The 144,179-nt window shown below is 41.4% G+C and overlaps 2 protein-coding genes across 3 annotated transcripts; both read right to left on the reverse strand.

Annotated features, from left to right (window-relative positions):
- Positions 1-6,241: 6,241 nt before the first annotated feature.
- ARL14EPL (ADP ribosylation factor like GTPase 14 effector protein like) lies at positions 6,242-29,679 on the reverse strand. Of its 2 annotated transcripts, none has more exons than XM_061158522.1 (4): positions 29,640-29,679; positions 13,464-13,568; positions 11,325-11,464; positions 6,242-6,464 (listed from the first exon to the last, which is right to left on the reverse strand). In XM_061158522.1, the coding sequence occupies exons 2-4, from the start codon at positions 13,557-13,559 to the stop codon at positions 6,242-6,244; spliced, it is 459 nt and encodes a 152-aa protein (XP_061014505.1). In that variant the 5' UTR covers positions 13,560-13,568; positions 29,640-29,679. The 2 variants fall into 2 exon arrangements, with proteins under 2 accessions (XP_061014505.1, XP_061014504.1); XM_061158521.1 differs by lacking the exon at positions 29,640-29,679 and adding an exon at positions 27,599-27,678.
- Positions 29,680-34,699: 5,020 nt separating this feature from the next.
- LVRN (laeverin) lies at positions 34,700-102,608 on the reverse strand. Its single transcript, XM_061158523.1, has 20 exons — positions 101,920-102,608; positions 80,580-80,722; positions 79,094-79,233; positions 74,373-74,499; positions 67,481-67,635; positions 66,120-66,233; positions 59,083-59,226; positions 58,001-58,066; positions 57,842-57,907; positions 57,049-57,221; positions 55,428-55,504; positions 54,935-55,074; positions 52,631-52,686; positions 49,156-49,309; positions 47,559-47,653; positions 46,081-46,188; positions 44,781-44,948; positions 44,421-44,558; positions 38,554-38,629; positions 34,700-35,962 (listed from the first exon to the last, which is right to left on the reverse strand). Exons 1-20 carry the CDS (start codon positions 102,606-102,608, stop codon positions 35,822-35,824), a joined length of 2,970 nt encoding a protein of 989 aa, XP_061014506.1. The 3' UTR covers positions 34,700-35,821.
- Positions 102,609-144,179: the final 41,571 nt, after the last annotated feature.

Genomic DNA, 144,179 nt, shown 5'->3' on the forward strand with positions numbered 1-144,179 from the left:
CGACTGAACTGAACTGAAGACGTCTCTCCCAACTCTGACTCACTACCCAGTATTCACCCACTCCTAGTCCTCTCACATTCAATCCCAGGCCTCATAAACCTGCAGGAACCTCGTTCTGGACTTGTGGATGGTAAGATGCCCTCCAATGATTGCCCAGTCCACCTGACCCTCCACTATGGAGAAAAGAGAACAGGGTACAGGGGTGTGGTGCTTTGCTTGGTTTTAGCCCCTTGCATATTACCATCTCAGTAAGTGATTCAAGACTTAACTCTTTCCTTTTTGTCCCCTTAATTGGCTGCTATAACTCCTGACAACTCAGCTCTTTCTCCCAGCTCACTAAGCTCCTGACAATTGGTCCTGAGGTCACTGTCCTCTGTGCACTGCTCCCCAGCTCCACAAAGAATCTGCTCTTTCCAAAGTGGGCTCTTATACATTACCTCACACGTGGTGGATCCTTTTTTGGCTTAAATTAGCCAGACTGTTTGCAGTTCAAAAACTGTAACAGATGTAAGCATGTCTATATGCTGATCATGAAAAGCTAACAAAGACTAAGTGTGCAGAGATACAGAAAAGAAAGAGAAATAACAATACAGTGGGGCTCCAGAAGAATCAGGGGAGATGGGATCCAGAGGTCACATCTTTGGCAGGAGAGAAGCTAGAGGCATGGAGGCAAGAAAAGAATAGAAACTGCAATGAAGATTTGGGGTAGGGGAGATAGTCAGGATGTCAAAGTTAACTGTGTTGGGAGACCTCTATCTTTCCTAAGAAAGAGAAACATTGCCCAGATGATGAAGAGGTGGTGAGTTTAAATGGCTAAAGCTTAAATGGTTGTCGTGGTGAGCAGCTGAGGAGCTTGTTGGACCTGTTCGCGTTGCCATGGGTACATGCAATGGCATTGGTCTGCATAACTGGTACCTTCACCACAGATAGCTTGAGAAAAAGTCAAGATAAATGGAGTCACACATTTCTATTTGAAACACTTTCTAAACTTTATGTTTTTGCTAAATGTAGCCTTTGTTTTCAGTTATAACTTTGAAGGAAAAGGTAGCACCAGAATAAAAACGTGGTTACCAAATTGAAAGACTGTCATACTTTTGGAAGCATTAAACTGAAAAATTGCACTAAACTTTGCAGGGTGAAAAACCCGAATCTGTTTCGATAGTGGGGTCTTGGTTTTTGTTCTCTGTGTAAAACTTACAAAGTACATAGGACTGGCCAGCAGAGGGAGCCAAAACCATGCATATAACCTTACAAAGTTTTTTAGGAAAGAGGACTATTAAAAACTGCAAAATGCAAATGAACCTCATCTTCCAAGAATATATGCAAAGTTGTAGAAATCCTATAATTTAATGCTACTCTGATGCCAAGCACATTAGAGAAATTTCAAAGCTAGAAGGATTCTGAATCTCAATTAGTTCAAAAAAGCAGCATCCCTCCCTCCCTCCCTCCTATTCCTCCTTTTCTCTCTTCTCTCTCTGGGGCTGGTTTGTAGTAACTCCCCAAAGCTAGGTCATCTGTATTCTATTTCAGTGGAGACATTCTGTGAGCTGTAGCAACACTTTTTTAGCTACTGCTGCAGGGAGCATACTGGTTATAGGTTTGTTGAGAAGAAACAGCAAAAAACAGGTCTGGCTCAGACCTCTTAGCTCAGGCTTCAGATAAAACTTAGGAAAGAGCTGAGAAACATTTCTGGTGGCAGATTGTGTTTTTAAAAAAACTGCTGCCCCTAAACAGACATGTGTTTCCCTTTTCTGCATCATACCTGCGTGCGTCAGAATACTTATAATCTAACTTTGACATCCTCTGAGCCACCAGGGAAGCCCCTTGACTAACTTAGGAGAATGGAATTGATTGAAAGATACTGGTTTGTACCACCCTTTGAACAGTTCATAACTAAAATTTGGGGAAATATTTATAGTGAAAAAAGATGAGTTTATTTTGAACAAACTTATGTTCACAAATATGAAAATTCAGATTTAATGGATAATTCCAAAGTTGGCATTAGGACAGAATATAACTGTTTTTTACAAATGTATGTATTATTAAACACCTTCTTATAAAAACCAACCAACCAACCTCAGATTCAGCGGTTTCACTGGCAAGTTCCAGCAGATATTTAAGGAAACCACAGTCATCTGAAACAAAGTCTCCCAGAGAAGAAAACAGACAGGAATTCACAACTCCTTCCGTGAGATAGGCATTATCTCCACATCACAGACCACAAGGGACTCCCACCTCCAAAAAGATGGGGTGGACAGATATTCTCCCATTTCTCTGAGGAGGCACAGGTGGAAAGGTTAAACAAATAAACACAGGATGACTGAAAAATTGAAAGGCAGACTGGATAGAGACCTTGAATCTGAGGAAGGACACAGTTTAAGTAGCTTGCGTTTTCTTTCTACTTCATATGTCCCAGCTTTATGAATTTTTTTTCTTACCCACTGTATCCTTAGCACCCAGTAAAGTAGCTGGCAGATAGGAGGTACTCAAACGTACAAATGAATGATCAGTAAGTAGTGTATCTATTAAGCATTCAGGGCTATTGAATTCACTATCCAAGGAATAACAAATAAAATCAGTCTCTAATCTCTTTGAATTTATTATATCTGATTTAAGCATCAGCCAACTTTAAAAGAACCATACAAAGCAAGCAGGGAAATTCTGCTGAAACTACAAACCATAAACCCAAAATAAACCACTTGTTAGACATAGATAGTGATGGTAACAGAGTGAAAAAAATTACGGAAAAAGCAAAATTGTAGGAAATGTGTGAATATGAAAAAGAATAATCCAAATCTAGGATTAAAGTATAGATTATAAAAAACAAAGTATGAAAACTGGTTTGACCAGATAATATATTTGGAGTACTGTTCACACTAACCTGAAAACTGTAGTCTGCTGTTAAAAGACACGACACAGAACGAAGGTAAAAGAAACAGTAGCAGGGGAAAAAGCACGATGTAGGGCTATCCTTTTAATTGTTTTATACAAGATGAATCCACACATCAAGGGCACCTGCTATAATAGAAGAGCCACTCTGCTGTGCTCCCGGGGGAGTGGTGGCATTATAGTATAGTATAGTATGTATGACAATATAGTATACAGAGTACAGTCCCCATGAAAAGCACTGTGTGATAGCCTGCATGGCCAAACACTGCAGTCCTGCCCATGCGTTTACGTTTCCAAGGCATTAGAGAACTACAATCCATGATAGCCACAAAATATCCAAGTTGCATTGTTCACTTTCCACAACAAGTAAATAAATAAATAAAGGAGAGCTTCAGTGATTTTTCCGAGAGTTTGCATCCAGGATTCGTATTGCGGGGTAGGGGGAGGTACGGATTCTTTCTCTTACAAATTAAACTCAGATAAACTATTATGCAAATTGATGTGATATGTCATTCCACTTGCACTGGAATAAATCTTTGTATAAAGGAGTACTCCGTGACTTTAAATCCTTCAGTTTATATTTTAAACAACCTATGAAATAGCTTTCCTTACAATTTCTATACATATTCATGAAGACACACCAGTCAACACTGAAAGATCACCAGGAGGAGAAAAAATCCTATTACACTGACGAGACAGTTTCCTTAATCAGATGGTACATCTCTATTCCTTGTTAATCTGAATTTAGTTCAAATTAACTAAAGAGCTTTGTTCAGCCTGTGATAGAACTAGACACTTACAAAATAAGTTTCTGACAATTCACATCAATTTATTTTTTCAATAATCATTTATTGCAAAAGGCTTTTAAAAAATATATTGTATTGGCATTATATCAAGATGAAATAAACTGCTTTATAAAAAAAGGACTTCATCAAAGATTTTACTAGGCTTCCATAAAGAGCAGTATGAGGTATCTGTTTAATAAATATGTGCATTTATTTTTTGCTTTCCTTGGAAAACCTGCCAATGTAATTTGCCAGCATGTTTTAAATCAGATTGTCTCATCTAATGTTTAATAGGACAAGAGGAGACAAAAGGGAAAGACAGCTAAATGTCAATTTGCCTGATTATTTTTTAATATGCAAGAGTTTTCACCGGACAAGTTTTCACTGGACAAATTGAACGGGGAGGTTAATATGAACCAGTTCAGTATCTATTTCCCCATTTCAAATCTTTATCATTGAAGAATAGTTTATCCTGTTCATGCTGTCTCTAAGTGTTCTAAATTTGAAGTTACCAAATACATGTATATTAACGAAAAGTATTTTTAAAATTTTATATATATATATATATATAGTATATGGTGTATATATATATATATATATATATATATATATATATATATATATATATATATGGTAAAGCAATGTTTCTCAGACTCAGCTGATCATGAAACCTACTTGGGTAGGTCTACTTGGGTGCTCGTTTTAATGTGTGGATTCCCAAGCCTCCTCCCTGGGGGTCATGATTCCTATATGGTTTGGGGGCGCTCAGGAACGCACACTAGTAGAAGCACTGGCGTGAGTTCACTATCAGGCCAATTAGGGACATACGTGATGTCACGGAAACAACGGTGACCTAGTCTTAGGGGGCAAAACACCAAGGTTGCCAGGGCTTGTTTGTCCTTAACCGAGTCATTTTAATCTCACTGGGTCTAAATTTCCACAATTGTGGGGAAAAAAAACCAGACTGTTTTTAGTCTCTAGACTCCATGAAGACAGGACCAGCTGAGTTCTACGCACAGCTCCATCCCTGTGCCTCGCACAGAACAGCCTCTTGGTTATAATCTGTTGACAAATCTGTTAGTTAGACAACCTGGAAGATTCCTTTTCGACTTTAAAATTACATTATCCTAAAATAAGTAATGAAACAATTCACTTGGTCAGTCATTTACAAAACAACAATTATTCTCAAAGCAAAACATAATATAAGCCAAAAAAAAAGGGCCCCCATTTCTTTTGACTGGTCTCAGGGCTGCGTGTTCCTGATGGGCATTTCAAAGGATCTATCTTGGGTGATTTGATTTCTTCCTTCCAGGGCTGTGATGGTTAAAGGCAGTGAACTGGAAGCATAGAGCACAAAGTTGAGTCTGGAAAACCTAGTAAATTCTGAGAAAGAGAGTCAGTTTTCCTGCTACATGTACAGGAATATTGGCGTCACAGCCTGACTTGCAGGATTTTTGTTATTACTTTAGTCCCAAAACGTACTGTTAAGTAACAAGTCCAGAACTATCACGAACCTTCCCCGGCATTGTGCAGTAATAACTACTTTTGAAACTGATTATGCAGGAAAAAAAAACTTCTGAAAACCAACATTTCAGGTCTCCACAGAAGCAGCATCAACCTCACCTGGGGAATGCAAATTCCAGAGCTCTGCCCCAGACCTAGCAAATGCGAAGCTGGGGGTGGGGCAGAAAGCTCTCCCCTATACCCAGTCTTCCAGGTGATTCTGATGCACACTGAAGGATGAGAACCACTGAGGCAGTAAACAGGACTCAGAAAAACACATTCAAAGGAAGCTGAGTCCAAGTCTCTATAAACCTCCTACCATGTATCAGAGCTGAAAAAACCCACATCATGTATCTACTCAGTCAGGTATCAACACACTCAAGCAGCCAACATGCTTTCATCGAATAACTTAAGATTTCTCCTTTTGAAAAAATATTCTGAAAATACTGATCCTGAAATGAAAAAACAAGGTAAACTACTGACCTTTAGGATATTCAAGTCCCGCTTCCACGTTACAAGTAAAACACAATTAATACAAACATTGCCAAGTATTACCAGATTTTGTTTTATTATTATTAAAACAGTAACAACAAAAAATGAGCCTGGGTATGCAGTGTCGCGTCAATCCAAAAAGCAGTGCTATCTAGAACTGGGGATGTGTAAGAGCCTAAGGGTAACTAACGACCGTGAATGTGTGACTCCACGTTGCATGTCAAGACAAGCTCTCAGCTACAGAATTCTGAAAACCCTCACACTCTGTCTCCTAAGGCACCAGCAAAGGGGAAAGGGACTTCTAATCTAGCGCAGAGTAGTGATGGAGGTGCTGGTACTCATAACCACCCCGGGGCTCACTCCTGGGTTACCAGGGGAGGAACCGAGATATCACAGCAGGAAGGTTGGAGAAGGCGGGCCCGATCCACACAGCTCTGTGGCTTCAGAGAACATGAGTCTTAAGTTACGTTTTTAAACACTGTTTCCCCCAGTCCTAAAACTCACCCAGGAAACACAGGCTGGCTTAACCTTAAGCAAACAAGAGAAAACTGATCACCCTGCAGGGCTGCGTCCTAGTCGGGAATGTCAAACGGCTGCTCGCTGATGACCTCCCCGGCCTCGGTGACGATGGCATCGTAGACCCAGCGGCGGTTGCAGCGGCACTCCGGCCCGCACTTGTTGGAGTTGCACTTGGGGCAGGGGTAGAAGCAGCCCAGGCAGTTCTTCTCCAGACAGTCGCACAGGTCCGCGTCGTTGCAGATGAGCCTGCCGCTTTTGTCATACTTCTTCACGACTCTGCAGAGGCAAAGAATGGCGCTAGCAATCTGCCTAAATGAGCTCCCTTTGTTCTGAAGAAGCAGAACCCTAAAGATGACCCAGGTGCCCTTCAGAACTTTAGAAGGCAGTATGTCCTGGGAAATTCAGTCCATACATTCCCTGACCAATGCAGTCAGGCTGTCACTGAGAGCGATGCTCCATCCTTCCAGCATGCTGGGGGTGTGATAGCCAACCGAAGCCAATTGTGAGGAATAGCTGATTGAAAGCTACTGAAAGCTTCCTTCTACAGAATTTCACTTAGAAATATAACCATTCTTAATGGGATTTTTTTCTACTACATTCTTTTTTTTTTCTTTCGTAAGAAGAAGCACTCCATATACCTAAAACTGGGTTTCACCTGGTGGCTCAGTGGTGAAGAATCTGCCTGCCAATGCAGGAGACACTGTTCCTTCCCTGATGCGGGAAGATTCCTCTTAATGGAACTAAGATGCTGTGCCACTGGTCTTGAGCCTTTGCTCTCGAGCCTGAGAGCTGCAATTACAGAGCCCAAGCACCACAACTAGAGAAAAGCCCACACAGCAACCAAGACCTAATGTAGCCCTAAATAAATAAATACATCAAATAAAAATAGTGGTCAACTGTTAAAAAAAAGGAGGAAGGAACTTCCCTGGTGGTCCAGTAGTTAAGAATCTGCCTGCCGGTGCAGGGGACACAGGTTTGATCCCTGGTCTAGGAACTGAGATCCTACATACTGCGGGGCAACTCCGCCTGCCAGTCACAGCGCCCGAGGCCCGAGCACCGCAGCGCCTGCGCTCCCGCCGAGAGAAGGCACTGCCCGAGGGGCCCGGCCCTGCGGCGTGCTGTGACGGAGAAAGCCCACGTGCTGCAGCAAAGCCTAATCTCTTTCTAGATTTTAGAAAGAGAAAGAACGGAAAAAGCACTGTGTGAGCACAATCACATTTCGAGTGACTCAAACACGCGTCAGAACTGCTAGTTACTACACGGACATTACTGAGACAAGAGCAGGCAAACCCAAGCCGCCTCTGCTAACCGCCTCCTGAGGCCCCGGCTTCTGTCCCTGTCTCACTGTCTTTCACCCAGTGTGGGGCAGGAAACGCGATGAGTGGAGGACACAAGAGATCGACCTCATGCTTCGCAGGACCCTTGATGCCTTCAGCCTCTACAACAAGTCCAGGAAGCAGAAGTCTTCCACCAGAACTCTGCCACCCTCTCAAAACCAAACCGTTCTGAAACAAATCCTTCATACGGAGCTGCTTGAAAGCCCGAGAATGACAGAAGTCCCCATGTAGGGCCTGCACCCATGATTCCCAGCTGAAGTCAGACAGGCTGTGAAACTCTGACCATCCGCACCCAGGGTCCCCAAGCATTACCTCCCCTCCCTGTTAGCGGAGAAGGTGAAGGGGCACTACACATTTGCCTGATCATCTCAATGTAGCAGGACAGCCTTCCAATGAGGACTGACACCGGAAGCATTTCATCTGAGGAATGAGAGCGCCTACACGCAACAGGAAACACAGGTGTCATTAGCCAAGGAAATGGAAAATCTATTATGGGAACGACAAGGATGGGGAGCCACGCAGCCGGCAGAGCCCAGCTCAGCCTCTGAGCTCCCTGTGCCTTCACCCAAACACTCCCCACCACGACTCGGATGTCAAGACGGGTCTTGGCTTCCTGCCCACTGATGCTATCCGCTCTAAGAGTCTAAGCTATTATATGCACAAAAGTTGTACAAGACACATTCACAGATCAATAAAACACACTTTCACGTGCCTACTGCCCAGCTTAATGAAGGGGTGTTGCGTCTTTGACATCTTCTTTATGCCCCACCCACTGCATCCCTCCACTTGGCCAAAAGGAATCTCATCTGCTTGTTTTACTTTTTGTGATGCCATATGCATCATTCAGATGCAACATTCAGAAAATTAAGATCATGGCATCCGGTCCCATCACTTCATGGCAAATAGATGGGGAAACAATGGGAAGAGTGAGAGACTTTTTGGGGGGGGGAGCTCCAAAATCTCTGCAGATGGTGACTGCAGCCATGAAATTAAAAGATGCTTGCTCCTTGGAAGAAAAGCTATGACCAACCTAGATGGCATATTAAAAAGCAGAGACATTACTTTGTCAACAAAGGTCCATCTAGCCAAAGCTATGGTTTTTCCAGTGGTCATGTATGGATGTGAGAGATGGACTATAAAGAAAGCTGAGTGCCAAAGAACTGATGCATCTGAACTGTGGTGTTGGAGAAGACTCTTGAGAGTCCCTTGGACTGCAAGGAGATCCAACCAGTCCATCCTAAAGGAGATCAGTCCTGGGTATTCATTGGAAGGACTGATGCTGAAGCTGAAACTCCAATACTTTGGTCACCTGATGTGAAGAACGGACTTATTGGAAAAGACCCTGATGCTGGAAAAGATTGAGGGCAGGAGAAGAAGGGAACAACAGAGGATGAGATGGTTGGATGGCATCACCATCATCAATGGACATGAGTTTGAGCAAGCTCCAGGACTTGGTGATGGACAGGGAGGCCTGGCGTGCTGCGTTCCACGGGCTCGCAAAGGGTCAGACACAACTGAGCGACTGAACTGACTGATTGACTGATGCCATATGTGTATGTATCTCCAAGCACACTGGATTTTCCCTTCTGTAATTTTCTTTTTGAATTCTATATCATGATTTGAGATTCATCCATGGTAGCGCATGTAGCTATATTCAAATATTTTCACATCTATATGTAATCCACTCTACCAGCTACTTATCTTTTCCATAATGGATAGGCATTTGGATTATTACTGCTTTATTTTCTTTGCTATTGCAGAGATGAGTTTGTTGAACATGTCTCCTGTTGTACATGTACGGGTTTTTCCAGGATGTACATCCAGGAGTGAAGGTGTTAGGTCATAAGGTGCACAGGCAATGCAAGCTGTTTTCACATAGTGGCTGTCCTTTTTTACACTTGTTCATGTAGCATGGCCTCATCAACAGTGACATCAGAAGACGAAACTCTTCACCCATCTGGGCAGTGCAGTACTTCCCACACAGTACCAATAAAGAAGCTTCAGCATCCTGAGTGTTCACTAGCCTTGTGTGTGTGTGTGCGCCTGTGTGTGTAGCTCAGTCGTGTCTGACTCTCTGTGACCCTATGGGCTGCAGCCCAGCAGTCTCCTCTGCCACGGGAATTCTCCAGGCAAGAACACTGGAGAAGCCTTTCCCTTCTCCAGGGGATCTTCCCAACCCAGGGATCAAACCCAGGTCTCCTGCATCGCAGGCAGATTCTTTACCAGCTGAGCCACCAGGGAAGCCCAAGAATACTGGAGTGGGTACCCTGTCCCTTCTCGAGGGGATCTTCCTGACCCAGCAATCGAACCCGAGTCTCCTTCATTGCAGGCGGATCCTTTACTGGCTGAGCTACCCAGAAAGCCGTTTCTTCTATGAAATAAACACCTATTCACTGGTTCATTTTTCTCTTAGGATGGTTATCTTTTCCTTCAGAAATAACTTCTCCTACCGTGTGATATCTCTCTCGTTATTTTTAGGGTATCTGGCAAAGGGCATTAACTCTTAATTTTAATGTAGTCAAATATATCAACCTTTTTCTTTATGGTCTTCTTAATTTATGCCCCTGATGTGCTAGCAATAATTGAATTTGTGATATTCTGTGCCCTTCTGATACTTGCATTCATTCCTATGGGTATATTATTTCTCCTGATTGAAAGGGACAGAATAAAGGGACAAAGCAGGTGATTAAACTGTTAACCTCACTAGAGGACCGTAAGTAAAGAAAGTGTGGAAGACCCCTGTAAGTGAACGATCACTGAATAAAGCAGGCTTGCTTAGCAACACCACCCTCCAACAACAGCATGAGACATGCCCCCAGAGAATGAAACAGGGGTGGCAGGAGGCCCATCCTGCCCAGGGAGCTCGGGAAGTTAACGACCCCTAGGACGTGCCCTCTGGATACATAAAAACAGTCACTGTTGGAAAGAGGACATTTCCAAATGAAAGGCCCTCACTGCACTGAGGCCTGAAATAACTGTTCCATGGTGCCATGACAGTCCTGGCTTGACCAAGTAGGGACAAGAAGACTCCCTGCCCAGCCTGGCGGAGGAGCTGATGAGACAGCTGAGAAAGAGGAAGAAGGCGGTCTTTCCCTCCTCCTCACTTTTCCTTTCCGGGCCTGGTACCCTCTCGTCTGCCCACAGCCCTTCCAAGCATCCTGTTCTAATAAATCACTTCTGATCCATCACTTTGCCTCTCACTGAACTCTTCCTGCACAAAGGACCAGAGTTCCCGGGAGCCCCTGAGGCGCCACCTAGAGGTTACAGAGCGACACGTGCCTGCTAAGTCCCTTCAGTCACCCAGCTCTCTGCAGCCCTGTAGGCTCCTCTGTCCACAGGGTTCTCCAGGCGAGAACACTGCAGTGGGCTGCCACGCCCTCCTCCAGGGGATCTTCCTGACTCAGGGACTGAACCCATGTCTCTTAAGACTCCTGCACTGGCAGGCAGATTCTCTACCAACAGAGCTACCTGGGAAGCCCTTCACAATTATATACCTTTCTTCATTTTAATTATCTTTCATACTATATCTAATACTCCAGTGCAAGGAATTCTGAAGCATGTTTTTAAAAAATTGATGCCTAATTGGGGATTACAGTCTATTTCTTGAAATTGCTAACTTCCAGACATATGGGGTGATATTGTACTTTAGAAAATACATTTTTAGTATATGTGCTACTGAAGCAAGCACAGAAAATACATTTTTAAATCATAAAAAAGAGGCAACCTTTAATTACTTTGTCAAGGAGAACTCATGCATTTTATAATCCCACAGACCAAATATAATAAATCTTGATCTTACTTGGAGTTTACAGAAAAATACTCATTCATCTGTGACATTCGTGCTTTCTTTTTTTGCTGCCTTGTTTCAGGATTAAAGTCAGCTACCTGTGGTCCAGGATTTTGAAATGCCAAGCATTTTAACTGCCGCTCTATCTGTTGCTATGAAACAAATAAAATGTATTAGTAGTAAGAATCTGATAATTTTCTCTGTTTTACATTGCATCAAGACGAAGTTTCTGTAACTTTTACCATAATGGCATGACAGTTCAGCTCTTTACCTAGAGAAATAAACAGTTTAATCTGATTAGTTTCAAAAGAAGATGTAAAATTTTTCATATGAGGTCATTCTTTCTGAATAAACAAATACACAGTGTAAAACTACATATAATCAAAAAATGAAAAACAAGGGGGAACAGAAGAATTTCCTTTAAACCTGGAAAACACCTCTTGGCTTCACAAAACTGGTGGGGATGAAGTAAAAGCCCTTCCCCCAGGCAAAGTGTCTCAGAACATAGTGAGGACACAGCACACAGAGCCCTCCACTCCCAAGCTCCAGCACAGGGGTACCCAACCTCTGGGATCTCACACCTGATGATCTGAAGTGAAGCTGATGTAATTAACAATAGGAGCACGCAATAAATGTAATGCACTTGAATCATCCTGTAACCATCCCCTCCCCCCCCTCAGTCCATGGATAAATTGTCTTCCATGAAATGAGTCCTGAGTCCCGAAAGGGTTGGGGACTGCTGCTCTAGGGATGTCTCCAAGTTCACTGCCCTGGGGGTGTGGACCCCACCAGGGTATCGATGCAGAATACAGCCACCTGAGGGATCCTCTCTCAGTCAAAGCCAGACTGCAGGAAGAAAACTCTTGCTTGAATGACTTTCTAGCGTGTTAGTGGAAATTTTCAAAATATCTGTTTGGGGATATTTATAATCTGAATTGGAGAAGGAAATGGAAACCCACCCTGGTATTCTTGCCCGGGAAACCCCAAGGACAGAGGAGCCTGGCGGGTTACAGTGCATGGGTCACAAGAGTCAGGCACGATTGAGTGACTAACACAGACACGTAATTTGAAACTGAGGCTTCCCTGGTGGGCTCAGCGGGAACAGAATCTGCCTGCAATGAGGAATGTGGGCTTAGTCCCTGGGTTGGCAAGATCCCCTGGAGAAGGGGACAGATACCTATTCCAGTATTCTTGCCTGAAGAATCCCATGGACAGAGGAGCCTGGTGGGCTACAGTCCATGGATCGAAGTCAGACACGACTTACCGACTAAACAACAACAAACTGGACAGGTAAGTAATAAAGATGCTTCAGTCAATCCTGAGAACTAATTTTGATCATGCAGCACACATATCAGGAGGGAAGACAATGAATGCTCTTTCAAAAGTTGCTAGAAGAAAGTAATCTGAGTTGCCCCAAAAAACTCAGGTTAACGCATATGTGAAATAGGACATTTCTAATCAAAGGGAAACTTTCAATGTAACAAATTAGTAACAGAACCTCAGGCTTTTTTATAAACAGTCTAGTCACTCTAAAAGAATATGCGTATGTTTCTTTAAATTTCATTCTGGTTGGTGTGTATGGCTCTGTTTTACAGACAACCCGAGGAGACAATTCTGTATTTAGGTATCGGTGTGCAATAGACACAGCTCAGCATCACCTACTATTCCCTGCAGCGCAGCGAGGGACTAGGTGTCTCTGCTCAAACCCTGCTCCACCGCTCTTCCTGGGGCGCCTTGAGCACATTCCTACTTCTAAGACTCAGTTTCTCCCTTTGCAAAATGGATTAACAGTAGCATCTCGTGTTAAGGGTTAGATGTGTTAACATGGGCCAAGTTTTAGAGCCAGGATTAGTGTATCATGGGGGGAAAACACAATGGTTTGTTAAATGAAAATACTTGACCATATTCTTTACAATTATTCTATTCCAAGGGTAGGACTTTATTGCACAGGACATTGGGAACTGAGAGGCACAGAGCAGACAGGTGAGATGAGACCACCCTGGCAGTGAGCAGGGTGTAGATGAGGGAGCAGAGATCTTTCCCATGGAATCCTGATGCGGCCACTTTCCCACCCAAATCCAAAGCAACTCAGAGACTCCTCAATTGACAACTCCCCAAACACCACAGAATCATAGTGTCCATGTACCATACCAGTTGCTTCTGTCCGATCTGGCCATTTTTCTCAGGAGAATTTTGACCTGCAGGTCTCTCTTGCATGGAATTCTTTTTTCCTGATTGTTCACTCATTTCTGATCACTAAAGAGAAGTAATTGAAAAAAATTAATACACATTAAATCATATATTCTGAGTAACTTAACCCTGTGACTTTCCTGCTCTCTCCCTACATCTTACTCTCTTTCAAAGCCAGACTTACTGGAAAAACCATTGCTTTCCTGGCTCTTACTTTTTCTTTACCACTATCCTGCCTCTGACTTCTCCAGAATGCTTTACTGACGTCTTCTCGGCCTAGTGTTCAATGAGCAAATCAACTGTACCTGTGACAGTTCTTAGCACTGCAGACCTCTCTGGAGCAGGTAGCCCTGGGGCCATCCACTCCTGCTCAAGAGGACTAGAAACTCTTAGACCTGGTTCTTCCCCTCTTACGCTTACTTCCTTGAAAAGCAGTAAGACGTGTTAATATACACACATCCTCAGTAACTTTGCAAACATCTCTGCTCCCATGGTTTCATTATCACATCTTCCAAAATCATTGCCCAGGTTGCCTCCAAAAGCCCCAACTTCCTCACTCAAGTTTGCTGACAAATTTCTAACACAACTTGTGCTAAATGGAAGCAATCAGTTTTCCATACAACTCAGCTGCTTACATGCCTGTAATTTACTTTGAAATACTTCAATATACATACAAGACGTCTCTGCAGACACGTGTGTGTGTGTGTGTGCACGCGCGCATCTTAGGTGACGCTAACACCTAATGATAAATGTACACTCTGAGCTTCTCTGCAGTGTTCTGCCAGAAAAGACCACGCTCTAGAGACGGTACCGCCGCCCTGCTGGCTGCCGCCTCTCTCATCAACCACCCATGCTGGGAGCCGGGCGCTGTTTCCAACACAGGGCCTGAGGGTTACGCTCAGTTATGACCAGTCCATCCGCACCCCCGCTCTGCCTGCCAACCGGAAGCTCCAACCCCACCGCCGCCTCTGCACACTCCCCTGTCTGTGCCCCTCCCGGGGGCTGCCCGCTCTTCTGCGCCCTCTCCAGGTCCCCAAGCGGGTCAGAAATCACGATGACTTTTCTTTCGTCGCATCCCTGACACTGACTCTTCCTTCCACTCTCTATCAGGTAGTTGGTGTTGCTGTTTAGTCGCCAGCTCGTGTCTGACTCTGCAACCCCATGGACTGCAGCACGCCAGGTTTCCCTCTCCCTCACCATCTCCTGGAGTTTGCATTTATCAAGTTCGTGCCCACTGAATCACTGATGCCATCCAACCATCTCATCCTCTGAGCCCTCTTCTTCTGCCTTCAATTCTTGCCCAGCATCAGGGTCTTTTCCAATGAGTCAGGCAGAACTTACCCCAAAGACAGCAGTAATAGTAGTAACAGCAGTACTGACCCAGATGAGCGTGATGTTCACCTCAGTCTGACTAAACTTCCGCCTTCTCTGACTCTGTGCCTTGACCTCCCTTTTCTTACATCCTTTCTTCAGAAAATGTGTCACTGTGAATTCTTTCTCTGCTCCACTGAGATGTAAATCTCCTCCCAGCCTCCTAAGGCTAGTTTTACAAGCCCAGAAGGTCTTTCTCAAGGACTATGAACTATCCCTTTGAAATGTTATCAGCCAGAAAGACCAGGAACCCATTCGTCAGTCTCTGAGAGAAGGTAGACGCCTAACTCACTCATTGGTGGAGTGGTGAGCGCCAGTTAGTAAACACAGGTGGCCTAATCACAGAGAAGAACATTTGCAAGCTTTGGAATTACTCAATATGCTCAACACATCCCATGGATCTCTCCCCTAAAATCCTCTAATATTTCACTCCCACCTTTATTTCAGTGGAGTTGAGTTCAGACTGAGTTCTGGCTTTCCTTCTCTATGATAGCATGGTATAAAATCTACTTGGCCTGTTTCATTTGGTCGGGTGCAGTTTTTGCTCTGACACTATCCTATGCAATTTCACATCTCTCATCAGCCAGACACTCCCGGGTAGCATTTCCCGAGCCATCTGGAGATAAAACCACACGGAACTATTTAAAAATGATCAATTCCTTGTCAGATGCCAGCCCTACTGGGGTGACCACTTGTGGAGGAAAATTGTGATGATCTGCAGTAATTAATAAGTTCCCCAGATGAATCCTTATCCTTAGGAAATTACAGGCGATGTTAGGATAGGTATAATTTTCTCCACTCAGTTTTGCCATCTCATCCTAAAACGACTGCCCACAATTTCTTCCTACCCTAAATTTACCCAGAACATTGTCGTCATGCTGATATTCTTAAGTCAGAAATGTCTTTATCTGATTCCTATGAAGACTTCAGTGACTCCCCTCTGCCAATAACATCCCACATCCCTGGCATATCAATGAAGGTCCATCGAAATGAACTCTGGCGACCTATCTAGGCTCACCTCCCCACATTCCTTTCCTTGCACCAAAGCTAGTGAGCTACCCACTCCTGTTACCACCCCTCCCATCTCTTATCTAATTCTAGCCTTCCCCTTTGAACTCTGGTTTATCTCTTTACTCCAAGAAGCCTCCCCATCACTCTCATCCTCAAAGAATCCTTTCTTTCTTGGGCTCAGTTTGAAGCTTCCTCTAGAAAATTGCCCCCAGAGGGATTCTAAACCTTCTAGCTTCTTCATGTAACAAATTTTCTTCCACATGGGAATAGACATGACTTAATGATCATCTTTGCAAGCGAGAACATCTTTTGAAAGAGCATTCATTTAACTGCATTGGGAGAAACGAATATATTATGCAAATCCTCGACCCAACATGCCTTCAAGTCCTTCATGAAATGTAGGTCTCCACAAATAGATTAGATTGGGGTAAAACTTACTCCTTCCTACTCTGAATAAAGCAAACGTAATTTTTAGTAGAATTCCACCAGGTCCTAAAACTGTAACTGGATTTTATTAGGAGTCCAAAATATCTGTCCCAGGAAAAGTAATAAAATGGTTCAGATCTCCATGTATTTCCCTGCTAGCCATTTCTCATGCAGGGGTTCCTAACCAGAGAAAGCAAGAAGGGGGGCCCTTGAAGTTGGATGAATAAAGAATACCGATTTATTTTTACTCATCTTTAACTGAAATTCTGATATTTCCTTTTATTATAAGGCAACCAACAAACCATTATAGTGTTAGTCATACTTTTGACAGAAGTTTTTTATTAGTCATTATAGTTGAGGATATGTCAAAATGTTATTGAGACTCATCATCTCTTCAAAATGATGGTAGATCTGATTTGATGCATTAATAATAAGACACATGCATGATAAGTCACCTGAGTCTTGTCCAATTCTTTGCGACCCTATGGACTGTAGCCCACCAGGTTCCTCTGTCCACGGGATTCTCCAGGCAAGAATACTGGAGTGGGTTGCCATGCCCTCCTCCTGGGGATCTTTCCAAACCAGAGATCGAACCTATGTCTCCTGCACTGCCAGGAGCATTCTTTACCGCTAGCACCACCTGCGTAGCCCCAATAAAACATATATCACCAACATAAATTGTTTTTTAACATTTTGGCAAGTGTATTTCAATATAATTGGTTTTCTTTATAGCCTTATAGATTTTCTTCTGTATGATTAAAAACATCATTCTGGACAAAAAAAAAAAGCAAGAAACAAAAAACATTCTGAGAAATAGTCCATAGATACAACAGCTGGCCAAAGGCATCCACGACACAAATAAGATTAATATTAAGAATACTGGAGTGGGTTGCTATTTTCTTTTTCAGGGGATTTCCTGACTCAGGGATTGAACCCACGTCTTCTGCATCTTTAATGAAAGGCAGATTCTTTACCACTTAGCCACCTGGGAAGCCCAGTACACAGCTAGTACTCAATAAATATTTCATAAATATCATGCTAATAATGCTAATTATTAGGCTCCTACTATGTGCCAAGCACTTTGTTAACCAGCATTCTACATATATTATTTCATTTAATTCCACTACTGCACTCTGAACTAGATACTGCTATCCCTGTTTTACAGATGAGGAAACTAAGGCCCAGAAAGACCATGTCAGCCACATGGGTTTAACATCCAGGTTTGTCCGACCTCCTAAACTAAGCCCTTTTCAGGAAGTTACACTGCTTCAGGCTTTGTTTTTATGATGACCACAGTGTATCCGTTTAGGGATGGGATATAATCAACCTGAGTCACATGGAGACTTTTCAATGAAAGCTGGACTAGAACAGGGGAAGATGCATTTAGATCAACTCAAGTCCGCCTCCTCCTCCCTCTCTGTCCCAGCACACACCTCCAAGATGTGCTGGAACAGGGTTCCCATCTCAGACACATGAGCCATAACTGACCTCAGGATTGGATTCAGAAGTCAGCTGAAAAGAAGAAAGTTACATACAGGTAAGATTACTCTTAAAATTCCTTTCAGAAAATGCTGACTGGGAAGAGCCCTGGACAGACAGGCTTTTCTCCAGTTTATCAGGTTAGGAATCCGATGAAGTATTAATAGTTGACTTATACATACAGGTGGCACCAGTGGTAAAGAATCTGCCTACCAATGCAGGAACAACAGACCTGGGTCTGATCCCTGGGTCGGGAAGAACCCCTGAGGAGGAAATGGCAACCCACTCCAGTATTCTTTCCTGGGGAACCCCATGGACAGAGGAGCCTGGTGGGCTACAGTCCATGGGGTCGCAGAGCCGGACACGACTGAGCATACACACACTACTACTACTATACATACAGAGGAGCCAGCATGACAATTATGTTTACCTTTAAACTCCAGATCCATACACCCTGGCAAGGTCCTCACTCTGTCTGGAGGCCTCCAGAACTAGGTCACCCTAGAAACAGCACCGGGCCCTGAGCCCGCATTTCTGCTCGCTCTCAGGCACCCGTCATCGAGGGCAACGCAGTGAAATGACTCACACCACAAGCACTTAACTCTCCCTTCGGGTTGCCCCCAGCACGGTGTGGCTGAAGTCAGCTGATGGTATCTTGCACAAGGTAAAGTGCTTTTAACACTTTTATCTCTGAGGATATTTTCAAATTTTCAAGGGAGGAAAAGTCTTCAGTTTAAGCTCTAGCTCAGAAGTTGGTCTCCACTCTTACTCAGTAGCAAATAAAGGGGTTTATTCAGAGACGTGCTCAGTAGACTCCCCTCAGAAAGCATTTAGAACACACACACACATGTTCATTCAATGCCCTTGAAGAAGAGAGTCAAGTTATCTTAACCTCACTCTGTCTCTAGCCTCAAGTTCCCATTCTTGGTGAAAATGACAGCCCTCTGAGATAATTGACAGGTGAGCAAATCCCACCAGGGACACATTTGGGAAAAGAAACAACTTTGGTGCTGATGATCCATTCAGGCCATTCCCTTGCTGCTCCCTCCTGGCTGACTCATTGTATTTCAAAGCCACAAAATCACTCGATATCTCCAACAAAATCTCCATCACCTTTTGTCCATAAGAATTAAAAGTTTTGATCCAAGTTTTTGACAGCGTTTTTAGGTAAACAATGTTAATGCTTTAGAACATCTTTATGTGCAATGTATAAAGATTCCTAGGAACATTTTTATTGCTAGATTTGCCACACACACAAATGCAAAATGGCCCAGCATAAACAATGTGAAAACAGCTAACATAAAGTAATTTGAAATGCACTCAGAAGAGAATCTGATAAGCTGGGCGACCATACTGTTGCTTTTATTCTGTTTTTTGTTAATGCCAGGAAGGCTGCATTCTGTGGCCAGTGAATGAAACCAAAGCCCCTGAAGGGCTCACACCTCACTCATTATCTGGATCTCTTGAGTTATACATTTAAGCTCCTCCTTAGATTTTAAGGATTATAAAAAAAAAAGAAAAAAAGACGTCTGCCTGATGACTCTGCCCCATCAATGGAAAGCAAAGAAAGAAAAAACTGGTTTATGAGACCAGTAGCCTGGGCCATTTCAGCCTGATGCTGCTAAATATACATTCAAATGTGTCCTGGTAAATATACTCCAGAACCACTCATCCCAAATTTCAAGTGTGGAGGTCCTTTTCCTAAGGCCCTTGTACACTCATTTCTTAGTTTTCATTTTTGTTTTACGACACTCTGCAACAAAAGCATCCCAATTTTCTTCTGCTCTTACCTACACGACATTGACTATGGCAATATCTATTCAAAATCGACATCCTGTGGCTTGTTTTTGCCTCTCCTCTCTCTGCCAGCCTCAGAGGGACTCAAGAGCATCATTTGAAAAGGAGGGTCTTTCCAGTGATGATTTTCACAATGTTGTGAGTGCCTACTTCTCAATGAGAGTTGCCTTGCCAAGCTGAAGCAGTGGGAAAGAAAAAGCACACATACCTTTATGCCTGGATGATAAAGAAGAGAAGAAGAACAGACAAAGAGAACTGGGCTGCCCTGTCTCCTTTGTTTTGCTGAGAAACCACAGAACCCTCTGGGGGAAAAGTCAGAAGGCCCCTAAGGTACTCCTACAATTTAACGCTTTGTCAGAGTGGCTGAGAGGAGGAGAGGTGGAAAAACAGAACAGGCGGAGGGTGGGTCTAATTGTTAGCTATCTCTTCCACCAGGAGTCTATCTAAAATCATGTAAAATCAGGCAATGATCATTTCATTTGCTCATCCATCTTCAATCCGCAGTAAGCAATGAATCTAGAATTCACAATTAATAACTCTACTGGCTCAATGTTATATCTCGACTTCAGATATTCAACTAATGTTAACAGTAAATTGGTTCCTAGCTATTTTTATATTTCAGTGTAAACAGCCCAATATATATATTATAGATACATGAATGTGGTAAAGGCTTCCCTGATGGCTCAGACCATCAAAGAATCTGCCTGCAATGCAGGAGACCCAGGTTCCATTCCTGGGTGGGGAAGATCCCCTGGAGAAGGAAATGGCTACCCACACCAGTATTCTTGCCTGGAGAACTCCATGGACAGGGGAGCCTGGTGGGCTACAGTCCATGGGATTGCAGAGTTGGAGTATGACTGAGTGACTAACACACAACACACACACACAGTAATCTTGCAAAGAACAAAGAAAGGCAGCAAAACTGTCAGTTACAAGAGCTTCCAACCCACCTGGCAGGGATACAAGACGTAAAGGTGGTGCCAGAATTAAGTGTATTTGACCTGAAATTTTATATCCATTAAGTAACTGTTATATTCTTGAGATTACACAGTAAGTATTGCATATGAACATATATATGTATATATACACGTTTAAGCTAAAAACCATTGAGAAAAAGCTTGTTGTCTCAGAGGAAAACTAAACCACGTTTCTAAGCTGTGCCTAAGACATACATTAACCTCTAAATTACAGTCCTCTAATCATTCTGTCACCAGGACTCAGATGCTGTGATTTGAGTCATTAAACCACTTTCCAGAGAGATTAACACCCGCCTCATTCATTTCTGAATTATATGATAAAAACCATCATTTCACTCCTAATAACTCTTGTCACAAAAACAAGGAAAAAGGAAACAAAATCTTAGTTATAAGAGCTTGCAATCCCTTTGTCAGTGATGTAAAACCTTAAGGAGGTACCAGAATTAAGTATGTGTGACCTGAATTTTATAACCACAAAGCAAAGGCTGTATTTTTGAGATTACATAGTAAATTTTGCCCATAAAAAATACGTCATCTTGTCATGTAAGAACTGCCAATTCCATCTTGCCAGTTAAGGATTAACAATCCTCAAATCAGGTAAGAATCGTACCAGATTTTTTCACAGACAATAACACATTACAAAAATGCATCTTTGGCCAATGTTTGGCTTTGTTCTTATATACATGACAGGAGAATGTACTCTTCAATGATCTGACCACACAAGATGCTACAGAAAAAACAAACATACATCAAGGGCCAGATACAAGGGATTATCCTCTAAATCTGAAGGAAAATCCTCTAAAGGATACGGATTGTAATCAACCAAGAAAAGTCCCAACTGAAAATCTTTTTTAAAAATTTAAGTGCTAAGAAATGTGTGTCACAAGTTCAAAAGTTACTGCTTCCTCTTATTTCTTCAATTTGAAAAAGAATATAAATTATACAAAATAATTTTCCTGTATTATTTTCAAGTTTCTCAAGCAAAATCTAATGATTTTTTTTAATAGCAGAGGGAACTATATATCTTACAATAGCTTATAATGAAAACGAACCTGAGAAAGAATATATATATATTTATATATATATATATTTATATTTATATATGTATATATTTATATATATATTTATGTGCACTTGAATTAACACAACACTGTAAATTACCCACACCTCAATAAAAAAAAGGTGGGGAGGCCTGCTTAAAAAAATCTAAAGCATTGCAAATTAATCATGTAACTAGCAAAGCTTCACAGGAACTTTACATCATTTTTTAAAAAGGTAACAGTATGATTTTTAAAATGGAAGATAGTATTTTGTAAAGTTAATTATACCTTGCTAAAGTTCCTAGTCCTGAATATATTGCACTTTGACATGACTTTGACTAAGAAAATAATTTTCTCTCTTCAGATGTTCTCAGGTTTTTTAGAGCTTCAGTGGAGGTAATTTAAAATTGGCTGCTTTTTTAAAATTAAGAATTCACACTGTAAAACATTCCTCAGTTACCTGTTAATTCCGGGAGTGTAAAATCCTTTATATTCATAAGTTATATTCATTTGTCAGTGTGTAGCTATCTGAATACGAACTTGTGACATAAACTGTATAGTTAACCCTTGAACAATATGGGTTTGAACTGCACAAGTCTACTTATACAGGAATTTTTTTTCCAATGCCATAATACTACATGATCCATGGACTTCCCAGGTGACGCTAGTGGTAAAGAACCTGCCTGCCAATGCAGCAGATGTAAGAAATGAGGGTTCAATCCCTAGGTTGGGAAGATCCTCTGAAGAAGGGCACGGCAACCCACTCCAGTATTCTTGCCTGGAGAATCCCACGGACAAAGGAGTCTGATGGGCTTCAGCTCATAGGGTCACAATGAGTCGGACACAACTGAAGTGACTTAGAACACAGGCACACACATGATTCACGGATAGCTAAATCTGCTGAAGGTTGAATCCATGGATTCTGAGAAACCTTGGACACAGAGGAATTCTGGATATGCAAGTCTAGCTACAAGCTTTGATCAGAACTTTGCCATTGTAGAGGGTCAGCAGTTCAACCCCCACATTGTTCAAGAGTTCAACTGTTACTTTAAAAATAACACCACTCATAAACTTATTTACTGTAGTATTTCTTAAACTGGGAAATATTGGAATGCCCATACATACAGGAGTGGTTGAACAAAGTATGATGTAGCCACACGTACTATAAACATAGATGACTATGCGCTGTGAAAAATAATGAGGAAGATTTTTATGACATAATTTCCAAAATATTCTATTAACTGAAAATAACATAGCACAAATGAGTATTTACCCTTCATGTAAGAAAGTATATTACCTTCATGTGAGAAAGAAGGGGATATAAGAAAATTTGTTACTTGCAGCCAATTAATTTTAATAAACCCAATGTGATGTAGCATGTGGCTTATAAAGTAATTAAACAGTCACTGATTTTGAGAGTCAGGAGCATTGAGGAAGGGGCTGCAGTAGGAAACTCTCTCGTTTAACTTCCTAAATGCATTAGAATCCTTCTCAGCAGCTACGGAACAGGCTTTCAGTGGGTTTATCTAAGCCTCTACTAGAAGGATCCCAGTGAGATGAACCCTTACTGTCTGGTACTATTATTGCAGGTTATTGTTTGATTAAGATACTGTTCCGTTGTGAAACTCTTAAGAGTCGTATTTTTGAAAGGACAGACTTCCCAGTGGGAATCACCATGAAGGTTTAGACGTGAATGAAGCTGATAACCTGAACTAGGACCAGTGGCTTGATCACTGGAGGAGCTCACTGGAATCTATTATGACTCCTCTTTGAATCACTCACTTAGCAAGCATTGATTAAATACCTTACTGGCGAGGCACCCTGTGAAATATAAAAAGACAAATAAGACATGATTCATCTCTTTAAAATAGAGTCCTATCTCTGATTTGATCTCTCATTTCAAAGAGGAAAGTTTCCAAACTTTTTTTTTTATTCCATGGAGAAATTTGTTCATGTTTTCTTCTTCTGTATGGTGTATTTGTTCTGCTGTGTATTCTTCACCAGTTATTTGGTTTTTTTCCCAGTGCCTTTGCAGAGGTCCCACTCTAATCATTTCTGATTATCTCTGCTCATAGCATGGAGGCCATTCTTTCTGGCTTCGCATGTGCTCTTGGCTTGCAATTCCTCCGACTTGGAATGTCCCTGGTCCTTTTACTGATCCAGACCAGTAACTGCATGGCTGACTGCCACCCTGTCTCCCCATCCTGCCACTCCAACAGCAACCATCGCTTCCATGCGTCTCCACACTCTGCCCTATCTTCCTGGTCACTCCGGTGCCAAGGACGTACTGGAAGTCTGTGGAAGGGAAGGGCTTCCAGCTTCCCCCAGGGTCTGCTACTTGGTATCGGAAGGCTCTGCATACTGTCAAGGCTCCACGGGTGCTGCGTGCTCAGTCGCTTCAGTCATGTCTGACTTTGTGCTCCTGTGGACTGCAGCCCTCCAGGCTCCTCTGTTCATGGAGTTCTCCAGGCAAGAATACTGGAGTGGGTTGCCATTTCCTTCTCCAGGGGATCTTGCTGACCCAGGGATCGAACCCAGGTCTCCTGCACTGCAGGCGGATTCTTTACTCCTGAGCCACTGGGGAAGCCAGATCCACAGAACCATATATTTGCCCTCACATTTCTTTCACAATTGGGTCCAAAGTTTATTTAGCAGTAATTAGTCACGGGATGTGATTTTTCACTTTGCTCTGATTCCTAAGTTCATTGACTAAGGCATTCTCATCTCTGTTTCATACTCCACACAGTTACCAGGCCAGCTTGGGGCCCTAGCCTGGTTTTTCTGCCTTCAATCCTTCCTGATATCTCCACACATAACTACCATGGTCATCCTCCTAAAATCGCCTTACACTGTGTCACCTTCCTTCTCCAACACGATGGTGGAATTTTGTGATCCTCAGCCTTTGTTACAGGACCTAAGTCTGCTTTCCCAGCCTCACGGTCACTGTATCCTTCCGTTAACCTGTTACTAGATGTCACTGATCCTTTCTGCAGTCTTGTTGCGCAATTAGAGTCAGCACCCTGCTTCTAATGTTTCCAAGCTTGTGTTGTAGTTATTGTTTGTTGCTAAGTTGAGTTCGACTCTTTGTGACCCCATGGACTATAACTTGCCAAGTTCCTCTGTCCATGGGATTCTCCAGGCGAGAATACTGGAGTGGGTTGCCATCTCCTTAGGAGATCTTCCAGATCCAAGGATCGAACCTGTGTCTTCTGCACTGGCAGGCAGATTCATTATCACTGAGCTACCAAGGAAGCCCTGTGTTATAGTTAGTTGTCTATATACTGGTCTTTGGTACTGGACTTATTTCAAAGCAACAGATTTCTTCATTTATTGTCCTTTTTAACACACTGACAAATTTAATTAAAAAAACCAAACTCTATTGTATCTGCTAGCATAATATTCTAAATTATATATCAAAAAGGCTAAAAAAAGAATAAACAAAAATACATGGGAAATTCAAACAAAAAACATAGAGTTGGTAATCTTAATTTCAAACTTCAAGATGAAAAGAATTAGGAAGGACAAGAGAGAGTCATTTTTTATACTTATAAAAGATATATAGCCCCAATATAGCTATGATGATAACGGAGCCTTATGTAAATAAATAACATAATACTGACATAACACAAGGGCTGTTGGGAGCGAGGAGAGAGGGAGACTTCTCCAGCTCTGTAGCATGTGTCACAGCCACGCGCACACGGGGCTCAGTGCCTGATCACTGACAGAAGGGAGGAGGCCCACCCTGGACCAGTAACCCACGGAGCTGCTTCCTGGGAATCCAAGCAGTAAGACGCTCTCCCCAGGGTCTGACCCACACCCCACCTGGACCGCCTCCCACGCTGCCAGGTAAGTTCGAAGGTAAGAAGATCCCTGTGTCGCGTAACTTGCACAGCAAACCTTAAGGTTCACACAAAACAGAACCCAAGAGCACTCCCACCCCGTGAATCTCATATCTGCAAAGTGCCTTCTCCTTTTACTACAGCCGCAACCCAAATGAGCAGAGTATGGATCTCAAACTTAATTTTTTTCTTATTTAAAACAGAAACAGACTCACAGACATAGAAAAACTTATGGTTACCAAAGGGGAAGTGGGAGGGATAATTTGGGAATGTAGGATTAACAGATACATACTACTGTACAGAAAACAAGATGAACACATACCCACTGTAGAACACAGAAAACTATTTCAGAAGCTTGTGATGACCTGTAATGGAAAGGAATCTGAAAAACAATAATATGTGTGTGTATATGTATATGAACTAACAGAGCACTGTAAACCAACTATACTTCAATAAAAACAAAACCCCTGAAAACACAAATCAAACCTAATCATGACATATTCACGCGTTGTGTGTCTTCAGTCGTGTCCAACTCTTTGTGACCCCATGGACTGTAGCCCACCTAAGCTCCTCTGTCCATGGAATTTTCCCAGTAAGAATACTAGAGCTGGAGTGGGTTGCCATTTCCTACTCCAGGAACATATTCTTATGTGTATTAAAAAAAAAAAAAGCTAGATATTAGTAGTAGTTATCTCTGGATCTTTGTTTTATGCTAGATTATCTCCTACACTTATCCATTTCCTGTAATAAACATGCCTTTTACAATTTTTTAAAGTATTAATAAAGATTTCAAAAAACACTTCTGAGAATAAATGTTCTCTTGTAGCGTGGCAAAATATGTCCAGCAGATGGCGCAAAACCTTAATCCAGAATTAGATTAATAAAAAATGATAACCCTACTGCTTCAGGAATGCGCATGTGGAGGGGATGTTTCTTGGTGACCACAAATCAGTCACCGTGCACACTGGCTCTAGAAGTTTTGTGTTCCTCGAATGGAATCTGTTTGACCTCTTCTACAGCCAAAGGTGAGTCATTTCAGAGGAGAGACGACTATAGACGGGGCGTATGGAACTTCCAGAGGCTGCAACACAACATGATTTATAGAGTGTCAACGTGATGTCACACCTGCAAAGAGTTTTGCAGGTTGTAGAGCCCGTCAGTTTTCACACATTGTTTTTTAGATTCTTCTCAGAGTAAGGAAATGGCAACCCACTCCAGTATTCTTGCCTGGAAAATCCCATGGACTGAGGGTCCATGGGGTCGCAAAGAGTTGGACACAACTGAGCAACTTCACTTCTCAGAGTAAACCCCAATATATTGAGCCAATAAAACTCCAGCTATTCTAGCTGAAGTGGGGGTTAGGGACAAGAGCCATCCTGAGCCTACTCTTTGTCCAAGTCTCCCCACCCCTGTACCCATAGCTGGCACAATCAAGAATTGGCTATACTAATCAACAGCTATACAGTCCATAAAATACTTCTAAGAAGCCCTAGAGAAACCCCCTAAGAGCAGTGCAATACTTTCACTTTACTACTCTCCTCCTCCTCAGAGGAGAGTTTCCAATTTGAAATGCAAACATGCATAAAAACCAAAAAAAGTCACTCATTGCTTTTAAAAGAAAAAATCAGTAAGGACATTCAAAATGCATCAATAAATTCAATACTCATACATTCCACACATTTGACATCTGCAATTAAAATTTATGTTGAATTAAATTAACTTTGGATTCACTTAAATCCTTTTTATGACTTATGATTTAAAATCCTTTTCAATCCTTTCCATGGTTTATGCAGACTATAGGAAGTCAGCATTTCAGCTATAGCAAGCTTCTGTGAGAAATATAACCATATTCTTGGATAAGCACATTCATTTGTATCAATAAAGTTTACTTGCATCAATATTCTTAAACTATACTCTCTGTACCATCTATATTGCAAAATGCAATTATAAACCATAATAAATAATGATTTAACAGCAAGAAACTAGTTCTTTTTTTTTTAGAACTCTGGGAATTCCACAAAAATCTGACTAATGTTTACAAAGTAGAAGTAACAACCTATTTAAATGCATTCTCCTAAAGTTTCAACACAAGTCTAAATTTAGCTTTAAGAAATTATTTTTAGAAAGTTTTCCTTTGTTTTGAACAACGTATCTACCTGAAGCACTGCTTGTTATTTCTAAGCGTTGCCTGGCTGGTTAGCTGGACTTAGTCGCTCAATCTTATCCTCTTTGTGACCCCATAGTCTGTAGTTCACCAGGCTCCTCTCTGTCCATGGGGATTTTCCAGGCAAGAACACTGGAGTGGGTTGTCATTCCCTCCTCCAGGGGATCTTCCCAACCCAGGTCTCCCGCACTGCAGGTGGATTCTTGACCACCTTAGCCAAGCTGTCTGGTTTATGGCAAGGTTGTGGATTAGGGCTTCCCAGGTTGCGCTAGTGGTCAAGAACTCCCATGCCAATGCAGGAGACATAAGAGGCACAGGTTTGACACCTGGTTAGGGAAGACCCCTTGGAGGGTGGCATGGATTAAAAGGTTTCACCTGTGGCTTCTCAGCATATTAACCATGTTCCAAGCAGGCAGTCGGGGGTTTCCCCGATACCTCAGCTGGTAAAGAATCCGCCCACGATGCGGGAGACCTGGGTTCGATCCCTGGGTTGAGAAGATGCCTTGGAGAAGGGAAAGGCTACCCATTCCAGAATTCTGTCCTGGAGAAGTCCATGGACTCGGATCACAGAGTCGGACACGATTCAGCTACTTTCACTTTCAAGCGGATGGTCAAAACAAAAATACCGAAGTAAACAGGGTTTGGCAGTAAATGAGCTGGTCTTAAACTCTCACTTCTGGGGAGGGCAGCTTCGCTGACAGAAAGGGCAGCCACAGCGTCGGCCAGTCTGGAGTGGTCAGGAAAGAAAGGCCGAGGCTTCCCCTCAGAATCGGCAGATAATGGCAGGGCCAGTTCCGGTGCGGCCCGGGACGCCGGTGGGGCCTTAAAAAAAAAAAAAAAAAAAAAACTAAACCGACTTCTGCTCTCGGTGGCACAGGTGGTAAAGAACCCGCGTTCCCAACGCAGGAGACACGGAAGAGCCGCGAGTTCGATCCCCGGGTCGGGAAGGGAATGACTACCCACTCCAGGGTTCTTGCCTGGAGAGTCCCAGGGACAGAGGGAGCCTGGCGGCCAGTAGTCCATGGGGTCGCAGAGAGTCTAAGACACGACTGAAGAGTTTAGTCTCAGAGTTCAGACTGAAGAGTCTAAGACACGGCTTAGGCGACTGAGCACACACGCCGCCTCTCCCAGCACTGCGCCTTAAGCCTCTGTTTCCCCAGGTGTTAACACCAGAATAGTTAGACTGACCTGAGTGGGGGATTAAGCGGTTATCTCTCAGCTGCAAATCCTGCCTTCTTCCCCTCCGCGGTGTGCGGTGTGACATTAGGACCGCTGTTCTGCAGCCCACAGTTTGACTCTGCCGACAGGGGGCGCCGGCGGGCGACAGAAGGCTGGCGGAGAGAGCGCGCATGCGCCTCTGGCTGTTTCCTGTTTCTGCGCAACGCATCCCCCTCACCGCAAGGGCTGTTGGGCTCCCGTTCTCAGGACCCCGCACCCCGCCCTCCGCCCCCCGCCCCCCGCCCTCCGCCCCCCGCCCCCGAGACCCAGCCTAACGTGTCCCCGCAGAGCTACCAGCACCAGCTGCCCCAAGCCCCGCCCCTGCAACTGACCCCTGAGAAGTGAAGTCAAGTCAAGTCGCTCAGTCGTGTCCGATTCTTTGCGACCCCATGGACTGTGGCCTACCAGGCTCCTCGGTCCATGGGATTTTCCAGGCAAGAGTACTGGAGTGTGTTGCCATTTCCTTCTCCAGGGGACCTTCCCGACCCAGGGATCAAACCCGGGTCTCCCGCACTGTAGGCAGACGCTTTACCGTCTGAGCTATTAAGGGGAAGACCCATGAGAAGGCAGTCCCAACTGCAGGGGTTCTCCCCGAGGCTGAGGAGCCAAACCCCACTCTGGCCTTGTCAGCCAGGGGAAGAGAAGCCCCCGGGAAACGCGTCTTTGAAGGCCAGTGGGGGGCTTACTTTCAGGAGGGCCGGACGGCCGTGGGTCACAGACTCCACTCAAAGGGCACAAACAGAATCTTGCACTCTCGGGGACCCAGGACAGAGACGGTAATGGGAAAGCAGCCTGGGCCAGACCCACTTACTGACCTCGGGAGACGCTCTTGGAGAGGCAGGAGGCAGTTGGGACTCACCCCGGGGACACAGGTACTGTCGGCAGCCACTTGTGGGAGCTCCCCTGCCCCTCACGAGAATGCTGGAGGTGGTAAACACCGTTTCAGAGTGCTGCCTCCCGCTTATATTAGTGTGGGTCCAGGCCCCACCCACCAACCGGTTTGCACTGGATCTGACCGCCTGGGGCCGAGCAGCAGGCTGGGAAGGGACATAGCCCCACCCATTAGCAGGCAGGCTAATGGGGGGTCACCGCAAGGTCAGGACAGCCCCACCCACCACAGGGCTGGCACTAGCCACCGCTACCTCAGGGCACCGCAGCCAGCGGCCCCCACCCGCCAAATGTGTCCATGGGTGGACTGGCCCTGGCCCTGGCCCCTCCCTTTTCTAATTAGTAAAAACGCTAATTAGAAAAGATACATGCTCCCTATGTGTGCTGTGCTTAGCGGCTCAGTCATGTCCGATTCTTTGTGACCCCATGAACTCTTGCCCGCCAGGCTCCTCTGTCCATGGGGGTTCTCCAGGCAAGAATACTGGAGTGGGTTACCATGCCCTCCTCCAGGGGATCTTCCCAACCCAGGGATCGAACTGGGGGTATCCTGAATTGCAGGCGGATTCTTTACCAGCTGAGCTACCCTTATAGCCACATTATTTACAATAGCTAGAATACGGAAGCAACTGCGCAGTGGTAAAAAATCTGCCTGCCAATGCAGGAGATTCAATTCCTGGATAGGGAAGAGCCCCTGGAGTAGAAAATAGCAACCCAATCTGTTATTCTTGCCTGGAAAATCCCATGGAGGAGCCTCGCAGGCTACAGTTCATGGGGTCACAGAGAGTGGGGCACGACTGAGCGTGCACACACGCACGTGCACGCACACACACACACAAGTACCCATTATTGAATGAATGGATAAAGAATATGTGGTGTATATACATATAATGGAATATTACTCAGCTACAAAAAATTAAATCTCTCATTTTGCAACAGCACAGATGTACCCAGAGGGTATTATGCTAAGAGAAATAAGTGAGAGAAAAATAATGTATGATTTCGCTTAAATTGAGAATCTAAAAAACAAGACAAATGAACCCACGTAAGGAAACAGAAACAAGGTCACTGGTACAGAGAACAAACAGGTCGTCCTTGCCAGAGGGAAGGAAATACTGGAGAGGAGAATAATAGGTAAGGGGGATGAAGAGGTACAAGCTACCAGCTTGTAAATAAATGTCACAGGTAGGAAGTGCACAGCGCGGGGAATATTGTCAATAATTATATAATATCTTCATATGGTGACATCATAACTGGACTTACTGTAGTGGCCATTTTGTAATGTACAGAAATATAAAATCACTGTGTTGTGAACCAGGAACTTTCATAGTGTTATTAGTCAATTATACCTTAAAAACATGAGCTTCCCCTGGTAGCTCAGCTGGTAAAGAATCTGCCTGCATTGCAGGAGACCCTGGTTCGATTCCTGGGTCAGGAAGATCCCCTGGAGCGGGGATAGGCTACCCACCCCAGTATTCATGGGCTTCCCTGGTGGCTCAGATGGTAAAGAATCTGCCCGCAGTGCGGGAGACCTGGATTCTATCCCTGGGTTGGGAAGATCCCCTGGAGGAGGGCATGGCAACCCACTCCAGTATTCTTGCCTGGAGAACCCCCATGGAAAGAGGAGCCTGGCGGGCTGCAGTCGTGGGGTCGAAAAGTGTCCGACTCAACTGAGAGAGTAAACTGCCGCTGCTGCTAAGTCACTTCAGTCGTGTCCGACTCTGTGCGACCCCACAGACGGCAGCCCACCAGGCTTCCCCGTCCCTGGGATTCTCCAGGCAAGAGCACTGGAGTGGGTTGCCATTTCCTTCTCTAATGCGTGCAAGTGAAAAGTGAAAGTGAAGTCACTCAGTCGTGTCCGACTCTTTGCGTCCCCATGGTCTGCAGCCCACCAGGCTCCTCCGTCCATGGGATTTTCCAGGCAAGAGTACTGGAGTGGGGTGCCATTGCCTTCTCCAAGCAACTACGCATACACTTCAAAAACAAACTAACCAACTCCCAGAAAAGATATCAGATTTTTATGATTACCAAAGGTAGGGGTTGGGGGGGGAAGTGGCGTGGATGGAGGGGTTACCTGAAGGTATTCAAAAGATAAGATTAAAAGATATATTATCTTGACTTTCAGAGATAATAAATACTAGGGCTGTAATGTATAATATGATAAATATAATTAACACTGCTTTATATGTATTATATATGAAAGTTAAGAGAGTAAATGGAGAATTCTCACCACAAGAAAAAAATTTTTTTTCTATCTCTTTAATTTTGTGTCTGTGTGAGATCATGTATGTTTACAACCCCATGGACTGTAGCCTGCCAGGTTCCTCTGTCCATGGAATTCCCCAGGCAAGAATACTGGAGTCGGTTGCCAGGCCCCCCTCCAGGGGATCTTCCCAACCCAGGGATCAAACCTGCATCTCTTATATCTCCTGCCTTGGCCGGTGGGTTCTTTACCACTAGCGCCACCTGGGAAGCCATATGTGTAAATCTATCCATTTACTGAGAACTCTGAGAACTGCTAATAATACCTTCAATTTCAAATTCTAGTTTTTCCCTTTGCATATCTGCAACTCCCTTCTCCAGCAGTGAGAAATCTGGATCCTATTGTCCTTTTGTAAATTGTCTTATTTGATCCATACCCCAGTGGTAACCATGCTACCACTAGCGCCACCTGGGAAGCCATATGTGTAAATCTATCCATTTACTGAGAACTCTGAGAACTGCTAATAATACCTTCAATTTCAAATTCTAGTTTTTCCCTTTGCATATCTGCAACTCCCTTCTCCAGCAGTGAGAAATCTGGATCCTATTGTCCTTTTGTAAATTGTCTTATTTGATCCATACCCCAGTGGTAACCATGCTTCCATCTCTGCCTCTCCGCCATCCCATAGAATGCCTTCCTCTTTCTCCTCAGGCACTGATGCCTTATGCTGAACGTCCTCTCCACCCCACGATGGGACTCCCCAACTCTCACCCTGTGTGGGCTCTGACGGTCTGTGTCATAAGCTAGCTCCTTGCCCTGTGTGACCACTCTACTCACCCTTCAAGCTGCTCCCTGCTGTCCGGACTCCCTCTTCACCTACTCAAGCTGTTACACCCTGTTCCAGCTGCCCCTCAGTTCCCACTTAGGACTGACCTGTTTATGAAAGGAAGGGGAAAGGAAGAGTCCAAATAACTTTTCAACACATGTGCAGTGAAGAACGTCTTTGCTGAATGTTGTGTAATTGGACAGAAGATCGAGCTGGAGGCAATATATGTGTAGTTTCTAATGCTGCTGACTATGCTACATAATTCGTTCATTCAAAGGAGCAGTTATATTTATTTTTAAGCCTCTCTTAAAGCTTGGGATGATCCTGCTAGAATCTGGATGGAAAAAAAGATAGCATTTACTGGAGTAAACAGGAAAAGTAATCAAGCAGAGCTTTTAAAAGCTCATTTTGCTTCTTCCTTCTTCAGAATAAATTGCCGTACAAACTGGCCCCAGAGCTCTAAGTTACAGAGCATCCAGAGTCCTCAAGACTAAGGCATTTGTTCTTTCACTTAAGGTCAACAATGGAAAGTCACCAAATGGGTCTGAGGAGCCGAAAAAGATAAGATTGTAAGGAAAACTTTAATTTCTGGTTGTCAAGTTGAAAAAAATCATGAATACATTGTATATCTTATGAACCTGTTTTAGGATGAACAGTGTAAAGCAAACTGGATGGGTCAAAAAATTGTGTTACAGTTGTGGTGCTAGTAGATAAGCTGGTTGATTGGTCATTAAAGTATTTCTATCGTTTAGACAAATCTGCCACAGTGTCACTGCCTGACTTACTGCTATCATAGTAATCAATAATTACTTCTTTTTATACTAAATATAAGGTATGATTTAATAATAAAATGCTTATCTGGAATAACTGGCTTCATCCAAGTACAAGAAAGTATATATTGTTCAAAACTCTTGCTCATATTTAGAGGAGGGACTATCAGCAAAATATTTGGGCACTGGGTTTGAATAAACACTTTCAGTGCTATATAATGACTACAGAAGCTATGGTATAATAGGACTTGGTCCGCAGATGGTCTGAAGCACCCAGGGTGCTCCTCTGGTAGATCAGGGCTTGGCATCACCTGCTAACAGGCGTCAGCGCCCGCTCGGACCCCCAAGCACCAGCGTCCGCATGGTGGAGTGAGAGCACAGTAGGGGAGGAAGGCCAAGGAGAGGGGCCGTGGACAACCAGGGGGAGGGCGGCCGAGGGGACTGGGAAGGGAGGAGGAGGGCAGGGGACCCACGGGGAGAGGGTGGGGGGAGGAGGAGAGCAGTGGAGTGGATATGTGACTCGGTGATGGAAAGATGAGACGGATGATTGGAAGAAACACAGGAAATATAGATTGCACATTTTAAAAAGACACAGGGAGATATTGCACAGTAATAATTTTAAGCCATGGAGGCAGTTTATTGCTACATTTTAAATTGCTGAATTTAAGAACACTCTCTTGGACCCACAATCCATGATCAAGTCTGCACAGACGGCTTTGGTTTGTTCTCACGTCCCATAGTTTCCCACTCCCTCACAGGGAGAATCTTCTTGGAAAGTGAATATGAAAGTGAGCTTTTGTCTTGCACATTAATTTCTGACTGTGTTAACTTAAAGAAGAAACAGGAAAAAAAACAACCCTTAGATCACATTGCCTTGAGCTTATATGACATATTTAAAGGCTTTTTTCTAAAGGGCAGCTGCTATATGACTCAAGGAGCTCAGCCCGGTGCTCTGGGATGACCTAGAAGGATGGGATGGGAGGGGTGGGAGGGTGGCTCAAGAGAGATGAGGCATAAGCATACACACAGCGGATTCATGTTGTGGCCCAGCAGAAACTAACACAACATTGTAAAGCAATTATATTCCAATTGTTTTTTAAATTTAAAAAATAGAGGCTTTTCATTGACATAATCCTTAATCTTTACAGCATCACTCTGAGGTAGATAGGAGATCTGTAGTTTTACCCCCATTCTGTAAAAACAAAATCAAAATTAAATGAGAATTAAAACAGTAGACACACAAAGTCTAGAGTAGGTTGATTTGCCTTAGCAGTCCTGATTAAATCAGAGGTAACAAAACTGAGCTAATTCTGTACACTGGGACTGATGACAATGTTTAAAGTTGTCCAGACTACAAACAGGTTCAATTTGGCCAATCAAAACCACATTTCAAACTTAATCCCCATGAGTGCAAAGTTGTAAAGATGATGCTCTGGTTAATCCTTTGGTTCTATTTCTCTTTATTTGACCATTTTCCTTTGCACTAGAGATGAGCCCATAATTGCTATTTGTCTGTTGACATCACTATTTTTGCGGCTACACTTTGGCTGAAAGACAGTCCATCCCACAGGTGAAGTATACAGTCCAGAGCTTCAGCAGAGCCTTGGTCTCCATCTGGTCTCCACAACAGCGATCCTATGGGGACTTCCTGGGTGCTATGATCCCAGTCTCTTTGTGACACCAGGAGGTTCAGTAGCCAGTAAAGTGCGGGACAATGCAGCAGACACCGGGGAGAGAGACAGGGGCAGGAGGAGACTCGTTTCTTGCCTCTGGGGCACTTAACGTGGCTCATAAAATTGTTCTTTTTAAAATTTGCATTTCTTTGGCTTTTCTGTCTGCCAGTGAATATTATTTTTCTGGTTTCTGTTTCATTACACTGTTGTGTCATTTGCTTATTACTCTTTTCAGTATTGAACTAAATAAACCTTGGAGTATTGCAAATTTGTGTTTCCCTCAGAAAAGAATGCTCTCATTTAGCTAATGGTGTAATATTCCACTGGCCTTCACAACAGAATAAACGAAATTTTGCAAGGTAAATTTGTTTTTCCAAGGCATTTAAAGTAAATTATGTGGTTTGTAGCCTGACATGAAGCAAAATCTTCCCCAGAAATGCAGCATGGTTGGCCAAATCCCCAACAGTCGCTGAGCCACGGGGCCAAATGTGACGACGTGGGAGGAACAGGACTCTGAGCAGCAAATGTGACTGAAATACAAACAACAAAACGTGTGGTTTTCCAGACTCAGAGAATCCTGGAAGACAAAACTGTGAGCACATTATAATATGCACGTCAAAGGCTGAAAGTCACCACTAAATTATGTGTTTTTCCGTAGCCACGCCACTATCCTGGCACTTCGCTCTTTGTTTTTCAGATTTTCGTTCTTTATTGTCTGTAATTTGGCCTGAACTGTGAGTCTCTGGTGCTCCTCCAACATGTTACTGCAAAACTGCTGCAGCTGAAAGAACAAATAGATGGTCAGTCCATCAGTGTAACTGAACTTCTCACTTAGACACAGTAAGCCACAGTTCATGTTAGGTAGTAGCGTGATCTCGAAAATGGATGAATGGCCGTTGGAATGAGTAGAAATGTGTGTCCCTGAGGAGATTGCGACTGAGAAAATGTGACAAAGAATACACCTGTCCTGAAGAAGCCGATGTAGAGAGGAAGGTCCAGGAAGTAGAAAATCTGTCTGCTTTATGTGCTGCTCTATTCCCCTGGCAGCACAGAATAGGTGTTCAACAAAGATTTCCTGATTCCCGTTGGATATTAGACCAGACTTGGGGACAGAGATACAGGAGACCCTCCCTCTTCTCAAAAATAACATAATTTCCAGAGCTCAAACCCAGCATACAGCATCTGTTTCTTTACAGATGTTATCCTTAAGAGCATTGATAGTGGATCATCCATTGGCTAAACTCCTTCACTGAGTCAGGTCAAGCATTCAGTTATAAGAACATTTGTTCCAATATTACATACAAGCCAGACCCCAAGAGGTGGATAAGATATATTTCAAAAGTCTATTTCTGTGTCACTGGATAAGAACTCAGAACATACATTACCATAAAATGATAGCGTACCCTGTTGTTTCTCCTCCTGGAGGGAGGAGAAGGGGACAGAGGATGAGATGATTGGATGGCATTGCTGACTCAATGGACATGAGTTTGAGCAAGCTCTGGGAGTTGGTGATGGACAGGGAAGCCCGGCGTGCTGCAGTCCACAGGGTCGCACAGAGTCAGAGACACGACTGAGCGACTGAACTAAATTGCCCCTGTGTTTTAGTCGCTAAGTCTTGCCTGACTCTTGCGACCCCATGGACTCAAGTCCATCAGGCTCCTCTGTCCATGGGATTCTTCAGGCAAGAATACTGGAGTGGGTTGCCATTTCCTTCTTCAGGGGATCTTCCTGACCCAGGAATCAAACCCCTGTCTCCTGCATTGGCATAGATTCTTTACCACAGAGCCAACAAACTTCACAAAAGGTCACTTAAACTTTTAATATATTTGAAATTAGGTAACAATAGGGTTGTCATGCCTAACTGCATTGCAGAAGAAAAGTAAGGTTCTAGGAAAAAGTAGATTAAGGGAACAAGAGCAAACCTCTCTCTCTCCACCCCCCACACCTGGGCATTCCTGGCAGGCAGCGGGAGCCGCATGCCAGCAGCACTGCCCAGGACTGGGCGTCCGCAGGGGGCAGGCGGGGAGTGTGGGGCTGTGGACAGTGGACGGGGCTTCATAGGTGCTTGAGAGCATGAGAGAGGCCAGGCTCCAGCAGGGTAGAGTAGAAAGACCAGGTCAAGAGACGTGAGAGTGGATTAAAAACTGCTGGTATGGAGGGAAAAGCACTCATGTGAGTTTCATTTTCCTTTTTTAGCAATTATTTTCGATATTACCATGTGAACTGATTCAAACAGGACTGTTGGGTGTTAACAGGTTTTTGATAAGGATATTCATGGGAGCTAACTTACTTGTTTTCAAAATTGCAATAACTGAACCACTACTAAATCCATTTTTGCATTTTGAGAGAAATGGACCATCAGTGATTGTAGAGTTTTAGAACTTTGGGGAGTGCTAAAGTTACACAAACTTCACTCACTCATTCAGTAACAACAGCAACACTGGGTTCTGTAGACACAAAGTTGAACTGAGGCACTTTTGAAGAGATCAACACAACTCAGTTTTGCTTCTAGGAGTTGTCATTTCAGCATTTTTGGGTGTGCCCCTCACTCTCTCGTCTGGGGAATCCCTGATAAATTATGTCCTGACAGCTCAGCCTCAGGCAGGCCAAAACTCAAGCAAAGATCATTCCTCCAGGAACTATCAGTTCTTCCTCTCTCACAGTAACAACGACATAGGATGATTTGCGTGCATGAAGGAGAGGGTGTCAATCAGTTAATTAAAAATGTCCTAGAGTTTGTGTTTGGAGCAGGGTCTAAAAGGATGATTAGGAATTATCCAGCCAAAGACAGGCATGAGGAGGCTATGAGACAGAAGGTACAGTGCTTCTGAAATCTAGGAAATGTGCAATGACATGATAATTTAAGAAAATTTCTAAGTGGAACTGTGTAACTAAAGGAAATGTGTGCAGAGGTGCCTATGTTTCTTATTCTCTGAAACGGTTCGTGAAGAGGGCAAAAATTAAGATGGCGAGTAAGGCAGCCAGATTATGAAGGGTCTTGTGTGCTAATGAAAAGACTTCTAAATTTTTTGTGAGAACTATGATGAGCTACTGAAGCTTTGTGAGCAGGGCAAAGAGCGGCAATACTATGATGGATGGGATGGAGGGAAGATAGGACCAGGGTGCGGAGGCCACAATCGATTGGAATGATGCAGATGAGAAATGGTGAAATCCAACCCTCCATGAATAAGAATAGCCTCTATTTCAGGAGCAAGGCAGAATTAAAAGACATTTCCTGCACGGTGATAATAGCATCAATAGAGCACAGAAGGTAACAGTTCAGATAAGCTTATTATTTTTAATTTTAGCAACTCCAAATTACATAAAAATGGCTTCTACATTGTCATAATTCACAATATCTATACTACTTACCTCTAAGATCTGTGAATCTGTACTTATGGTTCTCCCGATTACATATAGTAGGGTAACCAATGATTGCGTTCCATACCTACAGAGCAACAACACGCTAATCAGGAGAGGAAAATGTTTTGTAAGACAAAGCTGTACAGCAGGTAAATGCTGAGCACACAGTCCCTATGAGTTCCTGTCTCCCAAATCTAAGCAAAACCATATACAAAGTAGTTTAGCTTCATCTTTTAATAGAAAGTCCATGCTGTAGAAAAGTCTATTACCACAAAGAAGTAATTAAAGTTAAATACTGATTTATGTAACACATGGTTTTTTAGAAGTTTCATTTAAATATAAAAAGCTCTTCTTAAAATCAGTAATAGCAACTGCTTTTCTATTTTAAAATGAAGGGGTTAGAATAGATGTCACACATCCAAAATTAAGAAAATTTAGAAGAGAACAAGGAAATATTCAAAGTACCTTCCTTAAAAATGTAGTTAATATAGAATCGGTTTCAGAAGCTCTGACTAAAATGCCCTGAAAGCTTACTGAAGCTTCCGTATTTGTGCTTTTTGGAGAGAGGAGCCGCATCTTCAGAGATTCTGGAAATGCTGGTGCTCCCTGATGGTCAGTGCTCTGGGTCTCCCCAAGCCCCCTCGACAGGCCTGGCCACTTAAACTCCCCTTTTAGTTTAGCGACCCTGAACGCCTGACAAGAACTGCCTGACAAACAGCCACGAAGCACTGCTATGGAAAGACAGTGACACATACCTGCTCGGAGTGCTGCTGTGGTTAAAAAAGTAAAGAAAGACTTTTGGATGCGTTAAAAAAGAAAGAAAATTAAAATAGGTTAATACAATGAAATGGACAAGAAAGGGTTGAATTGCCATTGTCCTATTCATAGTTGATTCACAAAACTGACTCCCAAAATGTATACTTGAAACTAAAATTTCTGAGAGTTAACACTGGCGTCTGGATGACAAAGGTGGAAGAGAACACTGCTTTCATCCTTTTGCAAGTTCCCAGCTGTAAGGTAAACTAAATCTACTTCAGCAAAGTGGAAAACGAGAGACAGTCTACATATAATTCAGGCAAGCAAACCCGCTTCTATGGGGAAAGAGGAAATGTTTCTTAGCTCTTCATTTTTGCTGACCAAGTATAAAAAGCCTGTGAAATGACTCAAGAAATTTGACAAAATTTGCAAAGAAACTGAGTTCAAAAAAAAAAAAAAAGGGTAGGAAATAGAAGAAAACTACTTGCATTTCTAAATGTGTCATTTTTCTACCAAATAAAGAGAAAAGCTATGCTAAAAGCTGAGTTGGGTTTGAAGACACCTTGGGACAACTTATAAATTGTCAAAATGTGGAATCACATATAGTTAAAAGCATTGGTGTGAAGATTAAATGCGATTATGTGTGTTGAAGCATGTATCAGGGTACGTGGCAGTCTTCATTCCTTCCTATTCTTGAAAGTTTCAAGAGGAGATATTTTTGAGACAGATGATTTCTCACTCCTGTTGAGAGAGTAATCTCTCTGAAATAGTACTCAACAAGAAAATATATGTTACAAATAGTTTATCCTGCCAGTAGTCAAGCGTATTAACATGAAGGCAGGAGCCAGTGTTTGTCAGTATAGCTGCCCCTTCAAAAAACTGACAACATTCAGTGCTAGCCAGGGTGATGGGGAACGTTAGTCCGTCCTCCCCTCCCACCCCTTCTCCTGCCACATCTGGCTTCCTGCAATGAGCATGGAGGCACCCAGGCATCGAGCCTGACCCGGTGACAGGCGATGGGAATGGGCCCTCCAGCGCCTCAGCACACCACTCTAATACCATCTTAATTCTCTAGGTTGTTCCAGTCTAACCCTTTCAGCTCCATGTTCCCCATCATGAAATACAACAGAGTAAAGGGAAAATGAGTGTAAGTTTTTAAGCTTAAGACTTCAGCCAGTATAACATATTTGGAGAGAATTCCCCACTGGTCCAGTGGTTAGGTCCCCATGCTCCCACTGCAGGGGATACAGGTTCGATCCCTGGTGGGGGAACAAAGATCCTGCATGCTGTGTGGCTCAGCCAACATATGTATATAATTTATATTATTATAATTCATATATTATTATTATACATATTTATTATATATAATATGTAATGAATAATAAATTTAAAGAAATAAAACTGGAGCAATCAAAAAAAGAAAGAGAAAAGTGCTCCCAATTAAAATGGCACAAAAAAATTAAATAAGTAAATAAAATGGCACAAAGTTTTGGGAAGATAGAAAACTTATCTGGAGAAGAAATTAAGCATTTGGGGAAGAAGAGGGTAAGGTTTATTCAGTTTGAAACAGATGATACTTTATATTTTATATTCAAGTAAAACTAGGATTTTCCAATAGGCCACAAAGTCTACATAGTTTTATAAAATTCAAAAGCAAGGTAACAAGGATAATACATATAACCTTTCTACTGCATCCAATAAAACATCACAAAAAATCGTGTTGCTTTACGTCTATTTACACATTCTTTCATAGGGTCTATCCACAGCTGTGACTTCTCTGTAACCTGAAAGATGTCTTTATGGTTAATGGAAGCTCCTTCACTGGGATCAGGATCCAAAAGATCGCTCATCTAACAATGAACTAAATACCCGACGGCTGCCGGAGCAGAGCCCTGAACAGGGGAGTGAGAAGCAAGAGGAAACCGTTTTGCTCAGGCAAACGGTCCTGCATACGTTTTCAGATCCGGCTCCCTGGGAAGAACTCTGGGCTCAGTTGCAAACAGATGTCCCTGGACTGCTACGGGCAGTGTCTCCACTGTTTCACTTGACCAGCCCTATCTCCTCCTTTCCAGGGCCTGACGCTCCAGCCAGTTAGGAGGCCCGTCCCAAGTCAGACTCTCAGCCCTGCCCTCCCGGCATTTACTGGTGTCTTCCCCTCCTCACAGAAGGTGATTTCTTCCAACTCAAGCCCCCTTCTTCTCTCAATCCCCTTTCCATCTGTCCTAGGTAACATTTATCAGACACCATGTCTTCATCACTTTACAACCCCTACAACAGCTTGAGCTAACTGTGCCTTGGCATAGAAAAACTAGAACATTTATTACCAGAAAGAACCTTACAGTTGATCACATACGACATCTTCCATTTTATACAACTTTTAACCAAGGCCTAAAAGTTAACTAGTGGGCCATCAATAAATAAATGTTGGTCTAGTTTCAGTTCCAGATGAGAGGGTTAGAAAATTTACTTTCTCATCTGTCTTTGTTTTGGAACAACTGATCTACTGGCAGAATGACAGGTTATGTTAGCACAGACAGTGCAAAGCAGGATCACAGTGACAAGACCCTGGGCTAGATGCTAGATTTCCTTCTGCCGGGCTTCTCGGAGCTTTATGATGCTAACATACACTGTGAATTTGAGGGAGTTAAAATAGTTTCCAAACTGATTGGGCTACTGCCTCCCTTGTTTGCAGAAGGCTTGTCAGTATCTTCCATGAACAATGCTCAGTGAAACACTCTGGAGAAACACAAGTTTCAAAGCTAACTCACAAGTGATTAGTCACATTTTAGCAAATTCAGAATAAATCCTTTTCACTTAAATAAGATAAATGTTAAAATTTGTCATAGCATTTGTTTACTTGTCTCATATCATTTTATGAAGACTGGTGACACACAACTATTCATGTCAAATATAACTGTTTAATAAGTGATAAGTAAATATTCTGATATACAAAGAATAAGGTAAGCATCCTGGTGCTATTTCAATGTAGAAAACATTTGATTATTAATTTGAACTTTTATGTCCTCTCAACAATCCATATATATTATTACTATTCAAAATCATTTTCAAAATTCAGCAAGACTGGTGACTATAAATTGAATCCTAAAAATAAATCTTATGGATGTAGAAGGCAAATTTACTCAAAGACGTTTTGTAGCAGAATGGGCAAGAGGAGTGAACTGAGATTAATTTATCATAAACAGAAAAGAAAAGCTCTATTTTATGAACATAGCATTTTGTTAAAAGATAAAAAAATTTAAGCCATGGTTAAAAGTGAATGCATTTATAATTCTAAGAACTTCTCAGGGATGATGAAATATCCATTTAGAGTTGTTCCTTTTTTTTAAAAAAAAAGGAAGTCCTTCTATACTCGTGTTTAATACAGTGAGGTCATTTAAATAAATTACTAGACAATGGACTTTTTAGAGTATTGCAAACATGCTTCTGTTCTCCAAATGCAGAAAAAATTCTTCTGAGGGATAAAAATTAAAACACATTTAAATTAAGAGCAATCTTTCCCATAGGTTGCTCAAAGCCATTTGCAAGAGCTTCACTAGTTAGATGTGCTTTGTATGGTATAGAAAGAGAGGGAAAATGAATCGAGGGGCTGTTTTACCCCATAGAGCAGGGCTGTGCAGTCAAATTCTCTCCAGGATGGAATGCTCTCTGTTCTGTCTATTTCGGTAGCTACTGGCCACACTGAGCACTTAAAACAAGGGTGGTACAACTCGGGAACTGAATTTTAAATTTATTTAATTGCAGCTAATTTAAATTTAAATAGCCATATGTTAGCTAGTAGCCAGTGTATTGAGCAATGCAGTCTTAGTTAATTTTTTAATCTGGTGCCAATCAGTTCCTTGTTAAACTACACCGGGGTCACTCAGGGGACTAATGAAAGCTACAGATTTTGCACCCTATTCTGACAGATTCTGATTTTCAAGGAGTAGGTGGGCTTGGAAGCCTTTAGATGTATCAGCCACTCCAGGTAATTACAAAGCTCTGCCTCCCAGGGGGGTCAGTGGTAAAGAATCTGCCTGCCAATGCAGGAGATATGAGAGACCTGGGTTTGATCTCTGGGTTGGGAAGATCCCCTGGAGGAGGAAACAGCAACCCACTCTAGTGTTCTTGCCTGGAAAATTCCACGGACAGAGGATCCTGGTGGGCTACAGTCCCTGGGGTTGCAAAGAGTCAGAGAAGACTAAGTACAAAATATTAGAAAGTGTCAGGTTCGTGCTTATGCTCACCTGTCTGAGTGTGGATGTGACCCTGGACTGACAGGCACCATGTGAAAAGTCCTCAACACTTACAAATACACACAAGTGCCAGGCACTAGGAAGCACTGAGCCTGGGAAGTAACGTGAAGCTGTGTCTTAATTCTGGGCTTTTAAGAAGGCATGGTTAAGGCTTTCAGTGACTATGAAGCTGGGGAGGTTCCAGCCAGCAGAAGGATGTTGGAACTCATTGTCTTCCTGCCCTTTGACTGTCTGCCGAAGACCATCAGTAAAATAGCTTGATTCCCTCACCCTCCCAAAAAAGAATGTACGGTTAAGTCATGTTCTAGAAAGAACAATTATTAAAGGTAACTTATTTGACTTGTGCATTTCAATGTTTATTTTACCTGACAGGCTATGAAGCAAGCATATTTAATCTTAAAAGGTGAAAGACATAAAACGTTCAATAATATGGAACCCAAATATATAAAGGGAATCTGACAAAAGACACAAGCTCAGCATCCAAGCATATGTAGTAATATGTTGCATATGTTGTTTCTTTAAGATACGGCGATGTACTTCACAAAACAAAATGGAAAATGTACACTCATACCAAAAACCAGGACTTACTCTAATCTGTGTCTCTGAAGACAAGATTCTTAGTGGGCACAGTGGGGAAACTGAGGTAGATAGGTATGTCACACAAAACTGCATTCACAAAGAAAGCCAAAACCAAGGATAAGTGACCTTATCTTCCACAAAGCTAGTGTGTGGTAAGACACCAGCAGGAAAAACAACCACTTTTCTAGGCAATGTGAAGGCCTTTAGGGACCTAGCCAGACTAAAGCTGAGCCACTAGCACCAGACTAATGACCTAAAGAAAAGGGCGGTTTCACATTTCCTCCTCACCTTTCGCTCACAGCTTGCCAATTGTTGATTAAAAAGTCTTTTGCAACATATCGGCCAACTTCAGACGCTGCAACAGCTTCGATGACATTTGTTTCATTAAAAGTGAAAGGAGACACAGTGATGGCATAATCCATATATCTGCAAAAGCACATTTGGCAGAAAATAAATATGTAAAAATTTTTCAACAGAAAGAATACATTTATATAAGTGGAGTTAAAAATCCCGTATGGTTCTAAGTTAGTGGCGCATAAATATGTTTCATATTATTTTTTACATTAGCTCATGTCTGTTTTGCTCCCTTTAGTTTATTAATTGCATTCCTCCACCAAGAACCTTTTCAAGTTAAGTTACAATAATCACCTGTTAAGTATCCACGGATCTTTACTGCAGCTCATTGCATAAGCAAGTTGAATTCTTTCTTCTTCCTTTGTGTTATTATTGTAGATTTTTAACAAAAAATCCCATTCTTTATCATTTCCCAAGGCAATGCCATAACATAAAATAACATTTTTAATTGGATTAGGTATTCTGTAAGATATAACATGCAATGATATTTTTCATAGTAGTTAAGTTATATGTTAATCTAGGTTGTCACATATTTAGAACTATAAATCTAGAAAAAATGAAAATGTTTTCATTTTCATATTTCATATCTAGAAAATCTCAGATATGCATATCAAAAGCTGGAATCTAGAAAAGCAACTGTGAAAACTGTCATTCACACTAATATCTTGAGGTCATCAAATTAGTTTAGAAACTAAGGAGATTTGAGGGAGAAACAAATTAGAATAATACAAACAGTGTATGTTGATAATTCTGTTTGATTTCATATATTATTATCACATTTTCTAAGAGTCCATCTGAGGGCATATATTCAAGGTAATATAATAACACCAAAATGACAGAGTATGAGTCTCAGCTGTCAATGAGGCTGAAAACATAGAGATGCACTGATGCACTTTTATATATATGAATAAATAACCATAAAGAACAACCTAAGTAAGACTTGAAATAAGCACAGGTGCTTATTATGGGATGCACTGGTAATGAGAGGTCCTGGGTGAGAATTCAGTGTATAAATTCTGATCTATTGTGAATTGTGGTGTTGGAGAAGACTCTTGAGAGTCCCTTGGAGTGCAAGGAGATCCAACCAGTCCATCCTAAAGGAAATCAGTCCTGAATATTCATTGGAAGGACTGATGCTGAAGCTGGAACTCCAATACTTTGGCCACTGATGTGAAGAACTGACTCACTAGAAAAGACCCTGATGCTGGGAAAGATTGAGGGCAGGAGGAGAAGGGGCCGACAGAGGATGAGATGGTTGGATGGCATCACCGACTCGATGGACATAAGTTTGGGTAAACTCCGGGAGTTGGTGATGGACAGGGAGGCCTGGTGTGCTGCGGTCCACGGGGCCGCAAAGAGTCGGACACGACTGAGCAACTGGACTGAACTGATTGTTATGCACAGACCCACATGAGACAATTCTTTGTGTGCGTGTATCTGTTTTTAAAGGATATTTGAAAAAAAATAAAAAGAGAAAGAGATTATGTAAGTAAAAACAAAATGTTCCTTCCCAAAGTAAAGGCATGAAACATTGAGAGACACTGTTGGTGCTCAAACAGAGCAAAAAGAAGGGCAATTACAATACAACTCTTACTCATTCTCTAGATGGTTCATCCAGTTTCTGAAGAGTTCTCTGGACAGCTGAAGACAGTCCTCAAGACCCAACCAACATGCAGTTCCAAAAACTTTTTCCAGTGATATTCTTGAAGGAAAAGTCAAATAACATTTATTTTTCATTACTACATTTATTTTTTTCTGCTTCCAAGAATATGTGTTTCATAAAAAGATGGGTATTTTAAAAAACATCCTTCCAATAATATCAGGTTTGTTAAAAAATAGCCTTTGTGGATGGCAACTATATTTAAGGTTCAGGGAAATATTTGCTGAGACGCTCTTAGGCACCAAATAAGCTCTCAGGCTGGTAGTTTTTTGAAGGTAAGAAATAAATTACTGCCATCCTTCATCTCCCTCAAACACACACGGGTGTACACACACACCACATCTGTTATCAATTTATTTTTTCTCTCTCATACAACAATTGGCTTACAGATTTAAAAAAAAATGACTTTAGAGTATCTGATATAATACACTTAAAAATACAGTTCTTTCTCTACACATGAAAACAGAGGGAATGGTTTATTTCTCTCCTCTGACACTATGCCTTCCCTCACTTCAGCTTCCATTTTTCTCTCTGCTCCTCCTGGCTATTAATGTCATCCCCAGAAAAGGAACGGAGGTTTCTGTTTTTGTTTTTATAGTTGAGCAGAGGTATGTGTTATGATTGCAAAGAAAGTGGGTTCAAAAGAACACAGAAAGGAACAATGATAAATCCAGATAAGTGTGATGTGTGACTCCTCACACCCTGCAGTTTGGAGTCAGAGGTAAAGGAATTCAGAAGGGTCGGAAGTTTTCCAGAAAACACAAGAGCCAAATCTCCTTTGTCCCACCCTCCCTCCGGTTTGCTCTCTGCCTGGCCTGACCTTCTGATAAGCAGCAGAAGTAAGACCAGGGGTGGAAGCCTTCTGATCACTCACTACACATTCAACCCTCTCTCCACTCTTCCCAAGCTGGCAGCAGCAAGAAGCAATTCTCTGGAAGCACAATCTAACTCCCGAGGTTGGCCCCAGGATGCTACCAAAAACAGGTCGCTTCAGGCCAGTGTAGCAGAGCCAAGGCCACAGCTGGTTAACAAAGGTGCTGCCTGGTTAGGCCTTTCTGTTCGCTCAGACAACTTGCCTATCCACTCTCCATTCCAGCTCCTCCCGTGTCTTCCACAACTCTTCACCAATAGTACAACTTACTTAAGATTTCAACCAGTAGCATAATAGTTGAGAATATAAAGCTATAAACAACTGTGTGTACACGTATGTGCTTTGCAGGTAAATTAAGATCCCTAACTACTATTTCCCATTAAGATATATGTGGCTCACCAATCTCAAAGCTACCATTCTCAAATTGTACACAAATCTCTCAGTGAATCGTTAACTATTAGGATCTTATTTTATGAATCTGGAAACCTATCCATTAATATGAATCATTTAATTCAATTGTCACTGTTCAGAAAGTACTTACAGAGCTAAATAGTCCTCCTGCAAGGCTGTCACATTTTCACGAATTATAGTTGAGTAAGTATTCCATATTGAGATAAGTCTCTTCAACAGATACTTCTATAAACAATAAGGAGAATATTAATTAGTTCTGCCCACAACAGTCAATTTGCACTGCTTTTCCCTTTGTCTGAAAAGACATTGAGAGGTGACAGATATTTCTTCAGAAATAAACTTCATTTGTTACTAAATGTTTAACTGATTTTTTTTAAACATTTTAGGTTCACTTTCTTCATATGAAAGCAGTATGTAGACAATATGATGTGTATAAGCACAATGCCTGGCACATAGGAGGAGCTTAATCAATATTAGCCACTCTTATCATTTACTATCACCCCAAAATTTCTAGTTGTCTTTAAAATAGAGGGAAAAAAGGGAAAAATATAAGACAAACTTTCTACCTTGAAACTTTCAAACTTTCATGCTTAGTGTATATATATATATATATATATACATATATATATAAATGTATCTATATGTATATATAGATATTAAAACAAGGAACACTGATTTATGCCTTGGACAATGTAAACTCTGGATCCAAAATAAGATTTCTTTAACTGAGCTACTGGCTGGTAAATAACAGCATTTTAACAGTCATATATTTACCAATACATCCCTCTGAATAGTATTATTCATTGAAATTCTCTAAAAACAAAAGTGAGCTTTTACTTCTTTACTCATGGGCCAAGGATCAGATGTCATCAATGAGCCACCTCAATCCCACAGACATCCAAGCGCCTTCTATTGGTCACTATGCCCACATTCAAGTACGTTCACAACAGCACTTCAGACACTAGATAGAAGAAAGTCTGGAACTCCAAGGTGCTTGTGATTTTGCTCTCAGATGGCCCTGGAAACTCACTTGAAATCATCACCTAACACATCTGCTATTTCGTTTGCAGTCCCCAAATCTCCGAGAGGCTGCTCCCAAACTTAGACTTTTCCTATGCCATCTATCTTATGATCACTGGATCACCTTTAAAGACCTAATAATGGAAATTTCCCCTTTTATTGATGTTATTTTCCCCTTTTATAAGGACAAGATGGCACAGTCATTTCTTCATTCATTAACTCTAATTTCCGCATCTCTCTTCCCAACATCAAAAACAGCTTCAAAATATTTACTTTTCTGGAATATAGCTCTCTGGTTTTAAGTGCTGGCCTTATAAATCAGAATATATAAATTATGGATATAGAACCGTGAAAAGTCACTCTGTTTACCAACAATCTTTTAGGAAAACAGTTGTTAACAGACACTATCCTTTCTTTATAAAAAAAAAGAGAAGTATACCATTTCCATCTACTTCTGGTTTCTTAAGACACATTGACACCTCAGCAAGAACTCAGCACCTTCTCTCAAATACATCTCCTAGGGCGGTTCTCTGACCAAGGTATTTTCTTCTAAGAATAAGTAACTGTCCCTAAGGAAATGGATATATACAGAACTAACAGTCTCTTATTTGGGGAAAGACTAGTTTCACAGATGCTATCTAAAATATGGAAGGAAGATGAAACAAAAGAATTATTTGTAAAAACCATCTAACAAAGAAATAATTTACCTTTAACAATGGATATATATCATGGTTGTTCACATCAGAAACAAGATCCCTGGTTACTAGGTTCATCAAAACTGCATGCCACACTATGATTTCATCTTCTTCAGCAAGGTACTTGGTTAAATCAAGTGCTGTTTCAATCTCGATATAATCATTTCTGTTTGGTTTTTAAAAAAACAACAAAGATTCAAAAAAGCCTTTCCTTGCTAAATGATTTGCACACTTTCCATGTTTCTTATATGATTCAGTGTCTGATTTCAAGAAGGTATATGAAATCAAGAAGCTAGAGGACAAACGCCCCATCTCATTGATAAGGTGGAACCTAAGCACTGTTGACAGGCTCTCCATTTCAGCTTGATAGATTAAAGGTCAATGAATACAATAAAGTAGCAAAGAAGAAAAATATAGGCATGTGATGGGAGGGACAGGGAAGGCTTTCTGGAGGAGGAACTTGAAAAAAGAATGAAGGAAGGGTAGGATTGGAATGAGTAGAAAGATAGAGGAACGCAGTTAGGACAACGAGTGGGTTCACGGCAGACCAACTTAACCAAGGCAGGGAATTTCTCTTGTGTGTACTGAGAGATGGGGGCCAATAGGTAATCAAAAGTGTGGAGAGGCTTGACCGTCAGGATGAAGAATTTACATTTGGTGGGAAGGTATTTAAACAATCAGGGTAACATCATGAAATTGATGCCTTAAAATTTTGTTTCCATTTGTGCTGCAGAAGACAGAATGGAATTATAAAGGACTAACAGCTAGAAGCTAATGTGACAGGCCAGGCAAAGGGTGATGCAAATTTGACTTAGCAAGGAAGCAATGAAGGTGGTAAGTGAGGTGAGAATCCAAAAGACATTCCCCAGATCCCCAGAATGAATAGATAAGACACAGTGACTTGATGAGAGATGGAGAGAGAGAGGAGAGTCAAGGATATCTCTGATGTTTCAAGTGGGGGAGATGGGAAGAATAGTAGTACCTTTAACAAAGAGAGATTGATAGTAGGAGCAATTTAGAGACAGAAATAAAGTTCAGTGAATTTAAATAACCTCAAGATGAACAGAAGACAGGAGGAGATAAGTAGATACATAGATTTAGAAGTCATCAACATATCCTTTACAAACATTTATTGAATACCTTATATCCGGTGGGCACTGTACATATACATAATAAAATGATCACTGAAACCATAAGAAGGCAAGAATTACTCAGAGGAAAGATAGAAGAAAATAACATAACCATGACTGGTCTTAAAGATGCTCAGGGCAGCTGAAAAAGAAGTCAGATACCAGAGGAGAACCACGTTTGCACACTGAAGTCTCAGGAAGTCAAAAAAGAAGTTTGCAGGAGGATGTGGTTAACAATACTAAATTCATGGCAATCTCAGAGAAATGTTTCAGTGAAGTAGTGGGTGGGGAAATGTGCTCTACATCGAGGGGGAAAGTAGGAAAAAAGGAGGAATAAAATACGCATTCATTCAAGAAATACAACAGGTGAAGGAAAGAGAGAATACACTGGATAATTTATTATGTGTACACCTTAGCTTTACTGTCTAAAAATTTAAATTCTGAACATGCATTCATTTCCCTGGTTAGAAAATTAGCAGTAGAGTAAATCCACTACCAATGAAATCAATCATTCTGTAATACATTAGAATTTAGGCTCATTAAAAACACATAGAGCCATCACCTGTGGGTAACAAAAATCATTTCAAAGTCTTAATTGATAGTCTACTTCTTTCCAGAAACTCTTTATTTTGGATATATCAGTGACTTTATTTCCTTAACTTCCAACATCTTAGAATCATATGAAAATATCTTCCATAATCTTCCTAAATTTATCCATTTGAACATTAACAGTCTTTACAAATGCAAGTCTGAGCTTCATGTATGTTACCTAAGTTTTCACTCTTGATCTAGATTTTAAAATAATGATTCTTATACATTTTGTAATAATCCTATAAATATTTAAACACTATTACCTTTTCCTCCTTACATCGTCTCTACTGCATCCTTCTAAAGGTTTTCCTTTAAGGGCTTCCCCCTTTTTCTTTTTTATCATGGAAAGGCGCTTTATTTTATTTTAAATATAGTAGTGTGTACATGTCGATCTCAAACTCCAGTCTATCCTCCCTTCCCCTCAGGACTTCCTTTTAAAACATTAAATTTTCTTCACTGCGCCTTTAAGAGCCTTTCAAAATTTCTCCATGATCACTTTAAATCTTATTATACCAAAGTTAATTTAATCAAAAATACATGGGACTTTCATATAATTAACCACCAAATTTTGACTTGACAAAGAACATATATTCCTTCTAGTCAAATTGTTATACAAAACATTGTTTCCTGTGGCTTTCGTCTTTTATTAGTAGTAGATGTTATTGCTCTTTCCTGATGATGACCTTTTCTGAATTGTCTTTTTTTTCTAATTTTTTATTGTTGCAAAATACACAAAACATAAAGTTTGTCTTCCTAACCATTTAAAGTGTACAGTTCCCTGGTATTAATTACATTCATATGTATAAATGGTTTACTTTGCTGCATAGCAGAAACTAACATTGTAAATCAACTGTACTCCAAAAAAATTTTCTTAAAGTACCTTCATAATGTACACCTATCATCACTGGCCATCTAGATAATTCTTTTCATCTTGTGAAACTGAAACTCTGCACCCATTAAACAGTGTCTCCCCGTGCCCCTCCCACCCTCCCGCCCCAGTCCTTGGCAATCACCAATCTTTCTGTCTCCATGATTCTGACTACTCTAAGTAGCTCATATAAGTGGAAACATGCAGTGTTTGTCTTTCTGTGACTGGTTTATTTCACATAACATAATGTCCTCAAGGTTCATCTATGCTGTTGCATATTCCATCAACTTTTAAAAAAGACTTTAAACCTTTTATTTTGTACTGAGCTATAGCCAGTTAACAATGTTGTGATAGCTCCAAGTGAACAGCAAAGGGATGCTGCCATACACATAACGTGTATCCATTGTCCTCCAAACTCCAGCCCATCCAGGCTGCCACACAGCATTGATCAGAGTTCCATGTGCTATGCAGCAGGACCTTGTTGGTTACCTATTTTAAATATAGCAGTGTGTACGTGTTTGTCCCAAACTCCGTGTCTCTTCCCCTCATCCTTCCCCCAGCAAGCATTAAGTCCTTTCTCTAAGTCGGTGAGTCTCTTTCTGTTTTGTAAGTAAGTCCATTTGTATCATTTCTTTTTAGATTCCACATGTAAGGGATGTAATATGATATTTCTTCTCAGTCTGACTTACTTCACTCAATATTTCACTCTTTAGGTCCATTCATGTTGTCCAGCATCTTTTATATCATAAAATTTCACAATAACCACAGAATTTCACCCTAATCTTAATAAGTTAGGGCTTGTATAAACTAAGGAGCCAACTTCATAGGGATGAGGTTATTATTTTTGTAAATTTTTCAAGCTACACTGTTAAATGATGAGAGAAGAAAATATACTCACTTAGACAAGGAAAAGGCATCATCAACCAGCTGAAGTCTATGAATAACAGGAATAGCCTGCAGATGAGATCCAAAAATGCTCAGGAAAAGATGAGAACATTTTTAGTAGAAAAATAACTTTCAAAATAATAACAACATTTCAAGATCATTGCTGCTTACAAAGCACTTTCATGTGCATTATCTCATGTACAGAGAAATGATCATTTCTAAGGATAATTTTCATAATTTATTTATTATACATCTGTTTTTGATAAGCGGTCCCTTTGGACATCAATCATATGGCTTAAATATGGCTGAGAGTTCTGCCAAAATACTATGTGAAAAACAGCATGTTAAAAAATAAAACAGGGAGCCAAGTTTAAAGGGCCTCTCTGAAACAAAAAGTATACGTTAATTGTATCACAACGTCCAAATTGTTGTCAGGGAACTTTTTGGCATAGAAAGCCTTAAATAAATATTACTTAGCACTATTTTGGCAATGCTGAGGTCCTCTTTTCAGTGGTATCTCTCTTCTCAAGAGTTTCCCAATTCGACACAGTACCACCAATAGAGCCTTTTGAATCATAAAAAGGAGTCAACGGCCAGCCTAACTTCTCAGGCTTCTGTTTGAGCTCCTGAGCACTGCCAGGCCACAGGACCATCTCAGCTTGTGTCCCAAGGGTCCCAAAGTTTCCGACAGCATTCCTTCAACAGCAATACCCCACCCCCCACCCCCACCAAGCATATTCATATATGTGGTCCCAGAATATTTATCTTCACAACATCCCTTTGAGCATCTGTACAAGCCAAGCCTAATTCTTTCCTTGGCAGTAGTCACATATCTTTTCTGGCAGTAATAATAGTACTTACATTTTCTAGATTAATATTAATAGTAGAAATGTTTTGTTTGCTCAGCAATTATGTTGTAGGAATAACTGACTTCAGTTTTTCAATAAGTAAAATCTACAAGGGCTTCAAGAAATCATTGCTATAATGGCATGACCTAGTGTTTCCATAGCTAAGACTGCCCTTAGAAATGAAAAAAAATTTAGCTACTCTGAAAAAGATTTTTAAATAAAGTAATTACTACAGCTGGTTTTTGTACCTTTATTCAAAAGCCCAGTGATAAATCTTTTAAAATTACTGATCATGTTCTGAATGCCTGAATTGGGTTAGGCTTCTGTTAAACATCATACATACATCATCTTATTTAATCTCCACAAGCTTTTAACATTGGTCCATCATACCCATTATTATACAGACAAGGAATCCAAGGCATGACTGGCTAAATAAGAGGCCCAAGGTCACGCGTCTGGTAAATGATGATCAAAAATACGAACACAAGTTGATCTGACCCAGAACCCAAGCTCTGCCAGTTCTGTGCACTGCCTCTCTTGCCAGAGACTCGCTGGGTGACTCACAGAAATTTTGACGACAGAGACACCTAAGATATCTTTTAGTTCAACACACTAGTTTTACAAACGGAGACTAAATGAACTGCCCCAGATTTCACAGCAGAGCCAACTCTACAGACTTCTAAGCCAGCATCCATCTCCACTAATGGAGATTTGGTTTAATTCAACCAAGTAAAGTCTGACTGATAAGAGCTAGCCAATATTTTAATTTTTATATACTGTATAATAATTTACAGTTATTTGATAACTTTAAAGTGATATTGGATTATTACTGATATCTTGTGAATTAAATTATCTCCTTGGCCAGAAGATTGAAAATACAATTTTTAGAAAATTAACATTTTCTAGCATTTATGTACTGGTACCTATTATGTGCTTAGAAAGGTTTTTGTTTTGATTTTTGCTTTGGCCACACCAGGTAGCATGGGGGAATCTTAATCCCTGACCAGGGATTGAACCTGTGTCTCCTGCATTGGGAGTACAGTGTCTTAACCACTGGACTACTAGGGAAGTCCTTAGACATTTAAAGTATTTGTTGACTTACCTTATCTCTAATTCTCATAAGGAATAAGAAAGATACGGTATTATTCCCATTTTAAAGTGAAGATATTGAAGCAGAACATTTAAGTAACTTGCCTAAGATCACAAAATTAACAGTTAATCAGAAATTATTTTGATTTTTCACTTAGAAAGGTAAAATTATTATGGAAAAGTGAGATTAATGTTCAAAAACACAATACATACAACCAAAACCTCTCTTTTCTAAGAAAAAAAAATCCAGCATGTCTTGGTATTGAGGGGTGGCAAAGGGGTCAGGTTCCCACCAGTCAGGTTAATAAGAGCTCAGCCTATAAAGTCTAGAGAGTACAGTATTAATGATATTCAGTAAAAGGTATAAAAATAAAACTTACCTTAGGATCTTTTTCAAGCTGTTGATTTAATTTCTTCCAACCTAATTTATCATAGTTAACTCTATAATATCCAGTCACATTCAAATTTAATATCACCCAGTCATGGTCAGAATCTGAAACTTGCATTTCAGGAAATACTTCTATAAAGAAACAAGTGAACAGTTTGAACTGGTACATTTTAAAAATATTTCACTACGTGTTTTACTATGCCCTCTTAATTCTAAACAACAAATCCAGTAAAACAAAAAGTAAAGATATTCTAAAATATGTATTGATCTTACCATATAACTATATTTTTTCACATACAATAACTTTTGATTAGAAATGTTTCTTTAAAGCTCTATGTTCAACAAGAATGATGTAATATTTTACTTTTAAATAAGCAATTCAAAAGCTAGATATTTTAACATTTTATTCTCTGCTTTTATATATGTGTATGTGTATATATATTTGCATATATATATGAAGGTATTTAAAAAAATTTGTTACTTACTGCTGCTTTTATCTAGCCAGACTAAAGACTGTGTAGTTCCATTTTTTATCCAAAGAATAGGTATAATCCATGTATCACTGTTTGGAAAAAAATGAAAACTTCAGTTATTGTTCACACATAAGAATAAGAGCTTTGAGCCAATATTAAAAAAGATGATAAAAGAACTCAAATTCTTCAGTCATTCCTTGTGGATATACAGGACTCGGTTTTAGAATTATTCACTGTTGTTTCACAAGCCAGGTTTGACTATTTATTTATTCTCTTGTGCCTCACAGATTTGCTTCTTCTTGCAACTCAGGGTAAGCTTCTAAGGCTCTCCTGTATCTGAAACTTTCAAGGCCTGTTTATATTCAATTATAGCCATCTGGCCTTACTCAGGGGTCATTCAAATGCTGCAGACATACCCAACGCTTTCTGTGCCAAGAAAACTGAATAATCTTTTAAGAAGAAAAAGCATGACAAACATTTCAAAATGCTTTTCCACCTCAAGTTTTTTCCCAGTTTGAAAAGAGTTCAACAACAATCAGCCAGATTATTCATATTCGCTGAACGCTGGCACTCTCCCTGTGCTGGTGGATGTGACCTGGATGAAGTCACTGACCACGAGGAGGACATTAGTCATCTGAAGACACACATTACTCGGAATGTAGACAATATTTCCAATCTTGCTCAAGTGCTCGCACGTCTGGCTTCTCAGCCTTTGAACTGAGAGTCTCTGTTCATATGATAGCTAAGGCCACCTCTTCTCAAAAGTCATGAAACATCACAGGGAGAAGGGAGCTGCAGGTCTCCTATTTCCCCACCTGGGGTTTTAAGAAAGAGTGGGACAACCTGAAAATGTTGGTGATGGTACATGAAAATAAATTACTCATTCGTGCTTATGCTTAATACAATGTGATCTGAGAATCGAACCCTTTATCAAAAACAGTTGAAAACTAACAAGTTAAGGAAGAAGAGGAAATAGAAGGAGAAGGTGATGACTGCCAAGCCACGGTATACTTCCTATCTCATTTCACTTCTACAACAAGCCCCTGCGGTTTGTATCATTACATTTGCTTCACAGATAAGGAAACTGAAACTCAGAGATTTTAAATAAGACTAAGGTTTGAATTTGGGATCTATAACTCTAATATTTTACGTATGGTTACAAAAGCACATACACAGGTGTGGGCATACATGCACAGAATTATTCCTCAAAGATATGGTCACCATTCAGCTCCATTTCTAGAGAAGGGAAGACGACCTGGCAACCAGATCCCCTTTTTTCTTAACTAACATAAGGCCATTCAGATTCAATTTTACTGGCTTTCACACAGAATTCTGAGTAATTCATTACCTCCGTCTGAAGGACAAAAAAGAAATGCCTAACATGCAAAGCTAAGTCCCAGGCAAGAAGCACTGCAAGAACCCTAAAGGCAGGTCTCTGGCCTCGGTCAGGACCTCAGGGGCTCTGCCCCGCCCTAGCACAGTGTCGTCCTGCTTGGAGCACTGTGTCACCATCCCCGTCATCCCAAGGAGGGTGTGCATCCAGTGGGAGTTACGCTTCCTCATCCATAGGCTGGTTTCCTTCTGATCAGAGCTCAGCCCCAAGGAAGGTGAAGACAGGAGCAAATCTACCTACTTGTGGGTTAGAAGAGTCTGATTTTTAACCTTGCCAAGATAAAATGGCTCCTGTTTCATGACGCCCGTGGATACATTTAAGGTGATAACTGGAAAACCACTCTGGTGTGTCCAGCTGTCCATGATGCTTTTTACTGTTGCTGGCAAAAGAATTTTACTCTGGTGATCTATGGCCTGTTTTAAAAAAATCATCACAAAAGCGGTTATTTACCATCCAAGTCTTCTGAGGTAGCCAACTCCTAAAAGGAACCATCAATACGTAGTGATTGTATTTCTCCTTTATATAGTAAAATCCAGTGGGGAATTTCTGGATCAAATTTAATTCTGTTCATCTCTGTATATATGAGTGGTTCCTTAGTTCATCCTTTCATTCAATCACTGAACACACTTTTTATGGATCTAATATATGCAGGCTCTATCCTGGGCACTAGAAACATGGTGTGTTAGTAGTCGCTCAGCTGTGTTCAAAATGCCATGGGCTGTAGCACCAGGCTCCTCCATCCATGGAATTTTCCAGGCAAGAATACTAGAGTGGATTGCCATTCCCTTCTCCAGGGGACCTTCCCAACCCAGAAATTGAACCCAGGTCTCCTGCACTGCAAGCAGATTCTTTACCGTCTGAGCCACCAGGGAAGCCTGGGAATACAGTGGTGAAGACTAAAGAAGTAACCTCCGACTTAAAGCAGTCTCACAGACAAGGGAAGGGGGTTTTCCTGTGGCATCAGCATACGCACATGGCCCCGAGATCCTACAGCACAACACAGCAAAAACACGGCAGAGAGTCAGAGAATTACCATTTGAAAATGTCTCCATAGATCATCTTGCTCAGCATTTGAGTAAGAAAAAGTCTCCAAATATGACTGTTAAAATAGAAAAGGTAAAGTTAAAATGAATAACTTGCCAAAGCAATTCATGTTTACTGTCTTTAGGTAACAACAATTTTGCAAACTCACCTTAAGTGCGCTGATAAATATTTTCTCATTCAAGAAACTAGCTAGCATCCGGGCCAGAGACGCTCCCTAAGACATAAGCAGTTGTCCATTATTTGAACAAAATTCAGTATCTAAATACTGACACATTCCATTTTGGCATACAAGATTTTGGGCTGTGCTCCTCATTGCATTGTATACCTCAACTGAATGTCTGGGTTAACCCAAAATGTGCTAATAAAATAAACTGTCACTGATTAATAGATAAAAGATGAGAAAATGTCCTACATATAAGAATTCAGGGTACAGAAAATGTTTTAAATTGAGAGACTCACATGACAAGTGTAAATAAATAAAGGTTGCCTGTCATTCCAGTTCTACAAGGATCAGCAATTAGCTACTGTGGTTGCCTACTGACAATGTCCCGGGGTGGGTGTAGGGGGCCGGCAGGGGAGAATCGAGGATGGAGAAAACTAAGAAGCGTTCTTTGTTTTGAATATACTAATCCCAAGATAGTTCAGATACATACCTAAAGAAACTTTTCAATGACCCCAGATTCTTGCATCCTTCCATACACAGAAACGCACTGTAAGTATTCATTTGAGATGTCTGTTCCTTGTGACTAGCAGTAGTCTTTTTATACCTGACTGGATGTTGTCCCCAGGACCAAAACAAAACCTTCAGCTATACCCTGGCTGCCCCCTTGTCTCTTTGGAAGAGTTTCTCAGAATACTCTGAGAGGCTGTCTCCTGGGCTGTAGTCCTCAGTCAGGTTCCTGAACAAAACGTAGCTAACGGCTTTTATGTTGTGTGCCTTTCTTTCAGTGACACAAGAACAAATTTCCACCAGGCAGAAAAGTTCACCTTAAAAGTATCCAGCTGTCTGTCTATATTTAAAAAGGTAGATAGCATTGAGCACCTATTATAGATTAACATTTACTAGATAAGAACTGATTTAACCACGTTTTCTGAGATCCATCTACTGAATAATATTAAGGTCTTTGTACTAAAATTGTGTAGTAGCACATCAGTCTAGAACCCAAAGAACCCATTTTATGTAGCTTTCTGCAAGAGTGCAGAACAAATATAAATGTGGAACTGTTTTACCTTGTTGTAAGTGAATAAGTCAAAGAGCTCATTTATTTCATTGGTTTCTGTGAAACTTTCCACCTTCATGGAGACGGCTCTAGACACCAGGGCGTGATCTTCTCTGAGCACACCATGTAAAATGTTAGAAAAGAAGATCTCATTCTAAAAGGAAAACATTGAGACATACTAACTCCTGAGGCATCACAGAAACAGGAAGCTCAATGCTCCTAAAATATTTTCAGAAACTATCACTGAAGAGGGGAAGAAATCAATAACTGAGAAGTGCTCTTCGGGCTACAATGTGCCAAATAAGTCAGGAGTCCTTGAATAACAAAACTCTGTGATACTTTCCTTCCCATTTGGTCTCCTTTTTTATTTCAATTAAAAAAAGTCAATTACAAAAGTTAATATGGTTTCCAAGACAGTCATCTATTGGGTTGGTCAAGAAGTTTGTTTGACTTTTCCATAAGATGGGACAAACTTCTTGGCCAACCCAACACATTCCTTATGTTAGGAGGTCCCTGACCACCCAGACAGGTCCTCCAGGGAACAGCATCTCTAGGTGGTTTTAATCCTCTATAGAGTTTTATTGGCAACTTTATCAGTAATCCCTTAAAATGTATCAGTCTCTTACATGGACATTTATAAGACAAAAGCAATGCCAAATTTACAAATTCACAGTGACGATGATGTAGTAATATTAGTTATTAGAAATAAATCAAAACAAATCTACAAACTGTATACTGTAATTTATAGCTCATGCATTAAGAATTTTTTTTACTGTAAAAGTGTTAGTCATTCAGTCATGTCCAACTCTTTGCAACCCCATAGAACTTCAGCCCGCCAGACTCCTCTGTCCATGGAATTCTCCAGGCAAGAATACTGGAGTGGGTAGCCATTCCCTTCTCCAGGGGATCTTCGCTATCCAAGGATCAAACCCCAGTTTCCTGCACTGTAGGCAGAATCTTTACCCTCTGAGCCACCAGAGCAACTGGCAGTTATTGAAATTTTAATAAGGTCTAGAACTCTCCAAAAGATTAGATCTCTCTTAGACATGTGACCAGGGCCATTTCTTTCTGAAGGAAAGCTAGAAGGAAAACCAAAGAAGAGTTAAGAGGTGCATGCAAAGACAGAGCCAAAGAGAGGGCAGGGGCGGCCGAGGCACACCCTGGCGAGCACCTGGAAACCACGGGAAGTCTCAGCTCCCAGGGGACTCTCTCTGCGGTCCCACGTTGACTCCCTCACCCCTCAACAGTTGACTCCCTCAACCCCTCCAAACTCTGCCCCAATGCCATTTGCCAGTGTTTCAACCAACCCTCTCTAGTTAGCATATTATGTTCAGATTTATGCATATTTTGGTTAACTTATCGTCAAACTCAGCTTTTCTCAAAATGAGAAAGCCTGTCATTTAGAGAAATGCATGTCAAACTTTACTGCCCATAAGGATCCCCTGGGGATCTTGTCAAATTGTATTCTAATTCAGTTAGTCTGTGCTGGGGTTGGGTTGGTTGGTTTGTTTTTCGGCAGTACCTTGAGACATGCAGGATCTTAAGTTCCCCCGACCAGGGATGGAAACTCGTGCCCCCTCCAGTGGAAGCGTGGAGACTTAACCACTGGACTACCAGGGAAGTCTGGGGTCTGCATTTCTACTAAACGACCAGGTGATGCTGATGTTGGCATATAGCTCAAGAACCACACTCTGAGTAGCAAAGATTTAGAGGAGGCATCTGCATAAAGTCCCACCTTACTCATTAAGTATAGGTTTTATTAATTTAACACCTAAGAGCTCTTGAGAATGTGCACTGTCTACCCCGCTGCCATATAAACACAACGAAGAAAACAGCAAAATAAAAAACTCCCGTAAGTCCACATCCTGCAATAACTCCCATTAGAATGTTGTTAATCCAGCTCTTTCTAATCTTTCCCCCTATTTATTTATTCTTACAGTTGTAAAAACTTTTCATCTTGTTCATTTACTTATCACATTCATTTAGAAATTTTGCTGTCTTATCTTCATAACTACTCCTAATAATGGCTACTGTATTATAAATGAAACAAACACAAATTGGAAAGAAATAACCCCAAACTTAATCATGATTTTCACAGGGTAGATATAACTTTTGCAAAAGCAAAACACTAAAATAAACAAATGCACAGCTGCATAATACCCTTTCAGGTTGATGGACTATAATTGACTGAATCATTTGCCTAATGGGTAGGCATTTGTTTCCAGTTGTTTTTTTTTTTTTTTTCTGTTATAGACAATGTATTAATGAATACTTTTGTACACATAACCTTTTCCATATTTTTCTTTCAGAATGGACTGTCTGTCTCTCTTGCGCCTGCCTGGCATAAGGTTTACATAATCTTCTTGGTGTCCTCCCAATCATACAAGAGCTGTGATGAATGAGGCGAACACCTCTTACTCAACATTTCTCAGGTTTTTCTACTCTAGGCCTCCCATAAGGTGATGCTTGCCCCAGTCTGTTCTGGTCTTGTGGAAGGGAAACTCTATTGTAAAAAGCAATATCAGGTTTTTAAAAAAATATTACCTAGCTACTGCATATAGTGATCGGATAAAGTGAGTCTCTACACTCTCCATTTCTTTCTTCATGCAAGCTATGAGATTCCAGAGAACAAACCTATATCTATCAGATCTATGATTATCCTAAGAAATGTAACAGTATTTATTATAAAATTCGTATGGAATATCACTGTGGTTGAAAGCACAGGGTTTGGAGTCAAGCTACCTGGGTCTGAATCCTACTTCAGCCTTCTAGGGACCGTGGGACTCATAAAAGGCAACTAATTTCATCACTCTGGAAATTCAGTTTCACCTCTGAAAATGGGGTGAACACTGTCCTCACTGGATTATTATCAGGTCTAAATTAATTTACGTAGAATTTTTAGCACTGTGACTGGCAAATAGAATATGCTCAATAAGGGTTAAGCACTACTGCGATTATATCGTCATCATCAGTTCTTCAGAAGGGTGGATCAGATATTGTACATACCACACTCTAAGCACATAAGGAATGCTTAGTAAATGATGGCTGTCACAACAGTGTCCACTAAATACTCAATCTATTGAATGACTGCATGAAACTTTCTTACAGATGAGGAAGGAAAGCTCAGAAGTGTTCGACTACTTGCCTCAGCTTACAGTGATCATGGAAACATAGCGAGATCTGACTGACTGCAAGGCCCCTATGTGCCCCTTGCCTCCACGAGAGCTGCTGCTTCCTTAGACCAGTCAGAAGAGGGATGCAGAAAAGTCAGTGAGTACCAATGTTAGAGCTGGAGCTTCGGGGGTCAAGAAACCAACTGGAATGTTCTGAATCCTTGACCATGACCCATTCATCTTGTATGTTAATAGCTTTCAGCTGAAATTAGACCAGAATTAGAAAAAATGGAAATCTGTTTCTGCATATGTTTCTGTGATGCTCTTTACTCACTTTCAATCTAATGACTGATTCAAAGGAAGCTAAAGTTCTGATCTCTTAAAGACCATTCAAACAAAGCCTTAAGCTTTTTAAAAACAAAGCTCATGGCAATTTTTTCAAGCTCCAAGATCTGATACTCTTCTGGCAAGGGTTATGGTTCACTCAGCTCTACAAGTGATTGAGAAATGTACACTCAGAAAACAGTGATTAAGAACCAATGACAAAAAGAAATAAAACTAAATGATATGAGAGGATAATCTTACCATCTTAGCTTCAAAAACATTGGTAACATGTTTTCATCAATGTTTTCCAGATATGATAATATATTAGCCATTGTTGTTGCATTAAAAGGTAACTGAAATTTATAGTATAGTCAATAAAGGACATACAGGTGAATCTAATTGTTTTAAGGACTGGAATGTCTTTCCATATTGACTCTCAGCACAGAGGTAATTTGGGGTACAACCAAATGCTTTCAAAAATAGTTACAGATGACACTAACCATGTGTAGATGCTACTTTATAAAAGAGAGATATAAACAATTTCATAGGTGTAGCATATATGGAAGGACTAAGACTTGCTGTGTATATATATATATAGTTCGAATATATGAAGAGAGTCATAATGAACATGCTCACACACCATAAGCCCTTGAGAATGAGAGCACTACCAGTGGTTTTCCTGGGGTTAAAGCACGGGCTTTCAGCTAGAGAAACCTGGAACTGAATCTCATCTCTGACCTTTAACAACTGTGAGATCTTGGACAACTTACCTAATACTTATACCCTCAGTTTCCTCAATAGGAGATAGAAAAAATAACAACTATACTCATAGGATTATCCTGAAGATTGATGAAGATGATATATGTATAAGACTCACACTACCAGGCAGTTAAGTCCCAAGTGCTCAGTGAATGACATTAAATAATATTTTTGATTATTTATTAATATTTATTATCACCATTATCCTCACCTTCAGCCTAGACCCAGATCACTGGAATGTAATCACAGTTTCACCTCAAGCAGGCAAATGACCTTGGGCAAGTCAATTAACCTTTCAGTACTTCATTCTGCAGATCTACATAATGATGTCTAGCCCAGGGGAGGAAGAGCAGGGGTACTGTAGAGTGCCTGGACTGTGTGCCAGTGGGCATTTTATAAGATGTCCACAAAGGGTAGGAGGAAAATTCTGAAAGAGATGGGAATACCAGACCACCTGATCTGCCTCTTGAGAAACCTGTATGCAGGTCAGGAAGCAACAGTTAGAACTGGACATGGAACAACAGACTGGTTCCAAATAGGAAAAGGAGTACATCAAAGCTGTATATTGTCACCCTGCTTATGTAACTTATATGCAAAGTACATCATGAGAAATGCTGGGCTGGAGGAAGCACAAGCTGGAATTAAGATTGCCGGGAGAAATATCAATAACCTCAGATATGCAGATGACACCAGCCTTATGGCAGAAAGTGAAGAAGAACTAAAGAGCCTCTTGATGAAAGTGAAAGAGGAGAGTGAAAAAGTTGGCTTAAAGCTCAACATTCAGAAAATGAAGATCATGGCATCTGGTCCTTCATGGCAAATAGATGGGGAAACAGTGGAAACAGTGGCTGACTTTATTTTTCTGGGCTCCAAAATCACTGAAGATGGTGATTGCAGCCATGAAATTAAAAGACGCTTACTCCTTGGAAGGAAAGTTATGACCAACTTAGACAGCATATTAAAAAGCAGAGACATCACTTTGTCAGCAAAGGTCTGTCTAGTCAAGGCTAAGGTTTTTCCAGTGGTCGCGTATGGATGTGAGAGTTGGACTGTGAAGAAAGCTGAGCGCCAAAAAATTGATGTTTTTGAACTGTGGTGTTAGAGAAGACTCTTGAGAGTCCCTTGGACTGCAAGGAGATCCAACCAGTCCATCCTAAAGGAGATAAGTCCTGGGTGTTCACTGGAAGGACTGATGCTGAAGCTTAAACTCCAGTACTTTTGCCACCTCATGCGAAGAGTTGACTCATTGGAAAAGACCCTGATGCTGGGAGGGATTGGGGGCAGGAGGAGAAGGGACGACAGAGGATGAGATGGTTGGATGGCATCACCGACTTGATGGACATGGGTTTGAGTGGACTCTGGGAGTTGGTGATGGACAGGGAGGCCTGGCGTGGGGCTGCAAAGAGTCGGAGACGACTGAGCGACTGAACTGAACTGAACTGACTGAACTGACTGAACTGAACTGAACTTTCAAAGTGGCATGGAACTGGGGCAGTAAAAGACTACTACATCAGTGCTCCTCAGAAGCCACAATTTCACAAACAGGTTAAAAAAAAGATTTTTTTTAAAGTTTCTGTGCGCCCAAGAGAGGTCTGTCAATTTTTTATTCTTTCAACTTTTTAATAAGCAAAAGATAAACATCATCTATCTTCTTCCTTTCATAAAAGAGGGAAAAGTTTACAACCAATATAATATTAATGGGCTTCCCTGGTGGCTCAGACAGTAAAGAATCTGTCTGCGATGAGGGAGACCCGGGTTTGATCCCTGGTTGGGAAGATCCCCTGGAGAAGAGAATGGCAACCTACTCCAGTATTCTTGCCTGGAGAATTCCATGGACAGAGGAGCCTGGCAGGCTATATAGTCCATGGGATCGCAAAGAGTTGGACATGAGTGAGCAACTTTCACTTTCATAATAATAGAAAGAACAATCTTAGATTCTCCTTCAAAGTGAATAAATTTAGCCTGTGAAGATCTGACCAGTGGAAATCAGCATGTCAAACATCAATACACTTTAATGAGCAAGGGTATGGAGAGAAGAAAAAGAGGCCCGAAGTAGAGCCTTGGAAACACTTGGGAGGGGAGAGGACAAAAAGACCCAGAAAGAGTAGCAGAAAGAGCAGCTCAGAGCATCAGAGAGATGACAGGAGGCGGGAACAGAGAGGAAGAAAGAAGCCCTGACTTGGTGGGAAGAAATGAGGTCTGTGTCAAAGATCATATTAAATCTAAATATTTAAACACTTAAATCAATATCATGCCATTCTGAAAGCATTACCTAACTACTCTAAATAAAATATTAGAAATATAACTTTCAATTCAGATTTGCATACACATAAATTAATTTTCCATGTTACTATTTACTCAACATAGCAAAAGATTATCAGCTATAATAGATACAATGTCAGCTATGAGTATCATATGCAATATCAGCTATATTATGGGTAATATAACATAGCATATGACTTACTATTAAAGTTGTAGACTACTGATTGCAAGTGCTTTAAAATTCAGTCTAGGTAGAAATAAATGAAAATAACCTAAAATCTAATAGTAGGGAAAATATCTTATAAAGTTATATGATAAAATACTAGGCAACACTTAAAAATCTTATTTTCAAGAATGATCTAATGACCTGTGGAAAAGCTTTTGATATAGTATGAAGTAGACAGGGCATTACACATTTCTGCGTAATTTTCACTTCTAGGAATATTTACAATAATAAAAGCCTGACAAAAGAAAACAAATCAAAAAGACAACATTGATCATCTCTGATTTTACACACTTTCAACAATGAAAATTAACTACTATTATAATTAGAAGAATAATTATAAATTAATTCAACAGACATACTTACCCTTGGGAGTTTAGGATTGAAGTGGTTAATTATCCCAAATTCAAAATAAGATGCAAAACCTTCATTGAGCCAGATATTATTCCACCAATTCATGGTAACCAAGTTTCCAAACCACTTTTGGAGTTGGGGATAAAAAGAACAATCTTAACTTCAATTTAAGTAATATTTATTGTAATTACATGTTAAATAAATGTAAGGTCAAAAACAAAATTAACTGTAATTTGCCATCAGTGATAAAACTTGAAAACAGGACTCCAAAATCATGTTGTTGTTTTATTAATAACATGAAGTCACTCATGTATTTCTGTAAAATTTCACATCCAATGACTGGAAGCAATTTTTGCTTTAAAACTGTGATGCTCAGAAATAAAGTAAGCTAGAATAGCATTTCTTAAACATCCACAAAAAGTTAAGTTAAAGTAGAAGGCCTGAATGTTCACTTAACACCTACTAATGACAGCATCTCATACTCTAAACAGACTACATCAGGATTTTGCTGTAAGCAGTTGATTATGTTTTAAGGACATGATTTGATCTGTACCATGTAAGAATCACTCAAGTATTCATTTCTGCAAAGTGGTCCAGTTGTAATTATTTTCTATTTGAGCTTAACAGAAGGAAAGTGTCAAATGATGATGAAGAGAATCAGGAAAGAAAAACAAAATAATTTCCAAAACCAACAAATCCACACCCTGGTTTTTAACCAAATTCTTATAATAGCAGTGATGTATTAATAGTTAGCACCCTATTTTCCAAAACAATGTGTCACTTAGGCTATAATAAAAAATGACACTTTGGGTGATGATCAAGACTTGTGAAAGTATGTGTTGACTGTGTAACAGGGTATAATTTAATCACAGTAAATCACTCTTCTCCAAAACTTCCATATAACAAGAAGATAATTTCACAGTTTAGATGACTGTCACCTCAGTGATACTAGTATATTGACTATAATCCTTTAACTTGTAACTTCTCGCAAAAAAAAAAAAAAGTTTGTGACAATCTACTGATGAAATGGGATATCTTTTAGTGACTCTATTTTAAGCTGGAATGAAAAGCAGATAATCATAGATCTGCTTGGCTTACTTTTCCTGAAGAGAACTTTGTGGCACGCAATCACTCTTTAAATATACAACCTGCTAATGTTCTGAGATTTCTCATCACTATGATCTATCACCAAAAGTTCAAATCCATCAGGATCTGATTACATAGTTCCTTCCTTGTTTTCACTCATTGGACCACTTTTCAAGTTATTTTTTAAAATTTGGTGTACGGTAGGGCTTGAGGGGTTTTTGCTACTTTTGGTACAGAAGCTGGAGAATATTTTCATGTGAAATAAGAAAGAATATTTTACCACATGCCTGATGTCCAATCTCGTGGGAGACAATGTAGAAGATCATGATCTTTTTTTCTGTTAATTTATCATTTGGCTGCAGCAACAATAATGACTCGTCAAATGTCAATAGTCCCCAGTTTTCCATTGCACGGTTGTCAAAAGCAGGCAAAGCAATTATATCTGAGTGGATTTAAATGGAGGGAAAAATGAATCATCCCTTTCTCAAGATTTGAGACTTCCAGATACAAACATCTCAAAATGAAATCATAAAATTACTGGAAAGAAAATGCAAGTGGATATCTATAAGGGGCAGGGGAAAGGCATTAAAGACACAGAGAAGACAGAGTCAGAAAACAAATTGTTTTGACTATAAGAAAATTAAATACTTCTGATTAAGGACCTATATCCAAAATATACAAAGAACACTTGAAACTCAAAAATAAGAGAACAACTTTACAGAATTAGCAAAAGATCTAAAGAGACATTTCACTAGAGACACACAAATGGCAAATGAACAGATGAAGATATGCTCAATATCATGTCATTAGGAAATTGCAAATTAAAACAATGAGATACCATGACACACCAGTTCAAAACCAAACATCAATGTTGGAGAAGATGTGGAACAATAAAAACATTCATTCATTGCTGGTGAGAATGCAAAATGATACAGCCACTTCAGAAGCAATTCAGCAGTTTCTTATAAAGCAGAACATAGGTTGGCTATACAGTCTAGCAATTGCGCTCCTAAGGATTTACCCAAGTGAATTGACAACTGAAGTCAGCAACATGCACATGAATGTTTATAGCAGCTTTAATCATAACTGCCAAAGCATGAAAGCAATCAAGATGTCTTTTAATAGGTGAATGGATAAATAGTAGTAGGCTGTAGTACAGCCCTACAACAGAGTACTATTTAGAGATAAAAAGAAATGAGCTATTAAGCTATGAAAGGGCATCGAGAAAACTTAAGGGAATGTTACTAAGTGAAAGAAAAGTGAAAGCTGCTCAGTCATCTCCGACTCTTTGCGACCTCATGGTCCATGGGGATTCTCCAGGCAAGAACACTGGAGTGAGTTGCCATGCCCTCTTTCAGGCGATCTTCCCAACCCAGGGGTCAAATTCAGGTCTCCTGCATTGCAGACAGATTCTTTACCAGCTGAGCCATCAGGGAAGCCCAAGAATACTGGAGTGGGTAGCCTATCCCTCTCCATAAGATCTTCCCGACCCAGGAATCTAATCCAGGTCTCCTGAATTGCAGGTGGATTCTCTACCAGCTGAGCCACCAGGGAATCCCACTAGGTGAAAGAAGCCAATAAGAAAAAGTTACACATGATTCCAGTTAGTACATAACATTATGGAAAAGGCAAGCTTATATAGACAGTACAAAGACCAGTGGCTGTCAGGGAGTGGGGACAGGGAGGATGCAGAGGTGGAGCAGAGGGGATGTTTCTGACAGTGAATCTCTCTACGACACTGTAACGGTGGGTATATGTCATTACTGTATGTGCTCGGTCACTTCAGTCGTGTCCGACTCTGCAACCCGCTGGGCTGTAGCCCACCAGGCTCCTCTGTCCATGGATTCTTCAGGTAAGAACACTGGAGTAGACTGCCGCCCTCCTCCAGAGGAGCTTCCCGACCCAGGGATCAAACAAACCCACGTCCCCTGTGTCTCCTGCTTTGCAAGGGGATTCTTTACTGCCGAGTCACCGGGCAAGCCCTCACTACTGTATGCATTTGTTGAAGTTCACAGAACTGTACCACACAAAGAGTGAACCCTAATGTAAGCTACGGACTTTAGTTACAAAAATGTATCAGTACTGATTCATCAATTGTAATTTTAAAAAATCCACACCAGTGTAAGATGTTAACAAGAGGAGAAACTAGGGGTGGGGGTGAGGGGAGGGAGAGGGGATATACGAGGACCCTTCACACTGTGGGCACACTTTTTTCGCAAACTTAAAACTGTTTAAAAAATTAAGTCTATTTAAAATTAAATATGTTAGTGCATCAAAAAACACCACAAACAAATCTGAAAGGCAAAATACAGACTGGAGCAAATATTTGCAGCCTATATCACAACTAGATAATATTTTTTCAATACTTAAAGAACTTTGGTGAACAAAAAGAAAAAATGTGAACAATTCAATAAAGAAATAATTCAAACACCCAAAAGTCTTATTTAAAATTTTCAGCTTCATTAGCATCAAAAACAAAAATTAAAACAATGATATAACTTAGGCTTTCAAATGTATGAGGTTAATAATTAGTATTGGCTAGAATTTATAATTAGGAATAGGAAAACTGACACATAGCCTATTGGTGAGGGTGTGAACCAGTACAGTTTTTCTGGAGCACTCCAGCAAAATGCTTCGTAACTTTTAAAAATGTTCCTAGCCTTTCAATTTTTGGAATTTCTACTAAGGCAAATAGCATGGATATTTGTAAACACTTCCTTATGTTTTCTTTCATGTTTTAAAGCAGCCCCTCCCCCTCAAGAAAGGAAAATCAGTCCAAATTTTCAAACACTGAGGATTAAATAAATAATTTTGTCAAATTGATATGTAGGCAGCCTATGAGTTAAAATGACAATAAAAAAGAACAGTTACCTGGATCATATTGCTTTATATTGTTAATTTTTTTTAATCAAAGAATAGTATCAATGGTGTCATTTTTGTTAAAAACAAAAAAGCAAATGCAGAGAAAGATGGACATTGAGACAAAGACAGACACTGGGAAAATAGACATCAAAATGTTACTCATGGTCATCTTTGCATAGCAGCATTGCAAGAGATTTTGCTTCTCTTTTTTTTTTGCTTTCCCTATCTTTCCAAATTTTTTACAGCGTGATCATTTGATCATTTGTTACTTCTGAAACTAGAACAATACAAGTTTTAAAATTTTCCTTTGCTAGTGAAAGAATATCACTGGTATAGTACATGCTACATTTGCCTCATGAATGCTTTAGCTGTGCTACGCTCAGTACTTTAGTTGACTTTACACTTGGTTGAAGCTAACAGTGTACAGTAAGAAATACTCAGATCATTACATAGCCTCAACAGGTAATGCTCCATTATCTTTCAACACACTTAGTTGCCTCAGCCTGGGTTTCCCATTCTACTGGATAGTTTTCCATTGTGTGAATGAGCCATATCCATTCTATCAGTGACCCCTTTGGTTGCTTTTGGTTTGGCACTAGTATGAAACGTGTAGCTACAAACATTCTTGCACATGTCTTCTGGCACGTTATGTGCTCAAATTCCTCTTGAAGATATATCTAGGAATGGAATTTCTGGGTTTTAAGGTATTCTGATGATCAACATTGTAAGACCACAAACAGGTTTTTAAGTTGTAACAACTGATACTCCTTTCAACAGAGTCACTTTCTAACACTTGTATTTGTGAGAATGCCTACTCGTTGACAACTGAATAGGTTGTCACTGTGACCTTATGTACTCAATTCTCAGACGGCTTAATGAGGTTAAATATTTCTTCATAAGTTTGTCAGCCACATGTGTTTCCTTTTCTGTATAACATCTATTCATATATCTTTTACCTGTTTTTTTCCTATTGTATTTTTCTTATTTATCTGTAGGTGTTCTTTATATATTTGGGCTACTCCCATTACCACTTATTGTCCTCTTTCTTTTTCATTTAACTGTTTCTTTAAAAATTCATTTCTTTGTAATTGAAGGACAATTGCTTTCCAATATTGTGTTGGTGTCTGCCACATAGTCCTCTTTCTCTGGAGACTTCATGCTGACTTCCTCAGTCAGTGCTGTCTCCTACTTCGAAGTTTGTTTGCTTCTGTTTTTAACATGTAGATGCTATTGCCCAAACTCAGCTACCTGAACAGAGCCCCTACCACCTACGGCTTCTGCATTCAGAGAGCACCTAGAAAAGTAGTAGGTGATTCTCATTTACTAAGTAGATTCTCACTAATTACGGTAATTACGTCACCCCTTTATGATTTATATAGTACGTGAGTTTTATTGCTACCAAAATACAAACTTTGCTGAGATGTACAATATATATTGTTAGCCTGCTACAGTTACAAGTTAAGAGAAGATTAAAACTTAAAAGTAAAGTTGCTATTTTAAAAGTTTGCAAGCCTTAAATACCCATGCTGCTGCTGCTGCTGCTGCTGCTAAGTCACTTCAGTCGTGTCCGACTCTGTGCGACCTCACAGACGGCAGCCCACCAGGCTCCCCCGTCCCTGGGATTCTCCAGGCAAGAACACTGGAGTGGGTTGCCATTTTCCTTCTCCAATGCATGAAAGTGAAAAGTGAAAGTGAAGTCGCTCAGTCGTGTCTGATTCTTAGCAACCGCATGGACTGCAGCCCACCAGGCTCCTCCGTCCATGGGATTTTCCAGGCAAGAGTACTGGAGGGGGGTGCCATTGCCTTCTCTGAACCCATACTTGCTCCTAAAAGCATCATGATGTCACTTTTCTTTTAAAGCTTATAACAACCCAAACAGCCAACTCCACCAGCAGCTGTAATAGTTTTTTTGTTTTGTTTTTAAATGACTCAACCAAAAGTCAAAGTAATTAGGAGACATCAGTTCATCTTCCTTTTAAACATCCAATAATAGAAAAACTCTATTGTAATCATCTATCCATCAAAAGGCAGTTTTGACTAAGCACCACCTACACGTGCTCATAGAGCAACACTGGCTCAGATGCTATGAAAGATACAGGAAAAAAAAAAAAGTGCCAACATAAACTTGACTTCCAGGAACTGGTAATCTAGCCAGAATTTACATGGAATTATGGAACTCATGGAACATATCTTTTCCCCCCACACAAAAAAATTGTTTACTGTTTACTACTTTGAGAGAGGGGCTCCCCCTGTGGCTCAGAGGTAAAGAATCTGTCTGCCAATGCAGGAAACATGGGTTTGATCCCTGGGTTGGAAAGATCCCTTGGAGAAAGAAATGGCAACCCACTCCAGCATTCTTGCCTAGAGAATCCCATGGACAGAGAAGCCTGGCAGGCTACAGTCCATGGGGTTGCAAAAGAGTCAGACATGACTTAGCAACTAAACAATTCTGAGAGAAGCAGCATCATAGGCTCAGAAGATGCTTTAAAAAAGGACAGCCCAGACCCTGACCCTCAACTTGCCCTTGACCTCATGCAGAGATGATTAGGATCTAGCAGCTCAAGAACTTGAATGCAGGGATGCACAGGATGCTGTGGAAGCTTGGGAGAGAGAGAATCAGGGAAGACTTCCTGGAGGAGGAGGCACTGTGTTGAGAAATGTAAGAATCAACAAGTTTGGTAAAAGGAATGGCAAGATGTGCAAACTGAATGTGCAAGAGCCTGACCAAGAAGAGAAGAAGATGAAAGTGTAGAAGAGGACAGAGACGCTGCTAGAGCAGCCCTCCAACTCTGAGAAACTGTCAAAAGCCCCGAGAGATTGGCAAGAGGTGCTCTGTTAAAGACAGGGTGTGAAGTTTGGACTTGATCCCCAGGGCAATGGGAAGCCACAGAAAAGTTTTAAACAGGAGTAACACAATCAGATTTTGCTTTGGAAAGATCCCTCAGGCCTCAGAGTGGAGGATGAATTGGAGGAGAAAAGAGGGACAGTGGTCAAACTAAACAAGGTCAGTTGTGGTCAAGACTGCAGTGACATGAACTAGGGAGAATGAGGGGAATGGGGAAGAAGGGGGTGGAGGGGGAGATAATAAGGAGGTGACTAACTGCATGGAGGAGATGCTTTGACAGAAGAGGATATCAAGAATAACTCTGGACTTCTCCTTATCTAAATAAAGATAAAGAGAAATTTTCTTGCCTAGACAAGGGTCATCTTGAGATCTTCCAGCCATAGAAGTGCCAGAAACTTGGTCTCCACGCTCAGATTCCTGTTGCTGCCAACTTTCTTTCTCTCCTTCTTTTTCTAGTTTTTTTTTTGGCTGTGCTGTGTGGCATGCGGGATCGAGGATCTTAGTTCCCTGGCCAGGGATTGAACCTGTGGCCCCTGCAGTAGAAACTCAAGAGTTTTACCCACTGGCCTGCCACAGTCCCTGCCTCCGACTCTCTAAATGACAGGTGTAACCTCTGGGATCCACGAGCAGGCACGGCTGGCCCCCGTTCCTTCACTCCCCATCCGTCCTCAGCCGGAAGGCTTGAGTGGCAGAGGCCCCGGCTACACAGCATTCGGGAGCCTGGAGCGCCCTAATTTTTACTCCCCACCTTCTTCCACTGTCTGCAGTAGAGGCCAAGCATACTTTCCCCCAAGACTCCGACTAAATAACCTGTCAGAGGAACACGACACACTGACATGATACCCTCAAGCGAGAGAGAAAAAACGTGGAACAACTTTCTGAGCTGAGCAGCTCACGTAATTTTAAGGACATTCCATACAGATCTATGAGAAATAAAATGTTTACATATTCCTTCGAGGATCGTATTCTGTTCACACATGATTCCAATTTTATACAACAAAAATTCACTGATGGGACCCCCAAGTCCTAATCCAATGACTCACAGCTAAAGAACATATTTTGAAAAAAACAACAAAACTTTGTTAAAGGGAACTGGAGTAATTCACGCAAGCGGTTAAAAGGATCCAGAACATTGCACTGCCTGCTTGCGGTAGGAGATGAAAGGACAGAAAGCCAGGGAGAAGGCAAGGTCTGGAGGACGTAAGCCGCCAGCAAGCACCCAGGCGGGACCTGAAGCCGGGAGCCCTCTGAGCAGCAGCTAGTCACACGGCACCAGAGAGAGAGAGCAGGCAGGCCTCTGCGTGTTTAGGAACGTGTAGGACACGAGACGGGAAGCCAGCGGGGCTGACTCCAAAACAGCAAAAACAGCAAAACGCCAACGGGTCCTTGGAGTCCCATCTAGGTATCTTTTGATCTCAACCTAGAGCACCCATAATAGGAAATCAAACGCACTGTAAGGGAAGATACCTCACCTGTTTTTGGAAGAGGGTAACTGATATTAAATAAATCCTCCAGAAAAGAGAAGATGGGACCTGTGATGTTCAAAGCAAAGTCTGCGTTTCCATCTGCGATGGCATCTTTCCGGGCCCAGATGCGTATCTAGACAGAAACAATTAAGCGGTGATTACAAAAAGCAATATGTACAGTGGTTCTGGAAAGTGGCAGCCTGCTTGCTCCAATTTCCTGATGCTCTGGAGCCAAAGGTTATCTTTTCAGAAGAAGTTGCATGATAAAATGTTTAAATGTGTCCATGCAATGAGAAAAGCCCTGGAGGCTATTCATTAAGTTGGGAACAGTGATTCTCTAGAAAGTGTGTTATTTCAATCTTTTGCAATAACATGTAAAACTTCTATAATTCAAAAATAATCCTGGTTGCAGGGGGGGGTGGGGGCTTTACCACTGGTGGCTCAGTGGTGAAGAGTCAGCCTGCCCATGCAGGTCTGACCCCTGATTCAGGGAGATCCCACAGGCTGCTGAGCAACTAAGCCAGGGTGCCACAACTACTGAGTCTGTGCTCAGGAGCCCGGGAGCCGTAACCACTCAGCCCGCGCGCCACGCTAGAGGCCGTGCTCCGTAACGAGAGAAGCCACTGCAACGAGAAGCCACACACCACAGCTAGAGAGAAGCCTGCAGAGCAAGGGAGACCCAGCATGGCCAAACATAAATAAAAGATAAATCAAAAAAATCCTGGGAGTGGTATCCACCCCCACAGAAAACATGGACTCTACATCAGAGTACAAGGGCCCTTAGGATCCTAGCTTCCCTTTTCAGGACATATTTCCAGTGATTCAAAACAGAGTTGTGCAGTTAGTAGGGGTTACAGAGAATAGAACATATGAAACAAATGTGAATCATGCAAATTTAAAATGATTTGTTAATAAAAAACATGAACGCAAGTGTGCTCAGTCGTCCAACTCTTTGCAACCTCATGAGCTATGGTCCACCAGGCTCCTCTGTCCACGGGATTTCCCAGGCAAGAATACTGGAGTGGGTTGCCATTTCCCTCTCTGGGGGATCTTCCCAACCCAGGGACTGAACCAGGATCTCCTGCATTGGCAGGTGGATTCTTTACCACTGTGCCACATGGGAAGCCCCCAAAACATGAATAGCCTCATCTTATTTTCAAAATTTGAAATAAGCTTAATTTCTTTAATTTTAAAAGTCTCATGACTTCTACAGTTATTGAAGCAAGCAAATTATATCCTCTGTATATGACACTTTCATGCTAGTAGTAGATGGAAAGAAATCCCTGCCATGTTTTGTTAGTTTAGTGTGACTGTACTGTTGTTTGGGTGCTTCAACTTGTTTGTGTTATTTTGGTGACTAATTTGATGTTGTTTTACCATCCATTGTCATTTTGTTTTGAAATCATGGTATCCCTTCAACAATACCATCTGAACACTTTTAAATGGAATTGCTAGTGTCAATGCTTACACACATGTATGAAACACCTAACTCTAGAATGAAAGTTAGCGAGGAGGGAATTAAGATAATCATCCTGATTATGAATACAGTTAATTTGGAAATGAGCTCTCTACAGAACACAAGAGACAACGTGAAGAAAACAAAAAGCAGCACAACAATATCTGCAGATTGCTGTCCTCCAACCAAACGTTGACTTGTCTTTGCTTTTATTTCTGTTGGAAAGTTTGTCTTGCGTTTTATGACTTTTAAATGACATGAGGGCTTCGGAATGCTTCCCTTTCACAAAACCCAACCACCTGTTTTAGAAGCCTCCTGCCTGGATCCTCTCCTTTCTTCCAGGCTCCTCCCACCCCAAGGCCTCAGTCCTGCCCCTACACTACCTGTACCTGCCCTGTCTCAAGCTCTCATCTCCAAGGCAAAGTCAGGAGGACATCTAAACCAGAGCCCACACTGCTGAGTGGAGGTAACAGTCACCACGTTCAGGATAATATGTGCATATTAACTGTAGCCTTTTGGGAGGGAAGGCAGTAATAATGTGTGTATAGAAATTTCCAGTTTACAGGCTCCTCCCACAAATGACCACTCTAAGCCACAGTGGAGGCAAATGATGATTTCAAGCTGTGGGGGAGGGGCAGGGCAGTGAGGATCACAAGTATGCGTGGAACATTTTGAAGAAAAAGTTCCTTCAAAATCACAGCTAGCCCACCAGTGTGTCCTTGTGGTCCTGCTTAGACCCAGCAGACCTCAGCCTCTAAAGGAGAAATATCTTTACATGTGCACATGTGTGATAAACTCTACTCAAAATATGTTATTTCTGAGAAACAGAATATTTCTCGCTGTATCAGGAAACGAAGGTGTTACAGTTGTCAATGATTGCAGCCCTCCCGTATGAGCCGATGAGCCCTGAGAAAACACAGGAAGGTAAAGAACACCTGGCCGCTAGCAGCCATCAGACTGTAGCCACTCCCCATGGTGAGCAGCCCCAAGGAAGCTCAAGATGTGAAAAACAGGGTACTGGTCCCAGATAGCTGAGGGTTCACGTCCCTTCATGGCTGCCATAACTGTTGAATGAAAAAATATATGTACCCTAAAAGTTGAGAGTTATGGCAGAAATTTTTAGGACTTCAAGCCCGGGAGACAGCATCTCAAGCAACCAGAGAGAACTGCTCTGAGGAGGCGAGGGGAGGAGTCAGATTACATAGAAGTTTTGCAACAAAGGGCAGGTAGTCTGAACATCAAAAGATTACTGTTAATTAACAAAAACCCCAGACATCCCAAGTTAAGGAATTTAGCACTTTCTATGTGGGAAGATGCAAGAGTCTGGGCTCACTGAAATCATTCCTTTGATATGTACCTCAGCTATCTGTGGTGGACATCCTGTGTATTTAACGTCCTGAGCTTCCTTGGGGCTCACCCTGGGGAGTGGCTGTCATCTAATGGCTGTTAGACGACAGGTATTCTTTTCCTACCTGAGTTCCCTCAGGGCTCACCAGCTCATATTGGAAGGCTGCAATTGCTGATGACTATGACATCCTTCTGGAGAAGGCAATGTCACCCCACTCCAGTACTCTTGCCTGGAAAATCCCATGGACGGAGGAGCCTGGTAGGCTGCAGTCCATGGGGTCGCAAAGAATCAGACACGACTGAGCGACTTCACTTTCACTCTTCACTTTCATGCATGGAGAAAGAAATGGCAACCCACTCCAGTGTTCTTGCCTAGAGAATCCCAGGGACAGCAGAGCCTGGTGGGCTGCCATCTATGGGGTCGCACAGAGTCAGACACAACTGAAGTGACTTAGCAATGACATCCTTCTCTATTGATATAGCAGAAAATATCCCATTTCTCATTTCCAACCTTAGTTATGTGTGTCTTATATTTATCCTCATGCCACGCATGAACCACATTTTCAACTTTGCTAAATTTTTTCTCTTATTTAGGGAGTCCTTTTTCCTTTTTGTAGTCTGGATGCTATCGCAAGAGTACAGTCTGGTTCCCTGTAGAGTATATGGTGAATTCCTTAGCTTTCCAGAACTGAGTCATAGCCAAACACAACATTCCACTGATAAACTCATCCCAAATTTCAATTTTCTGGCTAAGACCATTACTTTCTTAAGCATGTTCCATTTTCTCTTTGCTTCCATAGCAGCTTTCTTTGCAGGGTGATCTTTCATGAAGCAACAGATATGATCCGTTTATAAGAATTATTCACTGTGCAGCAGCATTGAGAGCAACAGGCCAACAGAGATGAGGATGCTGACAGCCATCCTGGATCGCTCGTGAGCGCTGAGTCACTGCTTCATACCAGGTACAGAGCATAGGTTTCCACACCGAGTCTCCATGGATTTATCAATGTACGTCATGAATGTTTGACTTGGCCCAGGTTATATCTGTGAATATCAAGGATCTACCAGTGATTATTCAATAAGGGAAATCAGGCTGGAGCCAACAGCTGAGGATGATAATGAGCTGTCCTTTGTATCTAATGCAGGATTATTCATTCATCCTTCGGAGGAGGAACTTTGAGCAATTCTCCCCTGGTGATAAGAGCTGGTTCATTCACAGCTTCCTTATCTGCACAAGCCAAAGGCTGGAAGTTCATGCACCCAGGAGACAGCCTCAGCCTCTTGACTCTACACTCTTGACCCCACACTCTAGCATAGGAAGTGAACCAGTCCATAAAGTACTGTTACAATCATCTTGATATTTTCCCAAAGGATTATTATGTAACAAAGGTACAACTGGGTGAATACTAGGTGTTCCAGGACAGAGCACCTATTTCCACAACTCTGGGGAAGTGCTCATACCCAGCAGGCCTGCTCCTTCATAGGGACGGTGCTTAACCTGCCCGCATTTCAGCCAGAGCAGCTGCCCCAACTGGCGTCAGCTTGGCATCAGCTTGCCCAGCGTGGTACCAGGAGCATGTGGGCAAGGGAGACAACAGGCAACCTGAGCTTCAGCATGCTAGTGCGGCCCCTTCCCCGCTTCTCTCTGTGCTCTGAAAGGCAGCGGGGCCCGGGAAGAAGGGGCTCAGAACCCGCCTCTAAGGGACGTGAGGCGCAGCCTTTCTATAGACGTCCCTCCGCAGAGCCCCAGCGGAAAGGCTGTGCTCCGCTCCGCTCCGCTCCGCAGCATCATGCTCCGAGCAGTGACAGGGCTTGGGGGAAGGAGCAGCAGAGGTCCATGACCACGCAGGTGCAGCCCCTGAAGCCGAGGAGTGCCTGCAGCCAGCACAAACGTTCCCGCGCCTGGAGCATCTCCCTCACTCACCTCCTTGCCCCTCTCAATCCTGCTGATGTGTTCATAGTCACAAATGACAAAGGCAGCCAAGTAAGTGGGCATGTGGGGCGTGGTGTGAAAGCTGGTAACAGTCCACTTGCTTCCGTTCACATCTTCTTTCTCAGACTGACCTAAAGAAATTGATTTTAGTCCAAATCACTGTAAATAAGCAATAAGGAACACAATTATCTGCCTTTGAAACAATTTGTCAAGTCGACAACCACTCAACTACGGTCTTCCCAACTACTCCCCATGGTACAATAGTTTGGATTTCTCTACCTTCGAGCTATCTATTAGGAAGGCCTAAGGACAGAGTCAGGCTTCACTCCTAGCTCGGTCAGTAAAGAATCTGCTTGCAATGCAGGAGACCCGGGTTCAATTCCTGGATCAGGAAGATCCCCTGGAGAAGGAAATGGCAATCCATTCCAGTATTCTTGCTTGGAGAATCCCATGGACTGAAGAGCCTGGCAGACTACTGTCCATGGGGTCTCAAGAGTTGGATACAACTTAGTGACTAAACCATCACCACCAAGGACTCGATTCTTGGTTCTGAATTAGCACCATGAATAATGTGGTCTGGGTGGAGGGCAAATCCATGAGCAGCTGCTTTCTCTCTTTCCATCCACTGCTGTTTCCTAGTCCAGCCCGTCTCTCTCAGCACCTAATCAGAGTTTCCCAGACCCGTGGCAGGTCAACAAGGTACAATTCTGCCATTCTCAGGTTTGGGGCAGGTCTCAGTGGAGTCCCACTGGGGTCTCTGAACCTGAAATCACAAACTCAATGCCTGTGAGGGCCAGGTGCTCAGTGTGAACGGGCTGGTGTGCGTAACAGGCAGGGTGGGGACCACAGGCAGGCCGGGTACAGGCTCTGACCACAGGGGACAGCCTCTTCTCACCTGCAACCAAAACGGGCATGTAGGAAGTGCAGGGCCAGTGCTGTTGGGTGGTCTGAGTTTCCCAAAAAAACTAAGAATTTTAACTTTTATGAGAAATGTCAGAATTTTTTTAAGTTGCATACTAATTCAACCAAAAGAAAAAAAAAAGTGCTGTGAGCTAACCGCAAAAAAACCCTGAAATGAACAAAAAAATCCACATCTATGTACCAGATTTAGACTAAGTCCTCTGGCTTGCTGTCACTAATGATCAAGAGACTGAAGCTCAAATTAATGGGCAGACAGGATACTGATGTATGAAAACAGGACAATGTTCCCAGCTCCTAATACAAAAGGGATCAGGATTTACCATCGCCAGGATGTGGGTGCTGACACGTATCCTAGGTGACAGCCCTCTCTGGTTATAATATGCCATAATTAAAATACATTCCCAATACACTGCCAAGAAAATCTACTGTTGTAAAATCTATTACAGAGTTAAATACACACACACACAGATATGTGCACATATAAAAATATATAAGTATACATTTATATAAACATATAATTACACGTAGATACAAGATGATAGGAAACATTACTTACTTAGCTTTGGCATGTTAGAAAGGGCCACATAACGTGGATGATGAATGATTGTAATATTAAAAGTTGCCTTCAGAGCTGGCTCATCAAAACAAGGGAAAACATTCCTGGCAAATGTTGGTTCCATCTGAGATGCTAACAGGGCCCTGAAATACATTTGGGGGACAAATCTACTTATTTTTATCTTAAATCAGTGGAAGCAAATGTATATATGTATATATATATAGATAGAGAGAAAGACAGACAGACAGACAGAGATGGATTATGGCTTAAAATTATCTGAAGAAAGGAGCTGGAACGTTTTCCCCTCATCTTCCTTATTCCCCTTCCCATAATATACACAAATTCCAGTTCTCACCACCCCTGAGATTTCCTGTAAGACCTAAAATACAAAAGAACTCTTTAATTTTCAACCACAAAATAACATTTACTTCATTACATCATATGCCTTTAAAACCTTTTACAAACAAAATAGGAACAAATATACAATGCCAGACTTTTGAGAACCAAGGATTTTTTATTTTTATTTTTTTTATGAGCTATACATATTTTATTTTATTTTATTTTTTTTATTAGTTGGAGGCTAATTACTTCACAACATTTCAGTGGGTTTTGTCATACATTGATATGAATCAGCCATAGATTTACATGTATTCCCCATCCCGATCCCCCCTCCCACCTCCCTCTCCACCCGATTCCTCTGGGTCTTCCCAGTGCACCAGGCCCGAGCACTTGTCTCATGCATCCCACCTGGGCTGGTGATCTGTTTCACCATAGATAGTATACATGCTGTTCTTTTGAAATATCCCACCCTCGCCTTCTCCCACAGAGTTCAAAAGTCTGTTCTGTATTTCTGTGTCTCTTTTTCTGTTTTGCATATAGGGTTATCGTTACCATCTTTCTAGATTCCATATATATGTGTTAGTATGCTGTAATGTTCTTTATCTTTCTGGCTTACTTCACTCTGTATAATGGGCTCCAGCTTCATCCATCTCATTAGGACTGGTTCAAATGAATTCTTTTTAATGGCTGAGTAATATTCCATGGTGTATATGTACCACAGCTTCCTTATCCATTCATCTGCTGATGGGCATCTAGGTTGCTTCCATGTCCTGGCTATTATAAACAGTGCTGTGATGAACATTGGGGTGCACGTGTCTCTTTCAGATCTGGTTTCCTCAGTGTGTATGCCCAGAAGTGGGATTGCTGGGTCATATGGCAGTTCTATTTCCAGTTTTTTAAGGAATCTCCACACTGTTTTCCATAGCGGCTGTACTAGTTTGCATTCCCACCAACAGTGTAAGAGGGTTCCCTTTTCTCCACACCCTCCCCAGCATTTATTGCTTGTAGACTTTTGGATAGCAGCCATCCTGACTGGCGTGTAATGGTACCTCATTGTGGTTTTGATTTGCATTTCTCTGATAATGAGTGATGTTGAGCATCTTTTCATGTGTTTGTTAGCCATCTGTATGTCTTCTTTGGAGAAATGTCTGTTTAGTTCTTTGGCCCATTTTTTGATTGGGTCATTTATTTTTCTGGAATTGAGCTGCAGGAGTTGCTTGTATATTTTTGAGATTAATCCTTTGTCTGTTTCTTCATTTGCTATTATTTTCTCCCAATCTGAGGGCTGTCTTTTCACCTTACTTATAGTTTCCTTTGTAGTGCAAAAGCTTTTAAGTTTCATTAGGTCCCATTTGTTTAGTTTTGCTTTTATTTCCAATATTCTGGGAGGTGGGTCATAGAGGATCTTGCTGTGATTTATGTCGGAGAGTGTTTTGCCTATGGAGAACCAAGGATTTTTTAAACTAGGATTACTTCTTTGGGGATGGTCTGTTGCTTTCATTCCCCACCAAGGTGTAATCAGAAGAAGAATGTCTATATTTTTATCTTTTTCTCACATGTTCCTTCTTTTTCCTGGTTGGAGACTTAAAAAGATTTTAATTTGCCTACCCTTGGTGCTAACCAATATGGACATATCCCAACTGAACAAAATAACTTTCATTTGCATATGGGTGGATTTATCGAATCCCTCATCCTCTGCTGCCCTCTTCTTCTGCCTTCAGTCTTTCCTAGTATCAGGGCTTTTTCCAATCAGTTGGCTCTTCACATCAGGCGGCAAAACTACTGGAGTTTCAGCTTCAGCATCGGTCTCCATCAGACAGAGGATGACATGGTTAGATAGTATCACCGACTCAGTGGACATGCACCTGAGCAAACTCTGGGAGATAGTGAAGAAATGGAAACCTGGCATGCTGCAGTCCATGGGGTTGCAAGAACCAGACACGACTTAGTGACTGAACAACAACAATCGATCCTTCCTGCTCCTTCCTGCATCTTCATGGAAAAATTCCAAAGTGACATTATCCCACAATGGACTGGTGATTTACGGGGAAAAGCTTAGGAACAAGAGTACCCTGAGGAAATGTGGAGGTTGCCAGTTTCACCCTCTGTAAACACTGTTGGAGGCTGACAAGACCATGGGTGCTTTCTCCTCCAAAGAAATCTGCTGTCTCATTATCCCATTTTCCAAGACGCTGACTGGTGATTGCTTTTAGGTGACAATTACGGACGCTAAATCCCTTCTTTTCTCCTGAGGTGCTGAGACTCAATGTCTCATGCTCATGTCAGTCTAGCTTCAGGTCCAGTGCTTTTTTTTTTTTTTTAATGTGGACCATTTTTAAAGCCTTTAAGGAATTTGTTACTGTCAACTACAAATTGGCACTTCCCGAGAGCACCTCCCAGTGACTGAACAACAAGCGCGTTTGCCAAATGCCTCTGTGGAGATTGAACCCCGTGTGGCTGCAGCTGCTTGTTGACCTTCAGCAACTGCTGAGGGAGTTCAGGGTGGAGTGAGGCACTCTGTGCTCTAGGGAATCTGGTGGAACAGATCTTTCCATTCAGTTCAATTCAGTCACTCGGTCATGTCCGACTCTTTGCGACCCCATGGACTGCAGCATGCCAGGCCTCCCTGTCCATCATCAACTGCCAGAGCTTGCTCAAAGTCATGTCCATCGAATCAGTGATGCCATTCAACCATCTCATCCTCTGTCATCCCCTTCTCTTCCCACTTTCAATCTTTCCCAGCATCAGGATCTTTTCCAGTGAGTCAGTTCTTCATATCACATGGCCAAAGTATTGGAGTTTCAGCTTCAGCATCAGTCCTTCCAATGAATATTCAGAACTGATTTCCTTTAAGATGGACTGGTTGGATCTCCTTGCAGTCCAAGGGACTCTCAAGAGTCTTTTCCAACACCACAGTTTAAAAGCATCAATTTTTCAACACCCAGCTTTCTTTATAGTCCAACTCTCACATCTTTACATGACTACTGGAAAAAACCATAGCTTTGACTAGATGGACTTTTGTTGGCAAAGTAATGTCTCTGCTTTTTAATATGCTAAGTTGGTCATAGCTTTAGTTATGATAGTTTAGATCTTTAGTTAGATATTTTTAGGAACTGATTTCATGATCCCAATCCTTGCATCTCTTCATATCTAGAAAATCACTAAATCCCCTCATGGTGACATCAGCTCCTCATGGCTAGCAGAAAGCCTTTTGTAAAGTAAGCACTTGACTGTATTGAACTCCACCTTCACCAAAATATTATATATTGACCTTCCCCCACTGCCTCTTTGGAGAAGTCTCTCAGAGCTCTCTGACGTGCTGGCTCCCGAGCTGCAGTCCTCATTTTGGCCCAATAAAACTTAACTAGCAATTCTCCAGTTGTACATTTTTTAGTTGACATTATGATACTGTTTTTGTGTTTTGCTTTTCAGGGCATTAGGCATGGGGGATCTTAGTTCCCCAACCAGAGATGGAACCCACACTCCCTGCCTTGGAGGGCAAAGTTTCAACCAATGGACCACTGGGGAAGTTCCAGCTCAGTTCTTAGATAAATAAAAGGTGAATTCAACACAGATATCTTGAAAGCACAGTCCATCCATGATCCGGCTCTGTCAATCCCTCCTCCACCATGATAAGGCCCTGTTCACATAAAACTTCACACAGTTTTAAAAACCGCGTGCAGAACAGGGGCATGTTCAGAAGCTTTTCACAGTCAGCTAGTGTGATGGGTTCCTAGCGTCACAGTGACAAAACTGTCATTTTCAACAAGCCTATTTTGCTTTATTTGTTTTTTCCAACTTTATTATACTGTTACTTTCATGGGCTGAAAGGATTTGAGGCTCTGACGGCAGCCACTTCAGTTCCAAGACTCTGCTCTACGTAATGATAACCCTGAACTAGTTACATACCCCTGCCGAGTCTCAGTTTCCCCTTCTAGAAAATAATTCCACTAGCCCTGTTTCATTATTAATTGAGGTTTTATATTATTAGTAACTAAATTTAGCAATAAATGATCTGTGAATTCTCTTCTATTCCTTCTACTCTCCCAAACTGTTCTTGATGTAGATGAACTACAGAAGAATTCAAGGAGGGATAAATTACAGATTTGGGGTGGAGAGTTGGAAATCACTAATTACAAACGTATCTATTCCCATACAGCAGAAATTAAACACAACATTGCAAATTAAAAAAAAAAAAAAAAAAGGGTTCCAGAGATCATAGGTGGCCATAAGCTGAAAATAAATCATGTTTGTCTCCCCAGTTAATTTTAAACTACCAGAAATTAGGCGTTATATATTTTTCCTTTGTAAGATTTTTTAAAACTTGGCAAAAATATGGGTTCACAGCAACTATTTTCTCAGCCTTGGAGTTACTATAAAGTAAAGGAAGCTTGATATTAATATATACAGGAGAATATGAAATATTTTGGTAGAGTTTGCCACATGCCACATTGGCATTTATTTACTTTGTAATATTGGTTGGTATCTTTAAAGGGGATGGGATAAACTAGGAAAGATTCAAGTAACGAACAATACAGTAAAAAGAAAAAATGAGCAGGGGATTCAGCAACCTGAGTCATTGCTCAGGACCTGCAGTGTAAGCATAGTGGGGTAATGTTGGAAAAGTTGCTTAAACTCTCTGAACATCCATTTCTATAAAATGCAGGGATGGGACTAGATGAGCCTGTAAGTGGAGTTACAGCTCTAAAACTGATTCCAACAGAGAAAAAGACTCCAACACGAGAAAAAAAAGAGCCCATGAGGTGGCCATGACTGAGCCATTGGGGATGGTGACAACCAGGCCCCTCAGGAGTTTTCACAATGACCTTCAGAAGATCTATGAGCCTTCTGAAATAGCAGGATACTTTGTACAAATGGTGATCTGTCAGCATGAAAAGTGCAAGGTAAAGTGAAAAGGCACATGCAACTATATAATACACACTTACATATTTGGAAAGCCAACACATGCCTGTTGTTTCCGGAATGGAAACTATAGAAAATACAGCTTGGTAACATCTTTTCTGCTGCCATGACTTCCCAAAACATGCAAATCTCAAGGAAGTGGCAAGGTGAGGAGGAGGGAGAAAATCAGACTCTTCAAGGAGGTGGGAAACTTTCATGCTCACTGGAAGGAGCAGGTTCAAAAAGACTAGGAGACACAAGCTTGGGGAGTCACTGCATTAACAAATCAAGCATCAGGCGAGTCCTTCCAATTCCGGGATTACAGTCTCCAGAGAAGTGAAATAAAAGAAAGACACTTGGGTTTTACTCAGTTGTTTCCTTCCCTGGTTTTATACAAAGAAACAAAAAGGGGAAAAGCCCTACGACATAGAGCCATTCTGGTTAATTCTTAACTGCAAAGGTCAGTGCCAGCCAGCATCACACACAATCTGGTTATGACACATCGGGACCCAAGGTTGATATTTATTTCCCTTCTTTCTCTGCTTAGGATATCCTGGTCTCAGAAAATAGAACCTCTACTACCCTCTCCTCCCTGCAAACCTCACTGAACCATGTCATTATGGTGCCTGTGAAGTCTGGGTTTAGAGTGGTCAGCTGGGGAGAGAGTTAATTTTGGAGAGTTTGTCTCCCAGTGGCTCAGGATTGCAAAGCCACTCTCCTGACCTCTTGTACAGCCAGAGAATTGTGGACTCACCACGTTCTTGTGCTGGAAAAAGTCTTACCAGGCAAGATACGCGATGCCCTTGGGGATCATAGAAAACACATCCATTCAGTACAGTATTTCACTCCAAATTATTTTATGAACTTTGTCTGCCTACAGCTCTAGTTAAGAAGTGCTAAATAGCATAGCTGGTTAAAGATTAAATGAGATGCTCTGGAGCATTTTCCCCTCCTCTGATTTTTTTTTTTTTTTTAACACAGTAACAACACTCAGAAACCAAAGTGTTTAGTAAAGACAGATGGTACACCACTGGACTGTGGTTCAAGGATTGGTCCATGAATCATGTTTGTTTATTACTTATGTAATACGATCTTAAGACTGAAGGTTCCACCAGACGACAAAACATAATAGACACAAAATTCCAAAGAAAGGTGCCAAACCATGTTATGAAGATTTTGAAAGTAAATGGCCTCAAGAACCTTCAAGCCACTCTTGGGATTCTCAGCTACGTTGAGGACACAGAAGAAGGGTCAGGGAACACAGACAAGAGTGATCAGAGAAAAGATTCCTTGGTGGGGAGGGACATTGTGTTGCCAAGTCGTCCTGCATTCAGGCAGCTACTCTCTAAGCCTGAGCTAGGCAGAAGAAAGTCCCTCAGGGAGCAGAGAAAGTGCTTCCCAAGGCTGAGAGACTTACAGTGGGTGTTAGTTTGTCAGTCATGTCCAACTCTTTGGGACCCCGTGAACTGCAGCCCACCAGGCCCCTCTGTCCATGGAATTCTCCAAGCAGGAATACTGGAGTGGGTTGCTATTCCCTTTTTTAGGAAATGTTCCCAACCCAGGTTTTGAACCTGGGTCTCCTGCATTGCAGGCAGATTCTTTACCCACCAGGAAAGCCCTGAGAGACAGACTAATTCACTCTGAGAAAGCTGAATTGACACTGGCTGAAGTCGAGCTCCTATCAGGTAGGAATCTATACTGACTGTTTTGGAGGCAAAACCAGGGGAGTGTGGTTGTCTTGCCACCCACATCAGCCTCGGGCAAGGGATGTATGAGTGTTCCTGGGAAGAGCTGTGGTCGCTGAGACAGTGAGCCAGTATGAAGACTGTCCGGGTTCTGTCCAACAGAGCCACTTGGAGGAGTTTGGAGATGCATTACTGTGTGTCTAGGGCCCGAGGAAGGAGTCCCATGTGACCATCAGAACAGAGAAATAAGAGAAGCATCCTGCCGGGACAAGAGAATTGTAGGAGGAAAAGAAACAGTGAGAAAGCTCTGAAGAGTCTGGGAACACGACATCTCAAGGGAAAAAGGCACCTGCTAGACCAGAGTGAGACCAATCAGTGAGAGTATGGGTTCGAGTCAGAACTGCCCCGTCTGTTGCCTCTCCCTGTCTTCCTCCCAGGACCTGGTAGGGTTGAAACAACAGCTCTCAGGACAGAGGTGGAGGACTCAAAATAGGAGGTGGAGAGAAGGAAGGACTTCTACCCTCTATCTCACTGCAGGCTTCCATCATGAAGTCAGCCCAAGCTCACAGAAGTAAGGTTGGAGAGAGAAAAAGGGAGATTTAATAGTAACTGAAGTTCAGAGTTTTGAGTATCATCCAAGACTGGATTTTCTAAGCTTTTTGCATCTGGATAATGTTTGTAACTTAGTGAGCATAGATCTTCTGTTACTTAAGAATTAGTAGACAATTATGGGTTGCTAGAGCATTCATGCGGGGCTTCCGCAATGGCTCAGTGGGAAAGAATCCACCTGCAATACAGGAGGCACAAAAGATGTGGGTTCGATCCTGGGCCAGGAAGATCCCCTGGAGAAGGAAATGGCAATCCACTCAAGTATTCTTGCCAGGAAAATTCCATGGACAGAGAAGCCTGGCAGGGCTACAGCCCATGGGGTCACAAAAAGTCAGACATGACAGAAGATACCTGCATTTTCATATACATAAAATTAGAGGATTCAGGCAGGAGATAATACTCCAGAGACAAAACTGCAAAGAGAGAGTAAGAGAAAAATGACTGCATTTTTGCTGAAATATGAGGTATGCTTTTTCAATATGCTAGTTACACTTGTTTTCAAAGATACAAGCTCTAAAACTCTGAAGAGTAAACCATCTCCCAGAGAAAACAACTCAGCCACAGAAAATACATGGGTTCAACACCTCTATAGGATAATGAACTGACCTCTTTTCTCTGTGACACCAATGACATCATGTGCCTGGCACTTGAGTTCACTGACCTTGTTTTGAGACTTTTAAAGTCTTCCCTAATATTATTCAATTTCTCTCCTGTGTGTCATACCCTGAGGACTGTGCCAGATTCTTAGCATAAAAAGCAACTGGAGTCTTTTTCAATTCACTGCTCACTCTTTAATAAGACACCTGCACAAAATGATTGATTTTGATCATGCTATCCTCATCTTAATTTGTCCAAATAATGATCTTAATTTTCTATTGTGACTGCAGCCATGAGATTAAAAGATGCTTGCTCCTTGGAATGTCTACGGCCAAACCACCCTGAACGCGCCCGATCTCGTCTGATCTCGGAAGCTAAGCAGGGTCGGGCCTGGTTAGTACTTGGATGGGAGATGCTTGCTCCTTGGAAGAAAAGCAATGACAAAACTAGACAGCATATTAAAAAGTAGAGACATTGTTCAGGATGGGGAACACATGTACACCCATGGCGGATTCATGTCAACGTATGGCAAAACCAATACAATATTGTAAAGTAAAAAAAAAAAAAATAGAGACATTACTTTGGCTAAAAGTTCTATATAGCTATGGTTTTTCCAGCTGTATGGATGTGAGAGCTAGACAATAAAAAAGACAGCACCAAAGAATTCATGCCTTCTAACTGTGGTGTTAGAGAAGACTCGAGAGTCCTTTGGATAGCAAGGAGATCAAATCAGTTAATTCTAAAGGAAATCAGTCCTGAATATTCATTGGAAGGACTGATGCTGAAGTTGAAACTCCAATACTTGGCCACTTGATTTGAAGAACTGACTCATTGGAAAAGACCCCGATGCTGGGAAAGATGCTGGCAGGAGGAGAAGGGGACGGCAGAGAATGAGATGGTTGGATAGCATCACTGACTCAACCGACATGAGTTTGAGCAAACTCCAGGAGATGGTGAAAGACAGGGAGGCCTGGCATGCTGCAGTTCACGGGGTCACGAAGAGTTGGACATGACTAAGCAACTGATCAACAACAAATTTGTAGTTAAAAACCATCCCACAAAGAAGCTCCAGGCCCAGGTGGCTTCATTGGTGAAAATCAACCAAGCATTTAACAAAGAAATAATACCAATCCTACATAAATTTTTCCAGAAAATTAAAGAAGGAATACCTCCAAATGTATTATCTGAAGCCAGTGTTACTCTGATGCCAAAACCAGACAAAGACATCGCAAGGGAAAAAGTAAGGCAACATAAAAAACCACAAGTCTACATGTCTGATGAGCAAAGATAAAAAATCAGAAGCAGAATTTTAGTAAACTGCAACAAAACATAAAAAGGATAATACATCAAGACCAAGTGGGATTTATCATGGCAGTGGAAAGTTAGTTTAATATTAGAAAGTCAATCAGTCAGTGTAATTTTCCATATTAACAAATTTAAAAAGAAAAATAATAGGATTATCTCAGTGAGCAAATCTTACACAGAGGAACAAAAATTAAAGTTTCTAGACTTCTCTTCAGAAATTACTTCATTCATAAGTCAATGAAGTAACATCCTTAAACTGCTAAAATTAAAAACAAAAACTTGCCAATTTAGAATTCTATACTGAGCAAAACTATCTTTCAAAAATGAAGGAAAAATAAGAAATTTTCAGACAGACACAAACCAAGAGAATTTATCACCAGTACACCTAGACATGAAGAAGTATTAAAGTCTTCTGGGTGGAAGCAAAATAATACAACATGGAAACTGAAATGTACACAAAGGAATGAAGAGCCCTGGAGATGGTATATATGTAAGTAAATAAAAAGAATTTTTTTCTTTTGTAAAAATTTATCTTAATGCAATTAATTGTTTAAAGGAAAAGCAGTAATAGTATATGGTGGGGTTTGTAACCTATGTAAAAGTAAAATGTGTAGCAGCTATAGCCCAAAGTAGAGGATGGGTAAAATGAAAGGATATGCTTCTAAGACTGATACATAATATGAGAAGTAATTTCATTTGACTTTAGCCTGTGGTAAGTTCGGGACACATATTATAAACCTTAGAGCAATCCTCTTTCCCTACTTCCCACCTCAACCACATACAAAAGGACATAACTAATTAGCTGAGTTAATATTAAATGGAATACTAAAAACTACTCAATGCAAAAAAAAAAAGGAGAGAAACAATTAAAAAACAATTTAGACAATAAAGAACAAATAGCAAGATAGTTGATTTAAGTCCAATCAACTCAATAACTATATCAAATGCAAATAGTCTAAACACCCCAATTATAGGACAGAGGTTGTCAGACTTTAAGACCCAGGAGAAGGAAATGGCAACCCATTCCAGGATTCTTGCATGGAAAAGTCCATGGACAGAGGAGCCTGGCGGGCTGCAGTCCATGGGGTTACATGACTGAGCATATGTGTGTAAGGGTTGAGGGAGATGGGTTGGCAGCAACAAACTGGTAGAACTAAAAAAAAAGAAAGACCCAATACTATGTCTTGATAATAAATTCATTTTTATTATTAAGATACATATAGGTTAAAAGTAAAACATTAGAAAAAGATGTATCATGTAAATAGTAAAGAAAGGTGGAATGGGAATATGGGGAGAAGATCACTGGTATATGGCCCATGTAGGGCACATTCTTTCAAAAGTGCCATGAGCAGATTAGACTTTTCAAACAAAAGGGGGCCATTTCCTTCACAGTAAACTTGAAAGATTTTATTTGTTAAAAACAAGATAACAGGCCCCAAATGGAGTCATTGTCCTATGCCCACATTACCAAACCAAGACTTGAATACTTAATTATAGTTTCAGCCTCCTCCAGGAATGGAATTTTAAACCATTCAACCTGGAATTACCCTAGTTATCACTAGTGAGGTTATGTGTCTGATAGACCCTATCAGACTTGACTGCCTGAAGAAAGATGACCTTGCCATAAACCTTTGCCAGTATAGCTTCTTTGTCAGCTAGCTTCTGCTAGCTCTTTCATTTTTTAGAGCTTAAAAAATATGGGCACTTCTCTATTTGCTAGATGGGATACTGCCTGATTTATGCATCACTGAAGAAAGCCATTAACATCTTTACATTTACTCAGTTGAATTAGGCTTTTAAAACACATTCTAAGTCCTCTCAATCTACTTATGAGATCAAATAAGGAGGTGGCTCTTGTGCTGCCATGCTTTTAAGCTGTTTCATGGAGTTAGATATTCCAGGCTTCCCATGTCCACCCTATACCTAACATAAATCTTGCACACAGTAAATGAAGATATGCATATTTAAAAATTCTCATAACCAGTAATGGCAAAATATCACACTAATGAAACTGACCCCAAAGGTGTATATTTATTAATTGGGATTAGTGATGATGAGGAAGCATCTCAGGGAAGGCCAAGTTCATCTTCAAGAGGTATAAGTGGAACATGGTCCCCTAATATTCTCAATACTGCTGTAGCCAATTTTACCCTCAGAAAGATATTTTAGAAAAGACCTATTTACATCTTTAAAACAGCCAAACACAACCTGTTAGCCATTCTGTAGTCCAAGGCCATTTGAGTGACTCATACTTACCAGGAAAGAAAAGAATATGTTTTTTATTTCAATTTTCATAATATGCCTGTTATCAGATGGCTAAGTAAAGCTTCATGAGCTGAGAAACTGGCATTTAGCATAAGTATTCTCTGCAATAGGTTCCAAAGGTCAGAAGAAACTGGTATGAAACATAGTTTTGGGGTACATTGTTTTATGGAGAAGAACTGTTTAGAAAGCTTGGATGAATCCAAATGTTATAAGCTCTACCCATTCATGCTGGAGGAAACCTTTATTTTACATGAAGGGAACTAATTGTCAAAATTTACTTACCAAAACTCAGATATGTAAAGCAATCTTGTCCTATGACTGCATACTCTGGAACCCCTATACTCAAAGTTCGTAGAGGAAAAAAATGCAAGCTTGCCAATTACAGGTTATTCATTGTTACTGATTTTAAAACAGTCTTGTTTGCGGGATAGTCATTCAAAATCCAAAGTACCTTCCAGGGATCTCTCATTTCCTAAGTACATGAGAACTAAGATGCTTTCTCCTACACCTGAATGTCAGCAGAAAAAGAGGAGATCTCTTGAAAGGAGAGGACTTCTTGGATTTACCATACTGGTTTAACCTCATTCTCTTGACTGTATGACTTGTAAACAATTCCTTCACAACAGTCAAGGCCCAGCAGTTCTCACTGATAACACGGTGATCATCTGGGCTCTTGCTCACAAGGCCAGTCCTCCCAGCCTGGCTGCAGCTCCCTCTGGAACCACACCTTGCACAACCACTCCACAGCATTCACTGCAACACAGTTACTTTGATCCCTGACATGGTGGCCCCTCTTTAGCTCCCTAGTCAATATCCTTATCCCATGTAAAAAATTCTACATCCCCTCAGGTCTCAAATAAATCACAAAGATAACTTGCACAATCCAGGGCCATTGGCCTAAGCCATTTCTAGTATATAAATCAGGTGCCACAATGACTGCCAACCATGCTCACCATAAAGGGAAGAAGAAGGGTCTTGCTCTGAGATCTTCCTCAGGTGCACTTTTGCTGATTTTGCTGTATGCTCCATTACCCATTACATTCTATCCTGTGACAGCTATTGATAATGTGTGACAAAATCCAACACCCATTCACGATTTAAAAAAAAAAAAAAAGCAACCCAGAAATACTATGACTCAACAGGGACTTTTTCATCTTAATAAAGAGCACATACAAAAAATTCCACCTAAAATCATACTTAATGGTAAAAGGCTAAAAACTTTCTCCCTAACATTAGGGAAAAGAATCTCCACTCTTTCCACTTTTATTCAACATAGTGCTGGAAATTTCAGCCAGCAAAGTAAGATAAGAATAGAAAAGAAATGTTGTATGTATTGGAATGGTAGAAATAAAACTGCCTCTACATGCAGATGACATGATGATCTACACAGAAAATCCTAAGGAATCTATTGAAAAAAAAAAAAAACTCCTAGATATTTCAAGTGAGATCATTAAGTACTCCGATATAAGATAAGTACACAAAACTCAGTACTTCTATGTAGGAGAAACAGATACATGAAAAGTAAAATTAAATGTATAATACTGTTTATAAATGTTCGAGTAAAAATAAATACTTAGGCAAAACTCTAACAAAACAGGTATAAGATTTATATGCTGAAAATGATAAAATGCTGATGAAATAAATTAAAGATTTAAATAAATGAACTGTTATTTTGTGTTCATAGATTGGAAAATCCAGCATAGTAAAGAAAAGCAGAAAAATAGTGGAAGACAAAAATAAGTATAAAGAACAAGGGCAAAAAATAGAAAAAAGTAACAATTATGGTATATATTTATCCTATTATATTGATACCAATATCAGAAATAAAGAGACATCACTACAGATCCTATGGGCGTTAAATGGATAATAAGGAATGAACTAATTTATGCCCATAAATTTGATAATCTAGATGAAATGGACCAATTCCTAGAAAGAAACAACCTACCAAAACTCATACAAGAAGAAACAATCTGAGAAAACCTGTATATATTAAAGAAATTGAATCAATAATTAATAACCTTTCGAAACAGAAATCACCAGGCCCAGATGGACTCACTGGTGAATTCTACCAACATTTAAAGAATATCAATTCTTTCACATTTTCAGAGGATAGAAACAGAAGGAATACTTATTAGCTCATTCTAGGAGGCCAGCATTTCCATAACACCAAAATTAGAACAAAACATTATAAGAAAAGAAAACTGTAGGCCAACGGCTCTCCTGAACACAGATGCAAAACCCCTCAACAAAATATTATCAAACCAAATCCAACAAAGCATAAAAAGAATTATGCTCCACAATCAAGTGAGATTTATCCCAGGTATGCAAGACTGCTTTCAACATTAAAAAATCTATTGGTATAATTCATCACATCAACAGACAGAAAAATCACATGATCACCATGCTATAGACAAAGAAAGCATTTGCTGAACTCCAACAACCATTTATGACTAAATTTCTCAGTAAAGTAGGAATAGAGGGGGACTGCCTAATCTTGATAAAGTGAAAGTGTTAGTTACTCAGCTAACAGCACAATTAAAGGTGAGAATTTGAAGCTTTCCACTAAGATCAGGGACAAGACAAGGATGTCTCCTCTTGCCACTTTTCAACACTGTACAGGAGGTCATTACAAATGCAATGAGTCAAGGAAAGGACATAAAAGGTATATTCATTGGGAAGGAAGAAATAAAACACTCTTATTTGCAGATTACATCATAATCTGGGTTTTCTACAAATCCAAAAGAATTGACAAAAACCTCCTGTAACTAATAAGCAATTATAGAAAATTTGCAGGATACAAGGTTAATACACAAAAGTCAATTTACTTCCTATATACCAACAATGAAAAAATGGAATGTGAAATTAAAAACACAATACCATTTACATTGAAAAAGTGAAAGCGTTAAGCATTCAGTCCCTATGGACTGTAGCCCACCAGGCTCCTCTGTCCATGAAATTCTCCAGGCAAGAATACTGAACTATAGCCTGCCAGGCTCCTCTATCCATGGAATTTTCCAAGCAAGAATACTGGAGTGAGTAGCCATTCCCTTCTCCAAGGGATCTTTCTGACCCAGGATCTTTCTGAACCTGGGTCTCCAGCATTGCAGGCAGATTCTTTACTCTGTGGGTCACCAGGGAAGCCCAGCTATTTACATTAGTGCCCCTAAAAATGAAATGCTTGGGTATAAACCTAACAAAGTACGTACAAGATCTAGGTAGAGAAAAAATGGAAAACTCTGATGTGTGAAATTTTAAAAAGAACTAAACAAATTAAACACATTCATATTCACGGATTGGAAGACAATATTATCAGAATATCAGTTCTTCCCAACTTGATCTATAGATTCAATGCAATCCCAATTCAAATCCTGGCAAGTTAAGACCAAATGGATTCTAAGGTTTACAGTGAGACACAAAAACAAACAAAACCTCAGAATACACAACACAATACTGAAGGAAAATAACTAAGTTGTAAAATTTATACTACCTGATATTAAGACTTACTTTAAAGCTAAAATAATCAAGACAGTGTGGTACTGACGAAAGAACAGACAAACAGGTCAAGGGCATAAAATAGCCCAGAAGTAGAAACAGAAATATTTCTAAATATTTTTGGGCTTTCTAAAATAGAGAGCCCAGAAATAGACCCACATAAATAGAGTCAACTAATCTTTGGCAAAGGAGCAAAGACAAAACCACGGAGCAAAGAAAACCTCTTACTAGACAACCACACTCAAAAAAAGAGAATCTAGACTCAGGCTTTACACCCTTCATAAAAACTGACTCACAGTGTTCATAGATCTAGATGTAAAATGTAAAATTATAAAACTCCTAGAAGAGAACACAGAAGAAAATCTAAATGACCCTGGGTATGGTGCTGACTTTTAAGATACTACACCAAATATAAGATCCATAAAAGAAATAATTGAAATGAAGAAATAAATGAAGAAATAAATGAAATAAAAGAAATGAAGCTAGACTTCACTAAAAGTAAAAAAAAAAAAATCTGTTCTGTGAAAGGCAATATAAAGAGAATAAGAGGATAAGCGACAGACTGGCAGAAAATATTTGCAAAAGACACATCTGATAAAGGACTGTTATCCAAAATATACAAAGAACTCCTGAAAATTCAACAATAATAAAACAAGGGGGACTTCCCTGGTGGTCCAGTGGTTAGGACTCACTGCTTGCACTGACTTGGCCTCGTTCCTGGTTGGGGAACTAAGATCCTGCAAGCTTCTTAGCGCAGTCCCTCCCACACTCAAGGAAGAAAAAGAAAACGACTCCATTCTATGTATGTGTAACTGAATCACTTTGCTGTACTGCAGAAATTAATACAACACTGTAAATAAACTATACTTGAATAAATAAATTTTAGAAAGCAAACAAATAACTCACTTAAAAAATGGGCCAAAGACTTCAACAGATAATTCACCAAGAAACTATACAGATAATTCACCAAGAAACTATACAGAGAAGCATATGAAAGGATGCTTTACCTCATATGTCATCAGGGAAATGTAAATGAAAACAACAAGATACTTATTAGAATATAGGCCAAAATCCAGAACATTGGCACATCAAATGCTGACAAGAATATGGGGCCAAAGACACTCTCACTCACTGCTGTTGGGAATACAGCATGTTACCCCCACTCTGGAAGACAGCTTGGCAGTGTCTTGCAAAATTAAACACATGCTTACCATGTGACCCAGCAATCATGCACCTTGGTATTTACCTAAAGGAGATGAAAATGTATGTCTACACAAAAACCTGGCCATAGAGTTTATAGGAGCTTTTTTTGTGATTGCCAAACTTGGAAGCAGACAAGATGTCCTTCTGTAAGTCAATGGATAAATAAACTGTGGTACATCCAGACAACAGAATATTATTCAGCACTAAAAAGAAATAAAAAGCATAAAAAGACATGGAGGAACCTTAAATGCATATTGCTAAGTGAAAGAAGCCATGCTGAAAAGGTAATATACTATATGATTCCAACTATGTGACATATGAAAAGGCAAAACCATGAAGGCAATGAAAAGATCTGTGGTTGCTGGGCAGAGTGGATGGTGAGAAGATGAATAGGCAGAGAACAGGATTTTTAGAGCAGTGAAAATACTCTGTATGATAATATAATGATGGATATGTCATACATTAGATCAAACATAGAATGCACAACACCAAAAGTGAACCCTAAGGTAAACTATATATTTCTATAGATTCATCCTTAGTTTTAAAAAAAAGTGTCATTCTAATGAGTGCCTGATCATGGGGGGAGGTTATGCATGTGTTGGGGTAGGGGAGAGATGAAGAATCTCTATACTTCCCTCTAAATTTTGTTCTAAACCTAAAACTTCTCTTAAAAAGAAAAAGTCTCTCTCTTAAAAAAAAGAATGCTTAGACATGACACCAAAAGTATGTTCTATTAAACATTTTTGATAAACTGGACTTCTTTCAAATTAAAACTTTTTGCTCTCTGAAAGACCTTACTAAGAAGATTAAGAGACAAGCTACAGACTAGGAGAATGATATTTGTAAGCGATATATCTCACACTGGACTCAGATGTAGAATATATAAAGAAATAACAGAACTCAACAGTAAAGAAACAAAACAACTCAATTAGAAAATGGACAAAAGACACTAAGAGACATTTCACTGAAATGATATAAAGATAGCAAATAAGCATGAAAAATGATTATCTGCAGCGATTGTTAAAAAATACAAATTTCCAAACCCTCACTCAAAACTCACTGCTCTAGAAATGTTTTGCTTTTGAAATTTTTAAATGGTCAAAAATACACATAAAATTCACCATCTTAACCATTTTAACGTATAACATTGAGTGGTGTTAAGTACATTCACATTGTTGTACAACCAGTCTCCAGAATTCTCATCTTGCAAAACTAAAATTCTATACTCATCAAACAAAAACTCTCCATGCCACCAGCCCCTAGCAGCTACCATTCTACTTTATCATTCTATAAATCTGACTGTTCTAGGTCCCTTATATAATGTCCTCAGGATTCATCTGTGTAGTAGCATGTGTCAGAATTGCCTTCATTTTTAAGGCTGAAAAATATTTCATTGTGAGTCTATACCACATTTTGTTTCTTCCCTTCATCCATAAATTGATACTTGGGTTCTTCTACCTTATAGCTCCTGTGAAAACAGTTGCTATGAACATCATCATACTGGTCTGGCAATTTTGAGGGTGTACCCCTGGAATCTGCATGTTTAACAAGCTCCTCTGGGGCTTCTGATGCACCTTGAAGTGTGAACCACATTGCAATGCAAGATTTCCCAAAGCATAGATGGAGAAAGATTTTTGGTAACCCTCAGACACACTATTACATAGATCAGGCTCACACATGATAAAGTCAGTCCTTTCTCAGTTTTACGAATCATTCTGATTAGGTCAAGAGAAAGCATTGGCTTGGTGTTATTTGTCTTGAACAACTAATTCTAATTTCCCTTTTTAACAAAGAGACAAGTCTTCCTATTCAAAGCCTTCAGATCCTTCAGCAGGCAATAATAATAGATTAAATATATTAACAATGTTTTGTTTTGTTGTATTTGTGCCATTTCTTTCTATAAATTTCAAGTGGTTTTCCATCTATAACATGATACAGAGTGGCTTCAACAAATCTACTTAACATTTATGCTTAAATCAAGAAACTTTTTAAGTAAATAATGTGGCCAGAGATGGGCTTCCCTGGTGGCTCAATGGTAAAGAAACTGCCTGCAATGCAGCAGGAGATGCAGGTTGAATCCCTGGGTGGGGAAGATTGGAGGAGGGCATGGCAAACCCACTCCAGTATTCTTGCCTGGGAAATCCATGGACGGAGGAGCCTGGTGGGCTACAGTCCATGGGGTCACAAAGAGTCAGATATGACTGAAATGACTGAGCACACACCGCCAGAGATATGTGAATACAGCAAAATCTGGAAACAGTCACATGCCAGCAAATGAAGCTTGGGAAATACTGCTTAGAGGGACATTAGCCTTTGGATCTTGCTCTCAACCTTCCACACATGGAAGATGCACATGTTCAAGGCATCCAGTAGATGGATCCTATGGCAGAAACGTAAAGTTACCTGTCAAGTAGAAAAAGGCTGAGAATGAGTAGAAAGCATCCCCTGCAACTTCTGAAGCTAGAAAATCGTCACGTAAACTTTACAAGTCAAATAGTGATGCTCTTTGTATTTCCTGGATTGACTTTCTCTCTTTCCTTGTGTGTGTGTGTGTGTTCGCTAAGCTGCTTCAGTCGTGTCAGACTCTTCGCAACCCCATGGACTGTAGCCCACCAGGCTCCTCCATTCATGGGATTCTCCAAGCAAGAATACTGGAGTGGGTTGCCATGCCCTCCTCCAGGGGATCTTCCTGACCCAGGGATCCAAGCCACATCTCTCTTCCCTTAGAGTTGAGTAAAATTATTTAAAAACATTAGCCTGTCTGGACTGTGATAAGAGACCATCTAGGAGCAGAAATAAACACGTCCCAACCACTGTGGCTGGACTTAGAGACACCCAAGAAAAATGTGAAGACAGTATTTCTTCACATGGAGAAATAGTCTTAGAATTTTAACTACCAGGAATGTGACAGGTTCCATGCTTAGATAACAGGAGACTGTGCCTAATCATAATACCCCAGCTAGTGATAGTGGCCACCACTACATGGCTTATATACCAGTCACGATCCCCCTTTTCCCATTCAACTCTCACAACATTCTAAAGGTTGACATTTATTACGTCTATTCGATGAAAGAGGCAACTCAGAGAGGTGAAGAGACCACCTCAAGTCACACAGTTCAGACTCACACCTGTTGAGCTCCCAAATTCTGCCCCATCACAAGTCATCGTTTTGTTCAGGGTCTTTGTGACCTTGGCTTCAAGTGTGACTGCAGGTTTCTCTTCTTCCTGGTTTCAGAGGCAGAGACTCGAGAACAACTTCCAGGCAACTGCTCCTCTCAGATGCCACAGTTCCGGAGCTGCACCTAAGTCTGTGAACATCTGTAGGACTTCATTAAATTTTCTGCTTATTTGAATTTGAATGCTATCAAAATACAGTTTCTAGTTTCCACTAGAGTTGGCAGCACAATAGAAAAATGGAAAGGGACTTTCCTTTCCTGTGTCTGCTAAGGCAGTTGTCCGGGCCATAGCCTCATTAAGGCTCATTAAGACAGGAGGAAGGAAGAGAGTGGTGAACAGATGAAAATTTACTGACAGCAGAAAACACTGTCAGATAGGTGTGCAGAAAACATCCCCTTTTTCAGTCATTTCAAAAGGTTTCCAGAACCCCGTGTAAGTACAGTATCGCATGACCCTCCTGAGAAACTTTTCAAAACTATTCCCCAAGCATTGATGCATTTTTAAGAGAAAAATCAAGCATGCTGTCCTTAAAAACAAAAGTTACAGATTACACATCCACCTAGGCCAGCTTGTTAAAAACTTATTTTAAATCCCTGAAGTTTTGAAAATAGTTCAGGAGACGATTTAGGGGGTAATTTAGTGGGTTTCTTTCCCTCAGAGAACATCTGAGAACATTTTCTCTAATAATAAAGGGAAAAGTACATGCAGTTGTGTAAACCGCAAATGCTCCACGGGTACGTGAGTGAAGCAGGGCTCACAACTTTGGGGGAAAAACAAACAGTTTCCCCGGCGCTTGTCTGAGGTCAGGGATGTGGTCCCAGAGCGTGGCAAGAGGCAGTTCTTGAGCTGGAAACATTCCGCGTGGGAGACACTATCGCAGAAGAGTGTAAAGAGAACACGCGTGTGCTCTTGGGCTTGCAGGCTGAGGGGAGGTCCTCTGTCATCGCTTTTACTTCTCTTGAACGCCGGCACAGGGCCGGTCAAAGAGCAGGGGATGCCGGCTGCTCACCAGCAAAGCGACACGCGGGGCCGGGCAGGGGTGGGAGGGCAGGAATGAAAGGTGATTCTTAAGTTTTGGGAGAACCTTGGCAAAAAAGAAAAAGCGATGACACAAACAGCCCGGACATGTGTCTCTCTGTTGCAAAAGCAGCAGTTGGGGCGCCTCCAGTTAACAGAGGCACAGCAGGAAAAGAGCAGAAGGACGCTAAGGAGGAAGAGCCTCAAGGGTGCTCCAGTGCTGAGCTTCAACTCTAACGCGGGCGAATCACCCGAGGACCTCCGTTAAAATGCATATTCGGATCCCCTTGGGCGAGGTTGGGCCCAAGCGTCTGCGTTTCTAACAAGCTCCCAGACAGTACACCTATCGCTGGTCCGCGGACCAAACTTTGAGTAGCAAGGGGTTTACTCGTCGCCCTGAGGATAATCTGGATTAGAGAACGTCCAGAATTAGAGGTAAAGGGGTTCTCTGAAGAGGACAAGAAAATTAAAAGGGACAACGATAGGAACAATCTGGATGGGCAGGGATGGAGGCTGAAACCTGGCCGGAAGAAGCACCACAGTCTCCAAAGCCTGTTATTCCGAGCAGTTTCTGGAGGGATGGGAGGAAGGAGGCGCTCCTCCTCTGACTCTGGAAGAAAACGTCGCGAGGGCTGGGCTGGCGATCTTTGCGGAGGGCCAAGAGATGCGCCCCGAGGCAGCCAGACCCGCAGCCCGCGCGGGGGCCCTCGGGCGGGGGGTCGACGGGGCCCGGGCCGGCCCGCCCTTACCTGCGCTCACCCTGGTCCGTGTAGAGGTTGAGGAAGAGGCCCTCCCTGGTGTCCTGGCTCACGGCGCCGGAGAAGCCGAGCTGCAGCTCATAGAGGCTCCCGGGCTGCAGGGCGTCGCCGAGCTCCAGCACCAGGTACTGCATGTCCACCGCGAGCCACCTCTCCACTACAGATACCCGGCCCGCGGAGGCGTCTCCAGCGTCCGGGGACAGGGGTCCGCGCACGGCGGCGCTCTCACAGTCCAGGAAGAGGCTGTGTAGCAGCAGCCGCGCGGTGGCCGCGGTGCAGCGCACCGTGATGTTCACGCGGCCCGTGAAGCGCAACGCGGACGCCGACAGGTCATCCGGCCGCAGCCGCGGCCACAGCTCCAGCTCGTAGTGCAGCGGCACGAGCCAGGGTGGCAGGCGCAGCTGGTCCCAGGGCCCCGGAGGTCGCCGGTTGCTCCGGGTGGCCGCCACGTCGGGCTCCGCAGTGGGGCCGGGCTGCGCGGTCGGCTCCTGCTGGCCGGGGAGGGAGGGCGCGGCAGCCGGAGCCCCGCGGTCCCGGAGCTCCGACGGCGGGGCGCGCGCGCAGTGGCCGTACAGCGAGGCGAGCACGGCCAGCGCCAGCAGGAGCGCGGCGGCCAGCCCCGCCAGCAGCAGGGCCACCGCGCGGCTCACGTAGAAGCCGGAGCTTGCAGGGGGTCCCATGGCCGCGGCCCGGGGTGGGGGGGACGCGGGCGTTCGGACCCCCGGGCCTGAGCGCTCAGGGATGGGACTCCTTCCCCTCCTCTCGAGCACCGTCCCTCCCTCCTCCTCGAGGACACGCGAGAGAGTGGTTGGGACCACAGCTTCCCCTCCCAACTAATCGGATCCAGGTCCTCTGCCCACCCACCCTCCGCCCCCTGCAAGGGCCGGGGGAGGAGGCGGACGCGCGCAAACAAGCGCGCGCGCCTCTTGGAGTCCGCCGCGAAAGAATCGGCGCGGTCGGACCAGACTGGAATGGGGGCATCTCTGACGGGGGTACTTGGATTCATGGGGTTTGTTGAGCGTGCCCCGGTGTGGTAGCGAGTGCTGTCGCAAAAGAGACGGTTACAGAGGACCCTCAGCCCCTGGCCCGCAGTGATGAGCTTGGGCCGCACACCTGCCGCCGCCCACCTGGGGATTCTTGCGCTAGGAGACGAGGTGGCGACAGGACCGGGACTTTGGAGGACAGGCTCTGAGATGCTCCTCCAAGATACCGTCCCTCTGTCTGAACTAACTTCCGGAACTAAATATTTGGCCCTACATTAGCTTTCTAGATAAGTTCGGGACTCACGCGGTCCAGACACAAGAGCGAGGTTGAAAACAAAGGCAAGGGTGTCAAGGGCCCCAGCTTGGGAAGTGGGGCTGGAAGAGGGGACCACAAACAGGCAAAGCAGCGTGGCGCCTGCGTCTCCAGGTGAAGGCTGCTTTGCTTCGGGAAGAGACCAGGCATAAAGCTGTCTCTCGGCTCTGCAACTGCCAGGGATGGGCTTTCAGGACTGGAGCCCGGACTAGCTCCCCACACCCTGCCTGGGGCAAAGGACGCCCTGCTTTCGAAACCGACTGGTTTCAAGTACAGGGAACGGGACAGTCCGGCGGTTAGCCTTTCCACTTGAAAACGGCCGGCTGGAGCTCGTTTCCCAGGCGGTGCCCTGGTCGGTGAGGTCTTTGGCGTCCTGGGCATCTGTTTGCTGTTTACCGGATGCTTCCGGGGGAGTTCCGCGCGCTGTGAGCCGGGTTCCCACCTACGTGCCGCGCTCCAGTCAACTGGGAAGACCCAGGAGGCGCTGGGGAAGAGGGAGGGGAGGTGGGTGAAGATTCTGCTCCGGACATACCCCATCTTTACACTCCTTCGGTGTTTTTGTTTTTATAGAATGAAGAGAATTTTTTTTGTCTTCGCAGCCATAAAAAAGTCTTCGCTTTTCTGCTTGGATCCGTATCTTCATTCCAGTGAGGAAGCCCTTTCACCAGAGGTCAGAGACGGGGTAACCCGAAGTGCTTCTCCTGGGCCGTGTGATCTTCGCAGTTCCTCGAACTGAAATTAATCACGTTAACAAAAAGACCACTGGAACAAGACTTAACACCAAGCTTGTGCAATGGTTGTGCTGTGATTACAGGTAGGGTTACTTTCTTCAGAGACGGAATAACCATATTTAAAAATAATTAGGTCATCTGTTTTGCATATAGGGTTATCGTTACCATCTTTCTAAATTCCATATATATGTTTAGCCTCCAACTAATAAAAATAAAAAAAGAAAGAAAGGTAATCAACAAGAAAAAGAATAAAATAGTTAAAAATAATTAGGATCACGTGCACCATTCTCAGACGATTCTGGGAAGCAGTGAGGGAGGAGAAGCTCCTTTCCTTACCCTGGGCAGGACAGCAGCCAGGCTGTCAGAATTGTGAGCTCCTGAGCTAGGAAGGCCCTCTGGGTGTAGGTCATTGCCAGATGGGGATTGCCACAGATATGGAGCTAATTAATTATTGGCCTTACCATTCCCTAGACAATTTTTTGAAACATTTTGATGGATTCCAGACTTCCAAGGGAAGGTTAAGAAACAAAGGATAGAAAAGAAAAGAGAAGAAAGGAAATGGAAAGAGTAGAAAGAAAAAGAGTCAGTAACAAAACTACTTCACGTTAGAGCTGTCCCTCCCCTCATTTTTAAATTGAAAACTCTACTGAAAAGTGTATACGTGGATCTAATTATTTAATTCCGCTTCTCTAATATCATTGAAGAAGCTGAGATTGGCTGCCACATAAAAAGCTAAAAAGTGATAAAATCATGTCAGGTGGTTGAGCAATTTAAATATCTTATTAAAGGGAAAATAGTTCTGATAAACCATTAATGTCACTAAAAAGAAGTTGCAAAATAACATACTGGTTGAGTCATGCTTACGTTAATTTTCAAAGGACTGGAAAATACTGTTATATGCAATATTTGACATTTTCATGAAAGAGCAGTTTTGGGACACAGCTCAACTGCCGGGAAAACAGTTACTAGAAAATTAAAAAAAAAAAAAAAGTTTTAATGAGTTGCTCAGAAAATCAGCTAAAGCACTGATTCACACTGGGGGTGCCTTGGTGTCCCCCTCCCCTGGACATTTGGCGATGTTTAGAGACATATTGGTCGTCACAGTGTTTCAGGGGTGGTGCGATTGGTACTGGTGGGTAGAGGCCAGCGATACTGCTAGGCTGCCTGCAAGGCACGGGACAGTCTCCTCCAGTGAAGACATACGCCGCCCCTTCAGAAATCCTAAGCTAAGCAATAATCCAAGCCTTTTCTATGCCACCCAAGTGAAACTTCTCCCTTGTATCTGTGTCTCTTTTACTTTCATTAATATTTATGTTTATTGTTTGGCATGTCAATTATTTTTCCATTTTTTTTCTTGGTATTTATTATAGGCCTCCATAATACTTTATTATCCCTCTTGGGCCACATGACCTAGCTTTTATTTTCCCTTTTTCTTCATTTACTTTGAAATTTTAATTTTTTGAATGGGAATATTCATAAGTTTCAAAATCAAAACAATATGAAAATTTGTATCTTGCTTCCATTACTTCCATAGTTAATCATTTAAATAGGTTTTTTGTATTCTTTCAATATTTTGTTACTCAAATCAAGCAAATACAATTATATACCCTTGTATTGCTCCTCTTTACTACATCAAAGACATAGTATACTAACTATGCAATTCTGAACCTTACATTTTCATTTAACAATATATCCTGGATGTCTTTTCATATCAGTCCACAGATATCTTTCATGTTCCTTTCTGTAGCTGCATGCTATTATACTGTATGTACATACCATTGCCAATATATTCCAGTTTGGCTATTTGAAAGGATTCACCAGCTTTCACAGAGAATTTTCATTTAGGCTTTTATTTAAAGGAAAACTAATATGGTGCAGGAAGAGAAAGAGGAGACAGGCAAGCATTGGAAGTCTGATCGACCTGCCATATGCAAGCTCCTCAAGGGCCCTTATTTGTCTAAGTGGGCCATTCCATGTCACCAACTAAAAACCACTAAGGTCTGGGAAAGGAATCTTATTTACAGAGGGCTCAAAGGACAAACTCTTAGGGAGGCTCTTGAAATAATCAAGCTAGGTTAGTCAGACCATAAATCCAGTTGTAAACTATCAGTAAAGAAACTGACCTAAGGGTCTCCTGAGAAAATTTTAGACCTCAATCAACACATCATAAATTGATCAAGAGTCAAAAATCAGATACCCAGAAAGAAGCCAGAGCCAGGATCACTGAAAGTCTTCTCCATGAAACCAATATGAACACTGGAAACATGGTCAGAATTAACTATTTCAGAACTCAAGAAAGGAACCAAAAGCTTGCAGCCATTAAGGGAGGGTTTGTTCAAGAAAAACAGTCAAATTTCAGTTAAAAAAAAAAAACCAGTGAGCTTTATGGCATTTTAACTTGCTTTGTCCTCATTTCCCCCTCCTCAGTTCTGCAGTAGACTTAAAAATCAACAACCTGGTATTGTGGTGAAAACCAGCGGTCTGGCAACCTGTCAACGAAGCATAAAAGTGTTAAATTCCTTTAAAGCCTCATTCTGAGAGAACTGTCATTTATTTGAATTATCTAGTGATTCCCTGGAAGACTTTACTGTCCTGGGTGTCTTTATTGACTTGACTCAGGGGTGGTTCAGTACAAACAGCCTTTCCCCAGGGGCAGTGGTTGACAATAAAAATAGGCAATTGTTTAACATTGCAACTGCCTGGGTGGGCAAGCAATTGAGGCAAACTTGAAGCTCAATAGAAAGCCTAAAGGAAAAATTCAGGAATTAGATACCTATGGGAGCTTTGAAAGCTCCAACATATTCCTGAAAATCAAGAGGGCCACATGCACGTATTCAGCTATGCACATGACCATGCTCAGACAGGAAATGAAAAGGCCCTAAACACTCACATCTGGCTAATCTTGAGGCACTGCTCAAGGCTGATGTGCAGGCTATGGCAGAATTGCCAACTCTCCACCTGAGTATTAAAAGGATGCCTCGACACATACAGAGAACCGCTTGGCAAAAACTGAGGAATGCACTGATTCTAGGTTTTTAAGGAAACCTTTGTCTAACTGTCAGCTGACCAAAAAGCTTACTGAACATAGACGTCAGTGGATACTATAGCAAAGAATACAGACTTTACTGAATTAGTTTAGAAAAGTGTTTAAGCAAACAAATGACAACAACAACAGCAAACCCTGAAGAAGCAATAAAATATTTTTTCAGAGTTTTCACATTATGTAAAATATATTTCCATCAGAAAAGTTATGAGAAATCCAAAGAAACAAGAAAATATGCCCATACACAGGGGTGAAAATAGTCAATAGAAAATGTTCCTAAGGACTTTTAAAATTTGGCCTTAAGAGACAAATACTTAAAATTAGCTATTTTAAATATGTTAAAAGAACCAAAGGAAACCATGTTTGAAAAACTAGAGGAAAGTATGGAAATGATATCTCATCAGATAGAGAATGTAAAAAATGAGATAGAAATTCTTTAAAAAACACCAAATAGAAACTTTGAAGTTAGAAGTACAATAACTAAAATAAGAACTTCACTGGAGGAGTTCAAGAGCAGTTTTCAAGCAGGAAGGAGACAGAATCAATGAAATTAAAGATAGGTCAAACTAGATTATCCAGTCTGAATAAAAAAAGAAGAGAAACAAACAGGGCCTAAGAGCCCTGTGGGATACCATCAAGAAGGCCAGCATACAGATTGTGAAAGTGCCAAAAAGAAAAGAGGGGGGAAAGGGGCAAAGAGATTACTTGAAGAAATAATGTATAAAAACTGCCCCAAATTTTTACAAGAGATATATCTATAAATTTAACATGCTCAACAGAGTCCAAATAGGATAAACTCAAAGAAATTCACACTAAAATGCATTACAATCACACCATCAACAGCCAAGGACAAAGAGAGAATCTTGCAAACTACAAGAAAGAAGTGCTTCGTCACATACAAAGAATTTCCAATAGGACTATCACCTGACTTCTAATCAGAAATATTGGAGACTAGAAAGCAGTAGGTTGACATAGTCAAAGGACTGAAAAAAAAAAAAAAAAAAAACACAGTTTTTTTGGATATAGACAACAAAAACCATCTATATCAACAAAAACTTTTGATATAGACAACAGAAACTGTCTATACCAATAAAAACTGTCCATCAAAATTGAAGAAGAAATTAGACATTCCCAGATAAACAAAAGCTGAAGGAGGATGCTACTGTTAGGGGAAGCACACTGACTGAAACAGCCCACCCTGGTCAAGCCCTTTAGTAACCATTTGCATGAGTTATTTTATGACAGGAGATCCTGGTAAGGAATATGAAACTGATAAGCCACTGCCAACCAGAAGAGTTCAGGAAAGGTCAAAAGGAGATACCGCATGTCCTTCCACTTCCCAGAATCCCTCTCGCTAGCATCCATCTTGGCTGAGCGATGCGTGCGCCACCAGGAAAGACTCTGAACTAGAATGATTGGCCAAAGACCACCCAGAAACTAATCCCATTACCATAAAACCCAAGACTGTGAGCCACGCGGCAGAGCAGTTCTCCTGGGTTCCCTCACCCTCCTGCTCTCCACCCGGGTGCCCTTCCCAATAAAGTCTCTTGCTTTGTCATCACATGTGTCTCCTCAGACAATTCATTTCCGAGTGTTAGACAAGAGCCCAGTTTCGGGCCCTGGAAGGGGTCCCCCTTCCTACCAGAAATGGTGACTCCAGTGGGACTCTTCTTCATTGAGACTGACATCCTGACCACTCGGGGTACTCAGGGGCCAGCTTGCCTGCCAATGGACCAGACCCAGCGGCTGCAACTGGGACCCTTTTTGCCCTGGTCTCCTCCTGACTCGGACAACTGGCCAGAGCGCCCCGACTGGTAAGGAACAAGAGACTTTATTGACCTCTCTCCCCTTCCCTCTCTTTTTCCTCTCCTTAGCCATTCCTATCCTTCCCGTTTTTCTAGTCCCCCGGTCCTGGACGCAGGAATCTGGTCAAAGGGCCTCAGCCTGAGCTGTGGATTGGAGACTGATCACCTCCTCTTGGCAGAGAACTCGAATTTTCTGGTGTGGTTTCTGGTAGGGCCGAGTTCCAGTCCTCCCTTCTCTGGAGTCCCATAATGCCTGGGTATCTGCAGGTGGCAGGAGACATCTGTAAGGCGTCTTTTTTTTTTTTTTTTTGCCCCCCTCTCCTGCCTCCTTCCCCTTCTTCTTTCAACCTGGCTTCCTTTCCTCCCTTTGAAATCTTTGAAGACCTGAGATATTTTCACTTATCTGAACTTTATATGAGGTTTTCTGAGAAACTGTATTCTTGTATTTAAGGGAGTGTCTGATGAGGTCTCTATGTGTGTTTTAACTCTGTGTTCTGTGTTGTGATTTTTGATGGCCATTTTGCTTTGTCTGGCTACCATTTGGTTTAGACCTGCCGCCATTGTGTTAGAACTTGATTTTCTTTCCCTGAGCCTTGAAACCAGAGCTCTCAGGAACACTTATCTAGACCATCTCTAACTCCTGAGACTGAGGAAAAATGGAAAAAAGCCTTTAAATTTTTATTTATTCCAACTGTTTTTTTTATAAACTAGTAAATTTATATTGTAATATCTAATTCATGACTAAAAACTTAGAAAACGAAGCTAGATCTTGCACTGTGTCTGTCTAAATATGTCTTGGTATGTCTTTGTCTCTGGGTAATATTTTTGAGGTTAATGAGCTCTATTTAATTGGCTTAAGGAAAGGTAAGCACTTACAAATCAAATAATTCTGAACTAAACAATAAATTTCAGGTTCATGTGAACTGGGAAATATTCAGTATTAAATACCTGATATTAATGTTTGTTTGTTGATCTACCTAATATAGACATGTCTTAGAGTAATTAACATTAAGTAGAATATTTTCATTTTACCTAGGTTTAATATAAGTTAAATATTATCATATCAGTTACAAGTTTGTCAACAAGGACATCACCTTTAGTGAAGAAACTTCTAAAAAAAATGTAAATGAGATATGAGCTTTTAGGTAAGCTCTATTAAGAATAATTATTCTTTAGGAATATCTGTCTAAAATAGTCTCTCCAGATTGACATAACTTGAAATTCTAAGGGTTGTGCTAAGTGTGCTAAGTGTTAGAAGTCTATTGAATAGTTAGGTCTTTTCCAAATAAAATAAGATTTTGAAACATTTACTACTGAACACTAATTTCCTTTTACAGAGAAACAAAGAGATTTGGGACTATAAGTGAATAATTTTGGTGCCATCCTAAAATGTTCTAAGAAAGCAAGGGTTTTAGAAATTATCACTGGTATCTATGCTCACCAATCTATAAAATGCTAATATAAAAGTTAGTTCTTGGTTGCTAAAGGAAAGTAGGAAGTATGTTTTCAGTAAAAAAAAAAAAAAAGCTATGAAAAATACTAAAAAGAGTTATGCATGATCAGGATTTTCTAAAATTGGATTACAATTAGATAAATGGCTTTTGTTAGGAATGACACAGCCATAAGAAAACTGGTTAGAGCCAATTAGGTCTAAGATGGTGGAGCTGACTTTCACTAGCCCTTGAGCCTTGGTATTTATGCCCATTGTGACATATCAACAAGCTAAATGATACACCCATCAACCTTGACTAAATCTGACTAAATGTTCTAAACCCTTTAATTGATCTTTTTGATAAAAATTCCTAAATTGAATTCTTTTGAAGTTCTTTTGACCTGTAGCTAACTTTGGGGTGTTTCAGAGGGCCCCTGAAACATCCCAAAGAGAGATATTAAATTTTGTTTATTTGGTTGGTTAAATTACATGAAAAAGATTATCAAATGAGTAATAAATCTGCTCATGTTATAATGTATGGTAAAATTACTAATACAGATATCCTAGAAATTATATGGAGTTCTTAACTTTCTGATAGGTCCTGGTATTCTAGTGGAAAACCTGATGACTTCACAAAAGGTAACAAAAGGACTGAATGAACCAGCAAATATGCTTATAACTTTTATAGTTTCTGTCTGAAAAATTATGGGTTTGAACCTTATGGTTTCTGGGAGTAGGGAAAACCTTCCTCTCAAACTAATTATGACAATACTTTGGTAAAATTATACATTATAAACAAAACAATTATATTTTCTCTCTGACTCCTCCAGAAATTGGAAACTCTTAGGTTTCCAGTAAGTTTATCAAATGAATTAGGAAGGTTATCTCACTAACAGGTACAAAAATCTCAAGGAATTTTTGAGACCTTAAAAAGGGAAGAATTCACTTACGTTTGTTAGGCAAAATCTGTGATAAGCCTTTGGTGTGAGTTTCCAAGCCCTGTTTTATTTTAAAAGTTCAGTTTGAGACTCTATAAATGTTTCAGGGAAATAAAAAGTCTATGATCAATTATGGTTATATAAATCATCAGACCAAAATTAGTGAGAACAGACCTATTTTGCAAACAAACTAGCCTTAATTTGGTTATATTTGATAAAAAATGAGGGTAATTTTAGGGAGAAAAAGATGTCTCAATAAATGTTAAATCCCAGTTTGTTAATGGAGGTCTGCATGTAGTAAGACTCATTTCTTGATAGTTCTTTCCTGTTATGTGATATTAATGTAAAATTTAATTGGATTCTTAAAGAACACCCTAAGTTTGTTTCTGAAGCTTATCTCAGTAATCTATCTTTGGATGAAGATCAGAAGCCTCATGACCTACAACCAAGGACTAGAAAAAGACATAGTTTAAGGGACTGTCTCCAACCTGGATGGAAGGACTTTTTATCAGGTACTCTTAACTAGCTCATGCACAATAAAACTGAAGGAAAATTAACTCTTAGATTAATTCCCACTTCCAAAGGCCCCTACACTGGGTTGGTCTATAGAGAAGACAGCCGACCTGATCTCACCTTAAAATGATGCTCAAACAGGAGAAACTACACTACACCAGGATGAGAAGATGACGACAACAGAGCTAGACAGCTTGCCCAAGATGCTGGACCTGATTCGTATGATCATTTATAATGTTTTCTTGACTTCTTAGACCTTTGCATATAAATCAAATGCTTTTCTATCATAGGCCTGATCCTACGCTAGTTTTAGAAATCAACCCAGTTGTTGGGTTTGTGGCCAATTACCTGTGTCTAGTTCTGGGTTACTTTGGTAAATTTCTCTACTACAAGGCTCTAACTGGTTGACCTTGAAAAAATTTACTTAAAAAAAATTATAGTCATATTCAGGTCACTGTGATATTACTAAATGAGATCACCTCACCAGGCCAATTAATAATGCCTGCTCTGACTCTGGCCATAAATTTGAGCTTTATTCTATTACTCAAGTTCAATCAGAGCAACAAGAAAAGTTTCAACAAAGGAGGAAAACATCTCCCACAATTATGAGATGGATTTATATAGATAACACCAGGCTATGGTAATTTAGGTTTAAAGCCTCCTCTGTGTTGGAAACAATTAAATCATACTAAGGAAAGAATAGCCAGGAGAGATAAGAAAGCCTTCCTCAGAGATCAATGCAAAGAAATAGAGGAAAAGAACAGAATGGGAAAGACTAGAGATCTCTTCAAGAAAATAAGAGATATCAAGGGAACATTTCAGGCAAAGATGGGTTCGATAAAGGACAGAAATGGTATGGACCTAACAGAAGCAGAAGATATTAAGAAGAGGTGGCAAGAATACACAGAAGAACCGTACAAAAAAGATCTTCACGAGCCAGATAATCACAATGGTGTGATCACTCACCTAGAGCCAGACATCCTGCAATGTGAAGTCAAGTGGGCCTTAGGAAGCATCACTAGGAACAAAGCTAGTGGATGTGATGGAATTCCAATTGAACTATTTCAAATCCTGAAAGATGATGCTGTGATAGTGCTGCACGCAATATGCCAGCAAATTTGGAAAATTCAGCAGGGGCCACAGGACTGGAAAAGGTCAGTTTTCATTCCAGTCCCAAAGAAAGGCAATACCAAAGAATGCTCAAACTACCGCACAGTTGCACTCATCTCACGCGCTAGTAAAGTAATGCTCAAAATTCTCCAAGCCAGGCTTCAGCAATACGTGAACCGAGAACTTCCAGATGTTCAAGCTGGTTTTAGAAAAGGCAGAGGAACCAGAGATCAAATTGCCAATATCCGTTGGATCATCAAAAAAGCAAGAGAGTTCCAGAAAAACATCTGCTTCTGCTTCATTGACTACACCAAAGCCTTTGATTGTGTGGATCACAATAAACTGTGGAAAGTTCTGAAAGAGATGGGAATACCAGACCACCTGACCTGCCTCTTGAGAAACCTGTATGCAGGTCAGGAAGCAACAGTTAGAACTGGACATGGAACAACAGACTGGTTCCAAATAGGAAAAGAAGTACATCAAAGCTGTATATTGTCACCCTGCTTATTTAACTTCTATGCAGAGTACATCATGGGAAATGCTGGGCTGGAAGAAGCACAAGCTGGAATCAAGATTGCCGGGAGAAATATCAATAACCTCAGATATGCAGATGACACCACTCTTATGGCATAGAGTGAAGAGGAACTAAAAAGCCTCTTGATGAAAGTGAAAGAGGACAGTGAAAAAGTTGGCTTAAAGCTCAACATTCAGAAAACTAAGATCATGGCATCTGGTCCCATCACCTCATGGGAAATAGGTGGGGAGACAGTAGAAACAGTGTCAGACTTTATTTCTTTGGGCTCCAAAATCACTGCGGATGATGACTGCAGCCATGAAATGAAAAGATGCTTACTCCTTGGAAGGAAAGTTATGACCAACCTAGACAGCATATTAAAAAACAGAGACGTTACTTTGCCAACAAAGGTCCATCTGGTCAAGGCTATGGTTTTTCCAGTGGTCATGTATGGATGTGAGAGTTGGACTGTGAAGAAAGCTGAGTGCTGAAAAATTGATGCTTTTGAACTGTGGTGTTGGAGAAGACTCTTGAGAGTCCCTTGGACTGCAAGGAGATCCAACCAGTCCATCCTAAAGGAGATAAGTCCTGGGTGTTCATTGGAAGGACTGATGCTGAAGCTGAAACTCCAATATTTTGGCCACCTCATGCGAAGAGTTGACTCATTGGAAAAGACCCTGATGCTAGGAGGGATTGGGGGCAGGAGGAGAAGGGGATGACAGAGGATGAGATGGCTGGATGGCATCACCAACTCGATGGACATGAGTTTGAGTAAACTCCGGGAGTTGGTGATGGACAGGGGGGCCTGGCGTGCTGCAGTTCATGGGATCGCAAAGAGTCGGACACGACTGAGCGACTGAACTGAACTATACTGAGCTGAAGGACAATCAGTCTAGTAACACTAGAAAACTGGGCTATGTGCCTTATAGATGGTCCAATATATAATTTCCCTGTAAGATAAATATTCTACAGAGCAGACTAAGTCAGATGACCTGAGATGTACTGGGCTACATCTAATGGAAGCTCTTAAGTCTTACTTGTGACTTTACTAATACTACTGGCTATGTTCTTTGTATTTCACCTGTTTTACAAAATTGCCTTTTCTTACAGTGCCAAATGTGACTGAGGCCTCTGATAGAATAATATATAGTCCCATATGAGATCGATGATGGAAACAGTGTAACTCTAAATATGGGAAGAAGCAACAAGAAGGAATATTTTCCTGGACCAAGGGGCTAGTAAGACAGGTGGTCCAGAGAAATTTGGATACTGTTTTATGGCCTAGTCCAGTAACAGGACATTGAGTGGCCTATCAACAAAATCTTTGCCAAACCTGAGAATGGACATTCTCAGCACCATGGGATAAAATGGTCATGAAATGCCCTGCTCAAAATCATGGTCAAGTTTGAGCAAAAAGGGGCTCTGCCAACTGAAGATTGACACTTGTCATCTACATCTACAGAGATTAAATCATGGCCTATGCAACTGCTGACTTTCAACACCCCTGAAAGGAGTTCAGGGTGAAAATCAGGAATGAGGCACTCTGTGCTCTGGGAAAAACTGGCAGAATAGGCCTTTAGATAGTTAGATCCTTTCAGGAGCAGATTTTATGAGTTCCAATTCTTGCATCTTCTCATACCTAGAGAAACACTGACGTCATTAATGGTGACATCTGCTTTGGCTATTAAGGAAAATTTTACAGTTAAAAAAACAAAATAGAGTGGCTATGGTTCAGACATCCTGGGAAATAACTAGGTGACACTATGGTGTAATTTCAGATTAGACATTGTATTGCTAACACTTGAGTTTTCTGAGTCGTGGCAGGCTTAGATGCCTCCATTCTCAAAACAATGTCTGCTGGAAGCTAGTAACTGCCACCTTACTTTTTATGAAAACTAGGCAACTGGCTACCTGGCTACAAGTCTCCCCAAAATGCCAGGTCCAGACTGGGTTTCAGGCCTATTCTTCTAAAAAGAATTGAGATTTATTTTGTCTATTAAAATTCCAGTTATCCCTCCTCCAGCTACTTCTAATTGGGTCTGTTACAACAAAATGGCAGACCAAGTGATTGAGATTTTAATCATACAAAGGCTCAGATCTAGGACTTGGAACTCAGGAATACTTCCAATTCAGTGTCTCTTCTCCAAGCTGAGGCAGTCCTATGCCCCATTTTGACAGGAAGTTATCACAGTCATAGCTGCCCAGTTCCCTGATTTAAAACTGAGCGGGACTCTGTGGAGCTCTGGAGTATAGATCTGTTCTGTGTTCTCCATTTCTTGTCCATAGGATATAGGCTTCATTCAGCCTCCTTGACCTTCCCTGAGTTCCAAAAGGTGGATTCAAACAATTGCTAATCAGGGAAGGGAGGGGATACAGAAACAGAGGAGAAACAATCAAATGGTGGTACAGCCTCCAGACAGGGTCCTGGTTCCCACTCAAGGTAATATGCATGACAGTGTCTTTGAGTTCTACAGAACTGGGGGCCCCCACCCAGGTGGAGGATGGTGACTTCAGACTGAACACAAGAGTCCTGGGGCACAGCTCTGTTGCCTCACCACCACCAATCAAAAAGGGTCACAAACCCTGCAGCCCTCACCCCAAATGTTGCCTTCTGTTTCCAGGGACCAGAGATGGCCATCCTGTTAGGTCTCCTGTTTGGCCCCTGTCTATTTCATCTCTGAGAGGAGCCAACAGTTTCAAACTAAATTGTTATTACAAGGGTGAATGCTGGTTTCAGATGTGGAGCACCCCAACTTAGATCAGGTAGAGAGAGACTTCTGCTCTGCTAGGCAGGCCTACGCCCAGGCACAGCAGGAAGAAGTTACAGAGGAAAGAGACCTCTGCCCCAATTCCCAAGAAGTATCTTGAATATGAAGTCTCTCAGAGGGGAGTTGTTAGGGGAAGCACACTGACTGAAACCACCCACCCTGGTCAGGCCCTTTAGTAACCATTCACATGAGTTGTTTTATGACAGGAGATCCTGGTAGGGAATACGGAACTGATAAGCCACCACCAACCGGAAGAGCTCGGGAAAGGTCAAAAGGAGACACCGCATGTCCGTCCACTTCCCAGAATCCTTCTCGCTAGCATCTATCTTGGCTGAGCAATGCGTGCGCCACCAGGAAAGACTCTGAATTAGAATGATTGGCCAAAGATCCCCCGGAAACTAATCCCATCACCATAAAACCTGAGACAGTGAGCCATGTGGCAGAGCAGTTCTCCTGGGTTCCCTCACCCTCCTGCTCTCCACCCGGGTGCCCTTCCCAATAAAGTCTCTTGCTTTGTCAGCACATGTGTCTCCTCAGACAATTCATTTCCGAGTGTTAGACAAGAGCCCAGTATCGGGCCCTGGAAGGGGTCCCCCTTCCTGCAACACTACCATTATATGCGCCTGTAAGAAATGCTAACAGGAGCCCAAGTTAAGATGAAATTACAGCAGGCAGTAACTCAAAGCCATTTGAAGAAATAAAGATCTCTCAAAAAAAGTCAAGACATGGGCAATTACAAAAGCTGGTACTTCCACTTTTTATTTCCTATGTGATTATGGCCACACAGTGTATAAAAATGTGACATCAATAACAGAAAGGTAGGGGGAAGAGAATCAAGCTGTAAAGGAAGAGAGTCTTTGTGTTCTTTTGAAGTTAAGTTGGTATAAATTCAAATTGGATTGCTATAACTTTAGAATGTTAAGCATAACCTCTTTTGAGATTTGTAATCAGGTTTTTTTTACTTTAATAAAGTTTTATAGACTTCTGTTTTTAATTATCACTTCTTCTGTTTCATTTTTTTCCCTTCATCAGATACATCCATAATTCTTGCGTTGAATCTCTATCATTTTTTTTCTTCTTTATCTATTATGCTCTTTCTCTTTATTTTTATCTTAAGTCATTTTTCTCTTAAGTTCTTGGAGAATCTATGAAGTATTTCCTTCCTATGGTAAAGATGCACAAAAGGAAAAATTGATCCACTCTTGGGACTTGGACGAGGGAAGTATCCAAGCTGCCAACTGAGTCCTGAGAAAGTCATTTGTCCGAGGATCCTACACACCCATAGATGATGAGAGTGGCTCTAACACAGGGATCCACGAGGCCGAAGTGAAGTCTCCACTCTCTGCCTCCCCTACTACCAGCCCCACCGTCTTCTCCTGCATCTCAGTTCAGGAAACTCTAATGCCCAAGACTTTGCTGCCACTTGTCTGTATCCCCACTTGAAAAGCTTTATCTGTGGCAATAATACCACCTCAGGTGCAACAAGTCACTCATTCCCTGCATACCTTCCTCAACTCATTGTTAAATCCAGTGTCACAAAGGCTTTCTCCAATGTTTTCTTGAATAAGTTTCATATTTTTAGCTCTTCTGTTTATGTCTTTGACGCATTTTGAGGGCTTTTTTTTTTTTAATGTTGTCAGGTAAGAGTCTAATTTTGCTCTTTTTGCACATGGATCTCTAGGCAGGGGCAGGGCAGAGGGCTTCCTGTTTATTTCCAGGTAGTGGGAGTTGCCCTGTTCCTGACATCATGGCACTAGCAGTCACTAGAAAGTCCTCCCGATGCTATCAGTAGTTGTTACTCCCAGTTTTTGGTGGTGCTATTTTTAACCTTTTTAAAGCTCTCCTGAGAGGCTGGTTTAAAGAAACCTTAACTCCATCATTCATAGTTTTACATAAGACAAGCGCAAATAGCTCTCTTCCCTTCTGTATATTAAAGGCCTTTCTCATGGAAACTATGGTCCAAGTGTTAAAGAAACATTGAGTTCAGTACCCTCACAGCACAATATATTCAATAAATGTTTGTGGAATGAACAATGGAATTCAAATGATCAGTTCCCAAGCATTTTATTTCTTCTACTCTGTCATATCAGATACTATATTTTAGTCACTTTCACTAAGCTAATGTGTTTAAAATGAAAATCAACTGTATGTAAACCAACCCTCTTGCCTGAATTAGAAAATACACTTCCTGACATTGACAATTCACGTAGAATAACTGAGAACAACTAAGAAGAGGAGGACAAAGACGTGTATTTTCTTCTCTGTAGTATCTTGCACACAACCTAATGTGGGAACCATATGTACGGAAAATAGTGATTTTTTAAAAGGAGAGGAAAAAAACACATGAATGAAAAACACACAAATAAGAAAACTGTCCTAGAAATAATACCAAAAAACACACATTAAAATACATGTTCATTTCTGTTTTCAGCTATCCATTTAAGCACATAAAACTAATACAAAACCCGCTTTTCAATAAAATATTGTGTTTGGTCACCTGTTCATTTAGATGGGAAGTTAGGGATTACAGGAGAGTTTCTCAGACAGGTTTGCACAAAACAGTCCATTGTCATATGTGACTTTCGAAAAACCCTGATGTATCATTACTTAAGGTTTAGGGTAAACTGCTAATAACAAGGGAATTAAAAAACGCGGTGGCTGCAGCAAGGCAGAGATTTATGTCTTCACATGATAGCGCAGTGGGAATGGGAGGCCCCTAGGTGGGCAGGTGGCTCTCTCTCCCATGGCATCATCCAGCCCCTGAGGGGGTCGTCTTTGTCCACTTGCTCACAAGGCCTCACCAGCTTCACAACTGCACTCTGGCCCTGACCATGGAAAAGGCAGAAAGCGGAGGGCAAGTGTTTCTATTTAGGAAAATGATACAGATGTGCTGCATGTGTATTTTTTGTCCATATTCCAATGGTAAGGAAGTCATGTGGCCATATCTGGCTCTAAGGAAAACTAGATTTGTTTCTAACATGCTATGTGGTGATTTCAAGTACTAAAAGGAAGAAAGAATGGATGTTGGAAGACAATTACTAGTCTTTTCCATTCTTGAAAAAAACAGTTTAGTATAGTCATTCTTGCCTCAAAATTAAATAAGAAGGAAGCTACCACAAAGCTAAACCTCAGGGAGAATGTTGTGTATTGCCAAACATTAATACTTAAGGATGTACAGAGAGTTCTCTCAAGGTAGTTATTATTTGTCACACCGTTTATGAGCCATAGGAAAGCAATGAAGTTCGCCTGAAAATGGACCTCGGACCTGCCAAGAGCACCCTCAGTTTTCCAGGGTTCCCTCTCAAAGTACAACTCCGTTTCCTGCGCCTTGAGGAGGTGGGGGTTTCCCTGAGCACCGCCCTATAACTGGCATCTCGCCCAGCCTGCTCAGAGGCCACAAGCCCCTCACTGGCATCAAGTGAAGCTCAGCCTCAGTGTAAATCACCACACAAAAGGAAAACAGGGGAAGTCTGAAGTTCAGGTAAAGAGCTGAACAGCGGGTAGGAGCTGGAAAATTCCACTTCCTTTCCTCTTTGTACCTCCCTGAGAAGCCTTCCCATGGACTGACAGTATCAAAATAAGATCAGGAATTTCTTTTTAAATTCCCACATCCCGGGAGCATCCCATCAGTCATCATCCTTGTTGTCCGGTCGTTAAGTGGTGTCCCAGGTCGGAGCTCTGTGTCTTTCTAACCCAGGGAGGAGAGCCCGCAGCGGGAGGCACGGCCCCCCTTGGTGACAGCTTTTAAGCAAAGCAACTTGGGCCTGGGCTTACAGGGTGGCCCTGGGACTCCCAGCAGCTCCATCAACCCTTCCGCCAGCCATAGGGCAGTCCAGGAAACCTGTACCCAACTTTCTTTCCCTCTCTCCATCACTCAAGGTCAAATTTACATTGAGGTCTGATGACTCTCCCATTTTCCCCCATTTTCCCCTCCTATTTTCTTCCCCACACCACGTCCCCTAATAAAACCCTGGCCCATTTCATCTCATCTTGGCATTTGGTGTCTGCTCCTGGAGGATGCAGACTTAGCACAGAGCCGTGACTTTGTTCTGACAGACAGATGACTTACTCTTCAAGTCAATCGGAACATCTGAGGCTTGTTTTCAGGCTTAGGTGGGCCAGGTCTCAAATAGCCTTTTCTTCTCGGGTTAGTTCAGCCCTACGACCAAGGAGTTTCCTCTCTGGGGTTTCTGATTAAATGCCCCAAAATTCAGCAAGGACTCTTCACTCTGACTGGCTGGAACCTGAATATCCTCCAGTCTTTTATGAACTCTGGAATTAATCCTCTTACAGCTTCCTGTTTTTTGTTTTGTTTTGTTTTCTGGCTAGCTTCATGGCACTTTAGCCTATGCATGTGCAGCTAAGTATGCAGCAGTTGACCCGAGGGAGTCCTGTGCTGAAAGGACAAGCGGAAATGGTTTTGCTGGCTCAGTGGCAAAGAGTCTGTCTGCCAGTACAGGAGACCCAGGTTCGATTCCTGATCTAGGAAGATACCCTGCAGAAGGAAATGGCAGCCCTCCAGTATTCTTGCCTGGGACATCCCTTGCACAGAGACCCTGCTTCTCCATGAAGGTTCCAGGAACCACACCTCTGCCATTTCCTATTGGCCTCTCTTTCTGCAGGGAAGCTAAGAGCAAGTAGGTGAATGGGATGTCCTGTAGTTCCTGACCTGGCAGTTCATCTCCAGGCCACAACTGGAACTCATCCCCTCCCTCCTCCACCATTTATGCTGAATTCCCTTCACCCTCAGCAGGTCTAGTGGCTTATCTGATAGTAGGAACCAAACCTTCACTCCGAAGATTGACAGTGTGACGATCACTCGATCACCACACCTTTCTCAGTCTGGGGCTGGTGTGCATGTCCACTCACAGTGACAATGGGGCAAGGAAGTACCTCAAGTGCCCAACTGGATCATGACACTGTTCCTATTGCATAAAAGCATCCTGTCTCTTCCCACCGATCAGGGTCAGCTAGCCCTGCCAGCACGGCAACGCCTCTGTTTGCTGGCTAGCCCCCGAGCACAGTGAGTCCAAAGTACTCTGTAGCCACCATAGCAATGGTTCAACAGTACCCTTGCTGGGCCCTCTAGGAAGCGTACACCCGCTTAGGGCACTGGGACTTCCAACCACACACAGAACCCAGTTTGCTGAGATGAGAAATACAAATTTCCTCATGAGACCCCGGAAGGAATAGTAGTTAGGGCCATCCTGTTTTTGTTGTTTTCCATACTGAACCCTTCCAACTGGGGAAACAGCACATTAGAGGTCTCTGATTTAATAAATCGACTGCACTCTGAAGGGTGAGACCCCATCCTTTCAGAGTTCCCTTCAAGGCAGCAGCTGAATTAAACTTTAGAAGGCCTTTTTAGCCTCCTATTATAAGGGATATTATATATCCTAATGTAAGGTCAGGATATTATATATTCTAAAATAAGGTCAGCTGCCTCTGGATGTTGCAATATGTGCTACAACCAGTGAATCCCGTAGGCAGAGGCATCTGCCATGATCTTGTTACTGTAAAGTGGGTCCCCACGTTAGATGCTATGCTGTGTGGGATTCTGTGTCTATGGATCAAGGATTCCCACAGCCCCTAGATAATGGTTCTAGCCAAGGCAGCAAAGGCAAACCCATACTTCAAACAGGTTACCTATCCTTGTGAGAATGGGCCACTGGCCTTTTCAAAATAATTGTTCATGAGCACCATTGGCGCTACTTGGTCAAATCTGCAGTAGTCTAGTCTCCTCTAGGGTTCATCTGGTTTCTGTAGGAGCCAAACTGGAATTAAATGAAGGTATGATGGGGACCACCATCCCTGCATCTTTCAGGTCTTAGTGGTGGTGTTGCTCCTGCCATCCTCCTTGGGGCACAGGATTGTACTGATTTACTATCTAACGGGGGAGGGAGGTATGGATTCAGAGGCTCCCATTTGGTCTTTCCCCCGTGGTGCTCTTTACTTCATAGAAAAGGGTCTCAATATTAGGGTTATTCCAACTACCAAGTGTAACCATTCCAACTGTGTGCACTCAGGGACTGTGAACCAACCAGACTTTAGCCAGGACTCCATTTGTCAGACTCCATGGCTGAGTCTAACAACCATCCATGAAGACACTTTAGGTCTCTAGTATTTTGTCAGCTCAGATTCTGTGTCCAGTACCCTTCAAAACTGGTTATTCCCCCTTTCCCAATGTAAAGTCACCCAAGTAAACAGTTGCGAATCTCTTTGCAGAGAGCAAGAAGCATCCTGTCAGTAGACACTAGCAAACATCATGGTATTCCTTCTACAGTTACTTCTTCAGTCAATGTATTTCAGATCTAAAACTGGCTTGAGCCTGGAAACAGAACAAGGAATTGTGACTTTTCATTGGGATGACCACCCTAAGCCTCCTGGTCTCCAATTTTAACTTGCTGTTGTCTAATAGACATGAAGGAGCAACCCTATTGGCTGCCAGTGTATTTTGATCCTAGAGGCACTATGCTCTCTTAACTGTCTCTAAAACTCCTGGGGGCTTCCCAGGTGGCACTAGTGGGAAAGAACCTGCTTGCAAATGCAGGAGACATAAGAGACACAGGTTTGATCCCTGGGTCTGGAAGATCCCCTGGAGGAGGGTATGGCAACGCTTTTCCAGTATTCTTGCCTGGATAGTCCCATGAACAGAGGAGCCTGGTGGGCTACAGTCCCTAGGGTTGCAAAACGTAGCACACAGCTGCAGCGACCGATCATATGCATGCACACACAGCTCCTGGTGGGTTAGCCCTCATCCACACACAGCGAGTGAGGCCCGAAGGAGACGCAGGTGGGGTCACCAATAGTAAGGTCTGTAGGAGAGCTCTCTTTAGAAGGGCTGAAAGGGCAAGTGGAACTCAGAAGGGTGGTTGCTGGGGCAGCTTCTATGTAGTCAAGCTTTGATCCAAGTTCCAGAAAAACAAACCACGAAGTCAAGCAAAATTTGAAGGATAGGTAAAAAAGAGAAAAGATATAAAATTAGTATGGAGTCAACATTTAAGACGTGATTGACTCAAAATTCAGAATAAAAAGAAATTTAAAAGAAAAAGCAGAGACGATAAAATTCTAACCAAAGAAAAGAATCTTGTCAGTTTAAATTAAGAATAATATTAAAAAATGGAAATTTAAGACAAAAATAAATCATAAGACTCTTAAAGACAAAAAATTAGAAAAATAGAAGGCTTTAAAAAAATAAATGATTAGATCATGAAATAAACATTAAAGACTATCATTAGTAAAATAGAAATAAAAATAGATTTAAGAATATAAGAATTTTAACCTATAAAGGAAAATAATCTGAAAAAGAATATATTTTTATATATATAAAATATATTTATATATTTTATAATATATAATATATATTTATAATATATAATATATATATATATTTATAATATAAAATTATATTTGTATGTGTGTACATATTTTCCACAGGACTGGGAAATATAAATATATTTATATATTTATAAATAAAAATTTATAAATTAACATATTTATCAATCATATAAATTTATATGTTTATACACCCACACATGGATATGTTTAACTGAAACACTTTGGTTTATACCTGAAGCTAACAAAATATTGTAAATCAACTATACTTCAATTTAAAAACTACTAGAGTTTAAATATAAAGATTAGTATACAAAAATAAAGGAAAACCAGGCAGAAGCAGGAAGACAAAGATTAAAGTGATAGATATTAAATTAGAAATAAATGACTCATATGAACTACCACAAAACCTCCAAAAGCAGCACAGATACAGTCTTCGTTAGTTGCCTTGATAGCAAGTAGTCAGTTATCTCCATAACAAAGCTTTCCTCTGCGTGGCAGCGTCCAAACTGTCCCCCGCTCCCAGAGAATGCAGGAACTTGGCTGGCATTTATCCAGTCAAAGGGTGACTTGTTTAAAAATTGTGTCAAATGACTCTATCTCCAGCCAACTTTTTCTGAAAATTCTCAGTGAGGGAAGGTGGGTAGGGAGGTCATACCCCAAGAGGAGAGAGACAAAGGTTTAATTAATCCTACCACTGGCATTGTTTTCATTGTCATATGAAGTTGCTGTTAAAAATTGCTCCTTGTGTATACACTGCCCATTCTCCCAAGATGTCCTGTTTATTTAGGTCCTTGCACAGGCCACTCTGGTTCTTGGAGAGTGGAGGAGCTCAGCCAGGCCCCATGCTGGGAATCCCAAGACTGCGACTCTTAGGGGTCAGCTCTTTCTCCTCCCACACAAGGCACCCTGAAGCACCCAGTAGCAGTTGGTCAAGCACAACCAGTGGCTCCAGGGAGTCATGCCACACGTCTTCTAAAGAAGACCACTCTGCCCGATTCCAAAATGCCACACGCATCCTTCCAGACAATGGCTGATGTTTGGGCATTTCTTTCTCCGGAGACGAGGTAACTAAAGCATGAGTTGAATCCATATTCAGGTGCCTTGACAGACTATCCATTCCATTAATATAATGGAATATGTTCTAAGATATTGAGACACACAACGCTCACCAGATAAGAATATAACATAATGTAAGCCCTTCAGTTCAGTTCAATTCAGTCACTCAGTTGTGTCTGACTCTTTCTAACCCCATGGACTGCAGCACACCAGGCCTCCCTGTCCATCACCAACTCCTGGAGTTTGCTCAAACTCATGTCCATTGAGTCAGTGATCCAATCCAACCATCTCATCCTCTGTCGTCTCCTTCTCCTCCTGCCTTCAATCTTTCCCAGCACCAGGGTCTTTTCCAATCAGTCAGTTCTTCGAATCAGGTGGCCAAAGTATTGGAGTTTCAACTTCAGCATCAGTCCTTCCAATGAATATTCAGGACTGATTCCCTTTAGGATAGACTGGTTGGATCTTCTTGCAGTCCAAGATTCCAAGAGTCTTCTCCAACACCACAGTTCAAAAGCATCAATTCTTCAGTGCTCAGCTTTCCTTAGAGTCCAAATTTCACATTCATACACGAGTACTGGAAATTTTGACTAGACTTTGTCAGCAAAGTAATGTCTCTGCTTTTTAATATGTTGTCTAGATTGGTCATATAGCTTTTCTTCCAAGGAGTAAGCGTCTTTTAGTTTCATGGCTGCAGTCACCATCTGCAGTGATTTTGAAGTCCCCCAAAATAAAGTCTGTCACTGTTTCCATTGTTTCCCCATCTATTTGCCATGAAGCAATGGACTGGATGCCATGGCCTTAATATAATATAAAAGCAGAATAGAAAAAGAAAATCTAAAACATAACTAATGAAGCCCAACTGTAAACAGGCCAAGAGTCTCATGTCTTCTGCAGTTCCTACTTTACTACTTCTCCCTATTGTGGGGCCTTGACCAGAAAGGAAGAGGCAGAAGAGAAAGCTGTCTTCCCTGGAGCCCATGCTGAGGGACACGGAGTCCCTGCGACCGGAGTTGTAGGGCTGCATCCCGCCCACACACAACTCAGCATCATTAGATTGGCAGGTCATCACATCACAGAATCCAAACCCAGACAACAAAGCACGTTGTCATTACCTGCTGAGGTGCTGAGAGCATCACAATCAAATTACTGGAAAATCAGTGTTTTTCACTATGTCTCACAAGGGGGTGCTATTTATTTTCCACTGACTTGGACATATTGAGGAGATCCTGAAGAAACACTGATGAATCCTTCGTCTCCTATATGTACAGAGTAGTAGACTTATTTTGTACCTCCATTATGTATTTCAAGAAGACTAAGATGAACTAAGAAAAATAAATGTAACAAAACAAAATGGTTGTCTGAGGAGGCCTTACAAATAGCGGAGAAAAGAAGAGAAGTGAAAGGCAAAGGAGAAAAGGAAAGATATTCCCATTTGAATGCAGAGTTCCAAAGAATAGCAAGGAGAGATAAGAAAGCCTTCCTCAGTGATCAATGCAAAGAAATAGAGGAAAACAACAGAATGGGAAAGACTAGAGATCTCTTCAAGAAAATTAGAGATACCAAGGGAATATTTCATGCAAATATGGGCTCAATAAAGGACAGAAATGGTATGGAACTAAAGAAGCAGAAGATATTAAGAGGTGGCAAGAATACACAGAACTATACAAAAAGGATCTTCATGACCCAGATAATCACGATGGTGTCATCACTCACCTAGAGCCAGACATCCTGGAATGTGAAGTCAACTGGGCCTTAGGAAGCATCACTAGGAACAAAGCTAGTGCAGGTGATGGAATTCCAGTTGAGCTATTTCAAATCCTGAAAGATGATGCTGTGAAAGTGCTGCACTCAATATGCCAGCAAATTTGGAAAACTCAGCAGTGGCCACAGGACTGGAAAAGGTCAGTTTTCATTCCAATCTCAAAGAAAGGCAATGCCAAAGAATGTTCAGACTACAGCACAATGGCACTCATCTCACGTGCTAGTGAAGTACTAGCATGTACATAAAGTAAAGTACTGCACAATTGTGCTCATATCCTATGCTAGCAAGGTAACGCTCAAAATCCTTCATGCTAGGCTTCAACAGTACCTGAACCAAGAACTTCCAGATGTACAAGTTGGGTTTAGAAAAGGCAGAGGAACCAGAGATCAGATTGCCAAAATCTATTGCATCATTGAAAAAGCAAGAGAGTTCCAGAAAAACATCTACTGCTTTATTCACTATGCCAAAGCCTTTGACTGTGTGGACCACAACAAACTCTGGAAAATTTTTAAAGAGATGGGAATACCAGACCACCTGACCTGCCTCTTGAGGAATCTGTATGCAGGTCAGAAAGCAACAGTTAGAAGTGGACATGGAACAACAGACTGGCTCCAAATAGGGAAAGGAGTACATCAAGGCTGTATATTGTCACCCTGCTTATTTAACTTCTATGCAGAGTACATCATGAGAAATGCTGGGCTGGAAGAAGCACAAGCTGGAATCAAGATTGCCGGGAGAAATCTCAATAACCTCAGAAATGCAGATGACACCACCCTTATGACAGAAAGTGAAGAAGAACTAAAGAGCCTCTTGATGAAAGTGAAAGAGGAGAGTGAAAAAGTTGGCTTAAAACTCAACATTCAGGAAACTAAGATTATGGCATCTGGTCCCATCACTTCATGGCAAATAGATGGGGAAACAGTGGAAATAGTGACAGACTTTATTTTTTGGGCTCCAAAATCACTGCAGATGGTGACTGCAGCCATGAAATTAAAAGACACTTGCTCCTTGGAAGAAAAGTTATGACCAACCTAGACAGCATATTAAAAAACAGAGACACTACTTTGCCAACAAAGGTCCGTCTAGTCAAAGCTATGGTTTCTCCAGTAGTCATGTATGGATGTGAGAATTGGACTATAAAGAAAGCTGAGTGCCAAAGAATTGATGCTTTTGAACTGTGGTGTTGGAGAAGACTCTTGAGAGTCCCTTGAACTGCAAGGAGATCCAACCATTCCATCTTAAAGGAAATCAGTCCTGAATATTCATTGAAAGGACTGATGCTGAGGATGAAACTCCAATACTTTGGCCGCCTAATGCAAAGAACTGACTCATTTGAAAAGACTCTGATGCTGAGAAAGGTTGAAGGTGGGAGGAGAAGTGGACGACAGAGGATGAGATGGTTGAGTGGCATCACCGACTCAATGGACATGAGTTTGAGTAAGCTCCGGGAGTTGGCAATGGATAGGGAGGCCTGGCATGCTGCAGTCCATGGGGTTGCAAAGAGTCAGACATGACTGAGAGACGGAACTGAACTGGTTGAATCATAGAGAAAGCAAGGGAATTCTAGAAAAACGTCTACTTCTTATCCATTGACTACGCTAAAGCCTTTGACTGTGTGGATCACATCAAACTTTGTAAAATTCTGAAAGAGACGGGAATACCAGACCACCTTACCGCCTCCTAAGAAATCTGTAGACAGGTCAAGAAGCAACAGTTAGAACCGGACATGGAACAATGAACTGGTTTCAACTTGGGAAAGGAGTATGTCAAGGCTGTATATTGTCACCCTGCTTATTTAACTTCTATGCAGAGTACATCATGAGAAACACCAGGCTGGATGAAGCATAAGCTGGAATCAAGATTGTTGGGAGAAATATCAATAACCTCAGATATGCAGATGACACCACCCTTATGGCAGAAAGTGAAGAAGAACTAAAGAGCTTCTTGATGAAATTGAAAGAGGAGAGTTAAAAAGTTGGCTTAAAGCTCAACATTCAAAAAACTAAAATCATGGCATCCAGTCTGTTGCCACTTCATGGCAAATAGATGGGGAAACAATGGAAACAGTGACAGATTTTATCTTCTTGGGCTCAAAAAATCACTGAGGACAGTGGCTGCAGCCATGAAATTGAAAGATGTTCGCTCCTAGGAAGAAAAGCTATGACAAACCTAAACAGCATATTATAAAGCAGAGACATTACTTTGCCGACAAAGGTCCATATAGTCAAAGCTATGGTTTTTCCAGTAGTCATGTATGGATGTGAGAGCTGGACCATGAAGAAGGCTGAGCACCAAAGAATTGATGTTTTCCAACTGTGATGTTGAGAAGACTCTTGAGAGTCCCTTGGACTACAAGGATATCCAATCATTCAATCCTAAAGGAAATCAATCCTGAATATTCATTGGAAGGACTGTCGCTGAAGCTGAAGCTCCAATACTCTGGCCCCCTGGTGCAAAGACCTGATTCATTAGAAAAGACCCTGATGCTGGGAAAGATTAAAGTCAGGAGGAGAAGGGGGTGACAGAGGATAAGATGGTTGGATGGTGTCATTGACTCAATGGACATGAGTTTGAGCAAGCTCTGTGAGGTGGTGAAGGACAGGGAAGATGGGTGTGTTGCAGTCTCTGGAGTCTCAGAGACTCAGCGACTGAACAGCATTCTCTTTCTTAGGAAGCCCGTGAAAGATGCGCTTCACACACTGAAGAAAGATGACGATGTGGGGCTCATCATCCATCGTCCCTTGGGATGAAAGCCATGTGACAGACCTAGAAAGAATCCAAGAGGGGAAGGGACGTATTATACGTCCATATATAGTGTCCATATATATGTCCACTAGAGGAGGTGTGGGAGTGATGGTGGGATGATCTGAGAAGTTCTGTTTTTTGAGAAACCTTTTTGCCGAAAGTTTGACTGATCATTGGATCCTTTATAGAAAACTGCAATGCATACGTGGAAATAAATGGATACAAATAAATGAAAAAACAAGACAATTATTAACTCCAAGAAGAAGGAAAAGATTATCTCAGAACAGAAATATATTCACAGCTACGTTATTGGTTTAGCAGTGAATGATGTGCATTTCAGTCATTATTGATGTGAATTAAACTGTGACAAAACTCTTAGGAGGATGGGAAGAAAGAGATTGAAAGGTGATGCTATAGAAGATGGCTTAATTCCTAATTTTGATTTAAGAGAATGTCAAAAGATACTCTCTAAAAATTACAGTGAGAAATCTCTGTCTGTGCATAGTATTTTGAAATATGGAAGTATAGTCAAGAAGGAAAAATTGAAGCAGTTACAGGGATGTGTGGAGAGGGGTGTGGTAATAGATTGCTGTTTTTTATTATAGATTTTTTTTAGCATTGTTTGGTTTTCATTTAAATATGTACGTATGACTTTGACAAAAATATGAATTCATTTCAGAAGTAAGTCTCTACTACTTACATCCAAAAAATTGCCAAGTTTTATCAGTTTTGCCTCCAAAACATGTCTCTAATTTTCTCTATATACACTTCCAGGCTGACATCACGTTTGACCTGGAGAATTGCAAAAGCTTTTTAGTGGCCACTTGGCGTGCAGCTGCTTGTTAGAGGTCTGTTGTGTCTATCGGATTGTTTACTCCATACAGGCAAAGATAAGGACTGTCTCATGCACCGCTTTGTTTATAATTCCTACTTTACTGCTTGGCATAGTATAAGCCTAATAAATCTTCTATAAAAACCAGTGAAGAAATATAAGATTCTTGAATTCCAATCAACTACTATATTACTTTGAGCAAACATCTTTCAACTCAGCCCAAAATCCAAATGTAAGAAAAATATCCTCCTGGCTGTGATAGAAATAACTGTCACAAATTTAGGTGCTCTGCTCACCAGCAGCCCTAGGATAATATCTTGAAGACCTAGAGACAGAGAGGGGATGGGAATCCATGTGCCTCACCCCCATCACACAGCTGGGTGGTAGAGGAGTAGAAAGCTACTACTTCCTAAATACTACTTCTTTACTTAATAAGCAGTAAGTAGTAAACTACAGCTCCCAGCTTCTGGCTCCCATTCTAGCTTCACACTGCCACAGTCAAGACCTACTAATGCAGCATCACACATAAAAATTAATCTCACTGCCCTTACGTTTACTTATCTAGCTTCCCTTGGAAACCTTGGAATTTATGTAGGTTATAACCATAGTTCATGAGGAGCAGCCAATTATAAAATGGTGAGAGTGGAAATGGAAGTTCACACCCTGAGAAGTAAGGAGATTACAGAGCCCTCAAACACTGTGCTCACTAATATTCCGGAAGTTACATGCAAACTGTCCAATAATTTCATAACGCATTTGACAAACAGTTAGCTCTTACTGAATACCGGGCATTTTTACAGTTGCTAGGGATGTGGCAGTGAACAGAACGGCCAAAGTCCTGCCCTCAAGAAGATAACATTCTAGTCAGCGAAACAGTAAAAAGGAAACAGATCAATAATATTGGGGTGAAATAAATGTTTTAGAGAAATAGGAAGTCAATAAAGGAAGAGAGTCATGGAAGTGGGAGCAACTGCTGTTTTAGACAGAACAGCTAAGATCACTCAGGAGAATGGACATTTAAACAAGTGGGACAGCAAACCCTGCAAGACCTGGGGAGAAAGCAATCCCGAAGAAGGAGGAGCAAGGATCCCGAGGCAAGCCTGTGCTGAGGTTCAGAAACAGCACGGGATGTGGCTGGCATGGCGTGAACAGTGAGGGGAGATGAGGCCAGGGCTGGACCATCCAGGGCAAAGGGAGGACTCAGGATTTCCTTCTCTGTGCGATGGGAACCAGTGCAAGGTTGCGAGCAGGGGAGGAATACAACCAGGATCACCCTGCTGCTGATGGAGACCAGTTAGGAGACAGTCTCAAGGCAACACATGATGGTGTCTTGGACTATGATAGTATCAAGCTGAAAGTGTTGAGAAGTGGTTAGATTTTGGATATATTTTGAAAGTAGAGTCAAAAAGAATCTGCTAATGGGAAACACATGGAATATGAGTGAAAGAGCTGAGCCAAGACTGACTCCAAAGCTTTGACTCCTATGAGAAACAGGATAAATGGAAGTGTCATTTATTATCTAGAATTCTTGGCAAGGAGTAGGCTTGTGTGGAGAATCAAAGTTCTGTTTAAATCATTGATTTTTACATGTCTGTTGGATATGTCTTCAAATGGAGATAATAAGTAGGCTGCCTGGAATCTAGGAGAAACATGAGAGTTGTACATGTAAATCTGGGAGTTATCAATAGTTGGGATCTTTTTATGGCTTTGGCCATATAATTAAGTGAAGTAATCTAGGAAAGATGCATGCATGAAGAGGAGATTGTACATGCCAATATTTAGATTTCAGTAAAATGAGGAACGTTCAACAAAGGACACAGAAAAGAGGATGCCAGTGAAGGGGAAAACAAGGTGAATGTAAAGTCTTGGAACCCAAGTAATGATATGTTTTGAGGAGGAGAGAGTGATCAGTTGTGTTGAATGTGCTAGAATTAAGGCAGGTGAGGACATGGATTTAGCTATAGCACAAAGCTTTTGAGCAGGATCCCACAGTTGACTTTAGAAGTAAAGGATTTCATTTCTTGAAGAACCTTAGAAACTAATCCCTAATTTTAAATGTGAGAAAATAGAGACCCACATGAAGTGATTTGTCCAAGTACTAGAATTAGTTATAAATAGATCTCCTGATCCTGTGTTTTTTCTAATAGATCACTGCTCTACTTTCCATATATTCTAAATGATCACCCTGAGTTACCCATGTCCAAGTCAAAAAATGTTTAGCTATATTCTGTTTACTTTGCTTAAGGAAGCTGGAAATGTAAGACTTCCTTACAGAAATGAAGAGTGGTTTTTTTTTTTTTTTTTTTTTTTTAAGTTTTCTTGGTTCTTGCCTACAGAATCTATTTGGATAGAGCAGCTTGTTCTCTGGAAATACCTGATAAATTACAAGTTATCGTTTAAAGAAAAAATTGCCAATTTGATAAACAATTTTAAACAGTTCTGCTTTTCCTTCTATGTTCCACTCTATTTCCATGGAAATTACATCCACCAGCACAGAATCAGCATCAAGGATGTTACTACTAAAGCCCAGAATAATTTGCAAAAACTAGAAAGCTGGGGAGGATTAAATTATTGCATATAATTTAAACATTCAAATCCAAATTAAACCTGCCTTTCAAGATAAAATCAATGGTCTATGACTTCTGGTGCATTTTGGCTATGGCTACATAACCAGTTTTCCAACTCTTATCCAGTGGCTTTATACTCACATTATACGACTGGCTATTGCAGGCTATTAAAGCTTGTTGGTTTAGATCACAGGGTTTATTTTACCCCATCCTTTTTATTTTCAGCATAATATAAATTCACCATTGCTTCAAACAGTCTTTTGCTTTCTGGGACACAGTTAGCTTTCCTGACTTCAGATAAGCTTCAGTTAGCAAGAATTAAAACTGTTAGAACTGTATTGAGGTCATACTGTACCTACAGTCTGGGCAGTCTCCACTTTACTTGATGTACTTAGACTCCAATTCTCTTTGAAAGTGGCAGATGCAGCCAATCATACAAAAGATGCTTCTGCACTGCCATGAACACTTTATATTTTTAAAAATGCTGTCTTTTAAAATGTTTTTTGTTATAGAAGCCTTTCTCCCTAATCTTTTAACTTCCTTTACCATCTCTCTTTGCATCAGACATAGTAAACCTGTCTTATTCACTTCACTGGTCATGAAAAAGAAGGTTATTGATCAGGTCAACACATTGTGTGGTGGAAGAGCACATATACTGCTTATCATATGTTGAAGTAAACACTTATGTGATCAAACAGGAGATGGCAAGAGTGAACATCAACATTTTAGCAATCAGCGAACTAAAATGGACTGGAATGGGTGAATATAACTCAGATGACCATTATATCTACTACTGTGGGCAAGAATCCCTTAGAAGAAATGGAGTAGCCACCTTAGTCAACAAGAGTCCAAAATGCAGTACTTGGATGCAGTCTCAAAAATGACAGAATGATCTCTGTTCATTTCCAAGGCAAACCATTCAATATCACAGTAATTCAAGGCTATACCCCAACCAGTAAGGCTGAAGAAGCTGAAGGCGAATGGATCTGTGAAGCCCTACAAGACCTTCTAGAACTAACACCCCAAAAAGATGTCCTTTTCATTGTAGGGGACTGGAATGCAAAAGTAGGAAGTCAAGAAACATCTGGAGTAACAGGCAAATTTGGCCTTGGAGTACAGAATGAAGCAGGGCAAAGGTTAATAGAGTTCTGCCAAGAGACTGCACTGATCAAAGCAAACACCCTCTTCAAACAACACAAGAGAAGACTCCACACATGTACATCACCAGATGGTCAACACCAAAATCAGATTGATTATATTCTTTGCAGCCAAAGATAGAGAAGCTCTATACAGTCAGCAAAAACAAGCCTGGGAGCTGACTGTGGCTCAGATCATGAACTCCTTATTGCCAAATTCAAACTTAAACTGAAGAGAGTAGGGATAACCACTAGACCATTCAGGTATGACCTAAATCAAATCCATTTTGATTATACAGTGGAAGTGAGAAATAGATTTAAGGGACTAGATCTGATAGACAGAGTGCCTCATGAACTATGGATGCAGGTTCATGACATTGTACAGGAGATAGGGAGTAAGACCATCCCCAAGAAAAAGAAATGGAAAAAAGCAAAATGGCTGTCTAAGGAGGCCTTACAAATAGCTGTGAAAAGAAGAGAAGTGAAAAGCAAAGAAGAAAAGGAAAGATATTCCCATTTGAATGCAGAGTTCCAAAGAATAGCAAGGAGAGATAAGAAAGCCTTCCTCAGCGATCAATGCAAAGAAATAGAGGAAAACAATAGAATGGCAAAGACTAGAGATCTCTTCAAGAAAATTAGAGATACCAAGGGAATATTTCATGTAAAGATGGGCTCAAAAAAGGACAGAAATGGTATGGACCTAAAGAAGCAGAAGATATTAAGAAGAGGTGGCAAGAATACACAGAAGAACTGTACAAAAAAGATCTTCATGATCCAGATAATCACCATGGTGTGATCACTCACCTAGAGCCAGACATTCTGCAATGTGAAGTCAAGTGGGCCTTAGGAAGCATCACTATGAACAAAGCTAGTGGATGTGATGGAATTCCAGTTGAACTATTTCAAATTCTAAAAGAAGATGCTGTGAAAATGCTGCACTCAATATGCCAGCAAATTTGGAAAACTCAGCAGTGGCCACAGGACTGGAAAAGGTCAGTTTTCATTCCAATCCCAAAGAAAGGCAATCCGAAAGAATGCTCAAACTACCACACAATTACACTCATCTCACATGCTAGCAAGGTAATCCTCAAAATTCTTCAAGCCAGGCTTTAAGAATACGTGAACTGTGAACTTTCAGATGTTCAAACTGGTTTTAGAAAAGGCAGAGGAACCAGAGATCAAATTGCCAACATCCACTGGATTATCAAAAAAGCAAGAGATTTCCAGAAAAACATCCACTTCTGCTTTATTGACTATGCCAAAGCCTTTGATTGTGTGGATCACAATAAACTGTGGAAAATTCTGAAAGAGATGGGAATACCAGACCACCTGACCTGCTTCTTGAGAAATCTGTATGCAGGTCAGGAAGCAACAGTTAGAACCAGACATGGAACAACAGACTGGCTCCAAATAGGAAAAGGAGTACGTCAAGGCTGCATGTTGTCACCCTGCTTATTTAACTCATATGCAGAGTACATCATGAGAAACGCTGGGCTGAGTGAAGCACAAGCTGGAATCATGATTGCTGAAAGAAACATTAATAACCTCAGATATGCAGATGACACCACCCTTATGGCAGAAAGTGAAGAACTTAAGAGCCTCTTGATGAAAGTAAAAGAGGAGAGTGAAAAAGTTGGCTTAAAGCTCAACATTCAGAAAACAAAGATCATGGCGTCTGGTCCCATCACTTCATGGCAAATAGATGGAGAAACAGTGGAAACAGTGGCAGACTTTATTTTTGGGGCTTCAAAATCACTGCAGACGGTGATTGCAGGCATGAAATTAAAAGACACTTACTCCTTGGAAGAAAAGTTATGATCAACCCTGACAGCATATTAAAAAACAGAGACATTACTTTGCCAAGAAAGGTCCATCTAATCAAGGCTATGGTTTTTCCAATAGTCATGTATGGATGTGAGAGTTGGACTATAAACAAAGCTGAGCACAGAAGAATTGATGCTTTTGAACTGTGGTGTTGGAGAAGACTTTTGAGAGTCCCTTGAACTATAAGTAGATCCAACCTGTCCACCCTAAAAGAAATCAGTCTTGAGTGTTCATTGGAAGGACTGATGTTGAAGCTGAAACCAATACTTTGTCCACCTGATGCAAAGAGCTGATTCATTTTAAGAGACCCTGATGCTGGGAAAGATTGAAGGCGGGAGGAGAAGGGGATGACAGAGGATGAGATGGTTGGATGGCATCACCAATTCAATGGATATGAGTTTGAGTAAGCTCCAGGAGTTGGTGTTGGACAGGGAGGCCTGGCGTGCTGCAGTCCATGGGGTCGCAAAGAGTTGAACACGACTGAGCAACTGAACTGAACTGAACTGAACCACTATGTACCCCTTCCTATGTTGATGTTGTTTAGTCTCTGAGTCATGTCTGACTCTTAAACTCCGTGGATTGTATCCCACCAGGCTCCTCTGTCCATGGGATTTCTCAGGCACAAATACCTTAGTGGGTTGCCATCTCCTTCTCAGGAGATCTTCTTGACCCAGGGACTGAAGCTATTGGCAGGTCTCCTGCAGTGGCAGGTGGGTTCCTTACTACTGAGCCACAAGGGAAGCCCCTTCGCTCACTATAGCAAGTACTTTATACGCACATATCTCTTTACCTTTATAATAGCCTGCAGGGAGTTGTTTTATCTCCGCTGTATATATGTGGAGGCTGAGGCTCAGTGAGTGATTGCTCAAGAACACAGAGCTGGGAAGTGGGAAAGCTGGGATTTAAATCCAGGTCTGTGCCCTGAATCCATTGTTTAGCATGCTTCTCTTCAGAACGATTCTGCTTACTTATTAATGTTGTGAAAGAACATTTCAATGAAACAAACAAAGTCTTTTCAAGTGTGTAGAATATATTCACTTTTCAAAATAAAGGTAATTTCTTGCTATTTTCAATTCTTTCATTCTACGTATTGATCTTCTTGAACTCATCTCCCTCTTCCTTGAAGTAACCTGATTGCATGGTCTGTCTCAGGCTTTCTCCTCTGTCTCCAGTCACAGTAACAGCTCCACTTTCCCATATCTGCAGGGGTCTAGTTGGTTTTCTGCCACATAGTTCATCAGAAAGGGGCAGCTTAGAATATTCTATACTACCAAACAGGCCCACAAATGTGTTCAATGGCCCTTGCAAGGGGGACAGTAGTCTTAAACCACTGACCCTTGGACAGTAAATAGTAGTATTTGATGATATTTAAAATAAAAGTTAGATTTTGCATCTTTTCTGTGGAAGCTTCAAAAAACTGCCTCACTGAGAACTCATGCAGTTTGTGGAAACATGACAATGTTATTACTGACATCATTGGTGCTGGCCAATCCTGCTTAACTCTACCAGGATCAGTTGGCCAGCCTGGCATCTTTCTGTCCCAGCAAGGCTGCTCCCTCCCTCTGCTCTTACCAACCCCACTGCCAACAGCTGCTACTTGAAAAACTGATTCTCTTCCAATTCCTTCCAGGATTTAACATGAAGGTTACAAGGTGAGGGGCAGCTGGTTCAGCTGGGCCATAATGAAAGTCTAGGAGAAGCAAGAGTAAAATAAAGAAAATTTTTGAAAAATTTTAAAGAAAAGAAGGAGAAAATACCTCAGGGGAGAGGCCCTGGTAAAAAGCAGTTTCCTCCACTGGCCAGCTTGAGAGGAATTTTGCCACAAGTATTTGCTAATTATTGAATTTAATTAAAGTAACCTTGGTGACCAAAAGCACAACTTACTGTTAAAGGTTTGTGTGTAAAGTACTGGAAAGGAGATCAGTATTTTACAATAACATACTTTGTAAAGAGGAAATTATAAATATGGGGAAAGGGTAGTTGCTGCCATCTCTACCAGGGTGAGGTTCCTCTACTAACTCTGCTAAAGCATTTTCCTTCTTTCATTAGATTTGGAAATTTCACTTGATCTTCTTTAGATGCAACCATACATTCATTTCTCACTTCCACTGTATATTCATAAGGGATTTGATTTAGGTCATACCTGAATGGTCTAGTGGTTATCCCTACTCTCTTCAGTTTAAGTCTGAATTTGGCAATAAGGAGTTCATGATCTGAGCCACAGTCAGCTCCAGGTCTTGTTTTTGCTGACTGTATAGAGCCTCTCCATCTTTGGCTGCAAAGAATATAATCAGTCTGATTTCAGTGTTGGCCATCTGGTGATGTCCATGTGTAGAGTCTTCTCTTGTGTTGTTGGAAGAGGGTGTTTGCTATGACCAGTGCATTCTCTTGGCAAAACTCTATTAGCTTTTGCCCTGCTTCATTCTATACTCCAAGGCCAAATTTGCCTGTTACTCCAGGTGTTTCTTGACTTCCTACTTTTGCATTTCAGTCCCCTATAATGAAAAGTACATCTTTTTCGGGTGTTAGTTCTAAAAGGTCTTGTAGGTCTTCATAGAACCGTTCAACTTCGGCTTCTTCAGCATTACTGGTTGGGGCATAGGCTTGGATTACAGTGATATTGAATGGTTTGCCTTGGAAATGAACAGAGATCATTTTGTAATTTTTGAGACTGCATCCAAGTACTGCATTTTGGACTCTCTTGTTGATTATGATGGCTACTCCATTTCTTCTAAGGGATTCCTGCCCACAGTAGTAGATATAATGGTCATCTGAGTTATATTCACCCATTCCAGTCCATTTTAGTTCGCTGATTCCTAGAATGTCGACATTCACTCATTGCCACTTCTAATTTGCCTTGATTCATGGACCTAAAATTCCAGGTTCCTATGCAATATTGCTCTTTACGGCATTGGACCTTGCTTCTGTCAACAGTCCCATCCACAACTGGGTATTGTTTTTGCTTTGGCTGCATCCCATCATTCTTTCTGGAGTTATTTCTCCACTGATCTCCAGTAGCATACTGGGCACCTACCGACCTGGGGAGTTTCTCTTTCAGTATCCTATCATTTTGCCTTCTCAAATTCCTTATGAATATACAGTGGAAGTGAGACATAGATTTAAGGGACTAGATCTGATAGACAGCCTGATGAACTATGGACGGAGGTTCATGACATTGTACAGAAGACAGGGATCAAGGCCATCCCCATGGAAAAGAAATGCAAAAAGGCAAAATGGTTGTCTGAGGAGGGCTTACAAATAGTTGTGAAAAGAAGAGAAGCAAAAAGCAAAGGAGAAAAGGAAAGATAGTCTCATTTGAATGCAGAGTTCCAAAGAATAGCCAGGAGAGATAAGAAAGCCTTCCTCAGCAATCAATGCAAAGAAATAGAGTAAAACAACAGAATGGGAAAGACTAGAGATCTCTTCAAGAAAATTAGAGATACCAAAGGAACATTTCATGCAAAAATGGGCTCAATAAAGGACAGAAATGGTATGGGCCTAACAGAAGCAGAAGATATTAAGAAGAGGTGGCAAGAATACACAGAAGAACTGTACAAAAAAGATCTTCATGACCCAGATAATCACAATGGTGTGATCACTCACCTAGAGCCAGACATCCTGGAATGTGAAGTCAAGTGGGCCTTAGGAAGCATCACTAGGAACAAAGCTAGTGGATGTGATGGAATTCCAATTGAACTATTTCAAATCCTGAAAGATGATGCTGTGATAGTGCTGCACGCAATATGCCAGCAAATTTGGAAAATTCAGCAGGGGCCACAGGACTGGAAAAGGTCAGTTTTCATTCCAATCCCAAAGAAAGGCAATACCAAAGAATGCTCAAACTACCGCACAGTTGCACTCATCTCACGCGCTAGTAAAGTAATGCTCAAAATTCTCCAAGCCAGGCTTCAGCTATACATGAACCGAGAACTTCCAGATGTTCAAGCTGGTTTTAGAAAAGGCAAAGGAACCAGAGATCAAATTGCCAACATCCACTGGATTATCAAAAAAGCAAGAGATTTCCAGAAAAACATCTACTTCTGCTTTATTGACTATGCCAAAGCCTTTGATTGTGTGGATCACAATAAACTGTGGAAAATTCTGAAAGAGATGGGAATACCAGACCACCTGACCTGCTTCTTGAGAAATCTGTATGCAGGTCAGGAAGCAACAGTTAGAACCAGACATGGAACAACAGACTGGCTCCAAATAGGAAAAGGAGTACGTCAAGGCTGCATGTTGTCACCCTGCCTATTTAACTCATATGCAGAGTACATCATGAGAAATGCTGGGCTGGAAGAAGCACAAGCTGGAATCAAGATTGTCAGGAGAAATATCAATAACCTCAGATATGCAGATGACACCACCCTTATGGCAGAAAGTGAAGAGGAACTAAAGAGCCTCTTGATGAAAGTGAAAGAGGAGAGTGAAAAAGTTGGCTTAAAGCTCAACATTCAGAAAACAAAGATCATGGCATCTGGTCCCATCACTTCATGGCAAATAGATGGGGAGACAGTGGAAATGGTGGTAGACTTTATTTTTGGGGCTTCAAAATCACTGCAGACGGTGATTGCAGCCATGAAATGAAAAGATGCTTACTCCTTGGAAGGAAAGTTATGACCAACCTAGATAACATATTAAAAAGCTGAGACATTACTTTGCCAATAAAGGTCCGTCTGGTCAAGGCTATGGTTTTTCCAGTGGTCATGTATGGATGTGAGGGTTGGACTGTGAAGAAAGCTGAGCACCGAAAAATTGATGCTTTTGAACTGTGGTGTTGGAGAAGACTCTTGAGAGTCCCTTAGACGCAAGGAGATCCAACCAGTCCATCCTGAAGGAGATCAGTCCTGGGTGTTCATTGGAAGGACTGATGCTGAAGCTGAAACTCCAATACTTTGGCCACCTGATGTGAAGAGTTGACTCATTGGAAAAGACCCTGATGCTTGGAGGGATTGGGGGCAGGAGGAGAAGGGGACGACAGAGGATGAGATGGCTGGATGGCATCACTGACTCTATGGGCATGAGTTTGAGTAAACTTCGGCAGTTTGTGATGGACAGGGAGGCCTGGTGTGCTGCGATTCATGGGGTCGCAAAGAGTCGGACACGACTGAGCGACTGAACTGAACTGAACTGATACATTCAATTATCCATTCAGAAATACTTACTGTTTGTTTCTTATATATACTATATCCTGGGCTAAGGAAGTTAACACAAATATATACACAAATAATCACAAGAAAGTGATTAAGTGCCATCAGAATATGTGTCCTGTTCTCTAACCAAAGAATGTACAAGTGTATAATGCCCTCGGTGGAGCAGAGACCTCACGGGCTGCCGGACAGCTGCCATGGGAGGTCTTACTGCATAATAGCTAAGGGCACATACTTAGAACCAAGCATCAACCTAGTTCCTCCATAGTCAGCTTGTCATCTGGGATGGTTTCCTGCCTTATTAAAGATACAATTTCCTCATGCATAGAAAGGAGACAAGATGCTACTTACTTCAGAGGGTGGTAGCAAAGCTTAAGTGAAGTCACCCACGTGAAGAAATGGGCACAGTGCCTCGTCCAGGGCAAATGTTGAAGAAATATCCATAGTAGTACTATTGTGCTTGATGTATCCATCAGGATGATCAGGCTTAATCAATAAAGTCTGGCTTTGGCTAATATAGGCAGATAAAAAGGAACATGGTAATTTAAGGGGATAGCTTAGAGACAAGAGGTAAAGAGTCAAATCATGGGAGGGACAGAAATCAGGGATCCACATAACAGCAGGAAGAGTCTTTGTAGGGAACAACTGTCTCTGTTTTTCACTCCAAATATCACTGGGCTCAGAATTACATTCCAGGGAGAAAGTACGTAATTGGCTTACATGTTGGACCCAGGATTAGCCCATCCACCTCTTAGAAAGATAAAGATGCAGAGAAAACTCCTTAGAAGCTGTGGTATTTTTTGGTCAAGGGGAAGAGAAAAGGGGACGTTCACAGTGAGAAGTCTAAGGCCACGGAGTCATCACCAAGAGCAGCATCACTGCTGGTAGGAGGGTGAAATCTGCCTACCCATGTGGTCAGGGAGAGGGAAGATTGTGGTGACATGCATAAGGAGGGCCAGATTTTCCAGGAGTTTCTGGAAGGCCAACAAGAGGGCTTCAGAGTTGGTGTGCTAGGAACTTAGGAGGCACTGAAGGGACTTGAGGAAGATTAAACACAGATTAACATATGTTTCACATACAGAGTTTGGCAGGGTTGGGTAGTATAATTTGGAAAGGGGAGAAAGAAAGCAGTTTAGACTCCAGAACAGTGCATAATTCTCCATTTCTGTATTGAACTAGATGGGGATATTGGGAAAGGACAAAAAAGGTCTAGACGAAAAAGATATTGTCTTTTTTCAGAAAAAAAGAATTTTTCAAAAGTCAACAGGATAGCTACCATCAAAATATCAGATAAGAACAAGAGTTGGAGAGTATATAAAGAAAATGGTACCCTCATACCTTACTAGTGGAAATGGAAAGTGGTACAGCTTTTATACTTTGGAAAACAGTCTGACCATTTCTCAAATGATCCATCTCAGGGTTACTATATGGTCCAGCAATTCTATTCCTTGGTCTAAGTAAAATTAAAACATATGTACACATAAGAAGTTTTGCATGAATGTCTATAACATCCTTATTCATGGTAACCAAAAAGTGGAAAAATCGAGATGCCCACCAGCTTATGAAGGGATAAACAAAACATGGTATATCTAGACAATGGAATATTATTTGGCCATAAAAAGGAATGAAGCACTGATATATACTGCAACACATGTGAAGCTTGGAAGCATTAAGCTAAGTGAAAGAAGCCTGCATGATTTAGCCATATGAAAGTCCAGAATAGGTAAGTCTATAGGGACGCAACGTAGAATACGTGCTTCTTAGGGCTGGTGGTGGGAGGGGCTAGAATGGGAGGGTGCAGAGTACAGGGGGATGGCTTGAGAGAACTCGTTTTCTTTTTGAGGTGTTGCAAGCACTCTAAAATCGACTGTGATGATGGTCACACACATATACAGCTATCCTAAAAACCCACTGAATTGTACAGTTTAAATAGGAAAAATGGCATGATATGTGAACTATATCTCAATAAAATGCTTTGAAAAAAGTCATCAGGATGTGGCAACTTAGTATAATGGGGAATGAAGCAGAGGAATAAATCTATGAGAGCCATAACGCAAACTGCTTGGGTCAGTGGGAGACTACAGTATAATGACGAAAGAAGGTGGACAGAGGGAACCTGGCTGGGTGGCAGAAAGAAATATGCGCAGGCCTACCTGCATACCTGATATACAGGCAATGAGTCCACAGGGGAAGAGCCATGCTGAGTGCTGAAGAACCACTGCCTCCTGACTGTGGTGCTGGAGAAGACTCTTGAGAGCCCTTTGGGCTGCAAGGAGATCCAGTCAATCCTAAAGGAAATCAACCCTGAATATTCACTGAAAGGACTGATGCTGAAACTGAAACTCCAATACTTTGGCCAACATCATGATGTGAAATGCTGACTCACTGGAAAAGACCTTGATGTTGGGAAAGATTGAAGGCAAAAGGGGAAGAGGATAGCAGAGGATAAGATGGTTGGGTGGCATCATTGACTCAATGGACATGAGTTTGAGCAAACCCCAGAAGATTGTGAAGGACAGGGAAGCTTGGTGTGCTATAGTCCATGGGGTCGCAAAGAGTTAGACACGACTTTGTGACTGAACAACAATAACAACAAAGTTTTGAAAGTGACCAAGAAACAAAGAATGTGAGAATGCCCTTGGGTCAGCTAAAGTTCCTCTTCCTGGAGACAGGGGCTTGTTTTATAATGACAGAGGAATGCGTCAGACTAGATTTCAAAAAGGTTGTACAAGTATAGATGTAGAAGAAAGACGTTCATTTTCTTCACAGGGCTAGGTGGCAAGTTATTAAACAATACAGTGTTTCTGTTACTACAATACTATCTTCAATTCTGTGTGTTGACTTCAGATCCTGGCTAGCTCACCTCAATGTGCCCCTCCCCAGCTAGTTCACTCTCCTGCACTTAAGGACTACTCAATAATTCTTAGTAATCTCAATTTTAGATTTTCACTTTCACTAATCTACCCAACATTGGACATACAAAGATAGTCCATACTATCAGCCCATACCCACCCCACTCCATCTGCATCCTCCTACAACTCTGCACAGATATTTTGATTGCCTTTCTGTGACTCTGTACCCTCTATTATATAAGATTGTTCTTGCTGGTTCTAAGACATGAGTGAAACAATATCACATACTGCAGATGACTTCATCCTATTTCCGGCATTTCTTCCCTCCTTGTTTCTGGTTTGCAAAAATCCAAAGAAAACCAATAGTGGATGATACCTAGAGAGAATGGTGGTAAGCCCCACCTGATGATCTGAAGATGTTTTTAAAATCAGATCACTGGCCAGTCTCTACACATTGTGCCAAATTGACCAATCTCTACGCACTGGGAAAACACACACCTATGTCAGATTGGGCCTGATACAAGAAAGGCTATGGTCTCTTTCTTGCAGTGATAAAAATGGACATTTCTCTCTACTGAGGAATCAAATGAATCTCTGGTCAGGAATATTTCAGGTCTGAACCTGGCACTTTGTGGACATTGTCTTATTTAATGCTCACTGCGATGAGGAAACAGGCCCAGAAAAGCAAAAGGATTTGCCCTCAATCACTTAGGCAGGATCTCTGTTTACAAAGACCAGCTGGTAGCTAATATACTACAATGGCTTGGAGTGTTTAATACCTGCCACTCAATAATGCCTTCGGACAGTGGCGGCCTCTCAACTCCAGCCTGGTTACGTTG

Source organism: Dama dama, chromosome 12 (assembly GCF_033118175.1).
Source record: "Dama dama isolate Ldn47 chromosome 12, ASM3311817v1, whole genome shotgun sequence".
In the NCBI taxonomy this organism is placed as follows: Eukaryota; Metazoa; Chordata; class Mammalia; order Artiodactyla; family Cervidae; genus Dama; species Dama dama.

What these genes read in the sequence shown, in the direction of transcription:
- ARL14EPL (XM_061158522.1), bottom strand. Translation starts at nt 13,559, where the DNA reads ATGAGTGAACAATCAGGAAAAAAGAATTCCATGCAAGAGAGACCTGCA. An exon ending in AGATCGGACAGAAGCAACTG is followed by an intron (nt 11,465 to 13,463) that starts GTATGGTACATG and finishes TTTGTTTCATAG; the next exon opens with CAACAGATAGAGCGGCAGTT. An exon ending in TATTTTTCTGTAAACTCCAA is followed by an intron (nt 6,465 to 11,324) that starts GTAAGATCAAGA and finishes TTGCCTCTGCAG; the next exon opens with AGTCGTGAAGAAGTATGACA.
- LVRN (XM_061158523.1), bottom strand. Translation starts at nt 102,608, where the DNA reads ATGGGACCCCCTGCAAGCTCCGGCTTCTACGTGAGCCGCGCGGTGGCC. An exon ending in ATATATATCCATTGTTAAAG is followed by an intron (nt 47,654 to 49,155) that starts GTAAATTATTTC and finishes TATTGTTTATAG; the next exon opens with AAGTATCTGTTGAAGAGACT. An exon ending in GATCCGTGGATACTTAACAG is followed by an intron (nt 44,559 to 44,780) that starts GTGATTATTGTA and finishes GTGCTTTTGCAG; the next exon opens with ATATATGGATTATGCCATCA.